Source organism: Salvelinus namaycush, chromosome 6, assembly GCF_016432855.1.
Source record: "Salvelinus namaycush isolate Seneca chromosome 6, SaNama_1.0, whole genome shotgun sequence".
Classification (NCBI taxonomy): domain Eukaryota; kingdom Metazoa; phylum Chordata; class Actinopteri; order Salmoniformes; family Salmonidae; genus Salvelinus; species Salvelinus namaycush.
In genome coordinates this window covers 37,627,248-37,771,426 of record NC_052312.1, presented here as the reverse complement: position 1 = coordinate 37,771,426, position 144,179 = coordinate 37,627,248, and the positions used below count along the sequence as shown (strand labels likewise).

The window sequence follows — 144,179 nt, the reverse complement described above, 5'->3', positions numbered from 1 at the left end:
CTGAAATTTGCTATACTGCAAGCTGGTGAACTAAGCAAATTGGCCTTCTGTGTGTGTGTGTGTTTAACCCACAATGCTTAATAATCAGAGAGGACAGCACATCCTTAACTTACAGAATTCAGACAAGATCAGAGAGTTCAGTATTCTGTCAGCCAAACCTTCCACGGACAAACATAATAATATGGTATTTAATACCTGTCAATGATGATGCTAGTGAGACATGTCAAAGGCACATGTGTCTCACAGTCACACATCCACATATATACTGTAGGTTTGCGACTGTGTGGGGGCTGAGGTGTGAGGGAGAACAGATGATGCACTGGAGGAGTCATGTGGTTGGCACTGTTCTGTTAACGTCAGCCCCATCATTAAGTCCACACACCTCGGTGTCACCTCCCCACGGAGGCGTTCTGCCCTGTGGAGGACGTGCCTGTCAGACAGGCAGAGAGGGAGGAAGAGGTGCTGGTGTGGTGTGAAACTAACACATGAGACCCTGATAGGGCTTGTGTCCAGGCTAGCTGAGCCGAACAGGGACTGGGTCCAGGGTCCCACATGGAATCTGGGGAAACATTGGGAGAGCACCCTGGAACTAGAGGTGCTATCTAGCTGGCATGAAAGGCCCAATACAGACTCAACTTCAACCATCAACCCTGTACTAGCTAACACACCTAACCAATCATTCCTCCTCAACATTTAATGGTAAAAAGTTACAGAGTAAATAAATACGCAAGATGAACCTTTTATGGCCTCTTATAGAGAGATAACCAGATGACATGGGATTTCACTGTTCTCTGTCTATGAATAGAAGTCAAATGTAGTTATGAATTGGGTGGCAGGTATTCTAGTGGTTAGAGCGTTGGCCTTGTAACCGCAAGGTTGTAAGATCGAATCCCCAAGCTGACAAGGTAAAAATCTGTCATTCTGCTCATTTAGCTGCACATGTGAGAAATCTATGAGACACATTGGCATCGACTCAGTGTTTTAAACACTAGTTCACTGGCTGTATCAGATTACCAGAGCCACTACCCCCCCTAAGCCCAAGTACAACTTCAAATAACGTTACCTGACAAACTGGGCTGAAATTTGGTTAAATAATGTGGAGTAAATCGGAGGGATTTAAGAGAGCATTAGTGTGATTCACAAGGCTCAGTTATTGAACAGACCCCTGATGATCACTTTAGAGATTTCTGGTAGTTAGATGTCCTATGAAAATACATCCTGGTCTGATTCCTTTGATAGAAGCCAAGTAAAGTCATTGATCAAGGCAAAGGTAAGATCATTGTTCTGCAAACGGTGCCCCGGGGCCAAATCTGTGCATCTGTGTGCATCTGGAACACAAACAATTTGTCAAATCAATGTCAAAGGATGTTTGCTGAAGCAGACCAACACCAGGCGCCGGGCGGAAACAATACTTTTGCATCCAGGGGCAACTATAATGGACAGGAAATGAATGGAGATAACCAAGACAGGACGATGTACGACCACGCACACACACATTCATTTTGTGAATGTCCCGCAAGCTTAATGAATGGTAAATGTTGCCTATGGCTGTGTGTCTAGTGAAGAGCTGCATCTATTGAGAGTGTGAAAAAGATATATAGAGCGAAAGAGATGGAGATAAGGAGGGAGAGAGACAGAGAGAGAGGGGGGAGAAATAGAGGCAAACAAGGAAGTGATAGCAAGTGGATGAATAGTAAACAGAGAGTCACTCAGTGTACTGTGATCTGTGGCATGAGATGGAGTTGGCTGTTGAGTGTGTTTACTGTTCCGACACCGCGCAGGCAGGGGTCAATCAAGAGCCACCACTTTGCAACAGTGGATGACAGGAGAGAAGGGGATTTTTCTGTCCAATTCTGGGAACAAAGCAAACCACTTTGCTAACCTCTATTGCCAATACCACACACATCACAACAGTAAGCTCTGAGTTTAGTGTGTCCAAATACAGTTTAACAACATTGTTAGCTTGAGGATGACATATGATCAAATCTGAACGTCCCATCAAAGTTTCCTTCCTGTTTGACCAGTCAATGGTGAATTATTCATGAGGATTTTACACCATTTCTTCCACAGGTGATTCCGCATTTCACAAATCATTACCCCCCCACCCCCCCAGAAAAAGTATAAATATGTTGACTCAATGACATTGCCCCGAGACAAGAGCAAACACCAGGTTACAAAGGAAAAACTGACAGTTACAGGGTGTCTGTCACGCCCTGACCTTAGAGATCCTTTTTATGTCTCTATTTTGGTTTGGTCAGGGCGTGAGTTGGGGTGGGCATTCTATGTTTTGTGTTTCTATGATTTTCTATTTCTATGTTTTGGCCGGGTATGGTTCTCAATCAGGGACAGCTGTCTATCGTTGTCTCTGATTGGGAACCATACTTAGGTAGCTTTTTTCCCACCGTTCTTTGTGGGAAGTTGACTTTTGTTTAGGGCACACAGCCTGTAGCTTCACGGTTAGTTTTTGTAGTGTTTATTGTTTTGTTCTGCGTTTTTTCTATTAAATAAAGAAAATGTACGCTCACCACGCTGCACCTTGGTCCTCATCTTTCAACGGCCGTGACAGTGTCTTAATGCCCCCATGAAAAAATACTACTGAATTCCTTAACAAAGCCTATTTGTGCAGTAGTGATTATGTAGAGACTTGTAGGGATTGTGTAGTGAAGATGTATCTTATGCACAACTCAAGATACACAAGAAGAGTGTTGTAGTGTTCAGTAAGAAAACAGTAGTTTCCAGTAATAATCAGGTAGAGACTTGTACTACTCAACACTGAAGCCAGACTACACCGGCTTTTCATGACCACAGAAGAAGACAAAATAGGAAGAAGTTGGTTGTTGTCAGCTAGCTACTGTTTTTGACAATGCAATCATCTTCCATCCTTTGTCATCCTCTTTCATAGCCCTTATGCTGGCACCTTCTATAAGTTTTAACTTTCCTTTATGTTTTATGAATACCTTCTTGTCGTTGTTTAGCTGTTTATATAACTTTTTTACCACATTAAAAAGGTTGCTATCCAAAACGCTCGTGTTTAGCCTAGCTGTTTGCTAGCCACATTGACATTTAATGTTTTATTTCACCTTTATTTAACCAGGAAGGCTAGTTGAGAACAAGTTCTCATTTACATCTGCGACCTGGCCAAGATAAAGCAAAGCAGTGCTACACAAACAACAACACAGAGTTACACATGGAATAAACAAACATACAGTCAATAATAAAATAGAAAGTATATTGTATGCAAATGAGGTATGATAAGGGAGATAAGGCAATAAATAGGCCATAGTGGCGAAATAATTACAATATACCAATTAAACACTGGAGTGATAGATGTGCAGAATATGAGTGTGCAAGTAGAGATACTGGGGTGCAAAGGAACAAGATAAATAAATAAATAACAGTATGGGGATGAGGTAGTTGGATGGGCTATTTACAGATGGGCTATGTACAAGTGCAGTGATCTGTGAGCTGCTCTGACAGCTGATGCTTAAAGTTAGTGAGGGAGAAATGAGTCTCCAGCTTCAGTGATTGTTGTAGATCGTTCCAGTCATTGGCAGCAGAGAACTGGAAGGAAAAGCAGCCAAAGGAGGAATTGGCTTTGGGGGTGACCAGTGAAATATACCTGCTGGAGCGCATGCTACGGGTGGGTGCTTCTATGGTGACCAGTGAGCTGAGATAAGGTGAGGCTTCACCTAGCAAAGACTTATAGATGACCATGAGCCAGTGGGTTTGACGATGAATATGTAGCCAGGGCCAGCCAATGAGAGCATACAGGTCGCAGTGGTGGGTAGTATATGGGGCTTTGGTGACAAAACGGATGGCACTGTGATAGACTGCATCCAATTTGCTGAATAGAGTGTTGGAGGCTATTTTGTAAATGACATCGCCGAAGTCAAGGATCGGTAGGATAGTCAGTTTTACGAGGGTATATTTGGCAGCATGAGTGAAGGATGCTTTGTTGCGAAATAGGATGCCGATTCTAGATTTCATTTTGGGTTGGAGATGAATAATGTGAGTCTGGAAGTAGAGTTTACAGTCTAACCAGACACCTAGGTATTTGTAGTTGTCCACAAATTCTAAGTCAGAACCATCCAGAGTAGTGATGCTGGACGGGCGGGCAGGTGTGGGCAGCGATTGGTTGAAGAGCTTTTCAGTAGTGATCAGTAGTGACAACACTACACACACAAATGGCAGTAGTAATTCAATAGGGATTGAGTAGACATACAGCAGTAATGTGTAGGCATTACGTAGTAATTCCGTAGTGAACATGTGTAGGTTTTAAGTTGTAGATTCCAAAAAGCTCAGTAGTTACACAGTAGTCAAGTGCCTTGCAAAAGTATTCATCCCCCTTGGCGTTTTTTCCTATTTTGTTGCATTACAATCTGTAATTTAAATGGATTTTATTTGGATTTCATGTAATGGACATACAAAAAATAGTCCCAAAAATTCAAAAAAATTGAAAATGTAAAAGTGGTGTGTGCATATGTATTCACCCCCTTTTCTATGAATCCCCTAAAGAACATCTGGTGCAACCAATTACCTTCAGAAGTCACATAATTAGTTAAATAAAGTCCTGTGTGCAATCTAAGTGTCACATAATCTGTCACATGATCTCAGTATATATACACCTGTTCTGAAAGTCTGCAACACCACTAAGCAAGGGGCACCACCAAGCAAGCGGCACCATGAAGAACAAGGAGCTCTCCAAACAGGTCAGGGACAAAGTTGTGGAGAAGTACAGATCAGAGTTGGGTTATAAAAAAATATCAGAAACTTTGAACATCCCACGGAGCACTATTAAATCCATTATTCAAAAATGGAAAGAATATGGCACCATAACAAACCTGCCAAGGGAGAGCCGCCAACCAAAACTCACGGACCAGGCAAGGAGGGCATTAATCAGAGAGACAATAAAGAGACCAAAGATAACCTTGAAAGAGCTGCAAAGCTCCACAGCGGAGATTGGAGTATCTGTCCATAGGACCGCTTTAAGCCGTACACTCCACAGAGCTGGGCTTTACGGAAGACTGGCCAGAAAAAAGCCATTGCTTAAAGAACAAAAGAAGCAAACACATTTGGTGTTCGCCAAAAGGCATGTGGGAGACTCCCCAAACATATGGAAGAAGATACTCTGGTCAGATGAGACTAAAACGGTGCTTTTTGGCCATCAAGGAAAACGTTATGTCTGACACAAACTCAACACCTCTCATCACCCCGAGAACACCATCCCCACAGTGAAGCATGGTGGTGGCAGCATCATGTTGTGGGGATGTTTTTCATCGGCAGGGACTGAGAAACAAATTATACAAACCCCCCCAAAATCTATTTAATTCCAGGTTGTAAGGCAACAAAATAGGAAAAATGCCAAGGGGGTGAATACTTTCTCAAGCCACTGGATCTAGTGATTTGAATTGTAAATATGTAGTGTTCACCTGTAGTGAAACGTACCAATGTATCACTCATTACTACAAAAATGACGACTGGTGTACTAGACATCACACTAGTAATCAAGTAGTAAAACTAGCAGGTTTTGTGTAGCTCTTGTGAAGTAGTGATGAGTAGTAATTCAGTACTACTTTTTCATGAGGGTGTAGAAGCTTGGCAGAGGCATTGGCACAGGTGTAAGGTCTTGGTGCTCCGCGTGAGTTGCAGACGGCTGGTGAAATGGGGTGCTAATTCAGGGTTAGTACGGCTTCATTGTAACTCACAGAAACGGCATTCAGCACCATTCAAATGTAGCATACACACTCCACTCTTCCATCTTTCTCCCGAAATAGCTCCTGCCTCCCACGACATTTGAGCTCAGTTCCAATCTCCTTTATCCATGTTCCAATAATGGCATAATTGAATATTTACATATGAACAGATGCAGATGACATCACGTCACGAGAGTCAGTCTGTCGGTGGCCACTGATTCATCAAAAGGGGCCGTCACATTTCAGGTTGCAGCAGTATCTAGAGGCAGTGAACCTCACTGCAGCCATCTCTCCATCATCTGAAAAGGCAAATTAACCACTCTGCTTGAGTTATCATAAAGAGTGAATGACTCCAGCCTATATGGGTGGGAATACTAATGTGCAAATGAACCTCACGTCTTTAAGAGCCTCTAATCCACTACAGTCATTCACGTACACCTTCTAGCAATGAACCCATGTGTGTTAATGGACTGGATGCCTTTATGAATTCACAAAGCTGGAGTGACTGGTGCAGATCCACTGACCTTTCTTGTTTTATCCGCATGCTGTACAGGTCTGTGAATGCTGCACAAACACAGCCGTGTTTAGTCACCGTCTGGAGGGTCGTGACTGTCTGTGCTTGGTTGTACCCCACGGCCCCCTGGGGGTTCTTATCAGGGTTGGGCGGCCGCACGGGGAGGCTGGGTTGCCGGGTTATTGATTGAAGATTCTTGGAATATGTGAGTGTGGCCCCTGAGGGCCGGAGGGACTAAGCACGGTGGGTGAGAGCTCTGACATTGAGGCCGTCCTTGCCTCCTGCCGGCCACTAAATAGAAACAGTTTTAAAAATCCTCTATGTAGCTAGGACCCGTGGTGTTTAATGGCTACTGCTGGCAGGCGTACAAGTTCCTGCTCTTTCATTTTCAAGAATATCTGGTGTTTTTTATTTGTCTGCTGTTCTTTTGTGAGTACAACGTGAGTAAATACATCTATTCTAGTGCGGTAGCCCTTTACACTCGTACCCATATACAGGTTGAAAATAGCATATTTGGGCACTAATAAGCATCTAAATTGGAACATAATGTCAGAGTTCTGGCTCTGCGATTCAGAGCCCTGAATGGGTTTTGACTGACAGACGTTCTGAAGTTGAACCACCCCTCCCGCTAATCGGGCAACTTTTGCACATTTTTTGTTGTCCGAGTGAGGGAAATGCTGTAAATTAAGAGGACTCAATGTATATATTTTGAAAGATGAGACGTTGAGGATTATAATAAATACTGCATTATAATAAGTACTGCTTTAATGTCACACAAGCAAGCCAAATGTGTCCAAATGTGCACGTCACATATCCAAATCATAAAACTCATGTCAAATAGAGTTTCATCATTTATGGTCACTATGTTTGATGTACAGTTACAAGATGACATGGCGTCATACCCTGAACAGAATGAGCCTATGTTTGTCTACTGTGAAGTACATTTGCGGCACGCACCTGAATGCACACGTGACTCCTTTCTATGGCAGACAAAATGACGCTCTGTTTCTCTGAATTGCCTTGTGAAAACCTAACACTGTAAGATCATATTTTATAACTTAGCTAGTCATGTTGGCAATAGAACAAGCCTTCAAATCATGCCCACCTGACCCAGATTGAGATTTATAATGGACCGGTGTTTGTGTGATGACGGGGATGCGGGGTTGTGTTCCAAACAAAACAACTACAAGTGTGCTTGCTGAAGTTCCTAAATGGCACAACTAGGAGAGCTAAAAAAAAGCACCTTATAGTTCAAGACTCTTCTTTGGGTCATAAAGTGCATTGAAATTGCTTAGTAACCGTGCACACTTTGGAGAGGTTTGTGGCCACTTGGAGACACTCAAACCTTTGTCATTCTTTTGTCTTACATTATGTTGCACCTACAACACATTCTTATCATGTTACTGAATGTATCCAGAGTATTTTCAGATTTCATTATCAACAAATGCTGTGAAAAGTAGAGTAAATGTAAAATGCACATAAAACAGTGTATTGTTTGGATTAACCTTTGGTCACCTTTTGTCTAATAACTTCCCCATTCTCTCCAAACTGTTTCCTTTCAATTGCTACCATGGTTATGCATATGCTTTTCATACTTCTTCAATGTAGCCCTATCCATACAGGCCAATTCCCATGTGTGTAAAGGGGTAACACAAAATGCCTATTCAATAAAACATTGTTTTTATATTGACAGAATGTAAGGAAATCATGAATGACATTGATGCAACAACACTGATGCTGATGAGGAACATGAGAAGACCATTTCGACATATGATTGATTACCAGAGCAGTCTGTTTTCTCTCAAGGCAAGACTCTTTCTATGGATCGATTTATAATCCTTAAATTAAGGTGAACAGACCACAGCATAGCCAACAGTGGGCTAAGCAGAATGGCTTGGAGGTGAACAAGTCCAATCCTTCTCCTTCGGCTCCTTCGGCTTCTGTGCTGCCCTAGGGTGGGGCACACTAACCAATCAGAGTGTGCTGTGCTGCCCTAGGGTGGGGCACACTAACCAATCAGAGTGTGCTGTGCTGTCCTAGGGTGGGGCACACTAACCAATCAGTGTGTTCTGTGCTGCCCTAGGGTGGGGCACACTAACTAATCAGAGTGTTCTGTGCTGTCACAGGTGTCAGATAAGACAAAAAGACAGTAGACATGAGTCAAACGGACTTAGTCAGCAAGAGACTGGAATAAATGCTCTTTCAAATAACATCAAATGCTCGGAATGCTCTTTTTGCATTGAATGCTACATTAATTATGAAAGGGTTCAACTCAAATATCTTGTCATAAGATAGTAAGGTACTGTATGAATCTGATTTCTGCAAAGATAATATTAACAGGTGAATATCAGAGAAATGTGTCACATCTTTTTTTTAATATCTTACAAAGAGCACACAAAGACCATATAAAGGAAATCTGACAGAAGCTGAAAAAATGATCTAAGGTTCACTTGTTGGAGTTAACAAAGCCCTTTGAATAATTCAATGTATTACTGTATTAGCATAGTATAAGCTAGTTTTAGCATGCACCTCTTGAAAGCACTGCTACAGTGGTGTGTGCAAGGTTGATTAGTTTAACCCATTTACACTCCATGGAAGGAAGCTGATAAATCATTTACTGAGCAACATCTGTAACAATGCTGCATGTTCCACATGCATCTGGACTGGGGTGAAACACCTTGATTGTTTCCCACATTAGCATAATTGTCATTAATGCCAGCAGCCTCAAAGTTTGTTGTACAATGCACAATGCATGCATAATCAATGTTTCTTAGTGACTGAGTATGTTTCTGAGATGAAAACATGAGGAAATCTGCCATTATCATATCTCTGCTATCATCCACCATATCTCAGGTGAGATCTATATCATCCTGCACCAATTGGCATATAATATGCAATTAAAATAAAACGCCAGGGAAAAAAGGAATTGACGTGAATAGAATGGTTTGGCACCTAAGGTTCTTGGTTCCCAGTAGCAAATGGGAAGAGTATAGGCTATCAACAGGGGAAGGAAATGGGTGTTACGCATGCTCCACGCCCCAGAAGACGGTTGTTGCCCATCCATATAGTCCATCTTGTAGCAGAAATTTGCTGTTGGTTGTGCTAGGTGTTGCTAGGTGTTGGCCCCATGCTGGGGAGACCTAGCTGATGGACAAGGTCAGACGAGACCCAGCTGAGATCTATCTAAAAGCCTTCCCACCTCCTGTCCTGGACACACACTCCTATCCTCATCTCACTGCCCATTACAATCAATCAAACCGCAAGCCAGGGGGAAATTGCACACCCAATTTACGCCCACAACTGTTTGTTATCTACGGCTGCCTCACTTTTGTAGTGGTGGAACAATGACGACAAACCCCCTGAGTGGGGTCCTCTGTGCGCTGAGCAAACAGCTATTTGTTGAGATTGCTTTGGTGGTGTTGTATGAGGCCGAGCGATGCTAGCAGAGCCTTGCTCGGGGTTTGATATACCTTCAGTTCAGAGGGGACATGGCCACAGGAAGTCTATATACTGTAGGAGGGAGTTATATTTTTGCCCCAGATCTTATCTTCCTTCATTTTCTTTCTCCTCAAGAGTATTCATCTGACTGTAGAGTGAAGTAAAAATCAATGGCGAGAGCAGTGGCGAGAGTTAGAACCTGGGCTGGATATCTATCACCGTACATATGGGAGAGGACAGCCATGTTTCATTAGAAATTCAAGGCCAATCTGTGCAGGGGATGGAAGGCAGGATGTCAAGGTAATGAGTTCATTTAGGAGATAAGGAACGGCAAATGTATGCTCTGAGATTTCCCCACCAGCAACAATATGGACTCTCCAGCCACCGCCCACTGAAGAGAGGAGAAAATGGCCTCTATTAATGCTGCAATATGGGATTTCATCAAAGTCGTTCAATAGCTGCCAAATGTGATAAAAATGGCCAAATATGCAAATGTTCTACATTCTCTACATTTATTCAATAGAAAACGTTAAATATTATGCTTCAAGCTGTGCAATACAAAAGTCCCAAGGTTTAATAGAGAAGAATATTATCTGTTACTACACTCCAGACTTCAGACTAGACACAGAGCTAGTATTACAGTTTAGCAAATTTAACCAGATGCATGGCTATTATCCCCAACGGGGCGAGTTGCCCTCTTGGCGCTGTGGTAATAAGTGTTGTTTTCTGTCTGACTGGGTGGACATGTTTTGGGGAGGCCTCCTCTGTCTGGCTCTGTTCCTCAGAGCCTGGCTCTCTCTCTCTTCTGACGATGCGTCCCACTGGACACAGGCGTCAATTCAACGTCTATTCCACGTTGGTTCCACATAATTTCATTGAAATGACGTGAAAACAACGTTGATTAAACCCGGTGTGTGCCCAGTGGGATGTGCCGTTCCGTAAGCATGCCTACTCATTTGTATTGTCCTTCAGGGGATCCCCAAATCCGTCAGACTGTTCCATTGATGGAGGGAGGGGAGACCAATCAAACAAAATATGAAACTAGGCTAGTTGTCGCTATTTTTCACTTTATTTTTATTTTTCATTCTGAGAGCAGCAGAGGCAGAGCTATGGGCTTATTTTTGCTATGTTATTATTATAGCAATTGACACGCGCTTAGCTCGCGGGCAATTTCATCTTTCAGCCGCAAGAGAGAAAAATTGAAGAGCCATGACTGGGGGTGTAATGTAAAGGCAGCACCCTGAAAGACAGTGGACTGGAAGAGGGAGAGGCTCATTTTACAGATTAGGGAGATAACTAGATGGAGCACGTTGTGGCTTGTAACAGGGAACTGCTTGTGTTCATATACAGCGCTCACAAGGGAGGAAGAGGGAGGGGTGAGGGAGGAAGAGGCGGCAAGACAACCCACGGCAGGCGGGATACTTGGTTGCCATGGTGACAAACAAGGATGTTTGTATCAGAGGCTAATCTCGTCAGGCTGCCATGAAAGCCACACACACCTTCCACCGGCAGTAAGAGAGAATCACCGGAGCTCGACACTGGCTATTCATTCCAAAGAGAGGGGGGGTGAAACAGGTGTGGGAAAGGTATACCTTTTCTTATCACTCGGCATTCCTTCTCAATCAGGGTCGAGTCGAGCCGTGACCAGAAGGGGGGTTCCATTCTAATATGAGACGGGCTGGGGCTGCCATTGGTCTAGCAGCTCTAATGTTTACTACCGCCTTGCTCTTCGGAAGGGAGGGACACTAGCATCCACATACCAGATTTCACTGTTTACTACACATTATGGCCACACTGATTGTATTTGTAGATTCAATAACAGCAGGATATCACATTTCATTCATCCTTAGTAAATGATCAACAAGGATCAACAATGACCTTGGCTGGTAGTAAAACAATAAAGGAATGTTATTGGCTAGTGTGGGATTCATCCAACCAAATCTCCTCCTACCGAGTCACATCAGGGCAGAGGGAGGTCAAGAGCCAGACATTAAATACACTGTTTATAATCAATGTTAGGGGTATAGGATGTATGGGCAAAAAAGACCGTCCATACTCACATGTACTGATGTCATTCGTTTCTACTAGGCTAATCAGGTTAGTATGGCCACAAAAACTCAACAAAGGATGTTTTCTGACATGGATGCAGCAGTAAGACATTGGTTGTAATTGCTTTTATGTCTTGGTGGTGGCACTGTGTCTTGTACATTGCTGTCTGTCCTGTCCTTTATGACTCATGCATCTTCCAAGGGCACCAGAGGCACTTGCTGTTGTTGTTGCTGTGCAATAGCTCAGAGGCCAATCTCTTGGAAGTAGTTTCTCTCATTTCGAAGCTGTCATGCTGGCCCTATTTGAGGGATTTCAACAGAGGGACAGGAGATAAGTAACTGAATGCGCTTTTATAGTAAAATGCAATATAACAACATAAAGCAGCTCTTCAATATCCCGCAACGTGGATCTTCTGTACTCAGGCTGCTTTGTCCAAATAGATACTGTATTAAGAAGCTATTTAGTCTAGCTGTCATGTCTTTTCACCCTAAATGTAATATAACGGCATGAGCCAATTTCCCGATCCTCTTTTTATTGTTAACCTTATAAAGCAGTGAAAGGGGGTTTTCTCTGTGGTCATGGCTCTGATGAATGAGGATTCACATTATGACTCACCACCACAGTGCCCACCGAAACAAATCTCCTCTTTCTGAAGAGACTGTCCAAACCATGTTAGCCAAAAACCATTGTACAACTCAAACAGTCATTACAGATACTAGACATAGTGAAATGAAACAGCATCCTCTGTTGTATTAGCTTTTTTTTAATCAACTCATTGCATGCTGACCACAGATGCATCTTGGGATGCCACGGAGTGGCTGAGTGTGAGCATTTTAAGAAAGTGGGAGAGGGGAGAAGAGGGGAGGTAAATATAATTCCTTTGAATGCTGCTCCTGTTCCTTATTGCATTCATAAAACAGTCAAAATGTCCTCCAACCCACCTCTGTGGCTCGGCTTTGTAATTATTAATATGCTCAGAAGCCTGGCGTTGAGCTTTTCTCCTCCAGGGCTGGTCTCTCTGAGAAGTTTTGCCCATACAGATGGTATTAAACTCTAATAACTTGTCTCCGCACCACCTTCAGGGTAGCAACAGCAAAATGCAGCTGGGTATTAGATGCGTTTCACTTGGCTCTGTAAAAATCTGGATATTAAAAAATTGTAGAAAGCAAAAAGCAATATCCTCTTAAAGGGATTTTGAAATTACAGCTTTGAGGGGGTAGTACAGTAAGTTTGTTGGCTGACAATTAATATATTTTTTTGGGCCCACCATGTTCTACTTCTCCCCTGTTTATACACCTCCCATCCCTTATAAATGACAATACTTATCTTTGATGTGGCCATAAACTAAAGGCTGCTTGAACAGGTGAAGACGTGTCGGAAGTTCAAATGTCCGACTGAATGGCTTGACAAAAAATGAATTTGTACTCTAGCATACACTCTTAGAAAAAAAGGGTTCCAAAAACGTTCTTCGGGCTGTCCTCATAGGAGAACCCTTTTTGGTTCCAGGTAGAAATCCTTTTGGGTTACATGTAGAACCCTTTGTGGAAAGGGTTCTACATGGAACCCAAAAAGGTTCTACCTGGAGCCAAAACGGGTTAATCTATGGATTCTAGATAGCACCTACTATGCTATCGCTCTTCCATACTTACAGTTGAAGTCGGAAGTTTACATACACTTAGGTTGGTGTCATTAAAACTCTTAAAACTCGTTTTTCAACCTCTCCACAAACTTCTTGTTAACAAACTATAGTTTTGGCAAGGCGGTTAGGACATCTACTTTGTGCATAACACTAGTAATTTTTCCAACAATTGTTTACAGACAGATTATTTCACTTATCATTCACTGTATACACAATTCCAGTGGGTCAGAAGTTTACATACACTAAGTTGACTGTGCCTTTAAACAGCTTGGATACATCTAGAAAATTATGTCATGGCTTTAGAAGATTCTAATAGGCTAATTGACATCATTTGAGTCAATTGGTGGTATATACCTGTGGATGCATTTCAAGGCCTACCTTCAAACTCAGTACCTCTTTGCTTGACATCATGGCAAAATCAAAAGAAATCAGCCAAGACCTCAGAAAAAATTTGTAGACCTCCACAAGTCTGGTTCATCCTTGGGAGCAATTTCCAAATGCCTGAAGGTACCACGTTCATCTGTACAAACAATAGTACGCAATGATAAACACCATGGGACCACGCAACCGTCATACCGCTCAGGAAGGAGACGCGTTCTGTCTCCTAGAGACAAATGTACTTTGATGCAAAAAGTGCAAATCAATCCCAGAACAACAGCAAAGGACCTTGTGAAGATGCTGGAGGAAACATGTACAAAAGTATCTATATCCACAGTAAAACGAGTCCTATATTGACATAACCTGAAAGGCCGCTCAGCAAGGAAGAAGTCACTGCTCCAAAACCGCCATAAGAAAAGCCAGACTACGGTTTGCAACTGCACATGGGGACAAAGATCGTACTTTTGGAGAAATGTCCTCTGGTCTGATGAAACAAAAATAGAACTGTTTGGCCATAATGACCATCGTTATGTTTGGAGGAAAAAGGGGGAGGCTTGCAAGCCGAAGAACACCATCACAACCGTGAAGCACGGGGGTGGCAGCATCATGTTGTGGGGGTGCTTTGCTGCAGGAGGGACTGGTGCACTTCACAAAATAGATGGCATTATGAGGAAGAAAAATGATGTGGATATTGAAGCAACATCTCAAGACATCAGTCAGGAAGTTAAAGCTTGCTCGCAAATGGCTCTTCCAAATGGACAATGACCCCAAGCATACTTCCAAAGTTGTGGCAAAATGGCTTAAGGACAACAAAGTCATGGTATTGGTATGGCCATCACAAAGCCCTGACCTCAATCCTATAGAAAATGTGTGGGCAGAACTGAAAAAGCGTGTGCGAGCAAGGTGGCCTACAAACCTGACTCAGTTACACCAGCTCTGTCAGGAGGATTGGGCCAAAATTCACCCAACTTATTGTGGGAAGCTTGTGGAAGGCTACCCAAAATGTTTGACCCAAGTTAAACAATTTAAAGGCAATGCTATCAAATACTAATTGAGTGTATGTAAACTTCTGACCCACTGGGAATGTGATGAAAGAAATAAAAGCTGAAATAAATCATTCTCTCCACTATTATTCTGACATTTCACATTCTTAAAATATAGTGGTGATCCTAACTGGCCTAAGACAGGGAATTTTTACTCTGATTAAATGTCAGGGATTTTGAAAAACTGAGTTTAAATGTATTTGGCGAAGGTGTATGTAAACGTTCGACTTCAACTGTATCTCATTTGCCAGTTAGTTTGATTTCCCCTCAATAAAAAAAGATTGCATGCAGGATGATGAAATGTTGGTGTTCATTAGTTTTGACTACTGTGAATCCATTCAATTGTTTTGAATTGTCACTTCATGCGCTTCTTCATTCCATTGTTGCGGCTCAAATAGGAAACAGACATATCCAATATAGACAGTGCACTTCTACAGGCCTCATTAAACACACTGTTTCCAGCCTGTCTACTGTCATTGGGTCCACAGGACTAACTGCAATGGAACTGTAATTGTTTTCAGCACAGCGCGCTCTGTAAATATGAATAGAAATGTTGGACAACAACATTTGTAGGCTAAACAGATTGAGCCTCGTTAAAAAGAGCTGTTTGTTTTTATGTCTTGCTATTGCACGAATGACAATGGCCTGAAAAACTTCCACATGAAGGGAAGGATCTTAACCCAGAGAGTTCACCCAGTTGAGTTCAGTGTCAGTGAGTCACTTTCAAACTCCTCACAATATCCTTTGTACATACAGTACATTCAGGGTCTGAGACAGAACTGGAGCAATACCACAAAACAAAGATGTCCATGCCTCTTATCCACCCTTTCTCTATGCATCAGCAGTGCCAGCGATTGCATTGTCAGGAAATGTTGAGTGTGGTGTGCACTGGGTCTGTATTATAGTAAAGGCCTCATTGATCATGTAATCTCTGTCTTATCTCCCCAGGTCTAACAGAGATCAAGGAGCCCTGAGTCCCGTAGACCTTGTTAAATACTGAGCCTTGTATCAGGATTTAGCCTTAAACCAGCCTAATTAGACTATCAGAGCCAGGCATTATAACAGAGTAATACCACAGGACCAAGCCCAGCAAAGCCAGAAATAAGCCATCACAAACAAAATAGAGGAGATCGATAGGCTAGAATTCAATGCTAACAAATAGTGTTTCAAAGTGCAACAAACCATTTGAGTTTCATGCTCACCAGCGAGCCAGTTGTTTGAATGTGGATCTTACATCACATTGGTTGACTGTGGGCATACTGTACTGAATGTAGCACCATGGTAACACAGCTAGTCAAATGAGAGCTCCTCCCTCCAACAATCCTTCCTTGCCTGAAACCAACCCTCAACATGCCATTGAGTCATGAAGGCAATATCTCATTGTTCACTATGTACTATGTTCACTCTCTCCCCTGCAACAAACTCTTTTAAACAGCAATGTTCTAGTGGTGGTGGTAGTCAAATACATTACTGATACAAATGTATTGGTATTCAATGCTTAGCTATAAACTATATACACACAAAAGAATGTGAATGTGGATTGGCAGTAGAATGGCCTAACTGAAGAGCACAGTGACTTTCAACGTGGCACCTTCATAGGATGCCACCTTTCCAACAAGTTAGTTTGTCAAATTTCTGCTCTTCTAGAGCTGCCCTGGTCAACTGTAAGTGCTGTTATTGTGAAGTGGAAACGTCTAGGAGGAGGAACGGCTCAGCCAAGAAGTGGTAAACCACACAAGCTCACAGAACGGGAGCGCCGAGTGCTGAAGCGCATAGTGCATAGAAATCGTCTGTCCTCGGTTGCAACAATCACTACCGAGTTCAAAACTGTCTCTGGAATGTCACCACAAGAAGTGTTCGTCGGGAGCTTCATGAAATGGGTTTTCCATGGCCGAGCAGCCGCACACATGCCAAAGATCACCATGCGCAATGCCAAGCGTCGGCTTGACTGGTGTAAAGCTTGTCGCTGTTGGACTCTGAAGCAGTGGAAACGCGTTCTCTGGAGTGATGAATCACGCTTCCCCATCTGGCAGTCTGACAGACTAATCTGGGTTTGGCAGATGCCATGAGAACGCTACCTGCCCCAATGCAGAGTTTCAACAGTAAAGTTTGGTGGAGGAGGAATAATGGTGGGGCTGTGTTTCATGGTTAGTTTCAGTGAAGGGAAATCTTAACTTTTAGACGATTCTGTGCTTCCAACTTTGTGGGAACAGTTTGAGGAAGGCCCTTTCCTGTTTCAGCATGACAATGCCCCCGTGCTCAAATCGAAGTTCATACAGAAATGGTTTGTCGAGATTGGTGTGGAAGAAGTTGACTGGCCTGCACAGAGCCCTGACCTCAACCCCATCGAACACCTTTGGGATGAATTGGAAAGCTGACTGTGAGCCAGGCCTAAACGCCCAACATCTGTGCCCAACCTCACTAATGCTCTTGTGGCTGAATGGAAGCCGCCTTTATTTTGTGGCCGGCGTTGAGGGCGCAGTACGGGTGGCACTGTACTATCCCCCGTTAGAAACGATAGTGGATGCAAGTCCATGCAGAAATGTTCCAACATCTAGCGGAAAGCCTTCCCAGAAGAGTGGAGGCTGTTATAGCAGCAAAGGGGGGACCAACTCTATATTAAGGCCCTTAATTTTGGAATGAGATGTTTGACGAGCAGGTGTCCACATACTTTTGGTCATGTAGTGTATTTCATGAGAGTTGGCCCTATGGCAAGGTTACAGGTGCTAGCAGTGAGATTATATTGATTGGTTGTTGATTGAAGCCTTCTTTAAAGGATCTCAGAGGGGAAAGGTCAGGGAGGGTAGCTGGCCCAGGAGCTAAACAGGAGCAGAGAAAACCACAGACAGGAGCGTTCTCTTTGATCTGTCCAGGGGCTATCACACCACCCTCTCTGAGCCCCGTTGTCTGTTTGAATTAGAGGTGTGAGAAATGCAACTGAATTCATGCCTTGGAAATAAGATGATAAAACATATCAAAGGCATTTTTCCAATAGTACTCACTATCTGGACCAGGTAAAAAACAACATTTGGACAGTATAGAATTCTGTTCCACATATACACACTGTTGCACTAGGTATGTCATCACTATTCTCCCACTCTCCTCCACTGTGAATCTGATCTTGGGACGACTTGCTGCCTGAACACAACATGATTTATCCGGCTACACTACACATCCCTGGGGACCTCTTGCCCTCGTGATGTATCTGGTCCATGCAGAATGGTTAGCCAACTACAACCTGCTCTGTGATCATCTGTCTTTGTCATTGGTTTGGATGTGAAAAGGTGCTCTATGATTCTTCACACTCAAGGAATCTAAAATGCATTGCTTTTTATAGGTGGCTATAAAAGCTTTTTTAGATGAAAATAACAGCCCATTCCACCTCTCAGACAGACACACTCAGACACCGTCATATCTGTACAGGGCCGGCTGTACAGTGGCCCCACCTCTTGACAGCTGAGAGAAAAATATATGTTTTAAAGTGAATTTCTGCAATTCTACAAATTTTGCCATGTGGTGGAGAGAACAGTTTTTAGTTTTAAAGCTACTGTAATTTCATGCAATTCGACACATTTTGCCATGACTTACTGCTCATGTCGCTTATGCCTGGAGCCGGTCCTGTATCTGTACCATCTAGCCAGCAGACGTGAGTGTTTCTGAGGATACTGTGAAGTTGCTTTTGCCTTTGACATGGACAACCGAATCAGCTGCAGAGAGTGAAAGGTGAGAGGGACGTCAGGTCTTGATATTGGAAGCATTCCTCATTGGCCAACGCCGAGACACCGGCCACTTCATGAGCATGTCATTGATAGGTGCACTTCCTTTCAGAGCAACCTGCTGCCAAACGGCCGCACAATGTCGAATCATAATAGACTATTTTTAACCGCCTGTTTTGCTCCGACAACAGCGCCCTCCCCCTCCTCCCTCTCACCTCCTCTTCCCCCTTCTCCTCCTCAATCCCCAGCTCTCATTAACAACAGTTGTTTAAAGTAAAGAGCTTTGAGCAAACACCAAGTCATCCTGCCAGCCGGCCTTTATGACCCAGAAGCCTTGGGTTTTGAAAAGGCAAACCCAAAATAACCATGGCTGAAACAAAAGGTTAGGGCTGGTTGCACATCAGGCTCGGGGCAGCAGCCTCCTAGTCCTCATTATTGGCGATTTAACGAGGATGATAAAACATGATGCTACATCCGGCGACAGAGGGGATGCTTGAATTATTTAAGGTCAACATCTGCCCCTCCCTCTCTGGTTGGGTTGTTGTTGCTCTCACGAACATTTTCTTGTTAGGGTTTCTCGAGGCCTTATTGGATTACTGGCCTAATTGGCCTTATTGTGGCGGCAGGTAGCAAAGCGTTGGGCCTGTAACCGAAAGGTTGCTGGTTCAAATCCCAGAGCAGACTAGGTGAAACAAATCTGTCAATGTGCCCTTGAGCACAGCACTTAACCATAATTGCTCCTGTAAATCGATCTGGATTAGAGTGTCTGCTAAATGACTCAAATATAAATGTAAATGGATGGAAAAACCATGTCACACAGATCTACCACAACAGTGTTTCCTGTATTCCCATATGACCGATGAATGACAGAAGTATTCTCTGCCTGTTGTGTTTCAATAAGTCATCACAATAACACAGTGCACATGGCGTCCACCAGCTAGAGACCAGCCCCATCTTCCCCTATCACATCTGATTCAGTTAGTGGTTATGAAACAAAGCGTCTGCAAAGCTCTGCCAGACAGTATGTAAACAACAAGCTGCTGTCTGGAGAAATGAGCTGGGGAGGTAATTGTGATTTGGGAGAGGTGGAAGGGTGGGTGGAGGGAGGGAGGGAGAGTTGCTTCCCTTCTCGCTGCTATCACCTGGCAACAGTTTGACATGGGCACCTCCCGGCTAATATATTCACAGCGACCGAGGGAGGCTGGGGCTGAGAGGCTCAATTGCATGAGCCCAGGGCTACAGCTGAGCAAACCCGCTCGGTAGTCTCTCTCGGGTGGACTCTCATAGCAACGGGCTTATCCATACCACCTGAGATACGAGGTAATAATGGGCGAGTGGGGAAACAGGCGACCTGTGCCCATGCCTTGTTTGTCAGAGAGAGAGCAACAGTACAATAAATAGGGATATGCTTGACATGTTTCACACTGGGCTTAGTGCATTGGGATATCACAGTACCTGTGTTCACTGTGGCAAAGGCCCCATGTTAGTGGACCTGACGCCACCTGAGAGTGGTGATAAGAAGCTATCCTATTGGGGGTTTCCAACAATCACGACAATGACAGATGTTTGCAGCTCGAGGTCTCGCAACGGCTTTTCAATCTTATCAACAGCGATAGACTGCTGTGCAAAGAAGATACTGAATGTATATGATGTTTATCCCACACACCTGTGCAGAATCAGGAAGCAGCACAACTAAGTGGTTAAAGGATTGAGAGCGACGTCTGGCTCCCTATTCCAAATGTCATTATAGCTCTTTTCCAAATCAATAGTGTGCTCCGTTCCTCCCTAAGCAAGTCATGCCAAAGATAAACCCATCACGTGACGGATGGAGGAGGAAAAGACGGAGCCACAGCCGGGCCATTTTATCTGATGGTGAGAGGGATTAGCTTCCCCAGGATGAAAGCAGCTGCTCGTCTTCCGTCCCCTTCCCTCCTCCTCATCCCTCCATCCATCCACCCAGACATCAACACAGTGGTCTCTGTTTCTCAACCGGAGCCGTGCCTCCAGCTACCCACCTCTCTGCTTATATCACCTCATCTCAACCTGTACACACTGCCATCTCCTAATAACCACGGCAACACCTCGCCCGCTGGGGCGCAGCCACACAGAAATGGGCGCCAAAAATGGTGCCACGGCAAAAGGGTGGGAGTTGTCAGAGAGTTCCCATGCCCCTCTCCCTCCACTCCTCTTCTCAATATCAATCAGATAGCAATCACACTCACCCAAACAAACACAGCCCCTCCCCCACCTCCATGCTACTCATCCCCATAACTTTTGCGGTACCCCAGAGAGGGAATGTCTCATTTTACCTGGCACAGCATGCTGTCAACTCCCGATCTGTCCGTCCGGATGTGGAGAAGATCTCATCTGGAGGGAACGAGGGAGTCTCTGGGAGAGAAAGAGAGAGAGAGAGAGAGGAGGAGTCTCAGACAAGAGGAGAGGAGGAGGAGAGCAGAGAGGAGCCTCCTGCTGCTAATGCTGATACCGTCTGCCACCTTTATTTTGTGGCCAGAGTTGAGGGAGCAGTACGGGTGGCGCTCTATTATCCCCCGTTAGAAACGACAGTGGATGCCCCGAGCGCTGGGCTGAGAGAGCGAGAGAGAGAGAGAGAGAGAGAGAGAGAGAGAGAGAGAGAGAGAGAGAGAGAGAGAGAGAGAGAGAGGGAGGAGGTGGAGAAAGAGAAAGAAGGGAGAGACTGGGCTGTTTAAGCGAGACGTCGTCACGCGGCAGTTCCTTCGGAATCCCTCAAGTGAAAGGGGCGCTACATCACAGAGTCCTTGGCTGTGATTGGTTGAGCCGAGGGGAGATGCTATGGACGGGGGATCTGTCGTGCTCTGCTCTGGCAGCGGTAAAGTAAGATGACCCTTTCAGCACACATAACATCCCCTCCTGTGTCTGAGCCCACCATCGCAGGGCACACCATCAATGACAAGCAAGGACACTCCCAAAAATCCCCCCTTGGGAGCTGTGTGAGTGTGTGCTTGTGAGTGTGTGAAGGGAGAGTGGTTTCAGTATGCATGGAAAACCCTGTCTTGCCTCTGCACACACACTAAGACATACTGTACATTCACACGCACGCACGCACGCACGCACGCACACACAGGTCCCATCAGATCATGCCCATGAAGGAGACATGATTTCCCCAGAGAGGAAGGGAGGGCTCATCCATAGAGGAGCTTGAAAAACACTGCAAAGCAATCTTTCATTAAAATGATGAATGGGTCATGACTCTGACCCAGACACTAGGAGGGGGATGCTTATTCACTCCATGTTATACCAGCCTGCCTTCATTCATTTTGAAACAGCCTGGAAGGAGATCAGCAACACCATCTAATAAGTGCTATCCTCTGGCCTGCTCTGTATCCTTCAGGAAAGTTATTTGAAGAGGATGTGTAACACTGGGCACCATAATAACATTGCTGAACGTATATATTTTTACAGGAAATTGCATACAATACCTCATTATGCAACATACACATTATTCCCTCGTGGATCTTTACGTTTATAAGGAGATGGAATTCACGAAGGAAATATACAGTAGTTCACCGTTCAAGAAAGTGTTCCTCGGTGCCTCAAATCAATCTGAAAAATCTGAAATAACAGGAAGGAATCAATAGGGGATTGAATGAGGAGCAGGGCTGGCTGGGCTGAAAGGTCATGATGGAGGGCTAAGCAGGAATGCGCTCTGACTCCTTTCATGTTCCCACACACACAGTGTCAAACACAGCCTTGGGGCATTCTGGGAGTGAAAAGGGGATAATCTCAATCTGGAGATGTCATATTGAGCGGCAGCCGTCTGGCTTCCACCTCATCTCTCCTGTGTGTGTGTGTGTGTGTGTGTGTGTGTGTGTGTGTGTGTGTGTGTGTGTGTGTGTGTGTGTGTGTGTGTGTGTGTGTGTGTGTGTGTGTGTGTGTGTGTGTGTGTGTGTGTGTGTGTGTGTGTGTTCTTCATCTTCCCCATTTACTGATTCTCATGATGTTTACTACATGATTTAAAGGCATAATCCGTTGAAAAGAAAATAACAATTACTATGAACAGCACGAGTAAAATCATTTCATTTCAATAACTTTTCAATGCATTATCAAAAGGGCTCTAGTTGAAATTCAGAAGACAGAGGGGCAAACCAAGTTGTCATTTCTTCACCTCAGAGTGAGATCCACAAAATCACCTCACCAGTCCTGAGTGGATGGGGTTCAACACGATTCTTTAAACAATTTGTACAACTCAAATGTTCCGGTATAATTAGAAAATTCTCATCTTTCTCACCATGAGTTCTTACATATGTGCATCACCACACCAGAAAAGTGGTGGTGTTTTGAGAGAAATACATTTTGCCTATGGTTATGCTATAATGAGGATTAACAGTTTAAGCATGTTGACAAGAACAACCACTCCACCAGGTGCTCTATCAATTCCTCCATATTGATATAATGACATCATTCCCTCATCACAGAGTAACATAGTTCATTGATCATGCTCGTGATTCCGGCAGGGTGTGCAGACACATAAACAACATGCATCAAGAGGTGTTGGTCATTTCCACCTGGCGGTGTGCTGATCAGAAGTAGCTTCTGTCTGTGTCTTTGTGTGTCCCCTCTGGCGTGGCGTGGGGGAGAGTGAGTCATTCAGGAGGAGAGGGAAACAAAATAACTGAATCACTATGAACAGTACGAGTAAAATCATTTCACTTCTATTACTGTTCCATGTTTTATTCATTCAAAACGGCTCTAGTTGAAATTCAAAATACAAGGGGGCAAACCAAGTAGTATTTTCTGCACAGAACTAGCCTGAGTGGGTGAATGGGCGTCATGTTTAATAACGTAGCTGACCCTTTTAGGATTTACTTTGACATCGGCCCCTGCCAACAAATATGTTACATACAGTATGCATGTAGATACACTGTGCATCTTCAGTTAGAAGCCGTTAGACGCCTGGTGGTGCCTCTGAACAACTGCTTACCTCGTACAGATAGTCATCACAAATACCTACAGTACACTCTCAGCAAACAGTCTCTGTGCACTCGGGGATGGGGGAGTACCAATGGAAGTCCTCTCTAACTAACTTTGGTGTGTAGCACCAACAGCTGCCTGGTCAGTGGCTATAATAACATGATGACAAAAGCTAGTCCTTCAGAATGGTAAAGATCAGTCGCCATTTTAGCCAAGAAGATTATTGGTATAGATGACCTTGGCAATGACAGCTTGAACCCCCCTCCATACAAATGTCAATTTGATTTCCTTTGCCTTTCAGTCTATATCTTTACTCTACATAAGAAGGTCATTTACATGAATACAGGCACGTGACTATATCTACTAGATTTTACAATGCACATCAACATAACTGATGTATGAATTCAACTAGGAATCAAGCTTCCCCTGGTCTAATTCATTCACAAAGGCTATGAACATTTTCATATGCAAGCCCCATTACATCCAGTAATTGCCCAATGTCCAATTTCCTCATAAGACACTCGTTCGAGAATCACGATTTACAACCATGATTCCCAAATTCCAAAGCTTCTCTCTATAGGTGAGTCACCAAGCTCCCTGCTGAGCTATCCCCACCTCCCACACTCCAAGGTCATCCTCCTACCACACACCACAGTTACACAGAGCCATTAGCAGAGAAACATTAGAATATTCATACTTACATGTAATTGCCTTGGAACTTTGCGGCCATTCAAATTCCTCATCTCAAACTGAGTTCACTGAACTGTGTATTGGACAATTCCACAGTAACACAGTGACACAGACTCAGATTGTTCACTTTTTTTGTTGTCAAAGAATAAAGAATGATTGCAAAGTTAAACAAATCATACAGCACCATGCACAAGGACTACTTTTAACAATTTCCACAGAAAATTTTACAAAAACAAATTTACTTGAAGAACGATGATTTGTGCTGTTTGTGCCGTCATTCTCTTACAAAACGTTGCGTCTGCACTGTTCTTCAAGTAAATGTATTTTTGTAAAAAAAAATCTGTAGCAATTGTTCCAAGTAGTCCTAGAGTAGTGCATAGAGTTGTATTTTAAAGTGAAGAATCGAAGTTTCTGTGTTACTCTGTTAACGTGGAATTGCCCTACTATATTATTGGCTTTGGCCATAGATCTCTGTGCTGATTGTAGAGGGGGGGCCGGACCCATCCCATTTGGAGGCCATACGGCAGCTCAGTGGCTCTGGGCTGAATCCCCGTCAGCAGAGTTGGCCTGGCTGTGCGCTCCACAGTGGGGACACCAGCTGTACCCTCCCCGCTGGCCTTCACACATAGCCTGGCCCAGCGGCAGCCTGGCCAAGCCCCAGCCAACACCTCAACCCACTACGCTCCAACAGGCCCTTGCTGGCCCAACAGTAGATTTTCTGGAGGTTAGACTTCAGAGACTAAGAGGGAAGGGGGGGGGGGCAATATGAGGTTAGCACAGGGGATTGACGTACTGTCATTCACCCCTAGTTGTGATTCCACAGTCTGCAGTCACATGGTCTCTATAATTTAATGTCCTGACGAGAAAATCAAAGTGACAATATTAATCATGTGGTGGGGTAAAAAAATGACAGACTAATAAAAAAGTTAATTAATCCCCCCTTCAGCCATCTGCACGGACAGATTACTGTTTGGCCGAGTGGGTAATGAAAGTGTGCATGCCTGTTTCTGCATGCAGTCATCAACAGCCAATCCGTCCGCAGACACCTGAAGTCTTTCTGCCCTAATAGAGAAAATATACAACCCATTAAAACTGTCACAGTCTTCATTTCATCACCTCAGAGTGAAAACCACAAAATCACCTCAACAGTCCTGAGTTGTGTGGGTTCATCACGATTTCTTAATAATTTGGACAACTCAAATGTTCCGGTATAATTTAAAAAAAATGTAATCCTTCTCGCCATGAGTTCTTATGTGCATCACCGCTCCAGACAAGTGGTGATGTTTTGAGAGAAATACATTTTGCCTATGGTTATGCTATAATGAGGATTTAGGTTTGCCGTTGCCAGACAACCTTAGAAGAATCCTTTCAACGTCTCAATTTAAGCATGTTGACAAGAACAACCACTCCACCAGGCGCTCTATCAATTCCTATTGATATAATGACATCATTCCCTCATCACAGAGTAACATAGTTCATTGATCATGCTCGTGATTCCGGCAGGGTGTGCAGACACATAAACAACATGCATCAAGAGGTGTTAGTCATTTCCACCTGGCGGTGTGCTGATCAGAAGTAGCTTCTGTCTGTGTCTTTGTGTGTCCCCTCTGGCGTGGCGTGGGGGAGAGTGAGTCATTCAGGAGGAGAGGCCTGCTTGGCCTGCTGCACGGGACACAGGGACGGCTGCGTCTCTCACTCCATTGTTTACAGATCCGTGGCATTCCCGGTCCGGTCGACAGCCTCTGACAGCCTGATGGATGATGTGACACGGCAGAGCGCCATGTCACCCCCGAATCTACCCAGGGGCGGAGGATGGGGGGATGGGGGTGTAGGGGTGTAGGTGGATCAGGAGGTGTTACGGCACATACAGCATAGACGGCGGGGCCGAGTGGGCGGCTGTCAGCACGCGTGGTTGTCAACGGCTGGATGACAAGGCCAGACCTGCCCCAGATGATGCTGCGAGGGAAGCGAGGGAGACGAGACGTGCGACAGGCGGAGGACGAGAAATTATGAAAACGAGGCCAAATGCATCTGCATGGAAATGAGAGCCGCAGTGTCCAAATTACACATCTGAGGTCTTCTCTTTGAGAGGCACACCTTCCCCATCAGGTGAAGGAAGTAGAGGAAATTGAGACCACAGTCAGAGTAGCAACACGGCCTGTCAAGAGGATTACTGACCATATTTCCGTCGGGCAAATGGCATGCATAACTAATCTAGTTTTCCTCTCCACGTCGATGCTTCCTTACTCAGAATCGCACCAGAGGTGACTCAGCCTATGCATGTTCCTCGGATACGCACACAAACAAAACAACAGCCACGGACTACAATAGATTCATTAATTGCAAACGAATTAAGAGACGGTTCAAGCGATCAACATTGCTATTGAAGTATTCTTTCTTCCAATCAATATGATGTCTCCAGGAACATCTTAATATGTATGAAAAGCGGAATGACATCAAAATGATGAACTGTGATCGATGCTCTTTTAGATGAGACATTGTTGTTGATCTATGAAATTCATAGACCTTTAAATAATCCCATCATCGCCCTGTCTTATTAGTAATGCTCTGCATGCTGTTGGCTCAACCCATCGGCCTTCACATTGATCTGTTTTGTCTAGCAAAGCACTCGCTCACATAATTAAACCCGTTTTACACAGAAAAGACACAACAGAGAGAGGTCACTGGGGTTCAAACCCCAGACATAATGGGTAAGGTGTTCAACGTGACACACATTCTCCACGGACATAATACTGACAAATAATTACAAGAATTTCTAAAGCTGAATTGATTTTTCTATGAAACATTATTTGATTCCCCCAGAAGGACAGGGATGGATGGTTAGGGAAGAATGTTTGGCTGGAAACCATAGAATTTACTAGCCATTAGGAGTGACATTCAGATTAGAATGTTGGGCTTTACAGTCATGTTAATTGGATGTAGGTTTGGGGAATATACCGTTTATACTGTGTACTGGGGTATTTCAAAAATACCTACACTACCGTTCAAAAGTTTGACCTAGAAATGTCTTTTTTTTAAAGAAAAGCACATTTTTTGTCCATTAAAATAACATCAAATTGATCAGAAATACAGTGTAGACATTGTTAATGTTGTAAATTACTATTGTAGCTGGAAACGGAAGATTATTTTATGGAATATCTATATAGGCGTACAGAGGCCCATTATCAGCAACCATCACTCCTGTGTTCCAATGACACGTTGTGTTAGCTAATCCAAGTTTATCCTTTTAAAAGGCTAATTGATCATTAGAAAACCCTTTTGCAATTATGTTAGCACAGCTGAAAACTGTTGTTCTGATTAAAGAAGCAATAAAACTGGCCTTTTTTAGACTAGTTGAGTATCTGGAGCATCAGCATTTGTGGGTTCGATAACAGGCTCAAAATGTCCAGAAACAAAGAACTTTCTTCTGAAACTACTGACAGGCATCAACAGGAGTGTTAGGAAATCATTCAACAGCAAGGTTCCAAACTGACATTCCAACTGAATTTGAATCATTTAAATTTAAATCATAATTAATTTTAAGAGGCCATGAGTTTACCATTTCCTGTAAATTAGGCAAAGTGTGCTTGAAGTCAGCCAGATTGGATTCCACTTCCAGGGCTGTGCATGATACACTCCCAGTAAACCTATACTCTCTCTTCCTTCCAATCAAGGTGACCCCAGGTACGCACTGGGTCAATGAGGGCCCACCGCTCCTCAGGCTGTTTGACTTGCTAATCCTCTCTCTCCCTCCGTATATCTCTCTTTCTCTGGTCTCTCTGTGTGTCTCACTCTCTCTCTATTTTACTGTCTCTCTCTCTCTCTCTTGCACTCCCTGTCTCTCTCTCTCTCCCCATCTCTTTTCATCCCTCATCTAGGGAGGCTGTGTCGCTGTGCTGGGATTTTATTGGCAGATTACTAATACTAATCGTTTCTTTTTGTCATATGGAAATTGAGTTCAGGAAATGAGCCATTAGACGAAACGTGAGGCAATCCTCTGCATGCACAATGTGCATGATTGACTTAATGGGGAGCTGTCATTATTATCTTGTCTGTCAAGTAAACAAGCAGCAAATACTCAAAGAGAAGCTCCCTTGAGATGAAGAGCCAAGGTTACTCAGGTCATTAAATGAAATGATCACAATCATATCGCATTCTTCTTCTCTAATGCCAGATAATGTATATCATTTGGAGTGATACTGGCCATATTGACCGCTAATAATTTGCCATATCTTAAAGGTAGACTCAGCAAGATGTCGTTGCATGCACTACATTACAAACACAAAGTCTGGCATTGTGCTCATCTCAATAACTGCAGTGCTCTTCGTTGCAACATCGTTTCACTGGGTCTACCTTTAAGGTAAATCAGATTTACACCAAATGCTTAGAGACAACTGCAGGTGGTGGGGGACTACAGTAGCTTTAAAGGGTTCAATCCTCTTAAGGGTATACCGAGCGCACAGGTCTTGAACTGAAGGCCCACCTTTGATGGCGGGGAGCCACTTCTTATTATCAGTGGATCCAGACCTCCAGCCACCTGATCTCTGCTCATGCCCTTAGAGATGAGCCTGCAGTCACCATATGCCCAGGAGGCTCCACAGACATGTGCATCATATACAATCGACTTGTCTGTCGTCTCAGCCCTCTTTAGGAGAGGGTCTGCCTGAGAGCAGAAACGTTCTTCAGGAGCCATATGAAGATGCCTCCCACTTTTGCCCTCCAGCCCAAATCCAAGTCCAAAGTGCCTGTAGTGTGCCTTGCTGACAGTATTGATAGGATGTTGTGTTTCAGTTCATACCAAACAAGAGGGGTTTAGATCTACATTGAAAACATAGGAAATCCTTGGGCAACAGCTGATGGGGAAAAAAATCTATATTTTGAGTTCCTTCTCCTTCATAGGACCACAGGTAATGTATGATGGCATATATTGAATTTTTTTTTTTTTATATTGTTGTTTAACAGGAGAAATGTCATCAAAGTAACAATTGAATATAGCCATGGGTAATGCCAAGCCTTTACAAAACAGAGGCTGAGCTGCCCGAATTGGTTACAAGCTTACATAAACACAGAGAGAGCTAACAGGCAGGCCTAAGGTTATCCCCAGCAGAACACTAAAATATTCAGATCCATGTATTTGATCAGGCCCTCTCTGAGAGTGTCTTAATTGCACATTCCCTGCTTCCAAAACTTGCCCCCGGAGGCTCTTTATTGAAAGTGGATGGTTTAATGAGATGTGTAATCACATTATGTGGTCTTGAGATGTTTGATGGCTCATAAAACAAACAATAAGGTACAGATGTAGGATCTTAGAGAGAGTTTGCTACAGCAGGAAAATAATCCTGCAGCAAAAGGAAATGTGAATTATTATGTGGATAATAATTAATGGACATTTTTTTGAAGGGGTTAATACATTTTTCATTAGGGCAAATCAAGTCTGACATTTTAAAGTGGAAATTACAAACTTTAGAAGCGTTGTTAATAAACCTTGAATAAACTACAAGTTAGCATTTTCATCAGCAGAAAAAATGTTGACCAAATTAAGATCCTTTTATGAGCCGTTTCCGGCCTCCTCAGGCTCAGCCTTACCCTGAACGTTCTGGACTCTTTAGTATGCTACCTGATGCTCATGGTCATTTCCATGTAAAAGGACCCATGAGAACCAACATGTGAAGTTTATAGGAGCATACCAACGTTGGTGTCCTATGACAACTAAGAGTCTATATTTTTGGGAAACGAAGGCATAGATATGTTTCCTATTCTAAAAATGCAGAATAAACAAGGGTTTTGATTTCTGGTCACACAGATGGGAAAATGGGTCTTAAAAAACATCTACGATAAAAGTCTTAAAATGTATTAGAAACACATACAAACAGAATAATGTTGAAGAAAAGATCCCTGCCAACTAATATCAACATTTATATTTAGATTTGCAGAAATGATTTGCCTTCCATAAGTTTAAGAAATATTGTCTAGCGTTTTGTCATTCTGTTACCAAAACCCCACATATCTTTAAGATAGTCTAATTTCTCTCCTCCGTGAGGAGGGAGCATTCTGAAAGTTCACAGAAGTAACAAGTAAAGGCAAATATAACAATTATTAAGTGATTAAAAGGAGTCCCTCTGTTACTAAATCGTTAATGGAGTGACTGAAAAATCTGTTGCAGTAGATCACAGTAGAGCACAGTAGAGCACAGTAGATCACAGTAGAGCACATTACAGCACAGTAGAGCACAGTAGATCACAGTAGAGCACAGTACAGCACCGTAGATCACAGTAGAGCACAGTACAGCACAGTACAGCACAGTAGAGCACAGTAGATCACAGTAGAGCACAGTACAGCACAGTAGAGCACAGTAGAGCACAGTAGAGCACAGTAGAGCACAGTAGTGCACAGTAGATCACAGTAGAGCACAGTACAGTAAAGTACAGTATACTACTCTATTGGACTGTAATATACTCTACTTTTCTTTACTCTACTGTCTTTATTTTACATTTATTTAAATAGGCAAGTCAGTTAAGAACAAATTCTTATTTTCAATCACGGACTAGGAACAGTGGGTTAACTGCCTTGTTCAGAGGCAGAAGGACAGATTTTTACCTTGTCAGCTCGGGGATTCGATCTTGCAACTTTTCAGTTACTAGTCCAACTCTCTAACCACTAGTCATTTTCTATCTTTACTTTTACTCAAGTATGACAATTGAGTACTTTTTCCATCATTGCAAATTTGGTCTTGTTTGGGGGAAGATTTCATTACAATAATAGCCAGTGTGTAGAATAATACCCAAGCATGAAAAAGAGGCTTTTACATTTGTCTACCTTTGTGTACTTATTTAAGATACATCACAGTGAAGACAATGACATTCATAATTATGTATTTCTGTATAGTACAGATCAAAGACCCATGATGTCATTCTGTTACCAGATTTTGATCCACTTCACTTACTGTAGTTCAATAACCAACATAAACTCAGCAAAAAAAGAAATGTCCCTTTTTCAGGATCCTGTCTTTCAAAGATAATTCGTAAAAACCCAAATAACTTCACAGATCTTCATTGTAAAGGGTTTGAACACTGTTTCCATGCTTGTTCAATGAACCATACACAATTAATGAACCTGCACCTGTGGAACGGTCGTTAAGACACTAACAGCTTATAGACAGTAGGCAATTAAGGTCACAGTTATGAAAACGTAGGACACTAAAGAGGCCTTTCTACTGACTCTGAAAAACACCAAAAGAAAGATGCCCAGGGTCCCTGCTCATCTGCGTGAACGTGCCTTAGGCATGCTGCAAGGAGGCATGAGGACTGCAGATGTGGCCTGGGCAATGAATTGCAATGTCCGTAATGTGAGAAACCTAAGACAGAGCTACAGGGAGACAGGACGGACAGCGGTGGCAGACCACGTGTAACAACACCTGCACAGAATCGGTACATCTGAACATCACACCTGCGGGACAGGTACAGGATGGCAACAACAACTTCCTGAGTTGCACCAGGAACGCACAATCCCTCCATCAGTGCTCAGACTGTCCGCAATAGGCTGAGAGAGGCTGGACTGAGGGCTTGTAGGCCTGTTGTAAGGCAGGTCCTCACCAGACATCACCGGCAAGAACGTCGCCTATGGGCACAAACCCACCGTCGCTGGACCAGACAGGACTGGCAAAAAGTGCTCTTCACTGACGAGTCGCGGTTTTGTCTCACCGGGGGTGATGGTCGGATTCGCGTTTATCGTCGAAGGAATGAGCGTTACTGTACTCTCGAGCGGGATCGATTTGGAGGTGGAGGGTCCGTCATGGTCTGGGGCTTTGTGTCACAGCATCATCGGACTGAGCTTGTTGTCATTGCAGTCAATCTCAATGCTGTGCGTTACAGGGAAGACCTCCTCCTCCCTCATGTGGTACCCTTCCTGCAGACTCATCCTGACATGACCCTCCAGCATGACAATGCCACCAGCCATACTGCTCATTCTGTGTGTGATTTCCTGCAAGACAGGAATGTCAGTGTTCTGCCACGACTATCGAAGAGCCCGGATCTCAATCCCATTGAGCACGTCTGGTACCTGTTAGATCGGAGGGTGAGGGCTAGGGCCATTCCCCCCAGAAACTTTTGATTTTGACCCCCCCTTTGTTCAGGGACACATTATTCCATTTCTGTTAGTCACATGTCTGTGGAACTTGTTCAGTTTATGTCTCAGTTGTTGAGTCTTGTTATGTTCATACAAATATTTACACATGTTAAATTTGCTGAAAATAAACACAGTTGACAGTGAGAGGACGTTTCTTTTTTTGCTGAGTTTAGATTTTTTTCAAAATCAAGGTGTTATATTAATACTGACACCCCATTCTCTCTGCAGACATCTTTGAGTCTTAATTTGGAGTAGATATTTAACAGTGTTTTGGAAAATGTGGTTGCATAAAAAAACTGGAGATTTTACTGTCATTCTGTTACCAAACTTTGCATCTGCTCTGATCCTCAAGTAAATGTGTTTTAGTAAAATGTTCAGAGGCAATTGTTAAAAGTAGACTTCTGCATATTCTGTATGTGTGTGGTTTGTAAAACTTCACAATCAATGGTTTTTGCTTGGCATATATTTTTTGGTGAAAAAGTCAGTCCCAGCATCACTCTGTGACTGTGGAATTGCCCTCATGCATTAATAATGAGGACTTAGCTGGGGCAGGTGGGAGCAGTGTACAGACGGCATTTCTATTCATTAGATTAACGGTCGAGTGCCTTAGCGAGACTCTCAGGAGTCTTATCAACACTCCAGCAGGGGCTCAATGCCCCATTTGAATTAATGCATAGGGAGGTGGACATGGGGTACAGTAAGGACAGCAAAATGGCTGCCATGGGGAGGTGCATGTCATATACATGTATCTGCATAATGACACTGTCTTTGGTCATGAAAGCAGTATTGTCTGAGACCTGAGAGTGGCGCCTGCGCAATATGAGCATCTATTGGCCCTAGTCCTATAGGCTAAAGTGAAACAACCCATTCAAACTATTTTAGCAGACGCTCTTAGCCAGAGCGACGTACAGAAGCAATTATGGTTAAATGTTTTGCTAAAGGACACTTTGACAGATTTTTCATCCAGTCAGCTCGGAGATTCAAACCAGCAACCTTTCAGTTACCGGCTCAACACTCTTAACCGCTAGGCTACCCGCCTTAATTTCATATTTTCTTCATTTTAATCTTAATCAAACCATTCCTGTGGCAACTAGCAGAGGAGGATTCCCATTGATGGGCGCATAGCATAGTACAGTAATGGGATGAGCCTCATTTACCTGACAGATACTAATTACTGCACAATGCACATTACTATGTCACTGACGGCACTGGAATCAATCTATTGCTCAATATTGAAACTCCTCCTTATGGCAGCCATCGCTAACTGGTGATTTAATCCCCTACTTCCCTCCAGCGAGTCTATTTAGAGTTATGGGCATTATCCCCATTGTATGTTGGGAGTGAGGTTATTTTTAGGCGGGTAGACACGTGATCACACCAGCTAGCTCGAGATTTAATTATGGCTCTCGTAATGAGAATACACGGCATGTGGAGCCACACAGCTCCAACATGCTAGACCCACACAGCCCAGAGCCTGAGACAAATAACTACTATCCTGTAGCTTTCAGTATATTCAGTAATACTCAATAATGCATGGCTATCTACAGACATTTTAGTCATTTCCTACGCCCTGAGGCTCTGTCAACCAACAGGCTAGTAGTTAATGTAATGGCACTGGCACTTCCTCCAGCGAAGTCTGATGGGAACCGTGATGCTTGGGGAGCCCCTGGGCAGTACACCGCCTTTACTGTAAGACAAACACACATTATCCTCACCTTACACGCCCCAGTGAACAGATATTACCCCAGTCAACCACTGTCATGTTAACTCTCTGTAGTTTAGCCTACACCCCTCTGTATGTGGTATTGTACTCACTCACCTCAACACAGGTTTAGCATGGACAAGAGAGGTCATTACTTATCAATACATCACACTTCTACGACAATGTCTAGAAATCGCGACTGTGCTGTAAAAAAAAAAAAAGAATGCACTAACAAACAACAAACTGCTCTTAATGCAGAAGTTTGTGCCAGACTAACACCCTCACACACTCCTGTAGGGATCGAAGCTGATCTGAGGCCAGTACAAATGAAACGGGTGTTTAAGTAGAAATGACAGAGATGACTGACACCATATAATTTACCGATGCGACTCTATCCATAATTTACCTCATTACATGGCACAAAGGGGTCATTACTCAAAAGCGCTCTATTAAATACTTTTGTTTTATAAGAATGGAGGCTTTGTCACACATGGCATGCTTGAGAGACAACTCTGTCATTTAAATTTCAAATCATCGGTGGGGGTTATAGTGGGCGGCAAGCATGGTCAACTGCTTCTGTTAAAAACAGTCACAACTCCCACACCTGAGAGAAAAATGATCTAAACCTGGAGTGGTGATTTCCTGCAGAACAATGGGAGAGATGTGTTCACTGTCAGTCACTGCACTTAAGGGGTGGACCTCTCATTATCTCTCTCGTCTGAAGCTATAATCACCAAGCAGATTGTCTGGTGTTTTGCAAAGTTCAGCAACAGGAGCAGCAGTTTGTGATGAAAATGAAAGTTCAGGTGTTTCATGAATAAGGTAAATCGGTACATTTACTGAGAGCGTGCTGACGCACACATGCCCTCCCTTTTGTTTATCTGTTGAATTAAGAAGTTTGAGCAGGTTTTCTTAATCTCACACAGATGCAGCAAAATACTGATGGGAATTGCGGCGTATTGCCTCACTATGGGGGATATTAAACCACATTAATTTCCAGCTGAATAAATTTCCATATAGCCTTTCCTCTTTCTCACCATTTGTCTCTCACTGTATTGCTGACTGACATTAGCAGATGTATTTCTGCTTTCTCCATTTGCATTACAACTACTCAGACTTTTAGTGCATCGAAAAGAAAAAAAATTATAATGGCAAAACAGATTTGCTCCATGTTCAGACCTTTTACTAACGGAAAGGCTTTCAAAGCTTATTTTTACACAAATTATTCAAATACAAAGAGGAACGTCGTCTTTCATAAAACATGAGTGTCAGTGGAAGTCCCAGACCACTTTATAATGCCATTTTAAAGTGGGCTTCATATACACTAAGTGAGCTTCATATACACTATGCAGCAATGACAGGACAAATAGCAACCCACTGTGTGTCGACATAAAAACATGCTTAGGCGGCATGCAGACACGTCCACGTCGCTCAGGGAGAGAGAGAGAGAGAGAGAAAGAAAGAAAGAAAGAGAGATAGAGAAAATTAACAGACATCTCCTTGGAGGCCCTGAGGCATTGTTCGAGAAACCCTCTCCACCGGCTTCCTGAGACACAATGTCCCAGCCTCATTTCAATTACGTGATGCCAACTCATGCAGATCGATAAGTGGCTATTATGAAATTAGCCAGTGATAAGCCATTCATTTATCTGACAAGACTGTGGCTGGAAAGCAGTGCCGAAGGAGGAGATGGTGGCAGGAGAGAGGACACAAATGCAGGGGGACAACACAAGGCATGAACAGCTGCTTTAACTATCTGGTACAAATGGAACTGAATGAGTATTGTACTCAATATATTTTAAATGTTAGATGTGGGTTACTATAGATTGGCTTGGTATACTCTAAGCCTAACTCGTAGCTTCGAGCAAGTACAACGACTAAGGTAGATGTGATCTTGGGTATTTTGTACCTCAGGCACAAGGTGCCCTTTCTTGATCCGCTGTCAGAGAGTCAGAGAGGCAGGGTTTAAACCTGCTTAGTTATGCTTCTAATCAGATAGATCACATAGTCGCTCTCCTTCTCAGAGTTCAACGTACGACCAGACAAGGTCTAAGGGTGGCACAATGCCTCAATATTCAGGTCTTAAACAGGGATGTTGATAAGATGTATAACATGCATCATCTTTTTGCTTTGAAAGACATATTGCTGTATGCTCAAAGGCATGCTTTCAGTCATTCTTTCTGAAAATGTCTTGGCATCCAAACAATCCGTTTCATGAATGAATTCACATCACACAAATACTCACAAGGGGTAGAATAGCATTTAATGGTACAGTTTTCATGAACCTCGTCAACCACAACAAACATTGAGTCATGATCCCATTTCCCCTTCTAACTCTCACACAGCAGGCAAATCAGAGTGTGAGGGTCGACTGATTGCAGCTTTGCAGCCAGTCAGCTGGAGCCGCTCAACCACCATTGTCTAATCACCAGAATGCTCTCCTACAGGGTTGTGACTAGATGGAGTACAGCTACAATCAGAAGTGACTTTTCATAGCAGGTTAGGAAAGCATTCAATCTAACGCTAACCTTTTTCCTAACCTTAACCTGATTCTCAAACCTACTACGTTAATTCTCCTAACCTGCTATGAAAAAATCACTTCCATTCATCGCTGTATATCACCTAGTCAAAACCCTCCTGTAGGGGTCTGTTCCTTTCTGCTGCAGAGCCACCAAGGGATGTGGGTACTGTATACCCCACAGTCAAGCTCCCCACTGAAACCTATACCTAAAAACCCAGAGACAAATGTGTTTTGAGGGCACACTGGGCCAAGTCACAAGATCAGACGGACACACTCGCTATCCTCGCCTCCCAGCTGTGCACCGCTGCACAATGGCATTGTGGGAGAACACTCCCTGGGCTGAGAACCTACCTGATCCCCTAAGCTGAGCGAACGTCAAGTCCTTAGATCCCATTGCCCCATATCCTGCTACTGCCAAGTCCATCTTCCCCTGGTACATGATTGTCTGTGGAGTGGCAAGTGGATATATCCCTTTCAAGTCCTTTTATGACAGAGCATAATGGCCATTCTATACAGGCTATGAAGTGAACAGCTCGCAGGCCTGAGAGGATATCTCAGCTGCAGTCATCGAAGGAGTGTGTTCAAAGAGGCGGTGATGACCTGCAATTGTTTGGCTGTGGAGTCGCACCCTAGTCAACTGTGCACTTAGTACCTACTATAAGGAGTTAGTGAAAACGTATCATGGTGTCTGTCACGATCGTCTTTACGTGAATGAGTGGACCAAGGCGCAGCGTGAGAGAAATACATCTTCCTTTTATTTGACGAAGACGTAACACGAAACGAAACACTCTTACAAAAACAATAAACGACCGTGAAGCTATAAACGAAAGTGCACACACAATCTACTAACGTTCAACATAGACAATTACCCACAACAGCCTAATGCCCATGGCTGCCTTAAATATGGCTCCCAATCAGAGACAATGAAAGACAGCTGTCTCTGATTGAGAACCACTCAGGCAACCATAGACATACCTAGACACCTACACTGAACACAACCCCATAAACTCTACTAAAACCCCCTAATACAATACAACCACCCAATACGAGACAAATACACACAAACATCCCCCATGTCACACCCTGACCTAACTAAAATAATACAGAAAACAAAGATAACTAAGGCCAGGGCGTGACAGTTTCTTTCATGGACACTGAATCATGACTACCTACAGTACAGTTTGGCCCGAATATTATACGGTCTATAACTCCATCAGTAGTCGTGATGTTTTTCTCAAGAAGTTGCTTTTCTATATTGGAGTCATTATTCTGCAGGGACAATGGCTGTAAAATCAAGCCTTTTGTTTCCTGTTCCCAAGACATGTTAATTAAAGCAAGAATATTGTCTTTTTCACACATCAGTTACTCCAGTTGGGAACGAAGGACCGTGTTGAGTGCAACTATGATATTATCTATTTTCCGCTCTCAATTATTCTGTTTAAATTAGGGAACATTCAGAGTGTTTCTTAGAATGCTCTGACGCACACCAACAGAAAAAAGTATGTTTATTTCACGCAAGCTAAAAACGACCAGCAAAACTACAGTTACTGTCAATTGCTGATTGGTTATCCGTTTCACTTTGGAGTGCAGAGTGGTTTTGTAAATGAGATGTTTGTGTATTTCAGGAAAGCATTCAAAACAGAAAGGAGAGAGTGATAGCTAGATTATAACAGGTGATGCTAGTTCTGAACGGTATGATTTAATATAAAAAGTTTGAATGAGGACGAAAAAATATGTAGCGGTATATCATGTATACCCTGAAAGGAGATGATGTCAACAAGCCACTGAAAGAGTACGTCAAATTAAATCAAATTGTATTTGTCACATGCGCCGAATACAACAGGTGTAGTAGACCTTACAGTGAAATGCTTACTTACAAGTCCTTAACCAACAATGCAGTTTTAAGAAAATCCCCCAAAAAGTAAGAGATAAGAATAACAAATAATTAAAGAACAGCAGTAAATAACAATAGCGGGGCTATATACAGGAGGTATCGGTACAGAGTAAATGTGTCAATGTGTAGGGGGCAATGCAAATTGTCTGGGTAGCCATTTGATTAGCTGTTCAGGAGTCTTATGGCTTGGGGGTAGAAGCTGTTTAGAAGCCTCTTGGACCTATACTTGGCGCTCCGGTACCGCTTGCCGTGCGGTAGCTGGGAGAACAGTCTATGACTAGGGTGTCTGGAGTCTTTGACAATTTTTAGGGCCTTCCTCTGACAACGCCTTGTATAGAGGTCCTGGATGGCAGGAAGCTTGGTCCCGATGATGTACTGGACCGTACGCACTACCCTCTGTAGTGCCTTGTGGTCGGAGGCCGAGCAATTGCTATATCAGGCAGTGATACAACCTGTCAGGATGCTCTCGATGGTTCAGCTGTAAAACCTTTTGAGGATCTGAGGACCCATGCCAAATCTTTTCAGTCTCCTGAGGGGGAATAGGTTTTGTCGTGCCCTCTTCACGACTATCTTGGTGTGCTTGTACCATGTTAGTTTGTTGGTCATGTGGACACCAAGGAACTTGAAGCTCTCAACATGCTCCACTACAACCACGTCGATGAGAATGGGGGCGTGCTAGGTCCTCCTTTTCCTGTAGTCCACAATCATCTCCTTTGTCTTGATCGTGTTGAGGGAGAGGTTGTTGTCCTTGCACCACACGGTCAGGTCTCTGACCTCCTCCCTATAGGCTGTCTCATCGTTGTCGGTGATCAGGCCTACCACTGTTGTGTCATAAGCAAACTTATTGATGGTGTTGGAGTCGTGCCTAGCCTTGCAGTCATGAGTGAACAGGGAGTACAGGAGGGGACTTAGCACGCACCACTGTGGGGCCCCCGTGTTGAGGATCAGCATGGCGGATGTGTTGTTACCTACCCTTACCACCTGGGGGCGACCCACCTGGAAGTCCAGGATCCAGTTGCAAAGGGAGGTGTTTAGTCCCAGGGTCCTTAGCTTAGTGATGAGCTTTGAGAGGACTATGGTGTTGAACGCTGAGCTGTAGTCAATGAATAGCATTCTCACGTAGGTGTTCCTTTTGTCCAGGTGGGAAAGGGCAGTGTGGAGTGCAATATAGACTGCATAATCTGTGGATCTGTTGGTGTGGTATGCAAATTGGAGTGGGTCTAGGGTTTCTGGGATAATGGTGTTGATCTGACCCATGACCAGCCTTTCAAAGCATTTCATGGCTACAGACTTGAGTGCTACGGGTCGGTAGTCATTTAGGCAAGTTACCTTAGTGTTCTTGGGCACAGGGACTATGGTGGTCTGCTTGAAACATGTTGGTATTACAGACAGGGAGAGGTTGAAAATGTCAGTGAAGTCACTTGCCAGTTGGTCAGCGTATGCTCGGAGTACACGTCCTGGTAATCCATCTGGCCCAGCGGCCTTGTGAATGTTGACCTGTTTAAAGGTCACATCAACTGTGGAGAGCGTGATCACACAGTCGTCCGGAACAGCTGATGCTTTCATGCATGTTTCAGTGTTACTTGCCTCGAAGCAAGCATAGAAGTTATTTAGCTCGTCTGGTAGGCTCGTGTCACTGGGCAGCTCTCGGCTGTGCTTCCCTTTGTAGTCTGTAAAAGTTTGCAAGCCGTGCCACATCCGACGAGCGTCCGAGCCAGTGTAGTACGATTCGATCTTTGTCCTGTATTGCCTGTTTGATGTATCATCGGAGGGCATAGCAAGATTTCTTATAAGTTTCCGGGTTAGAGTCCCGCTCCTAGAAAGCGGCAGCTCTACCCTGCTCAGTGCGAATGTTGCCTGTAAACCATGGCTTCTGGTTGGGGTATGTACATACAGTCACTGTGGGGACGACATCCTCGATGCACTTATTGATAAAGCCAGTGACTGATGTGGTGTACTTCTCAATGCCATCGGAAGAATCCCGGAACATATTCCAGTCTGTCTAGCAAAACAGTCCTGTAGTTAGCACCTGCTTCATCTGACCACTTTTTTATAGACCGAGACTCTGGTGCTCCCTGCTTTAATTTTTGCTTGTAAGCAGGAATCAGGATCAGAATTATGGTCAGATTTGCCAAACTGAGGGCGAGGAAGAGCTTTGTGTGTGGAGTAAATGTGGTCTTGAATTTTTTTCCCCCTCTGGTTGCACATTTAACATGCTGATAGAAATTAGGTAATTAGGTAAAACTCATTAAAAATCCTACAATGTGATTTTCTGGATTTTTTTTCTTCTCATTTTTTTCTGTCATAGTTGAAGTGTATCTATGATGAAAATTACAGGCCTCTCTCATCTTTTTAAGTGGGAGAACTTGCACAATTGGTGGCTGACTAAATACTTTTTTGCCCCACTGTATGTGCTTTCAGTTCGTCCCATTTATTTTCCAGCGATTTAACGTCAGCTAGCGGAATGGGAGGAAGGGCAGATTAGCCACCCGTCGCCTGATCCTCACAAGGCATCCTCATCTCTTTCCGTGAAACCTACGTTTCCTTTTCCAGCAAATCACAGGGATCTGGGCCTGGTCGGGTGTCCGTAGTATATCTCTCACATCCGACTCATTGAAGAAGAATTCCTCGTCCAATATGAGGTGAGTAATCCCAGTTCTGATGTCCAGAAGCTCTTTTCGGTCATAAGAGACGGTAGCAGCAACATTATGTATAAAACATTTTTGATCCTGATTGCGTGAGATTACTCACCTAAGTGGTATTTTCAATGTTATTTTTGTATGGAGGGGAGCCTTTGATTTATCAAAGCACTTCAAATACACTCATACACATCTTTGTAAGAGCTGATGCCCATCATCCATTCAAGGTAAAGCTTGCCTATATATTATGTTGCTTGCTTACTAACAACCAATGATCAAAGCAGAAAGATGAAATTGTCAAGGCAGATTACCCTAACACATTGCCTGTAGTAGGACTATTTTGAATAATTCCCACCACAACAAAGGCCCATTGAACTCTAACCCGCTTTCATCTACCTGATGGTACACACACACACACACACACACACACACACACACACACACACACACACACACACACACACACACACTGCCATCTTCTTAGTTCACTCACTAATGGCTTTGGAAAAGTATTAAAACTACCTGTTACTCTCCCTTTCTAGAATCAATGCACCAGAAATGTCGATCTAAATGCCATGATCATCTAGGCCAATTATCTCAGTTGGTCAGGTGTGGTGCCTAGTTGGAACGTCATCCTGCAGTACCTGCATCACTCCAGGAACAGGGTTGTCTACCCCTGATCTAGGTTGCTAAATGTGCCATTTGAGATGCTGTGGGATGTTTCCAAACTACATTTAAATTATATACAGTAATACAATTTAACAAAATTCAAGATGACTGATCTGGTGATGGCTGCTGGAATGACACCAGTCTCTCATATTGGCAGTGATTTTGGAGTGAAATTTGAACTGAATGTGCAGAACATGTCAACAGCCTGTCACATTGCCTAAACATCAGACTGTTGCCATGGTTACTCCAGAAATGTTCAGTCTGACCGAAGTCACCCTAAAAAAGACTCAATGCGATCTACAAGCCAGAATGTTGAATAAAATGATACACTACATGACCAAAAGCATGGGCATTAATATGGAGTTGGTCTCCCCTTTGCTGCTATAACAGTCTCCACTCTTCTGGGAATGTTTTCACTAAATGTTGGAACATTGCTGCGGGAACTTGCTTCCATTCAGCCACAACAGCATTAGTGAGGTCGGGCACTGACATTGGGCGTTTAGGCCAGGCTCGCAGTTGGAGTTCCAATTCATCCCAAAGGTGTTCGATGGGGTTGAGGTCAGGGCTCTGTGCTGGGCTTTCAAGTTCTTCCACAACGATCTCAACAAACCATTTCTCTATGGACCTCGCTTTGTGCATGGGGGCATTGCCATGCTGTAACAGGAAAGAGCATTCCCCAAACTGTTGCCAATAAGTTGGAAGCACAGAATCATCTAGAATGTCATTGTATGCTGTAGCATTAAGAGGCCTAGCCCGAACCATGAAAAACAGCCCCATTATTCCACCTCCAAACTTTACAGTTGGCACTATGCATTTGGGCAGGTAGCATTCTCCTGGCATTAGCCAAACCCAGATGTCTGTCAGACGGTGAAGCGTGATTCATCACTCCAGAGAACGCATTTCTACTGCTCTAGAGTCCAACGGTGGCGAGCTGTACACCACTCCAGCCAACACTTGGCATTGCGCATGGTGATCTTAGGCTTGTGTGCGGTTGCTCGGCCATGGAAACCGATTTTATGAAGCTGGATGAACAATTCTTGTGCTGACATTGCTTCCAGAGGCAGTTTGGAACTCAGTAGGGAGTGTTGCAACTGAGCGAAGACAATTTTTACATACTACGCGCTTCAGCAGTTAAATTCTAAATTCTGTGAGCTTGTGTAGCCTACCACTTCGCAGCTGAGCCATTGTTGCTCCTAGACGTTTCCACTACACAATAACAGCACTTACAGTTGACCAGGGCAGCTTTATTTCTTTATTTATTTTACCCTTATTTTACCAGGTAAGCTGGCTGAGAACACATTCTCATTTACAGCAAAAACCTGGGGAATTGTTACAGGGAAGAAGAGGCGGGATGTTTGAGCCAATTGTAAGTTGGGGATGATTAGGTGACCGTGATGGTATGAGGGCCAGATTGGTAATTTAGCCAGGACACCGGGGTTAACAACCCTACACTTATGATAAGTGCCATGCGATCTTTAGTGACCACAGAGTGTCAGAACACCCATTTAAGATGCCATCCAAAAGATGGAACCCTACACAGAGTAATGTCCCCAATCACTGCCCAGGGGGACTGGGATAAAAACATTTAGACCAGAGGAAAGGGTGCCTCGTACTGACCCTCCAACACCACTTCCAGCAGAATCTGGTGTCCCATCCAGGGATTGACCAGGACCAACCCTGCTTAGTTTCAGAAGCAAGCCGGCAGTGGGATGCAGGATGGTATGCTGCTGGTAGTTTAGCAGGGCAGAAATTTGATGAACCGACTTGATGTAAAGGTGGATTCCTATGACGGCGCCACGTTAAAAGTCACTGAGCTCTTCAATAAGGCCATTCTACTGCCAATTTTTGTCTTTGCATGGCTGTGTGCTCAATTTTATACATCTGTCAGCAACAGGTGTGGCTGAAATAGCCAAATCCACAAATTTGAAGTGATGTCCGCATACTTTTGTATGTGTATTTACAGTTACTTTACCGGTTGTACAGTACATGCTGTTGGTGCTTTTGGAGGTAGGAGGTAGAGATTTGGTATCCACAGGAAAGTGTTCAATTCTGTCACTTGTATTTTCAATCTCTTAAAGCATAGCAGATGATGCACAATATGTAAACACTAGCCAAATGTAACCGAACGTAGTCGACCGAAGCACATTTCCTCACAATCAGCTGAAATTGTTTGCAGTTTGGTCTGTGGTTCAGTTACGTTCAGCCATATTGTGCAAGTGTTTCTCACTTGTGAATTGCATCAGTATTGAAAATAAAAACCGGACGTACAAACCGATATACAGACCAGTGTACTGAAGGTCGGGTTGATAACACTTCCCTGTGGATATGTTGTATCAGATTACCACCGACATAGGGAGAAAAACGGCGGACAACAGGCAAAGTAAGTTGAAAATGAAGTTTGTGCAACATTCTGACTTGTAATGGGACTTTTGGGGAATGCTGAGCCTACAAGTGTGTAAGTATTTCCCTCTCCGATTCTAAAAGAGGCTACCTGTCACGGTGACCCTTGCATACAACAGTGAAATCTTATTCAGTTGTAAACAATATGTTTGTGGCGGTCTGACAATGGCAGTGTTTTCAGAAATGTGAGTAGGTCTACTAGGCTATTCTAATGAATAATTTGCTTCCAGGGAATATGTTTTGTTTCATGACTAGGTCTTATGACCTGTCCTTGTTATGATAAATTGAGAGATGCTGCAGTGGCGTCTATTGTTTTGCAAATGTGATTGGCCAGTGACTCACCTTCCTCCCGTGGGATGAAGCTCACACAAAATTTTCCATCTACACTTCGGTGCTGTCTCAACACTTGTGATTTTGATAATTTCGGTGACATTTTTGAAAGGTTTGTTTTTAATGAACCGTTTCCCAGCTTGTTTATCTTAAGTGTAGGGAAGTAGCCTGCTAGTAGGCCCAAACCTATTTAGTGCAATCAAATATCACCTAGCGTGTGCGTTCGAAGTTCAAACAAGCAGATAGATATGTTGTTTTATGGAAAGGAATGACTACATGTCATGAAGTCATCATTCCTTACATGATCTGGCCAATAGAATATATTTAAGTAATAAGGCCCAAAGAAGTGTGGCATATGGCCAATATACCACGGCTAAGGGCTGTTCTTACGCACGACGCAACGTGAAGTGCCTGAATACAGCCCTTAGCGGTGGTATATTGGCCATATACCACAAACTCCCGAGGTGCCTTATTGCTATTAGAAACTGGCTACCAATGCAATTAGAACAGTAAACAACAAGTCATTTTGCATCATAACCGTGGTATATTTAAGCAATGGCCTGAGGTGCCTAATTGCTATTATAAACTGGTTAACCATATAATTAGAACAGTAAAATGAAACGTTTTGTCATACCCGTGGTATACAGTCTGATATACCACAGCTTTCAGCTAATCAGCATTCAGGGATCAAACCACCAAGTTTATAATTAAGTGATAATGCTTGAGAGGCCAGTGTTTGGAGGATATGTTGGCACGGGTGTTGTTAGGCCCGAGACGAAGTCGAGGCAAACCGTGCCAATATATCCTCCAAACACCGGCTACGAGGGCATCACTTTTATACAAAGGGTTACCAACCTATTCAAATAATGATTGACATATTTTCATTAAAAACTTTATTTTGATTAATTTATTTATACTATTTCATCCTTCCACAAGATATAGTCCCGAAAACAAATCTACTGTAGGGTTGCTACCCAAGCCGGCTGGTCATTCGTTCTATTGGTTCGGTTGCCAGAGACGCAACCCAGTCGTTCAGTCTTTTTGTTCTGTATCTACGGACGCGACCCAGTCGTTCGTTCTACATGTTCCATTGCCATTCTGGCTGCAACATTCTTTTACCTTGCTTGCTAGCTAGCCAACTACGGCTGACTTACATTCACGTCAAACAGTGCAGAGAGAACAGTAGCTGCATTTGCTTAAGCTGGGACATTTATTTGGATGCATTCATAACAATGAGCTAATGAGGCACGATTTCGCCTGGCATAGAAAATGTGCTCTCTCTTTAGTATACAAATCTCCGCTGTTGAAAACTAAATGTTAGTCTAAAAGAAATGTGAGATAATGTCTAGATGCTTTTTATAGTGGAGATCAAGTTTATAACTTCCCTGCCTGGGCTGATGAGACAGTGGATTGTGCAGTCAGATGGAACAGAGTAAATAGGCATTTTAAAGTCGTAGATTTAGCCAGTGATAAGTTGTGGAATAGACACCGGCTGTAATACACTTTTAACCAATCGGCATTCAAGATTAGACCCACCTGTTGTATAATGTATGATATACCACGGCTTTCAGACAATCAGCATCCAGAACCCAAACTACCTGGTTTATAATTTAAAATATATATCTGCAACGTTGCGCCATCTGAATGTCCCTATTTCATTTAGTGAGAAACGTTTAGCCTTGTGAAATAGATACATTCCTCATAAATCATTTCTGTTTTTCTAAGTAGGCTATTCATTACAAAATGAGTGTGGAATTATAATAACTTCAATGCCAGGTCTTGAATGCAAAATATCCTCTGAATTCTGTAGCTACACGGTTTGTTCTTTGGAATGAAAAAGTCTATTCACAGTCACTAAGGATTCCATGATATAGTATACAAACAGAGCTCTCATCCGTTGGGCAAAAAACATTGATTACACAACTAGAGTAGTGTCCTCCATCTCTCCCCAGTAACAAGCCAACATGACCCTGGCTATGGCACCGCTGTCGTTCCGTGAGGTTGGTGACGTGCCGTGGCAGGGTGGACCCGTAGGCAGGACCACGCAGAGAGCGACCTTTCCAGTCATGTGTCACCTGCTTCTTGCGCTCAGGGAACCGCAGCGACTCTGAATGTCACTGTTGTGCTGCTCCACTGGAGCAACAAAGCACTGGAGCCAAGCATCAGCCCAACATACCCTGATGGTGTGAAATCACTTCTATTCATTAAGGACTAGTGCGGTGGTGTCAGATTGTATTTCCAGGGAGGCATTTGTATAATTCATTCCACATCCAATATGGATGTTTTCTTTGTATTGTTGTTGTTCTTGCCTCTGTGTTCCTCCTATGTGGAGGCTTCTCAGAAGACGCTGCTGCCCCTTGCAGGGTCTGTGTCCACCATCCTCCAGAGCGTCATTTAACCTGTGTCAGAGGGGCATCCCCAGTGGGATCAATGGCTCGTTAGATCCTCCTGTGATACTAACCCCCAAGTTGGGTTTTTATTTTCAAAATAAGTTACGTTTTTCTTTTGAAGCGAGAAGGAGGCTTTGTTTTCTGCTACCTTCGTGCCTGTAATTGGTTATGGTGATATCTTGTACGTACGTGTATGCCCCTGTGGCCTTATTACGTAGGCTGGACACTGTGTACTGTTGGGCGATGAGCTTGGTTGCAAACTCCAAAGCCCTCACTCATCACTGTACCGTCTATAAGAGAGTGGGCTGGCCTTCCTTCAGAGACTAAGTCATTGTTACGTTTTTGTTTATAAGGCCATACTGAGACAGCTCCCATTTTACCTGTGCATCTGCATTGTCCAGCAGACAAATGACAACTATCGCCTGAGCTCACATGACGGTGTTTTGTTGACTGTGACTGATGCTGCATTCGTAACCAAGTGGGAAGTTGGAATTGACCACTTACGACTGGGGAAAATCCACTTTAATAGCCCTCTGGCAATTACTATACATTTATCTTATTTGAATATATTTTACAAGATATTTGACCTTAATCATCTCATTAAGGTAAAATATGTTGAAAAATATATTCAAGTAAGATCAATTACTTTAGGTTAGGGCTTTTCAGGTTAAAATAAGCAAACTCATCATTAGATAATTTAGCTTGGTAAGAAAAAGGAAAAGAAAAAAAAGACAAACGTTAAGTGAATTATCACCTAATGTAAGACATTTAGGCTTGCTTAGATTTCACTTTTTGTAGTGGGGAACTCATCTATCATCCTGAGCTCCCACTTTTTCTACATGCTGACTAAGGAACTTTACTCTAAAACAGCATTTTTGGCAGTTAAACGCAACAACAAAACATTATTTTTCTTAAAGCAATCTATTCATACGGTTTTGGAACATAATATAATTTGTTTACAAGCGTGATAGCTGTACTTTTAGTTTATGGTTTACGCCGCTTGTTGGCCATTAGCAAATCGTTCAAAGCACGTGAATGCATCCAACTGGTATTTTTGACTTCATAACTAGTAAATCTCCACCTCCCATTTGGTTACGAACATAGCATAAGGCCTGTACATAGCTAGGGGGAAAAGCATTCCAGTTCTCTGCACTTATGTTTGGAACAACCTTCAAAAGGTCCTGAAATTGCAGGTTTAAATCTAGGGTAAACACTATGATGGGAAATGAAGTGGGGGGCCGTCAACGTTTTGACCCTTGGTTGCAACACACCACACCATCTTGCTGCTCAATGTGTAAATGTATGTTTTTTTAAACTGTGGTGCTTCGTGTTTATGTTGTAAATGTGTCTGAAGCTTTGTGTGCTGCTATTTTGGCCAGGTCTCTCTTTTAAAATATATTTTTTATCTCAATGAGACACCTGCTAAAAATAAAGCTAAAATAAAAAAAATAAAAAGTGAAGGTTAATGGAAACGGACATGCATAGATGAACCGTACACCCACACTGCTGGCAATCATCTGTGAGTTCATAACTGGAAAATAAAGTGTTGATCATGTCAATGGAAATGGATGGATGGGTGGGTAAATTCCATAATTGATTGATTCAATGATAGCTGAATGTTATTCTACCACAGAACCTGAATTGGAAGTTTTTATACATGACTTGTCTGATACAGTCCTATTACAGCTGTCAACAGAGTGTGAGTGTGAAAAACTTCAGGCACTTTGCTTACTGCACAAACATTATCCCCTGGAGGTATTCCGCTGTCTCTGCGTCAGCCCAGCGGATGAGTCGTGTTGTTTGTGTTTGCGTCCCCGGGGAGTACTGAGAATGAGACTGCCTCTCTCCTACAGAGAAAGGCAGCTTGTGTGTGTATGTATGTGTGTGAATCCTTAAATCACATTACATAACAAAACCACAACAAGCTTTCCCAGAAGGGGAGCCAGACAGGCTGTCATGGAAACAGTGTAAAGTGACCTTCAGGGACCATTGATGCTCCCCAGAGATGTTTCACATTCTGTATGTCGTGTGGCTTTATGTGTAACCATCACAACCTGGAGATCCATGCACTTTCACTGGAACGTGACAACTACTGTTATTGTGTCAAGAATTACGTTTGGGATGCGTCACTATCATGAAACAAATGAAAGTGTCCAACGGTCACAAATATTATCAGGTTTTACAGTCCAGAATATTGACAGACTCAAGAGATCCTTTCTTTTCTCTGCCTCCATAGTATTGACAGTAACAGTCTTCTGCCTTTGTGTTTTGTCCATAGCTAGTGGTGGTGCTGTGAGAGGGAGGCTATTGTAGAACACAGGACTCCCACAGGGGCTTTATGAGTTTCCACAGGCTAGCATGCCACGTTAGCATAATAACAACACCGGTTTTCAGAACATGCTGTTCAATTGTGACTGTACAGTGCAAAGGGTATTTCTATGTAAGACAAACAACAGCATTTGACTTAATTTGACCAGCACAAAAACATCCTGTGGCGTACAGCTTTAGCATCAAATAGCCCCCGCGATATGCAACTTTTCAGGGAAGTTACGAACCAATATAGACAGGCAGTTAGGAAAGCAAAGGCTAGCTTTTTCAAACAGAAATTTGCATCCTGCAGCACAAACTCCAAAAGGTTATGGGACACTAAAGTCCATGGAGATTAAGAGCACCTCCTCCCAGCTGCCTACTGCACTGATGCTAGGAAACACTGTCACCACTGATAAATCCACAATATTTGAGAATTTCAATAAGCATTTTTCTACAGCTGGCCATGCTTTCCACCTGGCCACCAATACCCTGGTCAACAGCCCTGTACCCCCCACAGCAACTTGTCCAAGCCTCCCCCATTTCTCCTTCACCCAAATCCAGATAGCTGATGTTCTGAAAGAGCTGCAAAATCTGGACCCCTACAAATCAAGAGGGCTAGACAATCTGGACCCTCTCTTTCTAAAATTATCGGCCGAAACTGTTGCAACCCCTATTACTAGCCTGTTCAACCAATCTTTCATATCGTCTGAGATCCCCAAAGATTGGAAATCTGCCGCGGTCATCCCCCTCTTCAAAAGGGGGAGACATTCTAGACACAAACTGCTACAGACCTATATCTATCCTACCCTGCCTTTCTAAGGTCTTCGAAAGCCAAGTTAACAAACAGATCACCGACCATTTCGAATCCCACCGTACCTTCTCCACTGCAATCTGGTTTCCGAGTTGGTCATGGGTGCAACTAAGCCAAGCTCAAGGTCCTAAATGATATAATAACCGCCATCGATAAGAGACAATACTGTGCAGCTGTATTCATCGACCTGGCCAAGGCTTTCGACTCTGTCAATCACCGAATTCTTATCAGCAGACTCAACAGCCTTGGTTTCTCAAATGACTGCCTCGCCTGGTTCACCAACTACTTCTCAGACAGAGTTCAGTGTGTCAAATCGGAGGGCCTGTTGTCCAGACCTCTGGCAGTCTCTATGGGGGTGCCACAGGGTTAAATTCTCGGGTTAACTCTTATCTGTATACATCAATGATGTCGCTCTTGCAGCTGGTGATTCTCTGATCCACCTCTACGCAGACGACACCATTCTGTATGCTTCTGGCCTTTTTTTGGACACTGTGTTAAGTAACCTCCAGACGAGCTTCAATGCCATACAACTCTCCTTCCGTGGCCTCCAACTGCTCTTAAATGCAAGTAAAACTAAATGCATGCTCTTCAACCGATCGCTGCCCACACCTGCCCACCCATCCAGCATCACTACTCTGGATGGTTCTGACTTAGAATATGAGGACAACTACAAATACCTAGGTGTCTGGTTAGACTGTAAACTCTCCTTCCAGACTCACATTATTCATCTCCAACCCAAAATGAAATCTAGAATCAGCTTCCTATTTCGCAACAAAGCATCCTTCAGTCATGTTGCCAAACATACCCTCGTAAAACTGACTATCCTGCTGATCCTTGACTTCGGCGATGTCATTTACAAAATAGCCTCCAACACTCTACTCAGCAAATTGGATGCAGTCTATCACAGTGCCATCCGTTTTGTCACCAAAGCCCCATATACTACCCACCACTGCAACCTGTATGCTCACATTGGCTGGCCTTTGCTTCATATTCATCGCCAAACCCACTGGCTCCAGGTCATCTATAAGTCTTTGCTAGGTAAAGCCCCGCCTTATCTAAGCTCACTGGTCACCATAGCAGCACCCACCCGTAGCACGCGCTCCAGCAGGTATATTTCACTGATCACCCCCAAAGCCAATTCCTCCTTTGGCCGCCTTTCCTTCCAGTTCTCTGCTGCCAATGACTGGAACGAATTGCAAAAATCACTGAAGCTGGAGACCCATATCTCCCTCACTAGCTTTAAGCACAAGCTGTCAGAGCAGCTCACAGATCACTGCAGCTGTACATTGCCCATCTGTAAATAGCCCATCCAACTACCTCATCCCCATACTGTTATTTATTTATTTTTGGTCCTTTGCACCCCAGTAGCTCTACTTGCACAGTCATCTTCTGCACATCTATCACTCCAGTGTTTAATTGTTAAATTGTAATTATTTCACCACTATGGCTTATTTATTGCCTTATCTTACCTCATTTGCATACACTGTATATAGACTTTTTTTCTCTATTTTGTTATTGGCTGTATGTTTGTTTATTCCATGTGTAACTCTGTGTTGTTGTTTGTGTGGCACTGCTTAGCTTTATCTTGGCCAGGTCGCAGTTGTAAATGAGAACTTGTTCTCAAGTAGCCTACCTGGTTAAATAAAGGTGAAATAAAAAATAATAAAATAAAAATTGCAGCCGTTGAAGTCATTATTTTTTATTTCCTCTCAAACATACATACTGAGATATGGCAGGCAGGACTTTTGTATCCAAACAGAACAAGGGTATAGCATTAACAGGACACCGTGTGTGTAGCAAAGAGAGATATGAATCAGTGTAGTGCATATGTCAAACTCATTCCACGGAGGGCCGAGTGCCTTAAGGGTTTTTCGCTCCACCCTTGCACTTGATTGACAAATTAAGGTCACTATTCAGTAAGGAACTCCCCTCATCTGGTTGTCTAGGTCTTAATTGAAAGGAAAAACCAGACACTCGGCCCTTCGTGGAATGAGTTTGACACCCCAGTGTAGTGGATTGAATAGGTTGCATGGATGTGGTGAGAACACTGCCATCCACTGGTAGAGCAGAGCAACTGAAGCAGGGTAGAAAAACATATCTGGTACTGAACATGATTGCTATCTACCTACACAGTGGAGGTTGTGTAAGTCATTCTTTGAATATAAATTCCTTTGAAAGTTGAAGACATTGGATATGTATGTTATTTCAACTCGTTTCTTCCACATAATTAAAATACGTGGCGCTCAAGATAGTTTTGTCCAGCAATTTTTTTTAAAGTGGCACCAAAATTCCCAGTCTATATGAGGTATTCTGTCATTAGTGTTCTCACCCAACAATGCAAAAGATGTTGGTGGAATTAGCAGCCAGGCAGGTTGTGTGTGTGTGTGTGTGTGTGTGTGTGTGTGTGTGTGTGTGTGTGTGTGTGTCTGTCTTCATGGGTGTGCGCAGACCATAGTTTAGAAAGATTGATCGGGATTCGCATCAAAGCTCATTGCCATGGTGACCAAAATGATCTTTTGGAACAGCCAACTTTATTCCCAGCTGAGAAAAGAGGTACTGAAGCCTGTTGTGCTCTGGTTCTAATCATGTATCGACAACTGTACACAAATACTATTGAATACATTCTGATTTACACAATCCATGTTGAGGCTGATGTAGCTAATTTTGAGGATGCAGCTTCAAGGTGACATTGATGCCTCCAACGTGACAGTGATCAGGACAATGAGGCACCAGTGGACTAAGAAAATAAAATGACGTTACAACTACCATTACTACAGTGCCTGGCTATCCAACTGTCTGGCCTTAAAGTGAACTTGACCTCAAGTTTGACAAAAGGACCACATATAGAAATTCAATTCCAACAATCTCTTGTCCCACTGGCCATCACAGACCAATGTCTATGTGGCTTTGAGGAGAGGCACTCAACTAAGAGGAAGAGAAACTGATTGTCATTTCAGAATGCAGTGGGGCACTCAGCAAAGCCAAGAGGACATGGTGTGCTTCTGTTTTTGTTTTTACTTAGATGTCAACCCCCCCCCCCCCCCAAAAAAAGTTGAATATAAATTCCTCCTAACAACAAAGGGGGTTTATTGTTTTCTCAGGAATTCAACATTCTCTGTGTTGTCTTGCCAACCCCTCATCACACCTCTGAGAAGAAGAGGTTCTGTTGTCTTTACATCCTATAGGTCTGATATCTGATTGAGGTTAACTTTACAGTAATAATATTGGTCAACAACTCCGATTTTGAATAGAAACAACTCGGATGTTATAAATGGGTCTTAAAATTCATTGTTTCTCTCTTTTGTTCTAGACCTGCGCCGGTGAGATACACTTTCTTCCTTCCTTCACCCCAGGGACTCTTGGTGCATGGTCTTTCAGGCTATGACCTCTCTCACTCTCCATGAGCATCCTTAGAATAGTGCCTTGTAATGCTTGTTAATGCTTTGTAACTTAAGTTTGTGCCTTGTATAATGTAGCATTCATCTTACAAATGAATGAAATACACTTGTATTTAGAATTTCATTCCTATTCCTTTATTGATTGCCTATTACTAACTCAACAATAGTCTCTTGCATATTTGATTTATCTTTATGGAATGAGATAAACAGGCTAATTGCATAGTCTTATCATGGGTCAAGTGAGGTATACAGTCGTGGCTAAAAGTTTTGAGAATGACACAAATATTAATTTCCACAAAGTTGGCTACTTCAGTGTCTTTAGATATTTTTGTCAGATGTTACTATGGAATACTGAAGTATATTTACAAGCATTTCATACGTGTCAAAGGCTTTTATTGACAATTACATGAAGTTGATGCAAAGAGTTAATATTTGCAGTGTTGACCCTTCTTTTTCAAGACCTCTGCAATCCGACCTGGCATGCTGTCAATTAACTTCTGGGCCACATCCTGACTGATGGCAGCCCATTCTTGCATAATCAATGCTTGGAATTTGTCAGAATTTATGGGTTTTCCGCATCTTGAGGATTGACCACAAGTTCTCAATGGGATTAAGGTCTGGGGAGTTTCCTGGCCATGGACCCAAAATATCGATATTTTGTTCCCCGAGCCACTTAGTTATCACTTTTGCCTTATGGCAAGGTGCACCATCATGCTGGAAAAGGCATTGTTCGTCACCAAACTGTTCCTGGATGGTTGGGAGAAGTTGCTCTCGGAGGATTTGTTGGTACCATTCTTTATTCATGGCTGTGTTCTTAGGCACAATTGTGAGTGAGCCCACTCCATTGGCTGAGAAGCAACCCCACACATGAATGGTCTCAGGATGCTTTACTGTTGGCATGACACAGGACTGATGGTAGCGCTCACCTTGTCTTCTCCGGACAAGCTTTTTTCCCAGATGCTCCAAACAATAGGAAAGGGGATTCATCAGAGAAAATTACTTTACCCCAGTCCTCAGCAGTCCAATCCCTGTACCTTCTGCAGAATACCAGTCTGTCCCTGATGTTGTTCCTGAAGAGAAGTGATTTCTTTGCTGCCCTTCTTGACACCAGGCCATCCTCCAAAAGTCTTCGCCTCACTGTGCGTGCAGATGCACTCACACCTGTCTGGTGCTATTCCTGAGCAAGCTCTGTACTGGTGATGCCCCGATCCCGCAGATGAATCAACTTTAGGAGACGGTCCTGGCGCTTACTTTAATTTCTTGGGCGCCCTGAAGCCTTCTTCAAAACAATTGAACCGCTCTCCTTGAAGTTCTTGATGATCCGATAAATGGTTGATTTAGGTGCAATCTTACTGGCAGCAATATCCTTGCACAAAAAGAGCTTCACAGGCAAAGCAATGATGATGCCATGTGTTTCCTTGCAGGAAACCATGGTTGACAGAGGAAGAACAATGATTCCAAGCACCACCCTCCTTTTGAAGCTTCCAGTCTGTTATTCGACCTGACAGAGTGATCTCCAGCCTTGTCCTCGTCAACACTCACACCTGTGTTAGTGAGAGAATCACTGACATGTCAGCTGGTCCTTTTTTTGGCATGGCTGAAATGCAGTGGAAATGTTTTTGGGGGGATTCAGTTAATTTGCATGGCAAAGAGGGACTTTGCAATTAATTGCAATTCATCTAATCACTCTTCATAGCATTCTAAAGTATATGCAAATTGCCATCATACAAACTGAGGCAGCAGACTTTGTCAAAATTAATATTTGTATCATTCTCAAAACTTTTGGCCACGACTGTATAACTATCGCACTATACCTATAGGAGAAATGGCAGTCATATGCAGTATATTCTATCACACTGAAATGCTTGCAGAGTTTTACAAATCATGTAAAAGACATACTGTATCAGAAATGTAATACTACAGCAATAACATATAACTTACTATAAGCCTAACCAAAGTACACAAACACCAAGAATGTGTGATTTACACCAAACCATATCTCAGTCATTGCTATGGTAACAGTTGTGGTAAAATTAAAGTATGAGAATCTATCGCACTATGAATCATACAGTCGTAGGAGTTCTGTGATGAATGAAATGCCTTTGGTCTGTCAACGGTTTATGTTACTTATTGGTGTGAAAATGGCGCCTTTCCTCCTTATTGACGTTTACAGGGCATTTCCGAAAGGGCAGCCCAGCTCGTGGTCGTGGCCCTGGTGTGTTGAGAGAAATGTATGTGTCTTGTGTTTTTCCACCTCCCCCTCTCTCTGACATGGTGTTGTTCGCGTTTCAGAGTGTTGGTGGGAGAGCACGAGTCGAACAAATCCCTCACTAGTCCAGTAGCAAGCCACAGAGGTCCATCAGGCTTCCACAAATGCCAACGCTATTAATCTGTGTTACAAAAGACTCACTGCAGAATGTATCCTAATTTTGACACGAGTGCAACGTGTGGGAGATCTCGTAGGCTCCATATCAGTAGAACATGATCTACTGTTTACGAAAGGTTTTTAGAGAAATGTTATCTTATTCTAAACAAAACTCTATATGGGCAATATTATTTTAGGAGGTATTTTTCTGAGCAGATGGTTCCAAGCCAGCCAGCCAATTCAGGGGAGACGAAATAACCCACATATATTCTCTCCCGCTTTCGCTCTCCCCGACCCCTGCCATCCTCAGCTGGGTGAGTGGTCGCTTGCACCAGAGATCCCAGAGATGGAAGAGATTGGCTCTGAGGACCAAGAGCAAGAAACCGCTGATAATGAAATATGGCCTCCTTCAAGAAACAAGATAAGGGTTTATTTAATTTTTTCTCCAATGACTATCAGTTCCACAAGATCAAATGCATTTAGGTGTACACGGATGTGCCCATTCCATCCATATCAACTAGCCTCCAGGCCTCATCTCAGTGAAGATCTTTAAGGTCACTGAAATAAAAAATTCTACCTCCATTACATTTCAGATCTACCAAAAAAAACAAAGTTATTGCTTAAAAGTACAAAGGTAAAATGATATCTGATAACGCTGCAGTCCTGTAATTTCATTAGTGCCGTTAAAGCTTTGATGAGAGCCCAACTGTGTCATGTACCAGTAAGAATAATAATTACATTCATTTAGCATGAACAAAACCTACATACCTCCATTTTCCAAACATGTCCCCGTGAGGCTGTGTGGTGGTGGTGAGGGCCTTTCAGAGGGCTGGTTGAGGAACAGATGAGGGGTTTTAAATGAAGATACAGGTAGTGGGTTAAAACTCAGTTACTGATAGTTTTACTACGCAGAGGAGAAGCAGTCAAGACTGTCAGGTTTGTGAATAACAAGACGGGAAAAAAGACAAAGCAGGCGGTTTAAAAAGGAGATTATTTCACAAACTAGAGGAAGGATGAGGAATGAACAAATAGTTTCAGGCCTCCTATAATGTATTACTAAATCACATGCACCTTACAACTTCCTATAAAAATGCTAATAGGAATGGTGCTGGACCACCCTGGGGCAGTTCTAGGAAGATGAGACAATTACCTTTACATTAGTCCTGATAGGAAGCCCTCCTGTCCCTCTTCTCTCAAGGTGAGGGAGACTAATGACTTGGATGGCATTGCTATATTAGTCCAGCGTCGCAGTGTCTTGGAGACGCGGCTTGCCAGGGATGGGTGGTTCCTCTCCAGTCAGACTGCGAGGTGATTGGCGATGATGAATAACCATGGTCGGGGAGCACACAGTGTGTCTATTGTGACAACTGAACCACCGCTGTCACGTTACATTACCGGCTCAGTGGCATCGTATCATCACATCAAATTAGCCTTAATGAACACTAACGAGTCGACAGAGATAATCAAACTTTTATTAAATGACTTCATCTTTTGTACATGCATAATGTAGAGAGAGAAAGAGGTGTGTCCCTTACAGAAAAAACATGTCACATGATCACGTGAAGTTCATGTGATAACATGTGACATGTAAAACGTGATAACATGATATTATGTGAAATAAATGTGACAACATGAGGCGCAAAATGTCAACGTGACACCATTAAACTACACTTGACACCATTTGAGTAAATGTGGGGATGGGGATGCAAAACTTTAACATGTGATAGCATGAAACTACATGTGACAACATTTGAGCTAGACAAAAACCTTCAGGGGACCATGACACAACATACCAAGAATGCCCTAAAAACGTCTTGGAGAAAATCCTTTCCTTGAAACAAACCGGGAACTAGATAAAACCTCCTGGGGACCACGACACAACATCCCAAGAACGTCCTAACAAGGTCCTTTGGGGACATCCCTGGAACAAAACTGGAACTAGACAAAAACCTCCAGGGGACCACGACACAACATCCCAAGAACGTCCTAACAAGGTCCTTTGGGGACATCCCTGGAACAAAACTGGAACTAGACAAAAACCTCCAGGGGACCACGACACAACATCCCAAGAAAGTCATTGAGGCACATGTTAGGATGTTTGTAAGATGTTCTCAAGACCTTTGCTTTACCATTCATCAGGACGTAACGTCATGATAAGTAAAGTAATTACATGGTATGGGAGTTTTAAAGTAAGTGGTAAACTGTTCCGCTAAAATAGTTCAAACATATTTAATCAATGTCATTATGATTACATTAGACATGATCACTTAGTAGTTAAGTACTGACTTTTCAATATGACCCCACCTGGGATTTGAACTAACAACCTCTGGATTTGGGGTAAACTGATCTTTTTGCTGCGCCACAAACTCTGTAGCGTTCCTCTACACTTACCAAAATAGTGGCGTCTACACTGCTATTTTAGTTAGCAGTTAATCTGACTATTCTCTCATCATTTAATTAATTAACTTATTTCAGCAATTGGAGGATTTTCTGTACAGTTGTCTAATGTTTGTGGGGCATATTGTTTTAACATTACTCCTGAATCACTCCGATAAATATGTACTTTTAACAAAGCTGAGATTTACTTTGAAGTCCAAAGTGTAGGAATATGTCAGAATGCCATGAACAAAGAGGTTGTGAGTTGAAATCCTAGGTGAGGACATGTGGAGTAATAATTACAAAGTGTGTCAAAGTGTGCCAAATATGTAAGTTGAAAACATGATGTTAAAAGCACTGTCTGTGTGTTCTAACAACTCTGTTTTATTTGCAGGGCATCACCTGTGAAATCTCAAGTGAAAAATATCCCCCAAAAGATTCACATTTGAATCAAAATGTGAAAGGTTATGTGAAACTTCACATGTGAAACATCATTACGTTGAAGTGTTCCAAAAACACATTGTTTCACGTGTTTTTTCCTGTAAGGGCTGTGTGTGTGTGTGTGTGTGTGTGTGTGTGTGTGTGTGTGTGTGTGTGTGTGTGTGTGTCTACCGGTAGGAGGGGTTTCTATATCAAGATGTACCCCAGTAAAGTCTAAAAACCTAAAATCTTTACCACCCAGTGGGCTTTACAGAATAGATGATGCAACAGCCACACATTTGTTTCAGCACAGAAATGGGCCCCTGTATGTAATGCAAAGATATAAATACGGCCGGGTTAAAGTAATAGAACTTCTCACAGCCACATCACTGTCTTGAGAAATCAAGAAGAGATGCATTTCAAAAAGTATGTTCCTTCAGTTGATTTGGTTATCATACAACAAAATGCACTGCAGTAGCGTATTCTATAACTCTTGCTCACTATATACCAAGAGCAGCTACATCTATCAATATTGCAAACAATTATAGTTGTAAACGCTTGAGTTACAGATGCAAAATGCATTTCAAAAGATTCCACGTGTTTCTACTGGGGTGTAACCCCAAGACCTCTCCCCATCAACAATATAACATTTCATTTTCAACATTGAAATGGCTATAAAGCATAGAATTAATGAAAACAAGTTTCTTGCTTTTTATGATTTATAATGGGGATATATATATTTGAATGACTTCAGGTTTAAAATATACCACCTGGACTAAAATCAGGGCGTCAATTGGGTTTGGCAGAGTATGGCAGTCATCATATCCTAGCTCAACACCAACAATATAAAATAGGCTACTAAAATCTTTCCAATCCCCATTAAAAGGCAATAGCAGTTTAGCGTATTATGACTGGAGTAAATTTTGCTTGTTTTTGCTGTTCTCTGAATAGCATTTTAGAGTTTTAAATTGTGTAGAAACGCAGTAAATAAAGCGTCAACTTTATCCCCCCACCCATGTCACTGGCATACCCTAGGTTTCGCTGAAACGACCCCACTGATTAAAATGTACCAAGTATAAATCGGAACAAGAGAGTAAAAGCTGCATCGACATGAACAGAAAAAGCACCAGGCTTTTTTTTATCCCCTTGGGGAAATGGAACTAATGGATTTCAAAAAAGACGTCCGTAACATGCAAGGCATTATGCCCACTTTGGCTGATGGTAGCAGGGATTTTGTCTTGAATTTGGTCTAAATGACACAGGCTCCATCACAGAGCCAGTTCTTTCACGTGCAGATGGAGACCAGGTTTTAGTGCTTTGAAGGACAATACGGCCTCTGGGCTGACAATGCATTTACACTGTAATAATGCAGATAAACAGAAGCACAGAGAGCCGGTTGCACATAATCTACGCAAGTACTGTATACCTTGGTCGACAGATCATTAGAGTCAAAATGTCCAAGAACTCTTTTAGTTCCTAAAACAAACAAAGCATCCCTCATGTGCTCGGTGATGCACCACGTACATTCAATTTCCTTTTTAAGATTCATCAAAAAGAACAACAAATCTAAATGGCCTATGTACAAGAGATTTACATTAAATATACCATCACAGAACCTCATTTAGACACCCCATGGGATCTAAATAGGACTAGAGCTTTCAGTGGCTTCAGTTTCCCCTCAGAACTGAATAAAAACATCCTTAGGGAGGACGCTCAAGGTGCGTTTAAGACACAAAGGCTCTAGAAGCTACTTTTAAATGTCCTCTTCCACCCAGCGACAACAACAGAGACACCACCGACACAGAGAACGGACATGCTGCTGCTGGACTTGGAACGAGGGTGGAAAGGGAAGGGTGGGTGAGAGCAGGGGGTGTAAGGCCTTGAGAGGGGCACTCCGTTGGAGGGGTGGGGGGTGGTTTGTTTTCTTTTTGGAAGTGGAGATCCGTGGCTCGTTGGGTTCTACCTCGTCAGCTGGCCCACCACCTTCAGGAGAGTTTTGTTCTCCTGCTTCAGCTGCTCGTTCTCATCCTCAATGTCATCGAGGTCCTGCAAAACAAAAACAAAGGAGACAGCTCCACTTCAGCTTGATAGAAAGAAAGTCATATACCATCATTATGCAAGATCTGCCTTATTTTTACCTCAGAGGAGTTAGCGTGTCAGTTTAGAGAAAGATGAGAGAGTGAGAGGTGGAACGAAGAGTTTCACCTCCCGGGTCTCCCTTCAGCAGAATTGCCTTGATAATAACGAATTAAACTTGAACAGCTCCAATTAGGCACAAATGAGGAGCCCTGTTGCCACGACGCCCTCTCATCAAAGCGCTGATCTAAAAGTGACACTTCTCATTTTCGGCTTCCTCCATCACTGGCGGCAGTGACAGGCGACCGTCAGGATTAGCTAAGCCGCACTTGTCGGAAACTTAAAAAGCGAGGTAGTCTGCAAGTCAAACACTGGAGGTCACAGAGCCACAGACATGGTGTGGCTACAGAACAGCTCACTGTCTGAGCTCTGACAAGGGGAGAAAAGCCGTCTCATTTCGCATCAGACGGCTGCTAGATTCACTCGATAGCCATGACATCGTTTTTCTGGCCTCCGGCATACCACTTGAACCTTTTTAAGTTACAACCGACTAATAACTTTATTCACATTTCATTGAATCTCCCAACATAGATTATATCTACATGTACTTGCAACCTGCTTGAGCCTGTATTCTATGTAGCCAATACCCAGAGTAGGATGTTCTCCGGGGTCATATTGTCTGCCAGCACCTCAGCCTTATCCAAGCCTTCCCTACAAAACAAACTTTGCTAGTGAGTCACAGTTCAATCTTCAAGCGCCGCGAGAAAGAGACGCCACACTGGATCTGTTCCTTATCTCCTGCCTTCCCATCAGGCCTTGCAGTAACCTCTCCGAGGGACATTTCTGATCACTATCGCCCCGGCGAGTGTTCCCACAGGGAGACTTCCTCTTATGAGGTCCTGTTCATGTGATGCTATCAGGGCTCTCTGATCCAACAGTTATATGGCCTCCTCCACATGGCCAGATGGCTCATAGGCTGTAGACTGCAGTGGCTATCTTAACGAACAAATGTGACGATAATAAAGACAGTCATGCATAGAGGACCCTTGCAAGTTCCTGAAATGTGCAAAATCAACACTGACCAGCAACTGTATTTGTTGGCAGGGGAGACACAGTGCTTGTTTGCATTGGAATGCCTCATCGAGGAGGGCTGCAAACTCTCTTTTGGAATATTTCAGAGATGAAAGGCTTTTGGGAAACCCAGCAGGAGGCCTCCAATGCCAAAAACATTGCCAAAACCTGTGACCCAGATAACGGGAGCAGGGGTCATGCGATGGGGAGATTTTGTTGATGGTCTCAGAGCGCTGGGAACACTGGAATACTGGCCCAAGACTGTAGACTCAGGAAACAGAAACTCTGACCTCTGATGAAACCAACAGCAAAGAGACCCGCTGTTGATGTTGCTTCTCAATATTCAATGCCAGGAGCTAGACAATGATCTATGAAACCTTCAAAGTGAGTGAATGCCATCTACTTTAGAAAAATACAAAATAACAACATCGGGGGAAATGCTGAGGAATTTGTGTTTCTGAGGACCCCAGAATTTGCCTCTCTGCATAGTGTGGGTCTACAGTAGGTATGGAGACAGGTGGTGGGGTATTTGCCTCTCTGTATACAGTGTGGGTCTACAGTAGGTATGAAGACAGGGGGTGGGGTATTTGCCTGTAGGCTGTCACAGATCTGGCTGTTCTCCTGGTCTCGGGAGAAAGAGGCACATGAGACACAGCTGTCTCTTTAAATTCAGAGTCTTCGGATTTAGCCTAATGCATGGACTACTAAATGGTTACTTAACCTCTTGAGCCTATGGGGGGTGCTATTTCGATCTTGGAAAAATTCGTTCCCAAATTAAACTGCCTCGTACTCAATTCTTGCTCGTACAATATGCATATTATTATTACTATTGGATAGAAAACACTCTCTAGTTTCTAAAACCGTTTGAATTATTTCTCTGAGTGAAACAGAACTCATTCTGCAGCACTTTTCCTGTCATGGAGTGAGATTTCAGAAATCGAGGTCCCTGTTCTGAGGCCAGTTTATAAGTCCCCATGTAAGCCATCGGGCTACATGCACTGCATACGTCTTCCTCTAGATGTCAGTAAGCGGGGAGAATTTGAATGGAGTGGATTGCGCAATCTGGGACCTTATATAAGACCGTTGAGCGGAAGTACCGTCCTTTTCAACGGTGCGCTTGACGCATGAAGACATCACAATGGCGTCCTGCAAACGCTTTCGTTTTAGTAGTTCTATATCTCCGGTCATGTTTTTATTCGTTATAGGTGTTAAAGACATCATAAGGTAGTTAATTTAAACCGACTTATAGCAGTTTATAGCAGTTTATTGCGATTTTCTGGGATTTCTTTGTCATGCGCATTCACGAGTTGGACACTTCTCCAGTTGGTGGCTAACATTAGCGGCTATTTCGACCGGACAAGAGGACATCTTTCAACCCAAAGACGATTGTTCTGGAGAAAGGACACCTTGCCCAAGATTCTGATGGAAGCTCAGCTAATAGTAAGCAGTCTTTATGCTGTTAATTCGTACTTATGTTGACAAATGTCAGATAATAATTCCGCCATGAATTATGGTGCGGTCTCGCTTTAGCGCACGCTGTATGCTTGAAGTAACGTTCATTTTAAAAATGTAACCCAGCGATTGCATTAAGAACTAATTTGTCTTTCAATTGCTGTCCAACCTGTATTTTTTAGTCAAGTTTTGGAATAGTTACTGATTAGAATAGGTGCCTCTTCAAAGATTTCTCCTGCCATTTTCTGGGCAGCTTTGCTACTTTTCTCATTGTATAACCACGATTTGTGCCGCTAAATATGCACATTTTCGAACAAACTCTATATGCATTGTGTAATATGATGTTATAGGACTGTCATCTGAAGAATTCTGAGAAGGTTAGTGAAAAAATTTATATCTTTTGGTGGTTTTATACGTAATCGCTATGTTTGGCTTGAATCAATGCGGTTGTGATGTTTGCTATTGTGGTATGCTAATATAACGCTATATTGTGTTTTCGCTGTAAAACACTTAGAACATCTGAAATATTGTCTGGATTCACAAGATCTGTGTCTTTCATTTGCTGTACGCTGTGTATTTTTAAGAAATGTTTTATGATGAGTATTTAGTTATTCCACGTTGGTCTCTATAATTGCTCTGGCTGCTTCGGTGCTATTTTTGACGGTAGCTGTGATGGTAGCTGCAATGTAAAACTGATTTATACCTCAAATATGCACATTTTTCGAACAAAACATAGATTTATTGTGTAACATGTTATATGACTGTCATCTGATGAAGTTGTTTCTTGGTTAGTTTGGTTGGTTCTTGGTTAGTTAGGTTGGCTTTGTGCATGCTACCTGTGCTGTGAAAAATGTCTGTCCTTCTTTGTATTTGGTGGTGAGCTAACAAATATACGTGCTGTTTTCGCTGTAAAACATTTAAAAAATCGGACATGTTGACTGGATTCACAAGATGTGTATCTTTCATTTGCTGTATTGGACTTGTTAATGTGTGAAAGTTAAATATTTCAAAAAAATATTTTTTGAATTTCGCGCTCTGCCTTTTCAGTGGAATGTGGGAGGAGTTCCGCTAGCGGAACGCCTGGGCGAGACAGGATAACATTCAGGAGCGAATAGGAGTGGAGATTTAGTAACTCTTGACTAATGACGAACTAATTACAGGCTGATAACCCTAGTGGTTATAAGTCACGTTACATCTCAAGGGATGATTGAAATCAGACTTGTACTCCACACTAGAAGGGTTTCTCTTAACCACAGTGTGTAGGATGTTGATTGGCATAAGGACTCTTGACTTATAGCAGGGGCCTAGTGTTTTCTTAAGACTAGATCCAATAGACTGTCAGGGAAGGGAAAATGTCATGTTTTGAAAAGAGCAGCTGTTTTAAGTTAGGCGGCACACAGCGAAACTCAAACGTTGTTTCTCCAAACTGCCAAGGGGTGCAGGGGAGTGGAACTGAAAAGCTCTGCACCTTGAACAGGTCTGCATATCGTTTACTTCAGGCTCTGCAGACCAAAACCGGATGGGGTTACGAACCGTGCGGTTGACAATGAGTTTAAAATGTTGATAAAATACCAAATCAGATCCAGTTCAGAGGTTGGGGTACGGAAGATAAATAGAGCGAGAGAGAACATGAGAAAATCACTTTTTTGGGGGGTGCCTGTGCGAGTGTTAATCCTTGCAAGCGCTGGATAATTGTAATCTTCTGCTTATCCGAGAAGCAGCTTTACAATATCAAGCTGATTGCCTGCAGATAGCGACGTGGTAATTTGGCAATCGGTTCTATTTAGTCCTTGGCTTCACTCAACACAGCTGTGTGAGACTGAATATCTCCAAGTTTCCTCTGCAGTGCACAGTTACTAAAAATGACAAGCTTTCAACTGACAAATAAGAGAAACTATAATAAGATTCACATAGAAATGGGTGTTATAGATCAGTCACTCATTGAAAGCAAGTCTAAGAAGTGGTAGATCTGTTCAATGTGTGCTATTTATATGCTTCCCTTACATTACATTTTTAACTTTTAGTTTTGTACACCAGCTTTAAACAACTGAAAATACAATATTTTGGGTTATGGAAAATATATTTCCCAACAGCTTAAATGGTACAATGATTCTCTACACTATACTTGCCAGTTGTCACAAACTGAAATTAAGCGAACTATTCTAATTTTTGCAACCAGGAAATGGCGGAGCGATTTCTGCTTTGTGCATCTTTAACTGTGGCAGTTAGACGTGGCAAGACAGAGTTGTCCATCAAAGGATTACTGGTAAAAAAAACACATAGATATACATTACTATACCTGTGTTCAAGACTAGAAGGGCACCATACATATCACACATTATAATTTAAGGAGCATACTATTAATTACTAATAATTGTGAAAGTATATGTATTCAAAATACCTGTAAATGACTTAACTCTCAGTGCCTTAGTGGCTGCCCACCCTAGCCCACCTCTACCCCCTCAACCCTGGGCGACCGTCTCCAAAACTCCCCAGCCTAGCCAACCTCTACCCTCCCAACCCTGGTTGACCCCCCCCAACACTCTAGCCCACCTCTACCCTCTCAACCCTGAATGACTGTCTCCGACACCCCCCAGCCTTGCCCAACTCTACCTTCTCAACCCTGGGCGAACCCTCTCCAACACTCACTCTATTCAGCAAGTCAATCTCCTCCTTCAGCTTTCCAATTAGGTCGTCTTTATCCTGGTGGGCTTTCAGCAGCTGCCCGTTCTCCTGCCTCTGTCTGGCCAGCTCCTGAGGAAGAAGGGACAAAGAGCTCTTTAACGTTAGAACACATACTGCAGCACGTTGGTACGGTCCACACACACACACACACACAGAGAGACAGAGAGACAGAGAGAGAGAACAAATATAGACGCCTCAGCCATGTGGACATATGGTCACGCTTCACGTTGATCTTTACGCTGCTAAATGAAGGCTCGCCAGGAATCTGCCTCTCCAACTTATCTGTAGTAAAAACAAAGTTAAGTGTGAACTGGTTTCCATGGAAACCCATATAGCAACGAGAAAACATCAAACATAATGAATATAGCATGACGTCCATACCGTGGCAACAAATAAGACAAATGTTATTTTATGGAGGGTTACCCGAGTTACATGGGTAACTGAAGGTTCAAAGTAATATTTTCATTATCATGATGAATGACACTACAATGCGATACTCAAAGCAATCAAGGACACTGCACATTTGTCAATGTTGTATAAAGCTATGAAATCTACTGCATTTAAACAACAAGCCTGAGACCAGCGACAGAACTTGCTGAAATCAATACAAAACTAAAGTGCACCGACTGCTCTCTCGAACGTCGTGGCAAGTGAAAGCAGTAGATTTTCTTTTAGAAATGGACTGGACCGGGGTGACATTTGAGAATCTAAAAAGTGATTGAGAGGGAGTACAGAGTGTTTCATAAGAACAGGGTGTTGGGGAAGAGAGAACTCCCACTCTTCCTAACTCCAGTAAAATACATTCTCTGACTGAACACAGAGGAGTTATTGCCGCCAGGATTATAGGAAGGGCTACATCTGACTGAAGACGAACAGCGAGGCCAGACTGGGCAGCCGCTCAAACGATTCCGAGAGGAATTCATCTTTTACAAATAAATCCTCAAGATTTATCAGGATGCTGATAGCCGCTTTAAAAACAATTATAGGTCACCTCTCCCCAGGCCCTGCTGCTATCAAAGTATCTCTTCCCCTGTGATGGAGACAGACAATACAGGGCTTTCAGGAAATGTGAGATGGATATAGAAAGAGAAATCGCAGTAGACCGGAAGGATATCAAATACCAACAATAAAATGTCAAATGTGCCAAGAAGCATAACAGTCATTCTGAAGTAACCAACTAAAATATGTCGTATTTTAATATTTCAAACATCAGTCACATTATAAACATTAAGCATCTCCAATCCAAAATTAAATCTAGAATCGGCATCCTATTTTGCAACAAATCATCCTTCACTCATGCTGCCAAACATACCCTCGTAAAACTGTCCTAGCGATCCTTTACTTAGCCGATGTCATTTACAAAATAGCCTCCAACACTCTACTCAGCAAATTGGATGCAGTCTATCACAGTGCCATCCGTTTTGTCACCAAAGCCCCATATACTGCCCACCATTGCGACCTGTACGCTCTCGTTGACTGGCCCTCCCTTCATACTCGTCGCCAAACCCACTGGCTCATGGTCATCTACAAGTCTCTGCTAGGTGAAGCCCCGCCTTATCTCAGCTCACTGGTCACCATAGCAGCACCCACCCGTAGCATGCGCTCCAGCAGGTATATCTCACTAGTCACACCCAAAGCCAATTCCTCCTTTGGCCGCCTTTCCTTCCAGTTCTCTGTTGCCAATGACTGGAACGAATTGCAAAAATCACTGAAGCTGGAGACTCACATCTCCCTCACTAGCTTTAAGCACCAGCTGTCAGAGCAGCTCACAGATCACTGCACCTGTACATAGCCCATTTGTAAATAGCCCATCCAACTACCTCGTCCACATACTATATTTATTTAGTTATCTTGCTCCTTTGCACCCCAGTATCTCTACTTGCACATTCATCTTCTGCACATCAATCACTCCAGTGTTTAATTGGTATATTGTAATTACTTCGCCACCATGGCCTATTCATTGCCTTACCTCCCTTATCTTACCTCATTTGCACACACTGTATATAGACTTTTTCTATTGTATTATTGACTGTATGTTTGATTATTCCATGTGTAACTCTGTGTTGTTGTATGTGTCGAACTGCTTTGCTTTATTCTTGGCCAGGTCGCAGTTGTAAATGAGAACTTGTTCTCAACTAGCCTACCTGGTTAAATAAAGGTGAAATAAAATTAAAATAAATAAAACATTGGATAGTGATGCTGGATAGACCTGCGTTGAAATTCAGTTGTCAACTAGATAGGCAGAACTAACGCAGAACCTTCCCCCAGCTATGCTTGCTTGCACTAATCCAATGCGTTCAATGCATGAGGGGGAGTGACCGAGTGCACATTTCTGGCGGAATGGTAGAGCAAGCCTAATTTTGAGTACCTTTTCCAGTTCCTCCATCCTCCTCTCCAGTCCTCCGGGTGCGGCGGCGTTGCCGTGGCGGTTGCGGCGGTGTCGGCAGTTCCCCCCCGCCGCCTCCTCAGAACCAGGACCTCCAGAGCTGCTGCTGCCACAACACACACATCAATACTTCTGACCAACACCAATGTCCATGCTTTCAACACTGACTCATGTCCATAATAAAACTGGGTACGGTACACGTGCACAATGCGCACGCGCACGCACACACGTAGTTTGTGAAGTAAATCCAATAAACAACGTGTAAACCTTTTGAAAGTTCCCTGACATTGAAAAGCATCACATAAAAACTGAAAAGCTGTTGCAGCGTATGACTCAGAGCCTGCTGAACACACAATACAGCTCTAATGGTCAGACTTAAGTGTGAGGAGAACAAGTATTTATACCTTTCTGAAGCTTTTTTACCTTTTATTCCATTAGAACATAAAAGCTGTCAGAGTTCTATCTCGAAGGGCAAAGAATGGATCCTGAATATGAGGCAATTTCAGTATGACCATCTTGAACGCTGAGATGTGTAAAGAGCGCCTTGCATAAATCCACTTCATGTCATTAGCAAACAAAGCGTCCCTATTCATTGGCTAGTGAAGAGAGGTGCTACGGGGTCCTTGGTCTGCAGCTAGTGAGGAACATAAACCTCTCTCTCCCCCCCACACACATCTCCCCCCCCCCCTCTCTCTCTCTCTCTCTCTGAGAGAAGACTCCCGAGGGCAGCGATGGGAATATTGGAATTTATTTCCTAGTGGCTTATTTTTTTAAATTACCGACGTGGAAGTCTAGGAATGACTTGCGCTCCTCCTATTTTTACCCATGCGGATTGTGCCCGGTCCAATAACTCTCTCCGGGAATCAAATTATTGGGCAGCCTCTGGGCTTCGCCTCATTGCTTGAGAGTGTTGTCTGCATATTTCTCAATGAGGACCACCAAAAAAAAAAGTGAAGCTTCTGGAATTGCTACAGAACAGCATAATATTCCATTGTATACCACCTGTAGACGTGTGTTCAGACTGCTACCCACTGAGAATTCAATAGACCAGTTTAGTTTAGAGTGATCCCAGTCTCGTGGAGGAGTACAGTATGTCTGCATTACAGGAAAGTAAACTTCAATACTTTTTAAACGAGGTTGAATACCTACTTATGCTGAGCAGTAAAAAATATACCATTTCTGAGACTAAACAATCACAAGCTCCCTAGAGGCAGAAATCAGACCTCTCTCTCCCCCTCCATCTCTTTTTTTTAGCCAGGAGGCACCACCACTCATAATAAAAACACTCAGATAATAATGCCGTTTTTTGGGGCTATTTGACATTTACTTCCCCACAGAGATTATTTTCACTCTTTTCAGAACTAAAGAGTGTTGTGCCCATTGCTTTTGATATAAAGTCCTTGAAATGCTCTCCATGGCACTTGCCTACGCCAAGATAAAAAAATAAAAATGCTGAGGGTCTTCGAGGCCACTCTTCCCTTGTAGATGCACGCACGCACGCGCACACACACACACACACACACACACGCTCTCTCTCTCTCTCTACATCCCTCTGTCTCTAGGGCTTGCAGCATCTGCCAGGCACCCAGTCTAAACAGCCATGTCCTCAGTGCTAATCACCCCATCTGGTCCATTAGCACCCCGCAGAGAGCACACGGGAGACAGGCAGAGGCAATGATCCACTCCTGGAGGTCTCAGTAGGTGGGGGTTGGAGAGGAGAGGCAGAGCCAATAACAGAGTAGTAACCCAATGGCCACACACAACAAGCACTGAGATGCCTGGTGTGGTCTGCTAGCAGAGCCCAGGGGAACAGAGAAGGCCCATCCATCTTAAAGTCATAAACCATCTCCAAAGACTGACAACCAGCGACAGGCTGATCACTATAATAGCCCATTTCGACCATAACGATAGTGTATGAGAGAGGATGGTGTGAATGCATTAGCAACCTGTTGTATTGTTTCGTTGGCGTTCACAGAGACAGGGTTGTCCAATCTCTCAGCCATCTTGTGGCGCACACCTGGCAGCCACTCCGCTCCACAACACAGGATCATCCGACAGTGGAGGCCAGCCAATCCCAGGAGGACATCTTTACGGGCCAGATTGGGAGTGTCAGCCGGTGTGAACTTGGCCGGGATCACACAGAACTTAACAATTTGATGGTGATTGTCCTTATGTAAATAGTGGAAAAGAATGTCCAAATGGTGGTTAGGAATTTAGCAGTGTGGTGTCCAGAAAAACTGAGGTGTCAATGGCCACACCATAAGCAAGAAATATACAGATTTGGTGTGGATTAATTGGCTCTTGTATGCTCCAATATGTCAATCCTAGTAAGTGTGTGGTATAAAGAGGATGTAAGCTGTAATCAGCAACAACTCTTTCCGACCTTGATTGAACTTCAACCCCTTATCGAGACATCGGATCGGCTTGATATGCCCTCATGTCACGTCAACTTTGCATTGCCTGCAAACGATAGTCTGAACAAAATGTACACGCCTGTTGTTGGCGTACAGTCAACTACTAGAGCAGGGTCCGAAGTTGAGAAATCCTGTACTGGAGGACACCCGGCGAGTTAAGCTGTGTTGTCATTTCTGATGCATTGAAATAAAAAACTGGAACTAGATGTTCTGACAGGCACCGTAAACACAGAGGACATTTTCAATTGTGAAACTTTTAAATCTATTTAAGTACATGCAAGGTCATCTGCTATGGTAATTAATGACCTAAACTGCTGCCTTCTCTTCCTGGTCTTCCAGGTTCTCCGTTTCTTCACTTATCACCACATTCACTCCCACCATACCAGAAACAATAATACGCACCCTCATTCTCAACAGAAGTAATAGAGAAGGTTTCTCACCTCTGGTGGTGGCCACTCCCGGATCTTGGAGTATCCTAGGAAAACAAAGGAGAACCATGTTAGAGGAAGGGGATACTCAGACAACAAAAGGGCCAGGGTTCTTTTGTACAGTATATTACATACTGGTGGGCTATGTCAGGGGGAGGGCCATTTCTAATGGCTAAGAAATGAAGTCTATCATACACAGAGGTGGATATGTTTGTTAGAATGAATACTCTATGTGCCTGAGGAAATTGATGATCTGTAGCTTGAGTTATGAAACTGTTTAGTCAGCATTTTCGTATTCAACACTTGTGTCCAGATTATGAAATGCACCGAGGAGACTCTCTTAAAATAATCAGCTTGAAAAGCTCATCACTGCCTGACACAAAGCCCACCTTTCCTCATTAATCTGCCTTGGGTGAAGACAAACACACACGCACAGACATACGTACGCGTACAGACGCACACCTAGGCTCACACACATACAGTGCAGGGGCATGTGGTTGTGTGCAACAGAAACACGACAACAAAATAGCATTGCGTCAACATCAGCAGAGAGTCATCAGGAGTAGCTACTACAGAGAGCCTGTAGGTTGTGTATAAACCTTCTTGAACCTCTACTGCTGAACTGATATAGATCGCTCCTCTGAATCTAATAGCTCACCTATCACCACACAGCCTCCAGTTAAAGGAGTTAAAGGTCCATACATTGGCGATGTCCACACTGATCCCCTATGGTACAAAAATCACATAAAAAAAACCCCCAAAAAGTCAGGACCAGAGATGCATACACACTACGGATGGATATCTATTCATCCCCTCAGGCCCTGAACAGTGAAACTCCTCTGGTGTGCTTGAGGGTCTCTGCCTCTCCTCCACTCGATCAGAGAGCGTGGTTTAGTTGGTGCCGGTGGTGGACCTTAGTCCCTACTGTAGCTGTCTCCCTGACAGTAGAACCATAAAGGCCCCTAAATAAACTCTGGAAGAACTTCAAAGGAATCACACTTACTTAGAAGCTTTAGGGCTTCAAATACATAAGACGTAGGTTTCTCGCTATAGAGAAATCAGAATAATTTTGTATGGTACAGAACTTCCACAAAGCACTTCAAATGGTTGTCTAAATGCAAATCTGTAAGTGTAAAGTACTATGTTTTATGAATTGACTACAGTTGTTCCTAGAGGCTCTGGCTTTCTATATCTATCTACTCATGTCCTTGGGCTTCGGGATGATTATGCTTATATCCTGCTCTATGGTGGAAACACTGCTGACAGTTTAATGAAAGAGGCACTGACACAGGGCTTTACTGTCAACTGTTGTTTTTCTACTTGTGTTAGTATGAGAAATACTAAATAATGCATTGTGTGTACACCAGCCACATACAGGTAACTGCCAAAATAAAGGAAACGTCAACATAAATTGTCTTAATAGGGTGTTGGGTCACTGCGAGAACAGCATCAATTCGCCTTGGCAAAGATTCTACAAGTGTCTGGAACTCTATTGGAGGGATGCAACACCATTCTTCCACGGGAAATTCCATCATTTGGTGTTGTTGATGGAAAACATTGTCTCAGGCGCTGCTCCAGAATCTCCCATAAGTGTTCAATTGGGTTGAGATCTGGTGACACACACACACCCTGTAAATTCTCTATGCTCCTTTGAGACCCCTCTTTCAAAGTCACTGAGATCTCTTCTAGCCATAGTAGCCAAAATAATGAGCAACTGGGCATTTTTAGACATAACCCTAAGCATGATGGGATGTTAATTGCTTAATTAACTCACGAACCACACCTGTGTGGAAGCACAACACTTTTTATCCCTCATTTACTTGAGTGTTTTGTTTACTTTGGCAGTTGTCTGTATATTTCCATAGTGATAAGATCAAATCAGATCCAAAAGGTTAGTGAACATAGCAAATGTTTTCCTATAAACCCTGGGATTTATAAAACACACGATCAAGAGAGTAGTAGATTACAGCAGCTCTCGCATGTTGTGGTGCACAATGCATTGATCAAATAGATATTTGACTAGATAAAACAAGATGTACTTTATTGTCCATTAGCTTGCAGAGAACGGAATTAATGTCTTCCTGCTCACAACCCAACATGCATGCATACCTGAAAGTGTCTTAATCTGGTGTGTATAAAACACACACATGGTTACACAACCATACTGGCTTAAATGTGAGTGTCTGTCAGCCCTTTTACGGAGCTGTGTGCTGCTCTGCACGACTCCATGAATACCAAGGGAGTCAAGGACTCTGAGGCCTGCCTGGCTGTTCTGTCGAGAGTTGTGTGAGAGAGAAACATGACGCTGCTGCTGTGTGTCACGTTGAAAAAAATAACTTGTTCTCAGATATTCTCCCAGTTTGCATTCATCACCGTGCGGCAGTTGCTTCCCTTTGTGCTATCTTGCATCCCGGGCTGGGAGTTGCTGAGACAAGGTTAATGAAATTTAAGTGAGGAAACTTCACAGCATTGCATTATGGGGCTGTGGGCTCTATTTATCTTGCTTAACAGCCTCTGCTGCGGCCCTAAGAGACACTAATACAGAGAACAGACAGGCCTCAGAAAAGCAGAGAGCGTCGGAAACAACACTATGAATGAGCTGTATTCATGTTACACTCCCAGCTCTTATGTTTAAAGTTTTTTTTTGGTTTCAAGTTCTATTGATAACACTCATATAGAAGTCAATACAAACAGAAATCCATGAGCATACAACATATTAATGGATAACAGCAACAATATAAACAAGTAACAAAAAAAGATCAATGTCTTGTGGTCTTAAAGTGACTCATTAATCATGAGCAGACATATGGGATTGGTTTTGTCATGTACCTTTCTGTTCTAGACTTTGGTATAGTCCATTTGTTTTGGCTGCGGGTGTTCCTGCTTCCGGTCAGGGGGTAGCCAGTCTCTGAATTTAGACTTTAGGAGGCTGACAGCTAAGTCAGTGCAGAGTTGTGTCTTTCATGAAGCCACGGTAGGTACAGTTGGCGTTCTTTTGATTTCATAGGTATACATATGACGGAAGAAAGAGATGTACAACGGGATCTTAACAATAGAAAACAATCAAACTGAAACCATTTATATATACTGTGCACATGCCGGCACCGGTGATAGTGGGAGTAGGGGTATGCAGATGTCGGTGGGCGTCTATTTCAATAAATCCATTGAATATACACCATCACAAAGAAATCTATGATGATTTGGTTTAGGCAGGTGCTAAGAACCATAAGACTAATAAAATGCATTTTCAAAGGAATGAAATAACATATTTACTGTAACATAATAAAATATCAATAATATTTTCCCACAACTTGAGTGTCACGGTAGCGCATGGAAACGCTGCCATGTAACAAAAAAGTTTTATTTTGAAACGGAGCCCATGCCCTCATTTTTCAGAGTTTGTAAGTGATTGTATGTTAGAAACCTTAGAATCTGCTCTTTCCAATAATGTAAAGATGGATGAACCTCCGTAGGATGATTTGAAAAAGTCACTGTTTTATCCACGTTTCATATTTTTTCCTACCCTCACTCTGCTTTGTTAGATATCATGCACATTGATATCTTGTTCACAAACGTCCTCGCCAACTGCCTTTTTAATAGTAGGCAGCAGATAGTTATCCACAGTAAATAGGACTAATTGTAGGGTAGGGCAGCTCAGCCCCCGAAGTCACTTAACAACCGTATGCAAGAATCTCCTCTGTGTTGTCTTAGGAATTCAGCATTCTCAGTTTTATTTCTCCAACCCCCATTGTCTCACCTCTGAGAAGCAGAGGTCACATCATATAGATCTGATATCTGATTGGAGGTTAACTTTACAGTAATACTATTGGCCAACAACTCAGATTTTGAATCCAAACAACTCAGATGCTTAAAAAAAGAGTCATTGTTCTTTCTCTTTTTTCTTCCTGACCTGCTGTAGTGAGATACTCCCTCTTTCTTTCCTTCTTTCTCTACCCCATAGATTTCTGGGGCATAATCTTTCAGGCTATGATTTCTCTCCTTCTCTCTCTGATCATGCATAGAATAGTGATTTGTTCATGTCAGTATTGCCTTGTAACTTCAGCGTTATGCCTTGTATGTGAATCCATTCATTTTCCAAAGATGTTCCATTCTCAGACATTTCTGATTGCCTATTACTGTAACTCAACTATAGTGTTCTTTCATATTGCTAATTATCTTTATGGAGTCAGATAAACATTTTAATAGGCTAAATACTTAGTCTTATTACGAGTATTTATAATATCATCTACACTGTAGAAATATCTACACTGTCAAATATTACTTCCCACTACAGTAGCAAAACATGTCAACAAGATATTGTAGCCTATAGCTTTGTGTGACTCCAGGAAAAGAGGAATAGTGCCGTGGCAATGCTCTCCCTCTCATAAATCACATGCACATTGTTTAAAAAGGAATTTATGGGTGTTTGCGATGTGAAAGCCTTTGGCGCTTCACAGCCCATTAAAATTTCAGAAATCCCAGAAGGCATGCTTAATAAAAGTTCACATTAAAAGCCGACTTGTAGTTTAAGTTTGACACGTATGTATATTTACCCATAAGTTCTTAGGTAAATATAAGGACCTTTAAAAATGTACCTGTTAAATGTCAATACAAAAATATGAAATGGCACATTCCTGTGTGCGTTCCCTCAGGCTAAATGCTAAAGCATTTCTGTGACAATAGACAAGTCCAGCTCAAGGACAGAACTACAATAATGTAAATGGAGAGAATAAATGCATTAAAAAGGAATTCAGTGAAGCTTTGTAATTGACAGGTTTGATGTCGGACAAAAATATAATGTTCATGATTTATTGTGTGCCAAAGCCGGTAAGATAAAGGGCAATGTTTTATACTGAGGTGTTGGCGGGACTATTAAACATATTACTGCATTAAAGACTACCTCGCCAAAGGAAATCAATGTGCAGGCTTTGTTAAAGACAATACCTTTCATGGTAAAGGTGGCAGCATTTCGAGTCAGTCAGTCTGTGTCGGTCTTCCCATCTATGCATGGCCAAATATATCATTCATGACAATGTTCTCCCACTCATAAATCACATGCACATTTTTTTTTTTAAAGAAGGAATTTATGGGTTCGCAATCTGACAGCCTTTGTGCGCTAGACAGCCCATTAGAATGTCTGAAATCCCAGAAGGCATGCCTAATAAAAGTTCCACAATAGGCCTACTTTTGCGTTCCAGCATCCTCTATCTATGTCTCCTTGCAAGGCTGCTAAATATCCCTATCTGTTACTCTGGAGGCTCTCGGTCATATTAGGAGTCCACGATTGACATTTCAAAAGGTGAAGCCGAAGAATTCAACTGGAAAAATGAGAAGACTACAGCCAATGACCTATTTTAGCTGGCAGCAGTCTTGTAAAGGATAAATATTAATATGGTTAACCTGATTTACAGACTTGTAATCTTGATCAACAAAGGTGATACCCTCTGAAAATATTGTCTCAGGCGAAACAACCAAACTTCTGAACAGCTTAAAGAACATTACATCTAAGCAGGGAAGCTTCAGTTAATGCATTTGAAAACTGTTTAGGCAGGGAGGAGAAAGTGCCTGCCTTAAAGAAAAGATTCTCAAGCTTTGCTGGACTGACAGGTGCAAATAAAAAACGGAAATGAGGGTTGTTAAGGTGTTGGATACCACAATGGGGTGTGTGTAGGGGGGGTGTATGTGTCTTATTCATGTAGTTATGCTCTAGAAGGGTTTGCTTTAAAATAATTTGCACATACAGTACCACAATCAAAACATAATTGTTTTGCAAAACCATATACTGTAGCTACATGTGTATATATTTAAATGTAGTATACAACACCTGCTCTTTCCATGACAGACTGACCAGTTGAATCCAGGTGATAGGTATGATCCCTTATTAATGTCACTTGTTAAATCCACTTCAATCAGTGTATATGAAGGGGAGGAGACAGGTTAAAGAAGGATTTTTTTTTACCCATTTTTCTCTCCAATTTCGTGATATCCAATTGGAAGTTACAGTCGAGGCGAAGGTCGAGAGCCATGTGTCCTCCGAAACACAACCCAACCAAGCCGCACTGCTTCTTGACACAATGCCCACTTAACCCGGTAGCCTGGCGACTGTGTCCGGCCCGCCACAGGAGTCACTAGAGCGCGATGGGACAAGGACATCCCGGCCGGCCAAACCCTCCCTTAACCCAGACGACGCTGGGCCAATTGTGTGTCGCTTTATGAGTCTCCCGGTCGCGACCGGCTGCAACAGAGCCCGGGATTGAACCCGGATCTGCACAACTGTGCCACTCGGGAGGCCCCCCCCAAAAAAATTTAAGCCTTGAGACAATTGAGACATGGATTGTGTATGTGTGCCATTCAGAGGGTGAATGGGCAAGACAAAATATTTAAGTGCCTTTGAACGGGGTATGGTACTGTAGTAGGTGCCAGGTGCACCGGTTTGTGTCAAGAACTACAACGCTGCAGGGTTTTTCACAATCAACAGTATCCCATGTGTATCAAGAATGATCCACCCCAACAAGGACATCCAGCCAACTTGACAACTGTGGGAAGCATTGGAGTCAACTTGGGCCAGCATCCCTGTGGAATGCTTTCGACACCTTGTAGAGTATATTCTCAGTCCAAGATGGCGGTGCAGTAGGACGTGTATATCTGTCTTTGTCTTATCCCGGTGTCTTATCCCTTGTAAATAACCAGTCTTTTTTCGTATATATCTTAATCTCACTTCTATCTACGAACTAAATATACTTTCCTGAAACCTGCCTCACCCAATGTGGTACGGATCTGCTATTTTTATTCCTTATAACTGGAACTTCCATCAGGAGCTAGCCAGCTAACTAGCTAGTAGTCTGTTAGCCACAGCTAGCGATCCTCAACTTCCCCCCCCCGGCATCAGCCAGCCCTAGCTCAGACAACACCTGCCAGTCTTGCACAGCGCAATCCCAGAGCATATCGGACTGCTTCTCTCTACCATATCACCGGATAGGCCCATATACCAACTAATTCTAGGGCTACAATTACCTCCTTTGCCAATTGGCCTGGACCCTTTATTGTCGACACAGAGCCCCGCCGATCCATCACGACTGGACTGCCGACGTGATCGCCCGATGTGGACTCAACAGGCTATTCTGTTACGATATCGCCGCATCTACAGAACCATCTACTAGCCCCGGCCAGTTAGCTTTTTCTGAATGCTGTGTCCCCTGCTCGCCCAGCGTTGTAGTGAATACCGTACAGCACCCTGACTCACCTATTGCTACTCTTTTGACCCAATGATCACTCAGCTACACAGCTGATGCCCCCTGGACTGTTTCAATAACACGGTACCTCATTTTGTTAACCTGTCGGCCCCAGCCTTGAACTCAGGCACTGTATGTGTCTAACTGACCCGCTCTGCACTTTCTTCGCAATTTACCCGTTGTTGTCTTAGCTCTCCTGATCAACACCTGTGATTGCTTTATGCCTCTCTCAAATATCAAAATGCCTTGTCTACTGCTGTCTTGGCTAGTTTTTATTGCTTTATTTCACTGTAGAGCCCTCAGTCCTGCTCAAAATGCCTTAGATAGCTTTTTCGTCCCACCCCACACACATGCGGAGACCTCACTTATGTTAATTGATGCCTCCAGAGACGAAACCTCGCTCATCATCACGCAACACATAGGTTTAGCTCCACTGTACTCACATCCTACCATACAATTGTCTGTACATTATGCCTTGAATCTATTCTACCACACCCAGAAATCTGCTTATTTTATTCTTTGTCCCCAAAGCACTAGACAACCAGTTCTTATAGCCTTTAGCCGTACCCTTATCCTACTCCTCCTCTGTTCCTCTGGTGATGTAGAGATTAACCCAGGCCCTGTAGCCCCCAGTTCCACTCCAACTCCCCAGGCACTATCATTTGTTGACTTTTGTAACCGTAAAAGCCTTGGTTTCATGCATGTTAACATCAGAAGCCTCCTCTCCCTAAGTGTGTTTTTTCCACTGCTTTAGAACACTCCGCCAACCCTGATGTCCTAGCCGTGTCTGAATCCTGGCTTAGGAAGACCACCAAAAATTCAGAAATTTCCATCCCCAACTATAACATTTTCCGCCAAGATAGAACTGCCAAAGGGGGTGGAGTTGCAATCTACTGCAGAGACAGAGTTCTGTCATGCTATCTAGGTCTGTTCCCAAACAGTAGAGCTTCTACTTTTAAAAATCCACCTTTCCAGAAATAAGTCTCTCACTGTCACCGCTTGTTACAGACCCCCCTCAGTGCTCAGCTGTGCCCTGGACACCATATGTGAATTAATTGCCCCCCATTTATCTTCAGAGTTTGTACTGTTAGGGGACCTAAACTGGGATACGCTTAACACCCCGGCCGTCCAACAATCTAAGCTAGATGCCCTCAATATCACAAAATTATCATGGAACCTACCATGTACAACCCCAAATCCATAAACTCGGGCACCCTCATAGATATCATCCTGACCAACTTGCCCTCCAAATACACCTCTGCGGTCTTCAACCAGGATCTCAGCGATCACTGCCTCATTGCCTGTGTCCGTAATGGGTCCGCAGTCAAACGACCACCCCTCATCACAGTCAAACGCTCCCCAAAACACTTCAGCGAGCAGGCCTTTCTATTCGACCTGGCCCGGGTATCCTGGAAAGATATTGACCTCATTCAGTCAGTAGAGGATGCCTGGTAATTCTTTAAAAGTGCTTTCCTCACCATCTTAAATAAGCATGCCTCATTCAAAATATTTTGAACCAGGAACAGATAAAGCCCTTGGTTCACTCAAGACCTGACTGCCCTTGACCAGCACAAAAACATCCTGTGGCATACTGCATTAGCATCGAATAGCCCCCGCAATATTCAACTTTTCAATTAAGTTAGGAACCAATATACACAGGCAGTAAGGAAAGCAAAGGCTAGCTTTTTCAAACAGAAATGTGCATCCTGTAGCAAACTCCAAGACGTTCTGGGACACTGTAAAGTCCATGGAGAATAAGAGCACCTCCTCCCAGCTGCCCACTGCACTGAGGCTAGGAAACACTGTCACCACCGATAAATCTACGGTAATCGAGAATTTCAAGAAGCATTTTTCTACGGCTGGCCATGCTTTCCACGTGGCTACCCCTACCCCGGTCAACAGCTCTGCACCACCCACAGCAACTTGCCCAAGCCTCCCCCAATTCTCCTTCACCCAAATCCGGGTATAGCTGAGGTTTTGAAAGAGTTGCAAAATCTGGACCCCCTACAAATCAGCTGGGCTAGACAATCTGGACCTTCTCTTTCTAAAATTATCGGCCGAAATTGTTGCAACCCATATTACTAGCCTGTTCAACAATTGTTGCAACCCCTCTTCAAAGGGGGAGAAACTCTAGACCCTGACTGTTACAGACCTATATCTATCCTACCCTGCCTTTCTAAGGTCTTCGAAAGCCAAGTTAACAAACAGCTCACCATTTCGAATCCCACCGTACCTTCTCCGCTATGCAATCTGGTTTCTGAACTGGTCATGGGTGCACCTCAGCCACACTCAAGGTCCTAAACAATATCATAACCGCCATCAACAAAAGACAATACTGTGCAGCCGTATTCATTGACCTGGCTAAGGCTTTCGACTCTGTCAATCACCGCATTCGTATCGGCAGACTCAATAGCCTTGGTTTCTCAAATGACTGCCTCGGTTTACCAACTACTTCTCAGACAGAGGTCAGTGTGTCAAATCGGAGGGCCTGTTGTCCGGAACTCTGGCAGTCTATGGGGGTGCCACAGGGTTCAATTCTCGGGCTGACTCTTTTCTCTGTATACATCAATGATGTCGCTCTTGCTGCTGGTGATTATCTGATCCACCTCTACTCAGACGACACCATTCTGTATACTTCTGGCCCTTCTTTGGACACTGTGTTAACTTCTTATGGCTGGAGGCAGTAGCTTGGATGAATAAGGTGCCCAGAGTAAACTGCCTGCTACTCAGGCCTAGAAGCTAAGATATGCATCTTATTAGTAGATTTGGATAGAACACTCTGAAGTTTCTAAAACTGTTTGAATGATGTCTGTGAGTATAACAGAACTCATATGGCAGGCAAAAACCTGAGAAGAAATCCAACCAGGAAGTGGGAAATCTGAGGTTTGTAGGTTTTCAAGTCTTTGCCTATCCAATATACAGTGTCTATGGGGTCATATTGCACTTCCTAAGGCTTCCACTAGATGTCAACAGTCTTTAGAACCTTGTTTCAGGCTTCTACTGTGAAGGAGGAGAGAATAAGAGCTGATTGAGTAAGATGTCTGGCAGAATGCCATGAGCTCAGTCAGGCGTGCGCCCGTGAGAGGTAGCTGCGTTCCTTTTCCTTTCTAAAGACAAAGGAAATCTCCGGTTGAAACATTATTGAAGATTTATGTTAAAAACATCCTAAAAATTGATTCTATACATCGTTAGACATGTTTCTTCGAACTGTAATGGAACTTTTTGACTTTTCGTCTGGCCTGCGCCTCGTAAATTTGGATTTGTGAACTAAACGCGCAAACAAATAGGAGGTATTTGGACATAAATGATGGACATTATCGAACAAAAACATTTATTGTGGAACTGGGATTCCTGGGAGTGCATTCTGATGAAGATCCTCAAAGGTAAGTGAATATTTATAATGTTATTTCTGACTTCTGTTGACTCCACAACATGGCGGGTATCTGTATGGCTTGTTTTTGTGTCTGAGCGCCGTACTCAGATTATTGCATGGTGTGCTTTTTCCGTAAAGCTTTTTTGAAATCTGACACAGTGGTTGCATTAAGGAGAAGTTTATCTAAAGTTCCATGCATAACACTTGTATCTTTATCAATGTTTATTATGAGTATTTCTGTAAATTGATGTGGCTCTCTGCAAAACCACCGGATGTTTTGGAAGCAAAACATTACTGAACATAACGCGCCAATGTAAACAGATTTTTGGATATAAATATGAACTTTATCGAACAAAACATACATGTATTGTGTAACATGAAGTCCTGTGAGTGTCATCTGATGAAGATCATCAAAGGTTAGTGATTCATTTTATCTCTATTTCTGCTTTTTGTGACTCCTCTCTTTGGCTGGAAAAATGGCTGTGTTTTTCTGTGACTAGGTGTTGACCTAACATAATCGCATGGTATGCTTTCGTCGTAAAGCCTTTTTGAAATCGGACACTGTGGTGGGATTAACAACAAGTTTATCTTTAAAATTGTGTATAATACTTGTATGTGAGGAATTTTAATTGTGAGATTTCTGTTGTTTGAATTTGGCGCCCTGCACTTTCACTGGCTGTTGTCATATCAATCCCGTTAACGGGATTTCAGCCATAAGAAGTTAACTAACCTCCAGACGAGCTTCAATTCCATACAACTCTCCTTCCATGGCCTCCAACTGCGCTTAAATGCAAGTAAAACTAAATGCATGCTCTTCAACCGATCGCTGCCCGCACCTGCCCGCCCGCCTAGCATCACTACTCGGGACGGTTCTGACTTAGAATATGTGGAAGACTACAAATACCTAGGTGTCTGGTTAGACTGTAAACTCTCCTTCCAGACTCACATTGAGCATCTCCAATACAAAATGTAATCTAGAATTGGCTTCCAATTTTGCAATAAAGCATCCTTCACTCATGCTGCCAAACATACCACCGTAAAACTGACTATCCTACCGATCCTCGACTTCGGTGATGTCATTTACAAAATAGCATCCAACACTCTACTCAGCAAATTGGATGCAGTCCATCACAGTATCATCCTTTTCGTCACCAAAGCCCCATATACTACCCACCACTGTGACCTGTATGCTCTCGTCGGCTGGCCCTCGCTTCATATTCGTCGCCAAACCCACTGGCTCCAGGTCATCTATAAGTCTAGCTAGATAAAGCCCCGCCTTATCTCAGCTCACTGGTCACCATAGCAGCACCCACCCGTAGCATGCGCTCCAACAGGTATATTTCACTGGTCACCCCAAAAGCCAACTCCTACTTTGGCCGCCTTTCCTTCCAGTTCTCTGCTGCCAATGACTGGAACTAATTGCAAAAATCAGTGAAGCTGGAGACGCATATCTCCCTCACTAACATTTTAAGCATCATCTATCAGAGCAGCTTACAGATCATTGCACCTGTACATAGCCCATCTGTAAATAGCCCATCCAACTACCTCATCCCCATATTATTATTATTTATTTTTTGCTCCTTTGCACCCCAGTATCTCTACTTGCACATTCATCTTCTGCACATTATCACTCCAGTGTTTATTTGCTCAATTGTAATTATTACTTGTTCTCAACTGGCCTACCAGTTTAAATAAAGGTGAATTATTTTATATTTTTAAATATGCCCTGACGAAATGAGGCTGTGTTGAGGGGAAGGGAGGTTGTTAGTGTTCCTAATGTTTCATATACTCAGTGTTTACAGCGCACACCGTTTCAGAACCCAAACCACTCCCCCCTTTGGACCAGGCGCCACATTAGAAGCAGATGAGTCGGTGGAATGTTACCTATGGTTTTGTTTATCTGACAAGGCTCCAGGTTTAGGGAAAGTGTTTTCCTTGTACGGCTCACATACCACAGAGGGGTAAGGCCTGATAACCAGGACCACATGGGGTCCCCAGAGAGAGGGCCTCTGTGACACGAACATCACTGAAACTACACTTGATTACACTACCTCACAGAGGAACGCAACCACAGGCAAGGAGAGAAAGACACCAATGTGTGTGTGTGAGTATTTGTATGTGCGTGCGTGCGTACAGGTGTGTGTGTGATTCCATGTGTATCACAAGGTGATAGTGTGTGGGGAGGACGGGTTGGCAGCAGGAGATGGGGATATGAAATAGATGAGTAGGAACAGAGAGAGGATGACAGTGGAGGAGATAGTGCTGCAGCCATTGCAGGACTCCCTCTCTTCTCCCTCTCACTGAGACGGGCTGGTCAGTAGTGCCGGGAGGATACCAGTATCACGATACTCATTAGTATCGTGGCAAGGAAACAAAACACAAAGTGGATTTAACGTCTTTAGGAAAACAGCCCTGATGTTGGAAACAAAAATCATTATGCTGTCATCCAGAGTCACGTTTATTTATTTTCCAAACTGTAGCACACAATATTGTACATACAGCAGGTTTTTAAAGGACCAAAGAGTTTGGTCTGCTTCGTGTTTTCATTTTTTCCATGGAAAACATATTGCAATACTGGTATTGTCACAGCCCTACTGGTCAGTGCTAAAATGCTATTACCTAGTCTCATCTCCATGAACGGGTTGTTATAGGGCAGGAACACACAGTGCTCCACAGAGGAAGAAGAAGGGGAGGACAGTGTTTTACTTGGTTCAGATAGACAGACCCAAGAAAGGATGAAAAGAGAGAAATACGAATCAACTATCAAATGAAAGTCAGAAAGCTCATTAATCAAGTTCACTTCTTATTGATGCAACACCGTGTGGACTCAAAACGGTAGGGGATTATTTTGTTCTGCAGAAACGTCAACGTTTCTTAGTATTTGAAGTTGACAGTCCTGCCTCAGTCCAGACATCTTGATACCAGTGCAGAAGCTAAAAAGCCTGACAGTTTGATCTCGAGGTAGCTGTATATCACACAGACAACATGGAAACGCTTGTCTGTGTGATAAATGGGGTCAGAATGAAGTGGCACATTTTTGGAATGCTCTGTCTTTACAGATGTCGGCTTGACAGCTCCCTGTAAATCCACTCTCCAAATTGTCTACTGCTCTCGCTCTCCCCCCAAACCCCCACCCCCCACACTCTCTCTCTTTGTCTGTCTCTCCTTCCCTCCTGTCTCTATTCCTCTGTTACCTCGTCACTAAGGTCACAACAGCATGACACACAACCAAATATGACCGTCAAAAATCCCTAGACCAAAGGCAGGGAGTGGCAGAGCAATGGGTGAGATGCAGTACGGGAGATCCCCAGTGGTTAGTCGTGGCAGTGCCCACATCTGCTCTGATTTAAGGGGAATATGTTGTAGTGGTAAGGTGGGCTCAGCAGGCACCTCCATGCCTCATTTCCAAGGGCTGGAGTGTAATCTGCTGATGTTTCAGCGGGAAGGACGTGTTACGGCATGTCAACGGAGTAGAAGTCTCGTCACTTTCAACACACATCGGTTAAACGAGTGGGTGACTCTTATTTCTAGTGAATTAAGTGTTTGTGGACCTACTGACTTGATACATTAAATGATTAACTACATTTGGAAAGCTTTATATGAATATATCATCTGATACTGTATAGTACCGACAGAAACCATATCTGTTAATATAACACAGGGAGGAAATCCAAAATCGTATTATATTCCAGCTCATAGACGAGTGCTTCCGCGGTTGCCTTCGTTACCAACATATTCTCGAGTCCTTTCATGTCTCTGCATAGAGCGTTTGACAGCACTTCAATTGCACACTTGTTGACTGCACAGTAATGATCTCCTCCAGACGAAAGTAACAGAAAATTATATTTCCAACGTCACTGCTTATAGAAACAATCACATCAATCATAACCAACCTGATAGTAGGGACTCTGTCTTATTCACGTATGTTATGCTCTGGAATGGTTTACTTTCAAATCAATTGCACAATCAAAACATAATTGTTTGCAAATATACTTATACATATACTGTAGCTACATGTGTATATATAAAATCCGTTTGGCCTTCCTATGATATCTATTAACGCAGGGGCCTCAATAGGCAGGGACTCCTCTGTTCCCAAACTGCATGCTCCATATCAATAGCATGTCATACATGCAGAGTAATTCCTGATACGGCTCTGAAGTGTGTTTTTAGAGAGACTTGCTGCAACACAGGCTCCAAATGAACCTGTTAGCACTTAGCCCTGTGGACCTTGGAGCTGAGCTGAACTGTGTTGTGACCGTCTCAAAAACACAGCTATTTATTAAGCAATAAGTTTTTAGTACTGCTAATGTCATCACACCCAGAGAATGGTTATGGAATGAGAATGCATTTGTATTTTGTAGCGTATTGTAGTGCATCATTTTGCCATACGAGCTGGTTTATATAGAGCAATGCATTGGTTGCGGCGCCCTTCTTCTCAAGCAGCCTATGTATGGAGTGCTTTCTCTCTGACCAACAGTGCCTCTGTTTGGTGGCACTGTAGTATCTATCTATCTATCTCATCATCACATTCTGCTCAGGGGAGGGGAGTGTGTAAGTTGGGGCTGGACTCAGCTGTAGATCACCATGGAAATCAAGAGATCTATCTTGTTTTGTACTGTACACTCTTAGTAAAAAGGGTACTTTGGGGTTCTATATAGAACCTTTAGGTTCTTCGGATTATATTAAAGAACCCTATACTAAATATATATATTTAGTGAAGACAAAGAACATTGAGGGTTCTATCCCTCCCCAGAGTGTAATGGGGATTTTAGAAATTAAACAGCAAACAAAAGCTAACCCAGTCACATCAAACTCTGAAATGACAGCTAACATTCCCTCTTAATTTGTTTTAGCTGTTTTCCATTGACATTTATATCCATATTAATGATGCTGCTCTATGACTTCACCTGTTCACAAAAATGGCGAGCTGAAGTCTGACACGTTAAATCTTTCCCTTGCCATAGAGAGCTAAGTCATATTTTGCAACATTGTTGCCAAGGTCTGAGTGGCAAACAGCCAGGCACAAACTTGTGCCGTTGCAAACTATTTCCTCTTGCTTCTAGCTAGAAGCAAGAGGAAATAATGTGTTTTATCAAAGCACACAATCATATATTTAAAAAAAAGAGGTTCTAGAATCTTTTGGTTAACTCAAAATGTAAGGACTATTCCTATTCAAAAACCAACTGCCAATCCATTCCAGCATGACAAAGCAAGAGGACGGGGGATGAACCAACTTGCAACTAGCACGTTATTTTTCAATGTATTAAGGTAAGCAAAGTTGATTATTTAATAAAAATATATGAAGCCAAAGTCTTATTATAAGCTATATACTAGATAAATAAAGTTGAAACGTTATTAGAATGAGAATGTTTGTAAGCTAGCTAGCTAAACAGAAAAAGCTAGGCTACTTTAATTTGCCACTTCACAAGCTAGCTTTCTCTTTCTAATAAACTATTTTTTACTATGAGATATGCCAAATAGAGCTACAGACCCAGTCTAACATTGGTAATTAGCTAATTCTCTCTTTCATTTCAGAGTCAATTGAGGGGACTATGTTCATTAAAACCATTAGAAGACTGTTTCTGAATGAGAAGAGGCATGTATAAATGATTTATAATAAATTATGAATAATAAGTATTGGTGATTCAATAGCCTAGTTAATCATTGCATGACTTTTAACACACAATCTATGTTTTGCTCTGTCTTGCAGTAACCCAGAACTATCACAGAGGCTCTCTCTTTCGGCTGCTGCGGACAACGACATGTAAGTTGTTCTTCTACATCATAATAATTGTATGTCTGCATAGCCTTTTAGCAGGTTTACTCATGCTTATTTCTGGAGATTAACTCATGTTCATTTTTTCTTCTCATCTGGAACCAGTCAAGCAGGTAGTCCAGTGGCTAAGGAGTTGGGCCTGTGGCCGAAAGGTGGCTGGTTCTAATCCCGGGCCGGGCGTTAAGAGAAAATAAGAATGGCAGAATTGATCTGACAACTGGAGGGCTGCTGGGTTCATATCCTCAAAACATTCCCTTATGTTAGGCCCTTGAGCAAGGCCCTTAACCCCACAACATGCTTTCCATCAAGGGGCGATACATGCAGCTTGAACCTGTGGTCGTCTCAACTGTATGTGTGATGTCTGCTGTTTGGTGGTGGTTGAGAATAGAGCAGAAGACACCTTTTTGTTGATCACTAACTAAGTAAAAAAAGTATTGTACAAAGTATTGTACTTCATATTTCCAAACTATGTTCGCATTGAATGGCAAATAATTCTAAAAACTATGCAGGTATTCTTTTGCCCATTATTTAATTGTTTAATAAAGTATATTCTTAGCTCAAAATATGATTATTTAAGAGTAGTAGCCATAATTCATAAATGGCACCATTCAGTGTTCTCCAGTATATGGAACCATTTTGTTTCAGTGATCAAAGAACCATATAAGTGTGTACAATAACTTGGGGAGCCAAAAGCCTTATTGGTTGATATGACTTCAGCCCAGAGTGTTTCCTGGTCTGGTTACATGGTCAGGCTAAACTCCAGGCCCTAGGTATTACACTAAGTGGTAAAGGTCAGTGAGGTTGGGTGACATGTGACCTTGTCCTCACCTGTAGTAAGTGGGTGGCAGCCCCAGGGTCAGAGGTCATGGCTTCGTTCTGTTCCGTGTTGAGCTGTGTCAGCTGCTGCTCCTCCTCCTTTGCCTTATCCCTTCCGTCGTCATCATCCAGCTCATCCAGGCTCTGCAATACAGAGAGAGAAAGAGTTGAACACACCTTTATTGAATAATTAAGGTGTGAATAGAGGGGTCAACTTATTGAATGGTTTTTAGGTGCAAATTGTAAAAAATTATGCTATAAACTAAGTAACATATCAAAAAGATGTACATATATTGTAAGAGAGAGAGAGAGATACAGCGATAGAGAGAGAGAGATACAGCGATAGAGAGAGAGATACAGCGATAGAGAGAGATACAACGATAGAGCGAGAGATAATGCGATAGAGAGAGATACAGAGAAATAGAGAAATAAAGTGAGAGAGGCACGGGGAGTGAGACACCACCGTCGACGTGCGGTGACAGCCGGGGTCATTCTCACTGTAACCGTGGTAACCTCCAGAGAGATCTGGCCCAGGTCCCCTTAATCCTCTTAAGACATGATTTCTTTCACAGCACCTGGACAGCTCTAACGCAGCCTAGTCCACATTCACTGGGACACGCAGGCAACAGGAAGACAGCCGGCAAGGGGTCCTTACACTGCTGTGGACGTGTAGTCAGAGAGGCCTTTTTGACAAGTGGAATGTCCCCGAAAACACTGGGAGTCAACAACACAATGTGATGTAGGGGTCAGTCAGGGCACAGCGAGAAATTGTGCACATCTTTCTGAGAAGGCTTCCAACTTTACTGAGGCATCTCTGCTCTCAGCTTCATCTTAAATAGTTTATAATATATCATCTTGACTTCCTATTTAGGCAACTTATTCATGAAATATGCAATTGAGTTAAGTAGTGCATCAAAATAAATGAAGATACATTGAGAAAATGCAGTTTGACTTTGAACTTGACGGTTGTATCATCTGTATTGACAGAAACAGGAGCCAACCTGCCACTCGTACAGAACAAAAAACAGTCTTTCCTGTTTCCACGCTGTGCAACGAAGAAAAAAAGTGCTTACCGAACGAACAGGCCCTTGAATGGTAAAAATAGCCTTAAAAAAGGCTAAAAGGAATGTAGTCATTTGCAAAGACCTTCCTGCCAAAACATTTATCAGCACGCCTGGGGAAATGCCAACTCCTTTCTCCTCTAACTCAGCCAGAGGTGGACGCTAGCTGTTCTCGTCTGGCCTATGACATATTGAAACACACACACACACACACACACACACACACACACACACACACACACACACACACGAGACAGACTTTCAGGAGCATGCTGCCTGTGTCCGTGCAAACTTCCTCAGTAAACACACACTGCCTGCCTTTAGCCATCTGACCCCTGCAAAGGGCACAGGGATGCTCTGTGCTGTTTGATTCGCCAAAACATTTCCCTGCTCCCTCTCAACTGCCTACAGCAATACACAGCTGTAGACTCCAGGGGTCAGAAACATAGAACTAATAACAGCCATATGGAATAACGAGGGACATTACACAGTCTAACATAAGTCTGTCTACATCGACACAGTGATTTAGGACTAAAAACGTTGCTATGCAACAGTTGCCCAAACAGAGGGACTTCATATCTGAAACTGGGTTAGGAACGTTTATTTTGGTTCACAGTGCTGGCTGTTTTACCCACTATTACTTCAAATAATTTCCATGCATTTGTCTTATTCCAGATAAAACAATGGGAGATCCAGGCTCATCCTTTTAAAGGGATGTTTTTGTTTCTGATTTCAGTATATGTGAATGTATATGACTAATGTACAGTAACTAACTATTAAGAATGGGTATATAGTATCATGGTGTAACTTCACAAATTATCCAACAGACAGCTGTATTTAAAATACAGATAAACACACTTAGAACACATACACACACCTCAAATAGGGACAAGTATCGCCTACTGAAAGCAGGAAGTGGGCACTAGTGGTTTCCCTGGGAAACACTGAGTACATCTCCTCCCGTGGAGGGGCTCAGATAAAGTGGTGATGATGACACACACCAGAGGGGAAGTGGAGGAGTGAGTGCTGAAAAGAAGCAGCCGAGACCCAACATTCCTTCCTCTTCCTGTTTATAATGTGTGGGATCTCGGCAGGCGTAAAGCGCGAGGCCTCTGAAGAGCGTTTACTCAACATGTTATTGAGGTCTCCAAACGCCATAACACCGGTGTTCATGGGAAGACAAGTCCAGTTAAGAAGCTACATCTGGGCCCGACTGTGGCGGTCTATTAGGAATGTGTGTGCTGGGTGGAAAAGTGGTCTTTTTGGGGTAAAGTGATCTGCAATCTATCATTCTAATGCTCTAGCCATGGCAGGAGGAATTTGCAAAATGTCTGACTTTTGGTGTCTATACCTCCCTGAATGGACATTTCTGTGTCTCAAATAACACTGCTTATGTAATAGAGGTGAAGAATCTGAACAGTTTACAGCATCCTCACCTTGTTATAAGATTTTCTTTTAAATCCTCAAGAACAATTTCCAACAGCTGCTCCTTGACAGAACTACAGCTGCAGACAGCTCATACAGGCAGAGCACTCATAACATCCTCTCGCTCTCTCCTCAGGGTGGTCATACTTAATATTCCCTTCCTAAACACTAACAATATCCTCTCTCTCTCCTCAGTGTGGTCGTACTTAATATTCCCTTCCTAAACACTAACAATATCCTCTCTCTCTCCTCAGTGTGGTCATACTTAATATTCCCTTCCTAAACACTAACACTCATAATATCCTCTCTCTCTCTCTCCTCAGTGTGGTCATACCTAATATCCCCTTCCTAAACACTAACACTCATAATATCCTCTCTCTCTCTCCTCAGTGTGGTCATACCTAATATCCCCTTCCTAAACACTAACACTCATAATATCCTCGCTCTCTCCTCAGTGTGGTCATACCTAATATCCCCTTCCTAAACACTAACACTCATAATATCCTCCCTCCCTCCCCAGAGGACCCATTTGAAAAATCGAAGCTGACCGCCAGCACCGACTTGTTAACGTGCCAGCGCTCTGTCCGTTTACTCCTCAAATGTATTAATCAACAATCAAAGGGCACCTCCGTCCACTGGTCTTGTCTTCCCACTGGAGGCTGCTGCTACAGTGGTATTGTGCGACCGTGCTTAATGACTTGTGTGCATTAATTACCTGCCGCATGCCCTGGCACTGACTGAGTTCATTTGGATGATGTGTTAGAGATGGAGCGGAGAGGAGCAGTGAGGAAAGGAGAGGAACAACAGCACTGAGGTGATTCACACACTGCCCACTGTCCGTTAATCATCAGCGTTGTTCGTTCAGCCTCAGGTATGACCTGGCTCACAAATACAACACAGAGCTCTCGGGAGGGACTGGAGGAACTCAGGTCTGTCAGAGATCTTAGGGAGAAAAAACATCCACAGTGAGAGTCGGGGGGATAAATGTGACACTTGAGGACGTTGTTACCTATGTGGGTTAAAGTAGAGGTTTGCCAGCTATGAGGCCTGAACCATATCATCTGACAAGGTCATAAGAGCTTGTGTAAAATATGACTGTCTGGTTATCGTAACAACTTGTTATGGTCCTACGTGGAATAATAATATCATGGAGGCAGATTAGGTGAATGCTGAATTAAACTATGATTGATTCACTGAGTAAAGAGAACAATGTGAGGATACAAGTGCATTACCCACAATGCCTTTTGGCGGCATAAAGAGTCCAAGGGAGTGGTTTTCAGTGCCAGGATTCAGGCAAGCTGTCATGGCGCACACGCGCACACACACAATGAGAGCGATGAAGAGGCTGCAAACTGCTCAGTGGGCTGTCAGACAGATGGAGATGCTGGTCAGCTATGGGGCCAACCTTAGAGGCTCAGGGATGGTTTAAGTCAGTGCCAACTCTCTCTCCCCAAACCCAGAAAGTGGGATTTATCGCCCCTGTTAATCCCAGACTGGTTTTGTTCCCAAAATATGTTGTTTTTCATTTAACTTCTGGGTTGAAATTCCAAATAAACTTGTTTTTCCTTGCAGGGGTTGGTTTGTGCCTTGAAGTCAAACTGTGTACAAGACATTCTCATAAAATGCAGCTTGTCTTGGCTGTGAGTACAACTTCTTTATGTATATATATATATATATATATATTTGGTAATCAATGTTTATCAAGCACAAGCCTGGACTGGGAAAGGACCATTAAACTTGGTCTAAAGCAGAAGTCCACATTTCCCCTTTTTATCAACACTTTTCAGCAATACCGTTTTAACAAGCACGTTTAGTACTCCACCAGACCTCACAGGGACGGAATCTCCACGTGGGGTGACAGTATGCCATTACAAAACATAGGCTACAACTACTAGGAAACGCACTATATTTCATGAGACAGTACCAGCATCAGCTTCCCTCTCTGTTGTAGTTAGACCTGGGCAGCCAGGAGGCCAAGCAGAGGTCTACTGTCTGACCTCTGGCCCCGAGCTTGAATCCATCTGTGGGAATAGACCATGCAACAACAACGCACTGTCTCTCACTGTGCTCTTGTTTAGCCAGCCTCATTCTATGCTCTATAACCTCTGTGGTTTGGACGAAGAGCCAGGAATTGAACTGCTGGGCATGTTATGAGGCTTTGGGGGAAGAGTTTGAGAGAGGGCAGAGAAGGTATTAAAACAGACTCCGGGCCTAAAATCCTAAAATGGTAGCTTACACTGCAATACCACCCAGCTCTCTGTACTAACCCCATTCCTCATGTTGTATCACAGAATGGGGTCATCTTGTTTTCTGAGAGCATTACGATTTTTGGATCGACTGTGAAAGAGAATCAATGAAATGGAGCAATAACTACCATGTGTAGCTAATGGATAACAATGTACTATACTGTTTGGTTGTCCATCAGTCTATGTAGCCCCCAGGAGAGGCCTGAGGCAGACCTTATTAAACCTTGAATATATATGCCATTTGGCAGACGCTTTTATCCAAAGCGACTTACAGTCATGCGTGCATAACATTTTACATATGGGAATCGAACCCATGACCCTGGCGTTACAAGTGCCATGCTCTACCAACTGAGCTACAAAGGACCACCAGTCAGTCTCCTGACAGAGGCACTGCTTTAGGCAGGATGAGCCCTGACCTCAGAGGATGTGTGGTCGTGACCTCTCCCCGGTTTCATCCGCAAGCTGACAGACCGGTCATAAGAACAATGAATGATAGTTTAGTGAGTTGCTCAACCGCCATGAAAATATCAAAGGCTTTTTAATGGATACAAATAGGTGACAACATACTTAATTACATGTATTGAATTACGCATTCCCGGTGCAAAATTATCATTGATTTTCATAGGCATCCTGCTACTAGGAGAGTTCTCTGCCTCATGTTTTATTCCCAGCCTTAAATGTGGCGTGCAGTCAGACAGACATTCAGTCAGAGACAGTGACAGAAAAGATGATGGGTTCAGGTGAGCATTATTTAAAATGACTCAAACGGAGAAAACAACCTTGGAAGGAAGATGATGCCACACAACAAGCTCTGAAAAATCGTGTAAAATATTATGAATGCATGTCATTCGCTGATCTTATGTTACGATGTAGCAATTTTCCAGTCATATGGAGAATTGCTTAATTACATGGTTGCCTCTTCATTCCTAATGAATAATTAGCAGCTGGATGTTTGGTTGAATTTATGCAACAGAGGATATTGGCTACTGTACACATGAGACTGTCTGTACACAGACTCACCTTGTAACTGTGATGGCCAACAGATCCACTCTCCCCCCGTTGTCATCCCTCCAGAACAAAGTGATTTTACACTGTGTAAAAAGGCAGCTTGACGTGAAGGCACATGTATAGCCCGATCCAGCTGTTATGATTTTGGACCATAACGTACATCTTTCATACCAGGACATGGCATCCATTCATGAAATAAAACATGAATATTCAAGACAATAGATTTCAGCACAATAGTTCTATGTTGGAGTCCATATAGCACATTTGGGCTCATCAGCATCCAATGAGAGCAGTGTTTAATACATCGGTCTAGTCTTCGTAACCTATCAGATCCTCTTATAGAAGCATCCCAGCAGGACTGTATACTGTGCAAACCAAACTAACCTGTTGGCCAGGGGGTCTTTATCTCTGTGTGTTGACTCTAGCGCCCTGCATAAACTCTGCTTGCCTGGGTCTGATAGAAGGGTATGCAGCTTGTAGTTAAGGCCCCATTAGCAAGTCTACTGTTTGTTTTCTCTAGTGTTTGACCAGGGAGGAGTGCCACACGCACATTCAACTGCAAACACATTCGAATGCAAACACACTCGGTCTGGTCCACTGCTCTGGCTACCCTAGAGCAGCTGGTTTGTGCAGGTAGACTCATTGTGCTATCATGATGACAGGAAACCTCTGCATGACTCGAGGTTCAGACATGCCTGTCCACAGGTATAGGGAAAGAGAAGGGAAGGGAAAGGGGGTAACTAGTCATTTGCCAGATGTTAAATGCATCTTCAGTTTCCTGCAGACAGTTTCAAGGCCCTCACACCAACTGAATGCATTCAACCGAAAGGTGTCTTCTGCATTTAACCCTCTGAATCAGAGAGGTACGGGGGGCTGCCTTAAATCGATGTTCCAATCATTGGCGCCTGCGGAGCAGTTGTTGGGGGTTAACTGCCTTGCTCAAGAGCAGAAGGGCAGATTTTTCCAACTTGCCGGCTCTGGGATTTGAACCAAGCCCTCTGGTTACTGGCCCAACGTTCTTAACCGCTAGGCTACCCGCTGCCCCTATTGAAAGGCAGTGTGGTTTACAAATGATACCAACAGTTACGTCCAACTCTTCTAGTATGACACGGTTGATACTCTTCCTGTTGGCATGACAACAACAACAATACCATCACGTCTCCAGAGTTGGCGTGAGGGCCTTGAAACTGTCTGAAGGCAAGTGTAGATGGGATACATTTAACATCTGGCTCTTCTATCCACAAGCTAAGATGCCTGTACTGTACCGTAACGCAGACCAGTGTGAAACAGTGAGACCAGGCTGATGGTGGCTGGGACCTGCTAGAGTACTTAGACCCACAGCTCTGGAACCAGGACCATCATAATGAATCCCTGTAAACCAGCAGTAATAACAGGGTGTATAGTGGTGGTATATGGAGTCAGCAGGGAAGCTGGTACAGTGTTTTGTCTAACGCCTCGATCAGACTGATCATCATTGGTTTGGATACACCAGAAGTAGATTCATATCCAATGGATAAATCCAACGTATTAATCAAATTGTATTCGTAGACTTGACAGAAATAGCAGCAAAAGGTGAATGTTGAACTGTTGTTGCATACACATCCAGAACAAATGTTGGATAACTTTTGACTGCAGAATTTACTACGCCGCATTGATGCAATGACGCTGGCTGTCTGATCGAGGCGTAACCTCCTAATGTTGTTTTCGGCCTCAGCACTGGCACAAATACTTACACCCCCCCCCCCGTTCTAACCCCTTGACCCACCCCTTACACACCCCCCACGAGGGTCACAGTGTTCCAACACATCAAATCAAATCACATTTGTCACATGCGCCGAATACACATGGTGTAGACTTTACCGTGAAATGCTTACTAACAAGCCCTTAACCAACAGTACAGTTCAAGAAATAGAGTTACGAAAATATTTACTAAATAAACTAAAGTAGAAAACAATCAAATCAAAATAATGGAGGCTATATACAGGGGTTACCGGTACCGAGTCAATGTGCGGGGGTACAGGTTAGTCGAGGTAATTTGTACATGTAGGTAGGGGTAAAGTGACAATGCATAGATAATAAACAGTGAGTAGCAGCAGTGTAAAAACAAAGGGGGGGCGGGTGTCAATGTAAATAGTCCGGGTGGCCATTTGATGAATTGTTCAGATGTCTTACGGCTTGGGGGTAGAAGCTGTCAAGGAGCCTTTTGGACCTAGACTTGCACTCCGGTACACGTAGAACAACCCCATGGTGTGAGGCTGTTTCTCACCCAGCGCCAGGCCGCCAAGCTCCCTCCATTGTTCTGTCATTCACCGCACCATCCACACAGTCCTACAGAAGCATGCAGGGGGAAGCAGTGCAGGTAGCCAGGAGACAAAAGGGAAAGCAGGGCAGCCTCAAATGAGTCCCCTCCCTTCCTTCCTTCCTTCCTTCCTTCCATCCATCCTCAAATGGACAACCATGCGTGGCCGTTCCGCTGGCTGCCGACTCACGCTTAGGGGGATGTATGGGCATCAGGGGAGGTGGGCGGTGCTGTTCGGGAGTTACCATGGTGGTGGGAGGGAACGATGGGACAGATATACAGTGTATTCGGAAAGTATTCAGACCCCTTGACTTTTTGTTTGTTTTTTCTTCATCAATCTACACACAATACCCCATAACAACAAAGCAAAAACAGGGGGAAAAAAATATATATATATATATATTCTCCACATTTAGAAAAAACATAAAACTTCAATGTCAAGAATTAAGACCCTTTACTCAGTACTTTGTTGAAGCACCTTTGGCAGCGTTTACAGCCTTGAGTCTTCTTGGGTATGACACTACAAGCTTGGCACACCTGTATTTGGGAGTTTCTCCCATTCTTCTCTGCAGATCCTCTCAAGCTCTATCAGTCGCTGCACAGCTATTTTCAGGTCTCTCCAGAGATGTTCTACTGGGTTCAAATCCGGGCTCTGGCTGGGCCACTCAAGGACCTTCAGAGACTTGTTCTGAAGCCACTCCTGCGTTGCCTTGGCTGTGTGCTTAGGGTCGTTGTCCTGTTGGAAGGTGAACCGTCGCCTCAGTTTGTCCTGAGAGCTCCGGAGCTCGTTTTCATCAAGGATCTCTCTATACTTTGCTCCGTTCATCTTACCCTCGATCCTGACTAGTCTCACAGTCCCTGCTGCTGAAAAACAACCCCACAAGATGATTCTGCCACCAGCATGCTTCACCTTGGGGATGGTACCAGGTTTCCTCCAGACGTGAAGCTTGACATTGAAACTAAGATTGAACTCTTTGGCCTCATCAGACCAGATAATCTTGTTTCTCATTGACTAAGAGTCCTTTAGGTGCCTTTTGGCAAACTCCAAGCAGGCTGTCATGTGTCTTTTACTGAGGAGTGGATTCTGTCTGGCTACTCTTCCATTAAGCCCACATTGGTGGAGTGCTGCAGAGTTGGTTGTCCTTCTGGAAGGTTCTCCCATCTTCACAGAGGAACTCTAGAGCTCTGTCAGTGACCATCGGGATCTTGGTCACCTCCCTGACCAAGGCCCTTCTCCCCCGATTGCTCAGTTTGACCGGATGGCCAGCTCTAGGAATAGTCTTGGTGGTTCCAAACTTCTTCCATTTAAAAATGATGAAGGCCACTGTGTACTTGGGGACATTCAATGCTGCATAATTTTTGTTGGTGCCCTTCCCCAGATCAGTGCCACAATCCTATCTCAGAGCTCTATGGACAATTCTTTCGAACTCATGGCTTTGATAGCAAAAACTATCAACTGTGGGACCTTATATGGACAGGTGTGTGCCCATCCAAATCATGTCCAATCAATTGAATATACAACAGGTGGACTCCAATCAAGTTGTAGAACTATCTCAAGGATGATCAATGGAAACAGTATGCACCTGAGCTCAATTTTCAAGTCTCATAGCAAAGGCTCTGAATACTTATGTAAATAAGGTATTTCTGTTTTGTATTTGTAATAAAAATGGGCAAACATTTCTAAAAACCTGTTTTCACTTTGTCATTATGGGGTATTGTGTGTAGATTGATGAGGATTTTTTTTTTGAATAAGGGGTCTGGAAAAAGTCAAGGGGTCTGATTACTTTCCGAATGCACTGTATGAGGCTAACCCAAGGTTTAATGGTCTGCTTATCTCCTGAGCCAGTCCTACTGTGTCTGCAGCCCATTACAACCTGACCTCTAGCCTCATACACCCTGTTGGAGGCAGACAGACCCACATTCTCCACACACCCTTCATCTTTGGAATGCCTAGTATCTGTACACATGAACCACCCATCAACCTCTGTCTGACCTGTTTTTAAGAATACCAGTACAAAAATGGGGCATTACACAGTAGCTGACACCCCATAATATTCTGTGTCAGCCTTTTGAATGCTTGGATCTAAGGCTACCTAGCAACCTGGCACAGAGAGGAGGGCTCATCCAAGCAGCAGGGGAATCAGCAACAGCAGCACTTAACACTGGGTTATTGTGTCAGTAGTGGTTTGCCCCAACAAAAGGAGGTAATAGAGAGATGAAGAGATGTCTTGGCCGTGCCAGTACGAGCCAATAAGACCCCTCGGGACGCTTAAAGAAAAGAAAACCATCGGTTCTTCGTTACTTTGATTGGGTTTATCTAAAAAAAATAAAAAAAATTGCCAGCGACAGTCAGAGCCAAGCGCCATTCAGTCCCTCGCTCCTTTTGTGTGAGCCCTCGCGTTTTTTGGGATCGGTTTCTTGGCAGCAGCTTCTTCACTCTCAAACAGTCTCAACTCTGGGACTATTGGGGTTTCATAGAGCTATCAAAAGAGCCAAAGAGACGCTGGGCTGCAGCAAAGCCGGTCCAGAGCAGCCAGCTAGAGCAGTAGCAGCAACAAATGTCTATCACGTCAGACTGGAAGATATCATCACTTCTCATGGCCAGGATGAATTCAAACAACCTAAAGGACCATGGTACAATACCAGCTTCCTTTGTCCTTTCATGGGGTAGAATAATATATTGTCTAGAACATGAGAAAGGATGTGTAAAACCAAATACAATAACAACTATGACCCTGTAAAACACAGAGCCAGGACAAACACAATGCATGAGAATGGAACAAGTCCTCTCTGACCGCAAGGTTGTGGAGTCAATTTCCAAGAGAGGTCTCAATAACTGTCACAACCTTTGCTTGGAATCCAGGTTCTTTAGATTCAGGTTAAACAAATACAAGAGGGAGATATGAATAAGATGGCTGTGCAGCTCTTCCGTAACGCATCAGGGTGCCTGCTCATCAAGTGACAGAAGGAGATGAGGAGATAAAAAGAAAAGTAGCGGTGAGTCAGACCAGTGTGTTGTGTCTCTATGGTTACTGATGGGCCAATAGAAGAGAGCAGAGCAGTAGTAGCCTGAAGGCACCTGATGGCAGTACTGAACCATCCTCCCCTGCCAGGCAGCCACCTTCCTCTACTATACACCTTTACAGGTCTACCACAGATACACCGATACAGCCACAGCACAACACACACCAACAACACAACACACACCTCCAACGGGTCTCCTAGAAACACACTGACCTCAAGTACATGTAGGGAGCATGGAGCTGGACAGAGTGCAGAAGTATATGTATCAATCAGAACGATCTGATGTTAAATGCATAGTTTCTACCTCTCTCGTACTCTGTCAGGCCCGTCCGTTTCTTTTACTGCTTTAGCTAACATTTTTGGTCTTGTAATGATGTGGCGTTGTTGGTCTGGCACCCACGGCAATTTCAAAGTAGTGTGATAGCACAAACCACACTGTTATTGAGGGGGAACTGAGGACATTGAGTAGTGGGAGAACATGTTGTCCCTTTCTACTACCCATCCTTCACTTCACATTGGAGGTTGAGTTTGAAGGGGTATTCATCATTCAATCAAATACCACACACATACTGCCTTCAATGTGGTTTCACTCTCAGGAACGCTAGAGTGGTGGGGTATTGCTGTGTAGCCTAGTTCCAACAGCTCCAAGGCTGGACTCTTTTAGTGTGGGCCACTAGAAAAGTATGGCACTGAAGACTTGATTTCCTCCACAGGATATCTTTCCTCCATCTCATTAAGCAATTTCAACATTACAACAAGCTAATGTCTTATAACAAAACAAATTCAATTATTTCAGATGGAGCTCCTTGTTCTCACAATGAGAGAAAAACAGAACACACCAAGACTGACTCCAAGAATCAAATGTAGTAATGGGATTACCGAGCCTTGGGAAACAAACTGTCCTCCTATTTCCTTATTAGCTTTGTCATTCATGCTCATTTTCTTCTTAGCTTTTGTATCATCCCCCTTTAATTTGAAGGAATCAAAAGAAGGAGCGAAATTTTAATTAGGCTAGGTTCTAAAATGAAATGCCACACAGAGTATACCGCGTCGTCTCCCATTTGTACACCGGATCATCTGTTAGTCAAAACACATGAGGCGGCAGCGTTTTAAGCCGCGCAGTACATGCAGGGAAAAATGCCAGCCACCCTCAGATCCATGAGTGGTTGCTACTCTGGCAAAATATCAATCCATCTGCACCAATCCATGTTCCATCAACCACCATTTATTTACAGAAATCCTCATTTGTGCAGATGCACGGTACACAGTTTACATAAAGACGATCCCTCACAAAATATGGCATTTCCTTGGGGGGACGTTTGGAGGGGTTTAACGCTGCATGTTTCTATGGCAATTTATAAACCGAGGAGCATGGTGCAAAGTTGAGGTTTGGCATCAAATTGATGGACATCCTCCTCTTGGGCTTTGACTAACACTTTTGCGGTTGACACAATTTACATTATAGTGTTTATTAGTCATTTATATTTAGAGAACTATGCTAATGCACTTCTCCCAAACAAAGCATTTGAAAAGTAATGTGTATAAAAGCCCAATGGCCCAAAGAAAAAATGTGCATGACCCTGGTCCTTGCATGGGTAGCCCCACATGAAGAAATCCCGATTGAGGTTAAGTTCTGTGTTAAGCTCACAAGAACAGCCTCTCTAAACGCACACAGGGCTGACTGAACACCTACATTAACCTAACTACCTACCACACGGCTGTGGGAACTCCAGGGGACTATTATATCTGATTGACAGTCCTCTGGAAGAAAAAGAAAAAACAGGAGAACACTGAAGATGTCCCTCCCACCTCTTATTCCCCCCAGCCAAGTCCCTTCAAAGCTCATTCCTACATTCATTTCCTCCAAGGGTTCTTGAAAGGGGGACCGAAAGGGAAGCTGGGAACAGGAGGCTCGGAAAAACTCAGCTGAAGAGTTCATTATTCAGCAAGACAGAGAAGCTCCCTGAATTCCTGGGCATTAACTAATGAGGAACTAACGAGCCGAGCGGAGCTCCCATGTAAAGGCTGGATAAATCACACAGCGCAACACAGGCTCCCGGATTCCTCTAAGGCCTTGCGGCAGCACAACCCAACAACGTCAACACATTCCGCACCCATTTGTTACCATTTAACAACGCAAAACCGAGAGCATGCACTGTGTACACTTGCACATATGTTTATTGTGGATCAAATAACCCACACATAGCTCAAAGTCCAAGAAACACAGTGTCCAAGCCAGGTCATATTCACCAGGCAGGGCAGTGGGTGAAGAGTGACGAGTGGACAAGTGCTGAGGACAGCCATCACACTCCCATTCTGATTGGTTCAGGCTGGGGTTGGTCCAATGAGGGCAGAAGGCCCAGAGACAAGTCTCTCGGGGCCCATGTACAAGTCTAAAATACTCTCTCTGCATTAAAACTAAGGTATAACAATAGTTAATGGGATAATCATAAAGTATTATGGCTTTAGGGTATATCACATATGTATAATTCTTAATCTCATAAAGACTCCTTTGTGACTTATATAGTGTAATAACAGCGTTAACTTTTCAAGCCCAGTGTATAAAACACACAGAAGGTAAAATATGGACTTTAATGAATCCCAAACCGGGGCCCAGTGTGTGTGTGTCTGCAGATGACTTGTGTTCTGGGGAAAATGTAAAATGTAATGAGTCTCTGAGTCCCCAGAGTGAGTTCTAATATCAGAGGAATGTAAATGAACTGAGTGCGGATCATCTGAGCAGTGGTGGCCAGTGGGAAGCTCATCAGGTTTCTGAGGGTTTTGCTTTGAGCTCTCTGCACTCCCAGCCATAGTGAGGGATGAGTAGCAGACTTTTAAGCAAATAAACCAGATTTCTAACAGCTCCCAAACAAGAAAATAGTCTGGTTGAGTGATTCAATTTTTGGGGCCACCGCCCAAATATTTTCGGCGTCGCTGCCGTGCAAGAACGCTGGGCTATGATTGACGCTGTGGTGACAACAGGATGACAGGAGCTAAAGAAGCATTGGGGTTCTAGGCCTGTTCGTTATTGGTTAGATCCTCAGGACAGGAGACCCAAACCAACTATGTAATAAAATGGTGTTGACTTCTCATTTTGAAGACTAGAAAGTATGGGATTGATGAGAATGACAGACAAAACCTGACTTGAACAGAACAGTGTCCTATAAGCAAGGAAATTGCCCAGAGTGCTTTATAGAGAGAGACCCCACACAAAACACCCACAGACATCCCACTTGTTTCAGGGCCAGGTTTATTCTTATCCCCTATGTTTGCAAGGCAAAACAAAAGAAATTAGTGAGTGAGCTTTGAGGCATTCTGGACTTCCTCTCCTCTCACTCAGTCTGCGCCTCCAGGCCGGGGACAAACATTCAATGTCTTTTTTTTGCCAAGAGTGGCATTCAAGCACAAGAACTTCAGATATGAAGGGAAAACAAAAACATTTTCTTGATATCGCTCTCTCTCTCTTTGTGTATTTCATGCTTCCTGAATCAGGACAAGCTGGGGTAATGCAAATCTCCTGAGGCTGGATCACAGCTGATGAGAGGCTTCTGTCTGTGAACTCTTTCTCTAATAAACATACTATTTGTTTCTAGGTTGAGTACTTCGGACTGAACAGTGTGCTATAGCAGCACTAGAGGCTCTCTTCCACGTAGCCTGCTGTGGGTGGAATCACATGTAGGTGGATTGGAGCTGGAGGGAGAAGCCTCTGCCTGTGGTTTGGCTGTGTGATTCTCTTATGTAATCTCAATTGGGTCTAACAGAATGCTGTAATAATCACAGCAAGTAGGCTCACCATCGTGTTCCATACCAGTTTGTGCTCCATACTGATTACGTTTTGATTATGCTCTGCATTAGTGTCTAATGGTCCTTATCTTTTGTAGAGGAACTATTTCCCCTGCAGGACGATGACCCAGCCCATTCCTGCCAGACCCCTAAAGGGTATAGTACACTGGAGAGAAAGAGCCATCTGATTTCCTCAGTCCTACTGTACATCTCTAGAGCTACTAAACCTCATCTTCAGTTCAGCCCATAAAAACAGTGTTTAAATACAATCCCCAAACCATAGATACACTTTGATTGGAGTAATATCAAAATAACCCAGTTGTCCAATGAAGCTTTGCACAAGTCCCAGCATGCACTGCAAATCCACAAGCACTATGGGAAGAGAAGAGAGTCATGCAAAAGGGTAGAGATTCCTTGGCATCTGTTCATAGACACGATGACGTCCACTGCACATGGAGACAAACAGACGGGGATTTGGTACACTGGGCATTAAAAAAACATGGCCGCCGTGCCAAATCCCCAACCAATGCCAGAGGCTGATAAAGCACTTCACAGCACTACCGAGCTATAAAGTATGAACCAGCACTCTAATGCCAGTTTACCCTCCTTTCCGGGACGAGCTGGCTGGCCTAACACCACCACCCCCGCAACCAGCTCTGGCAGCCCACCGTGTTAAAATAAGTCTGGCTAAGGGACACACTGCCACCTCTAAGGCTTTGAGTGAGAACAGAGCCGTGGCCACACCGAGTGAGGTAATGAGAGTGAGAATCATCAGCGTGAATTACGGACTACAGGTTCAAATCAACTCATCAACTCCAGGCCCTGAGAGGGCAAGACCACCCACTCTGAGAAGATTATCTGATAATCACAATATCAAACAAAGGCTATTCTACCATGTAGCAACTTCGGCCGCCACTGCTTAGCTTAAATTAACCTGGAATTAAAATGTTTGCTTTGATGTTGAGCAAAAAAATTGTTCAGGGCCGATAAGCAACTTGAAATTGAAACCAAAGTCTAAGAACCTCAAATCCTCCGTGAAGCGTAGAAGATAGAGCATAATTAAATTCCATCACCTCTCTGATATCAGAAGTTATTTGATCCATTTAAACTATTTGCCCTTTGATGAAGATTCCCATAAGCACTAGGTTTTAACAGCACACGGCTTCAATAACACTTCTCTTCCACACATTCACACTTGTTCTCTCTCTGTCTCTCTTTCGCATGTCCCCCAGAGCAGTCTCTCCCAGTCCTACCCATCCAATACACAATCCAGTCAGAACATGTTAAGCCAACGCCCTTTCACACCTGCTGCTTCACAAGGCAATGCACTAAACTACTCAACACAAAGGAGACTAGCATTAGCTAACATGTATAAGGCCAACATGGTGGGACTATGATACTACATACACCTTAGCCAAATACATTTAAACTCAGTTTCACAATTCCTGACATTTAATCCTAGTAAAAATTCCCTGTCTTAGGTCAGTTAGGATCACCACTTTGTTTTAAGAATGTGAAATGTCAGAATAATAGTAGAGAGAACGATTTCTTTCAGCTTTTATTTCTTTCATCATATTCCCAGTGGGTCAGAAGTTTACATACACTCAATTAGTATTTGGTAGCATTGCCTTTACATTGTTTAACTTGGGTCAAACATTTTGGGTAGCCTTCCACAAGCGTCCCACAATAAGTTGAGTGAATTTTGGCCCATTCCTCCTGACAGAGCTGGTGTAACTGAGTCAGGTTTGTAGGTCTACTTGCTCGCACACGCTTTATCAGTTCTGCCCACACATTTTCTATGGGATTGAGGACAGGGTTTTGTGATGGCCACTCCCATACCTTGACTTTGTTGTCCTTAAGCCATTTTGTCACAACTTTGGAAGTATGCTTGGGGTCATTGTCCATTTGGAAGACACATTTTCAACCAAGCTTTAACTTCCTGACTGATGTCTTGAGATATTGCTTCAATATATCCACATAATTTTTCTTCCTCGTGATGCCATCTATTTTGTGCAGTGCACCAGTCCCTCCTGCAGCAAAGCACCCCCACAACATGATGTTGCCACCCCCGTGCTTCACGGTTGGGATGGTGTTATTCGGCTTGCAAGCATCCCCCTTTTTCCTCCAAACATAACGATGGTCATTTTTGCCAAACAGTTCTATTTTTGATTCATCAGACCAGAGGACATTTCTCCAAAAAGTACGATCTTTTGTCCCCATGTGCATTTGCAAACCGTAGTCTGGCTTCTTTATGGCGGTTTTGGAGCAGTGGCTTCTTCCTTGCTGAGTGGCCTTTCAGGTTATGTCAATATAGGACTCATTTTACTGTGGATATAGATACTTTTGTACCCATTTCCTCCAGCATCTTCACAAGGTCCTTTGCTGTGGTTCTGGGATTGATTTGCACTTTTCGTCCTAAAGTACATTAATCTCTAGGAGACAGAACGCGTCTCCTTCCTGAGCGGTATGATGGCTGTGTGGTCCCATGGTGTTTATACTTGCATACTATTGTTTGTACAAATGAACGTGGTACCTTCAGGCGTTTGGAAATTGCTCCCAAGGATGAACCAGACTTGGAGGTCTACACATTTTTTTCTGAGGTCTTTGCTAATTTCTTTTGATTTTCCCATGATGTCAAACAAAGAGGCACTAGAGTTTGAAGGGTGGCGTTGAAATACATCCACAGGTACACCACCAATTGACTCAAATGATGTCAATTAGCCTATCAGAAGCTTCCAAAGCCATGACATAATTTTCTGGAAGTTTCAAAGCTGTTTAAAAGCACAGTCAACTTAGTGTATGTTAAACTTCTGACCCACTGGAATTGTGATACAGTGAGTTATAAGTGAAATAAAAATTACTTGTGTCATGCACAAAGTAGATGTCCTAACCGACTTGCCAAAACTATAGTTTGTTAACAAGAAATTTGTGGAGTGGTTGAAAAACAAGTTTTAATGACTCCAACCTAAGTGTATGTAAACTTCCGACTTCAACTGTAGCAATGTAAAGTACCTACGGAGCCAGATGGAAGGAGCTCAGGACGGTGACTGGGCACAATGTTTGACACATTGTGCTTTGATCAGTGTGTGAGTGGAGCAAGTCAAGGAAATCCCAAGACACTCTGTTTGACTGGCATACCCCGACTTGGGACATCTACTTATCATACAGGCAGAACACACTGACAATGTTTCAATGCCTAGAGGGGGAGAAAGGGGTTGTAGAAACATGAGAGGGTGAACTGAGGAGATGAAGACAGAGAGAGGGGAAGAGAGAGAACTGAGGAGATGATGACAGAGAGAGAGTGTAAGAGTGAGTGAGAGAGGGGGGTGGAGTTTGAGAGAGAGAGAGAGACTAAGTGGGAGAGGGAGAATGTGGGGAGAAACTGGATCAATGGTTGATTTTTACAACAGTGTTACATAAGACTATTTAAAGTTTGGCAAGGCTCTTATCCAGGATGTGTTGATGGCTTCCAGGGTATTGTTCTTCTGGAGACACTTCAGAGAGATCTGGATTTCTGATGAAGTGAGAGGGTGTCACGCCAAGGCAGTGGAAATCGCCAGCTCATGTGAACTACACCTGTTGTTGCAGAGTTCCTGAGTTTATGACTCAAGTGAAGATCCATAAAATGCTAATCTGTTCATTATTAACACATTACAATAAATGAAAGATGGTAAACAAGGGTTTCTTCAGTGTAAGTTAAAAGACCTTCAATGATCGTGTTAGCATTGTTGGTTTGGTCAGTGTGGCGATACCCACTACAGGTCAGGAAGAGAAGAGTATTTTTCATAAAGCAAATGCTACAGATACACAGAAATGTTTAAACATGATCTTTATTTGAAAAAGAAGAAACCACAACCTTCCTCATGTTTCTCCAGGGGCTTCAAGGAGAATGTATTGCAATAGTTTGAACATACATTTTTAAGCCCATCATTTTCCCCAACGTAATTCTCCGTTGTCTCCAAACTAGAGGTCGACCGATTATGATTTTTCAACGCCGATACCGATACCGATTATTGGAGGACCAAAAAAGCCGATACCGATTAATCGGACGATTTTTTAAATTTATCTGTAATAATGACAATTACAACAATACTGAATGAACACTTATTTTAACTTAATATAATACATCAATAAAATCAATTTAGACTCAAATAAATAATGAAACATGTTCAATTTGTTTTAAATAATGCAAAAACAAAGTGTTGGAGAAGAATGTAAAAGTGCAATATGTGCCATGTAAGAAAGCTAACGTTTAAGTTCCTTGCTCAGAACATGAGAACATATGAAAGCTGGTGGTTCCTTTTAACATGAGTCTTCAATATTCCCAGGTAAGATGTTTTAGGTTGTAGTTATATTAGGACTATTTCTCTCTATACGATTTGTATTTCATATACCTTTGACTATTGGATGTTCTTATAGGCACTTTAGTATTGCCAGTGTAACAGTATAGCTTCCATCCCTCTCCTCACCACTACCTGGGCTCGAACCAGGAACACATCGACAACAGCCACCCTCGAAGCAGCGTTACCCATGCAGAGCAAGGGGAACAACTACTCCAAGTCTCAGAGAGATTGACGTTTGAAACGATATTAGCGCTCACCCCGCTAACTAGCTAGCCATTTCACATCGGTTACACCAGCCTAATCTCGGGAGTTGATAGGCTTGAAGTCATAAACAGCGCAATGCTTGAAGCATTGCAAAACGCACTAAAGTGCTGTTTGAATTAATGCTTACGAGCCTGCTGGTGCCTACCACCGCTCAGTCAGACTGCTCTATCAAAATCATAGACTTAATTATAACATAATAACACACAGAAATACCAGCCTTAGGTCATTAATATGGTCGAATCCGGAAACTATCATTTCGGAAAAAAACAAAACGTTTATTCTTTCAGTGAAATACGGAACCGTTCCGTATTTTACCTAACGGATGGCATCCCTAAGTCTAAATATTGCTGTTACATTGCACAACCTTCAATGTTATGTCATAATTACGTAACATTCTGGCAAATTAGTTCGCAATGAGCCAGGCGGCACAAACTGTTGCATATACCCTGACTCTGCGTGCAATGAATGCAAGAGTGAATGCAATGAACACAATTTCACCTGGATAATATTGCCTGCTAACCTGGATTTCTTTTAGCTAAATATGCAGGTTTAAAAATATATACTTCTGTGTATTGATTTTAAGAAAGGCATTGATGTTTATGGTTAGGTACACGTTGGAGCAACGACCGTCCTTTTTCGCGAATGCGCACCGCATCGATTATATGCAACGCAGGACACGCTAGATAAACTAGTAATATCATCAACCATGTGTAATTATAACTAGTGATTATGATTGGTTAAGTTTAATGCTAGCTAGCAACTTACCGTGGCTTCTTACTGCATTCGCGTAACAGGCGGGCTCCTCGTGAGGCAGGTGGTTAGAGCGTTGGACTAGTTAACCGTAAGGTTGCAAGATTGAATCCCTGAGCTGACAAGGTAAAAATCTGTTGTTCTGCCCCTGAACAAGGCAGTTAACCCACCGTTCCAAGGCCGTCATTGAAAATAAGAATGTGTTCTTAACTGACTTGCCTAGTTAAATAAAGGTGTAAAAATAATAATAATAAATTCATTAAAGAAAATAAAATTAAAAATCGGCGTCCAAAAATACCGATTTCCGATTGTTATGAAAACTTGAAATCGGCCCTAATTAATCGTCCATTCCGATTAATCGGTCGACCTCTACTCCAAACCCCTTTTCATCTGTTTCAGAGATGTGCCTGTGTTGCTCAGCTTCGATGGAAGACACAGAACACCAACATAGATCTAACTTAGCCATATTTAGCGTTTAGCGAACATTATCTAAAATGGAGTACAACAAATAACTCCATAAACCGGAAATACTTGTCGAATGACTAAGTCTGCTGTCCCCACATGCGTCAAGATGGCCACCATTGTTCCTGTTCCCAAGAAAGCAAAGGTTGATTACCAACAACGACGAAATAGCCTACAGGGAGGAGGTGGGGGCCCTCGGAGTGTGGTGTTCGGAAAATAACTTCTCATTCAACGTCGACAAAACAGATGATCGTGGACTCCCCCGCTTAGGAGCCAGAAACAGGGTGGCCATGTCTATAGGCGCCATCTTGATTATCATTGTCATTGTATTAGAAATGTTTTCCATTTTAAAATCAATAACAATATTCCAAGGGAGAGTAGAGAAAACACAAGAAACTTATTGTTCAAACGAAAATTCCTGAATTCTGAGGCTAAAACATCAAAACAGCTGTTTGCGCAAGATCGGATGGGGAGAAAATGTTGAACTTTAAACTCTCAGCTTGAAATATGCTTGGCATAGAGAGGCAGTAAAACACCTCTTTGGCACTGTAATAATGAGGCTGTGTTGGGCATGTCTTGTCTGGTATAAAATAGAGTTCTGCTGCACGTGTGGCTCAGTTGGTAGAGTATGGAGCTTGCAACGTCAGGTTGTGGATTCAATTCCCACGGGGGACCAGTACAAAAAATGTGGAAGACTGTATCCACTCACTACTGTAAGTCGCTCTGGATAAGAGAGTCTACTAAATGACTAAAATGGAAACAGCTCTACTTCTGAGGCTGAAAACAACCCACTACCATATGGAATGTGCGGCTCCCTTTGATGAAATATTGTTGGGAAGCACATAACTCAGTTTACAGTCACATAAAACAGATTAAGTGAAGCTTCATGAGGGAAACAGTTGTTTATTTGAGGCTAAAGAAAGCTGAACTTTCACTTTGGCACACACAAGCCAGCTTCAAGCTACTCCATTGCCATATCAAGCGAGAATGTCACAATGCCATGAAGTTGGCATTCCTTCCTTTGTCTGTGTGCATTTGAAAGACACACCTGGAAATGTTGGTCAAACACCGCAAGACAGGTGTGGTGCTGTCATGGCTGCTGTAAAAAGTGGAGAGAAACTCCCGTCCTGGTGAGACACCATTCATTGTGAATGAGGTCCATTGTTTCAGTGGTACAGAGCGGGGGGATACCATTCACCCCAGTGTTTCCGCGGCAGTTAATTCACTGTGGCGCTGCGCCATGGCAAAATGATTGCCGCCACGGCAACAAAATATGGGACAGGAAAAAATATTTCTGCAGAGGCGCACTTTGAAGATGCTAGAACAGTCCACATTTATTTTCCTCTGCAACAAAATGAGTAATGAGGAGAAAATACATACAACCCTAAGGTAGAATAGTTCTATGCAAGAGAAAAATCCCTCTCAAGTTGCATGTATAGGGACAGAAACATGCATTCTGACAAGCAGTGTCAACGCACAACAATTCATAATGCAATCGTGGGGAAAACATCAGTTTTAATAGCCTTTCTTATAAAGAGGATCCCGGCTTTCCATTCCTACTTTATTTATTTCTCAACTACTAAATATTTTGCGAATTTTAAACCCAGAGTTTTTAGCAGCGGCATGGTGAAGCACCTTACCACTCTGCAATCCACCATGAGTACATAGGGGAGAGTGGGGCTGAATGGAACACGGGTCAATTGTAGGGCAGCTTGGGGTAAAATGAGACCCTACCTCAAAATCTTTTTTTGGACTGACAAATTGTGATGGGTGGGGTGGTTTCAGTGAGATGTACAGGTAGGGGCGTATTACCCCAGGTGCCGTTTTACCCTAACAGGTAGGCCTACATTATATTCACTGTATTTATGCAAGTTTTTTGGGATATAAAATGAATCAATTTGATGATAACTTGTTAAAAGATCACATTTGGGATTTAGCTAATGATTAGCTCAACAGGGTAAATGCAGATAGGCAACCCCATGCTTCAGCCTATTTATTTCTAGCCACTATGCTGCATCAGTTGGGATACAGGTGATAATGCTTATTGCTAATAGCATACCTGATCATATTGACCATGAATAGGCTATATGCATGGTCCAATATGTTAAAATCATTCTACCAATATGTTATTGGGCTCATTTCTGGAGGTGGAAATTATATTTTTGACAGTGTTAGAATAATTTGATTTAAATTCATTTTGGAATAGAATGTCCTTTTAAAAAGTCACTAGAACTGAGATCACCAGTCCTTCTACATAAAAGTTATCCGGGGGACGACAGACCCCAAAACCACAGGGTTGCCCATCTGCATTTACCCTATAATAACTACCCCCCCGGCAAACGTTTCCCCCCACTGCAACTCTTTTCAGAGGAAACACTGATTCAGCCTAGATTACTGAATGTGTCACAACATTCCCCTCATTGCAAAACAAGAAAAGGGGAGGAGATGCTCTTCTTGGCAGAACAAGACACACAAAAAACAACGCACTTTCCCGACAACAGTGAGACTTCCTCTGCAGCAGCATTGTTTGGGTCAGAGAGAGAGAATGTAGCCAGATGGCCCAGGTCTGATCTGAGGACTTTTGTTTTGAAGTGCTGACAAAGGAAAGCAATCTGGCAGACTGGGCTAGGCAGGGCAGGGCAGCAGAGTTGCGTGAATAGTGCATTCCTGCACTGCCGCTCCATTTGCAAAACAGTTAGGACAGACAGAGACAGCGGGTGGGCTTAGAGCAACAATGATAGGCCTGACACACTCTCTGTTAGAATGGATCACAGGTGGTAATTTACTCATGAACCCACCGGGCCCTTTCATCACTCCGAGACATGAGACAGTAGATTAAAAATGGCCACTGTGTTACCTGAGAACCGTTACTGAAATCCTCCTATCGTTCCCCTTAACCTGGCGGCGCAGGATGAGGGAACACAAAGAGATTAGAAACAACAAAGTTGGAGGTCGCCCCAGAGATAGTGACGAGAGGAATCACCTCATGCCAGGAACATACACACAAATCAAAGTTTATTTGTCACATGCGCCGAATACAACAGGTGTAGACCTTACAGTGAAATGCTTACTTACAGGCCCTAACCAACAGTGCAATTTTTAGGTGAACAATAGATAAGTAAGGAAATAAAAAACAACATTAAAAAGAGTGAATAATAACAGAAGCGAGGCTATATACCGTAGCGAGGCTATACACAGGCACCGGTTAGTCGGGCTAATTGAGGTAGTATGTACATGTAGGTATGGTTAAAGTGACTATGCATATACAGTTGAAGTCGGAAGTTTACATACACCTTAGCCAAATACATTTAAACTCATTTTCACAATTCCTGACATTTAAGCCTAGTAAAAATTCCCTGTATTAAGTCAGTTAGGATCCCCAATTTATTTTAAGAATGTGAAATGTCAGAATAATAGTGGAGAGAATGATTTATTTCAGCTTTTATTTCTTTCGTCACATTCCCAGTGGGTCAGAAGTTCACATACACTCAATTAGTATTTGGTAGCATTGCCTTTAAATTGTTTAACTTGGGTCAAACGTATCGGGTAGCCTTCCACAAGCTTCCCACAATAAGTTGGGTGAATTTTGGCCCAATCCTCCTGACAGAGCTGGTGTAACTGAGTCAGGTTTGTAGGCCTCCTTGCACACGCTTTATCAATTCTGCCCACAAATTTTCTAAAGGATTGAGGTCAGGGCTTTGTGATGGCCACTCCAATACCTTGACTTTCTTGTCCTTTAAGCCATTTTGCCACAACTTTGGAAGTATGCTTGGTGTCCTTGTCCATTTGAAAGACACATTTGCAACCAAGCTTTAACTTCCTGACTGATGTCTTGAGATGTTGCTTCAGTATATCCACATCATTTTTTCCCCTCATGATGCCATCTATTTTGTGAAGTGCACCAGTCCCTCCTGCAGCAAAGCACCCCCACAACATGATGTTGCCATTATCGTGCTTCACGGTTGGGATGGTGTTCTTCGGCTTGAAAGCCTCCCCCTTTTCCTCCAAACATAACGATGGTCATTATGGCCAAACAGTTCTATTTTTGTTTAATCAGACCAGAGGACATTTCTCCAAAAAGTACGATCTTTGTCCCCATGTGCAGTTGCAAACCGTAGTCTGGCTTTTTTATGGCGGTTTTGGAGCAGTGGCTTCTTACTTGCTGAGCGGCCTTTCAGGTTATGTCGATATAGGACTCATTTTACTGTGGATATAGATACTTTTTTACCTGTTTCTTCCAGCATCTTCACAAGGTCCTTTGCTGTTTTTCTGGGATTGATTTGCACTTTTCGCACCAAAGTATCTCTAGGAGACAGAACGCGTCTCCTTTCTGAGCGGTATGACGGCTGCATTGTCCCAATGTGTTATTTACTTGCGTACTATTGTTTGTACAGATGAACTTGGTACCTTCAGGCATTTGGAAATTTGTGGAGGTCTTCAAAAAGCAAAGAGGCACTGAGTTTGAAGGTAGGCCTTGAAATACATCCACAGGTACACCTCCAATTGACTCAAATGATGTCAATTAGCCTATCAGAAGCATCTAAAAGCCATGACAATTTTCTGTAATTTTCTAAGCTGTTTAAAAGGCACAGTCAACTTAGTGTATGTTAAACTTCTGAGCCACTGGAATTGTGATATAGTGAAATAATCGGTCTGCAAACAATTGTTGGAAAAATTACTTGTGTCATGCACAAAGTAGATGTCCTAACCGACTTACCAAAACTATAGTTTGTTAACAAGAGATTTGTGGAGTGGTTAAAAAACGAGTTTTAATGACTCCAACCTAAGTGTATGTAAACTTCCGACTTCAACTGTATGATAATCAGAAAGTGTTCGCAGTATATCCTGTGCATCCTGCTTGTTGAAGAAAAAATCTTTGTCTAATCCGAGGTGAGTGATCGCTGTCCTGATATCCAGAAGCAATTTTTTGCCATAAGATACGGTGGCAGAAACATTATGTACAAAATAAGTTACAAATAACACGAAAAAAAACACATAATAGCACAATTGGTTAGATGCCCGTAAAACTGCTGCCAGTTTCCATAATTAGTGGGCCGTGTGGGCGGTTGACAGTTGACACACCAGGTGTGGTTCCGGGACAGGTGGCTGCGGGATAAGAGGCGTCTAGAGGTCTTCACATTCCATTGGTTCCCATCAGCAGAGGACAGCCGCATGGCAACTTCCTCCCTCGTTTATCTAAACAACACCTAGAGGGTAAAGCACCATCTCTGTTGTGTATTAGTCTGTCTACCGTCGCATTCATAGTATACATCTCCTCCCTTTGCTCAAGTCTCGCCTGCAGAGAGGATCACTACAGAAATGTGCAATGGACCCGGTGTGGCTTTCAAGGGAGCCGGAGGGTCCAACGTGGAAACAGAGAGACAGTAAATGTAAACGGCCAAGAGCGCAGCCCAGCATGCCATTTGTTATTCATGATAAAAAAAATGGCTCCCTGCTCCCCCCACGAGGATCTGGGAATGTTACTGTCTAGACAAAGTAACCTCCTCTCTCCCTTGCTCTCTGGATCTGAAACCAGACCAAGACGGCCACCGCCATTACAGTGTTTACGACCTCTCACCCCATCACTTCTTATCTGGCACAGAGGGAAGGGCGGCAGAGGGGAGTTCAGCGTGTGAGGTGGGGGTGGAGACAGAGAAAGTGAGAGAGAGAATGAGTGAGAGTTCAGGGTGCAGATGATGGATTTCCCTGGAAGTAGACCAACAGGTCAAGCATTCACTGGGTAACAGTCTCTAAGAATTCATCAGGGAAAATTGCGGAGAAGGACAGAGGCAGGGGAAGTGAGATAGAGTGAGCGAGAGAAAGAGTGAGAGGGATAGAGTGAGGATTTCAGAGCCTTGCAGATATGCAAGCAGCCAAGTTCAACCAATGAGGAGTTGACAAAACAATCATAAGGCAGAAAGTGTATGCATGCCTGCATAAACCGGACAATGAGGAAAAATCTCAAGTTGAACTAAATCTCAAACACCACTTGGAGGCATACATCTAAGGCATGCACGATTTTGACTACATCTGAAAATAGGCAAAACACGAAAGGGAAGGCCTCCAGAGCGAGATTACGGGGAGATATCAAGTCACGGCATCACATCATTTATCACAGCTAGCTGATAGCAGTTCCTTGAATATTTTAGAACCAAAGCGATCCGTTTGCCTGCTTCAAAGCGCCACTCGGGGGTGAGAGGGAGGGAAAAGGACCGGAGAGGGAGGAGGCAGTGTTTCACATGTTATCAGGGAAGCCAACTGGAAACATGTTCATCTGATTAATGGGACTCTGGCAACCGTGTCTCCACAATATAGATTTAATTACCTGATAAGGACAGCAGAAGCCAACAGGTTTAAAGCGGGTGCTGTTGTGTTAGTGATGGTCATGCAAGCACCGATTTAGGCCACTACCCCTGCTTTTCCTATTGTATCCACCCCGATGATGATGATGATGGTGACGGTGTGAATTCACCCTGATATAAAACAATGTTAATGATCGGCGTAGCAGCACAACGTATTTGGATGACGGGCCTCCCTATAGTTATATTATTGTAATGGCTATACCATATCTGATATCTACACTGTGATAGGGTTATATAATACACTGTTCACAATATCATTACATAACAAGCCTCCATGACCAATTGATCCACTACTAATAATCATTTTAACATAAAGCACTGATGTTTTACTGGAACCTTCTAAGCTTTTGTTTAAGTAGGCTGGCGGCAGACAGGGGGAGTTCTATCCTCACGCTCCATTGCAGAACCTCTCCCTCCATCTCTCTGCATGTGACAGCATGCTGGATCTCACAACAATAATTAATCAGAAGGAGAGAGGAAGCAAAGCGAGAGATAAAGATTCAGAACACTGAGGTCTGTACTTTGAGTAATTATTCCAGAGATATTAACCCTCCTCAGAGAGGGAGAAAGTCAGAGGGAGAGAAGAGGGAGTGACGGGAAACCAACTGCCTCCACACTACAGGCATGTTACAACAAAGAAGCATCATCACCTCCAGGCATTTTAAGTGTCCTTATTACGCAACAGTCATCTGCTGCAAAACTACTGCCTCAACTTCTCCAAAGTGTGGGGGGGGGGGGGGGGGGGGGAAGAGAGAGAGGAGAGAATCAAATCCATGTACACAAACAACAAATGTGAGGTTAAAATTGGCAAAAGACACATTTCTTTCCACAGGGCCGTGGGGTGAGAGAGATGCAGCTTAAGCCAGGACCACAAATATAAATTCCATCTAGACACCGTAGCCCTAGAGCACACAAAAAACTTCCACAAAGCTGTGAACAAGCTGAGAGACAAGGCAAGAAGGGCCATCTATGCCATCAAAAGGAACATAAAATTCAACATACCAATTAGGATATGGCTAAAAATACTTGAATCAGTTATCGAACCCATTGCCCTTTACGGTTGTGAGGTCTGGGTTCCGCTCACCAACCAAGAATTCACAAAAAATGGGACAAACACCAAATTGAGACTCTGCATGCAGAATTCTGCAAAAATATCCTCTATGTACAATGTAAAACACCAAATAATGCAGAGCAGAATTAGGAGGATACTCGCTAATGATCCAAATTCAGACAAGAGACGTTAATTTCTACAACCACCTAAAAGGAAGCGATTCCCAAACCTTCCATAACAAAGCCATCCCCTATAGAGAAATTAACCTGGAGAAGAGCCCCTTAAGCAAGCTGGTCCTGGGGCTCTGTTCACAAACACAAACAGACCCCACAAAACCCCAGGACAGCAACACAATTCGACCCAACCAAATAATGAGAAAACAAAAAGATAATTACTTGACACATTGGAAAGAATTAACAAAAAAACATAGCAAACTAGAAAGTTATTTGAATTGAAAGAGCGAGAGAGAGAGAGTGTTAACATATGCCAATAAAAGCCCTTAAATTGAGAGAAGCAAAGAAGAAAGGAAAGCGAGGGACTGTTGGGAACATGAGGAAAAACCTGACAGTCTGCATGTGACTGATGCAAGGCTTTGTGCCTGCCATCTCCTCCACAATCTGTCTGAAGTGTCTAACGTGACATATACTTTACGTTCCTCCCCCGTGACTTTTAGCAGCAAAGAGAAACATCAGAAAACCCTCACTCACCTTCTGCCAACACTGCCTGTTCCAGGAAACTAAAACTTTCCCAACGATAATACTAATAATTAGGTATTATGTTAGAGAACACCTACTGTGGATTGATGGTGGTGACAACCTCATTTTGTGGATTTGGGGAAAAGTGCTAAGTTAATCTGATAGAAGACACCTCAAAGTCCATATGTTCTAATGATTAAGAAACCACTCCTACGGTGGTTTTACCATTGTGCTTGGGACAATGTGGTTTTGGGAGTAACATTCAGGGAAAATAAAGTGCACCTTGCATGGCATGCCTAACGAGTAACACAATCTCCCAATATTCTGTGTCGGGAAACAGTTACGGCATGTTTTGCATTCCTATGAGAAAGGGGGCTTTGTGTACAGTGGCCATTGTGTTAGGGCATTGGCAGACTAGAGTAGACCATGAGTCATAGAGAGCACGGTCTGGGTTCCAAGCAGGAGCCATTGGGATCACTGGGAATTGTGGGAAAGGTTAAGTCCATGTTTGATCAGGGGGAAAAACAGCATTTCCCTATTCCCCTTTTCACCTGAGAACTATAGATGTGCAGACATGACACAGAACACAAAACATCAGTACAAGAGCTGAATTGTAAAGAGAGTGATTTTAAAATGACAGTTGTTCACAGAGCAAATAGCTTTTCTTAGCGTGGGGGGCTAACAGCGAAGCTCGGGAAACAGGAAATTCAATTTCATGTGCCGTGCTAACCACATCGAAAAGCTGCTGCTGCAGTCAAACTCAATTGCTGGAAATGTCCTTGTAAAATGTTGGGATCAGCTCTTTCGGGAGAGCTCCCCTTGTGAAGATCATCGTTCTCCTCGTGGTATCTGAGTTATGCTCACAGGGAATACTGGGAGAATGTTCACAGAATGAAGGCTAAGTGAGTTATTCTGTGAGAGAATATCCTCCTGACCACTATAACCCTATGTTAAGTTGTTAACACATTTTAAGAGAGAATCAGAAACAGGAAGCCATGATTTACTACTACGTTATACTGCCTTGGCACGATGCCCTGGCGTTACATTAAAATGACAAGCATATAACTAAGTTAGGTAGATAAATAACGAAAAGACAAGTGTTCAATATAAATATCATTATTATAACCAACAGGGGAGTGTTGTCATGAAACATCTGTCTGATATTAATACACTAAATTGGCTAATGCCTTAGCGCATTGCTCTGTATTAATTTGGTTGAGTTTCTTCCTGTGCATTCCTTTGAAAGTAAATTCCATATACCCAGAAGCATGCGGTTTTCATTTGCATCATTCACGTTGACTGGAGGCACTCTATCCTCTATGTCCCTTTCTCCCTCTCTAGATAATGCTGGTCCATGGACTATTTGGACTTGATTGTGTGACCTTTGAGGCGGAGGAAAATAAATCCAGAGCTATGGACAGACGGAGCAGACGGCACCAGCCCCTTCATCCTGCTGGGGAAGGATCCAGCTATCTAGCTTTCACCGCTGGCCCACATGGGAAAGGGAAAGAAGGGGGAGAGAGACTGAGCTAGACACAGACAGAGCGAAAGAAAGAGAGCCAGAGAGAGAGAGAACCACACCTCATGAGCCCGGGCCACACACACCTCATGAGCCCGGGCCACACAAAAGGAGGAGCAGTGCATCTCCGACTCTCTGGACAGTGGACACAAACAAACACGGTCTGGGCAGACTAGACTAGAGGACTGCCATGCAAATGAGCAGTTTCACAAGAAAAGCCAGAGAGGAGTGACCTCTCTAGTCCCCAGTCCAGAGAAAGAAAGGAATGCAAAAATGTGGAACCGGCCTAACATAAATAAATCATTTGTATCCACAGGCTAAATACAATGCAAGGACTCGAGCAGCTAGCCAAGCATAAAAGAGAGGAAGAACAAGAAATGGAAAAAGGGAGCAGAAAAGGGGACGGGCGGAATCCCAGACCAGGCATCCACAATCAATGAGGGCGTTTTGGGGATGAGAATCCCATCAGTCACACCAGAGTGAAGCGTTTCATTGGCCGTGCATCTTTTAAGAGGCCGCTGGGCTCCACAGACAAAAAGGTTCATACCCACAGAGGAGCGGAGGCAACATGGCGCAGGGCAAGCTTGCTGGAGTTTATCATTTGGTTTCTTCTCTATGAAAATGCAGTCATCACCCAGGAGATTAAAGGGAGGCATTCTCCATCTCTCAGAGACTCTTGCTCTTCAACTTAAACTTTTGTGCAGGGTGATGAGAGATGAGAGGTGATGAGGGGGGTGACGCAAACTGGCAAAACCAATTAATCCTGCATTAATTATGCAACAGAGTACTTTTGAAAGAGAGGAGGGGGGAAAAAACTGTTCCAAACTGATACTTATCAGTATGCAGAAGGAGAACGTCTAACAAGAGATAAGTGCTGGTGGGGACAGAGCAGTAACAGACTTCATTGCACTGATCTGACCACTGGACAGTTTTACAATGTAAGCGAGCAGATGATCTACATTGGAGGTGTGAGCAGACTCCTAGAGACAAACAGAGAGGAAATGACATGTACATGCTCTGTCTGTTTGGAATTACATTGCCGTTCTGAGTGTCGCTGTTTAATATAACCCTTTGTCACTGTGGAATTTCTTGCTACTGGGCAATTCAACAGTAACAGAACTGCCCTTTGACTCCGTTATCATACTTTAAAATGTAGGCCAAAAACAATTGATTTAAAAGTTTAACAAACATTAAAACTATACACAAGGACTACTTTTAACAATTTCCTCTGAAAATTGTACAAAAAAACGAATTTAGTGGAAGAACTGTGCAGATGCATATTTTTGTAATTGAATTAGGGTAAAAACTCCTTCAGGTTTTTATGCAAACACGTTTTCCAAAAATGAAAATATCTGCTTTGAATTCAGATTCAAAGATGTCTGCAGAAACAATGCGGTGTCAGCTATGACATCGCACCTTGAGTTTGAAAACAATTCTTTAGGTTATTGACCTACAGTAAGTGAAGTAGATTTACACCCGGTAAAGGCATTCCGGTAACGGAATTATATAATTGGTCCCTGATCTGTACTCAGCTTGGGTGGTATACCGTATACTGGGGTATTTAGAAAAAGCCACAGGATGTTTTCTCTATACCGTCAAGACCATTTATTTTACGTTTTTCAATAAATGTGAATATTTGTAGCTACTTTAAGTTAATACTTGCAGTCAACTGCAATACATTAGGAGATAAAGCAGATTGCTTTCTTCATTTCACCCGTCACAATCGTTTACATTATGAAGCTTACCGTCGTTCCCCAGAACAGTTGAGCCAGTCACGTGTATGTTTGTAAATAGCACAACGGGAGAAGGCGATGATCTGGTGAGTCCATAGCGTTTTATATCCAAATCGGCAAGTCTCTGTTATGAGGTGAAGAAGTTACACTTGTATGCAATTCACTACAAAATATTTGCCATCAGATATCTTAGAATGGCTTTCTGCCAGAAGTCAAAGCTCGGGAATAGTTTTTTTGTGCTTCCCACTAGTGGTTTTTCCTGCTCCGTTCTTTCCCCTCTGCTCCATGTACACATACTGCTCTTCCTTCAGAAAAACATCAATCACAACATTGTACATTTGTATACTTTAATCTTGTTCACAATTGCTTGTAAATGTCTACACTCACCAAAAATGACATTCGGTAACTACTAGCTACGCTTGTATAACTTTATAAGCTGGATTTGCCAGTCTTTAGTTTTCACTTGTTAGCATTACCAATTTTCTAACGGAATTACAAGTTTTAAATCACTATAACTAATTGGTAGGTCTACCATTACTTGTTACTTCTGTGAACTTACATTATCCTCCCTTTCTCATGAGGGAGAGAAATGAGAAAAAATCTTAGATGTTTTTGGTAATGGAATTACAAGGCAATATTTCTTAAAACGTACAGAAGCTTAACAATAAAAAATATTAAATATAAAGTGTTGATATTATTTGGCAGGAGTCTTTACGTCAACATTGTGTTCTGATGTATTTCTGATACCATTTAAGACTTTTCTGGTTTCTAACACCCCTTTTCCATCTGTTTACCCAGAAATCAAAGCCTTTACTTATGTCTAATTTTTAAGATGGAAAACGGTTGAAAAAAAACTCTGTCCAAAAATATAGACAGATTTCCTTTGGCACCCAATGTGATATGCTACTATGAACTTAACATGTTGGAGCTCATGGGTCCATTGATGGAAGTCCCCTAAGGTGAAAATACATTTCAAATACATTTGAGGAGGACAAAGAAGTGCTACTCTGTTTAGTTTCAAACTGCGATGGTGGGCAGGTGACTGCGGTCTTGGACAACGGCTTCTCTCTGAGCTTTCACTTAGAGGAAAGATACCATACATGCCAACACCTCTTCATAATGGCTATGATTATCAGTGATAAATGGAGGTTCACCACTCATGCACTTGACAGCTTGTTAAATGCCAAGACGCATGCAATTGGGTGTAATAAACCAGCCTTGAGTAAACAGAATGACCCTAGATACTGTAGGCTACGTGGTTGCTCTGTTTTGATAGGACGTGTGATGAGGAAAGTGTGCCTATTGACAGGGCGTGTCCATATTGTCAAGATTCCTCAGCTCCGGGTTGGGGACACTGACACAGGGTTTGTTGATGCATCTGCCCATGTGATTCTAGAGCACCGTGTTTACTTTTCATGCCAGGCCACGTGTCACCTAAGGCCACCGGGTACAATACCGGTATTGTAGCCTAGTGGTTAGAGCTTTGGACTAGTAACCGAATGGTTGCAAGATCGAATCCCCGAGCTGACAAGGCAAGAATCTGTCGTTCTGCCCCTGAACAAGGCAGTTAACCCACTGTTCCTAGGCTGTCATTGAAAATAAGAATTTGTTCTTAACTGACTTGCCTAGTTAAATAAAGGAAAAATAAAAAAATAAATAAAGCAATCTTCTGATAGCAGAAGAATGGAACCTTCGGCTGGGTTAATTGTCGCCGTGGGCGCACAACCGTTCTCTAAGACGGGATGTCACTGAGGGGTGTAAGCAATGAGGGGTGTAAGCGGGCCAGACCAGGAGCAAGTGGTCTGGAACAATGGGGCGACTACTAATCCGGGTGTTCTGCTCCATGTCTCTGTTGTCTTTGGGCCTTGTACGCCTCCTAGCAGTCTCAGGGAGGAAACCAAGCCTTCCTCCAGACCATAGCACATGGCTGGCATGATCCACATAACGGAGTCTTTGGGGCTTCCAGCACAAAAATAAAAACATGGATTTGGACAGCATCCCAGTGCCCCAGAGGCTTGCTGGAAAGATGTGAGAGGTTGGCGTCTTGGTTGGAAGGCCACCTGGGAACACATACGTGGGTCACATGGGATGCGCGGAAGGTAGGTATGCTGCCAGTAGCAGCCAATCGCTGGTCTGTTGTGGACATTGTGACGTGAGTGCCAGTAATGCATCATAGTTCAACACAGCTAAGTTGGCCCTCCGTCTACCCACAACAGCATCAGTAGGGGAAGGACACACTCACACACAAACACACAGAATGAGGTTCCAGCTTTATAGCCAGGGGTAGGATGGCATGTAGTTACTTTAATCCTCTAAAACACATGAATTTGTCTTTGTTTGGTTCAACAACTTAAAGATCAAGGCTTTACATCCACAGGCACTTTGAACCCACATTTTCATTCGATTTAGAGTGTTTATAGGCTACATTCTCAAGCTGTTTTCCTGAACTTTCATTTGGTTCTCTTTTGATGTGAGCCTGCCTGGGTGTATTTTCCATAAATCAACAAGATGAGCCACACTAACAACATGCACGTCAAGTCAGAATATTCCATTTCCTCAAAGCATTATGAATTCCTCCCATTTCTCCGGCTTCCAACAAATCAACTTAAGCCTCCTCAGGTATGCATGTAAAGTGAATGTGTTTTTAAAGATGGAGAGCTAGGCTTAAGACCCCCCCACCCCACCCAACCGTCCTCCCAGCAGCATACAGTGGAATGCCAAACACTCCTGACAGCCTCCACCTGTAGATCACCAATCGTATTCCCACACTCAGCTAGGTGTTTCTATGACACCCAGAAGACACTCTCCCCCCCTTATCCACATGGTGAAGCAGAATGAAAAGAGCAAAGACTTATGACGTATGATTTGCATGTTTATTATTCATCACCTTGGTTAGCTAGATTGTTATGCTGCCGTGTCTGATACCGTAGCCTACTTCTGCTGACGCTTATCAGGGGACAAAGTCTGACAGGGAACCATAGTGCCATAATGGGAGGAGAGAGAACCCATTGGCCTGTGGTGGTGCTGGATCTCTCTAGCTGTGTGTGCAGTACCAACATAACACTCTGGAACTCTTTTAGAGCCACTGTATGTTGACATATCATCTATAAGAGCTCATCCATAAAAATGAAGAGAAAGGTTTTACCAAGAAGAACATCCCAAAACAACTCGTTCCGTGCCCATAGAAAGAGGAGAGAAAGAAAGAGAGACAGACAGAAGTAGCAGCCGCATACTATTCTGTTCTGTAATGAATCGAAACAGACAGTTCTCCTGAATGCCTAATCATGCAGTGGCCTGATTACAGCTGACTCACAAATCCCCCACTGCTGCCAAGCACACAGGAATGTCCAACAAATAAGTTACATTTATGCAGGAACACACACACACACCACAGCTACTGTCAATCAGCAAGCTGATCAGCAGACAAACCCCAATCCACTGAATCTCTCTATGGGATCTCTGCATGCAGCAGTTGAATGTGGCAGCCCAAGCTTCCACAAGAACACAGTGGGGGGGGCTAAGCGGCAGTTTCCAAAGGGGAGGCATGAAAACCACTACCCCATGCGTCCGTGTGAAACCATAAGCTATTAGTAGATATCAGGGGCAGGACATTTCAGTTACAATAACACGCAACAGTTCATGTTAATACTGTTAGCGTGATGGCTGGTACTGGAGGGGACAGATATGGAAAAAGGAAAACTTAAGCCTAAACGTATGACAGATTAAAGGAAATCACTGTCTCCACATCTGCTACTGGATTATGAAGGTGTTAACCTCAACGAGGGGAGACAACGACTTAGAAATCCCCATTTAGTTCAAAGGAGAAGGCTTCCATGTTCCGTGACACAGTTCCAAAGCATTGGCATTTTACTCTAGGTCTTACTGTAAATCATGAAGTGCCTCGCGGGGAATTGGTACCAAATTGTTTGTGTCCAACGAAAAGTTTAAAGTATGGGTCAACAACACACCAAGAGTGAAGATCAGTCACGCTATGATTTACTATTAGAACAGCTGACTCATTATTCATAGTCACATTCCACAACACAGTAGGACATTAACCTCAACAACACCATATTAAGTAACCAAGAACACTCCCATATTGCTGCACGTCCTGGTTTTGATTGCGAGTTAATGATTGGCCAGTCAGACAGCCACTGCGTCATCCAAGCAGTGACAGAGGAGCATGTAATTTCTCACGCAAACAAAATGTGCAAACAGGCGTCTCTGTAAAAGGTAGATTCCGGCATACTACTGTCCATTGGGACCAAGACTGTGTGGTTCTGTTGTGATAAAGGGAGGGAACGGGTTGTTACTCATTCAGCAGACACGTGCTCCAAACGTCAATGCCTATTGACCCTGGGCAATCAGCTTTGCATTCTCGGAGGTAGGCAGCACAAGGGAGCATTCTTTTTTGGACAATAATAATCTACCACATGGAGCTCCTATAGCCTCATAACTAAAGAGCACTGACTCAATTACAGCAGAGAAATCTATGGCCTGGGTTAGAACAGAACACTCTTCAAACCTACACATTCGGAACAGGACTCCAAATTAGGCAGGCTATTTTCTTGTCAGGCCTGCTGAAATGCATACATTATTAAAAAAAACACTCCTGTGCTGTGATCGTGTTTTGTTACAAAACGTTTAAAACTGGATTCCTTGCCAGAAAGTGAGCTTATTAACCTGTGACAAGCAAAGAGGATGTGGGGAGTAAGCAGAGACCAGGTCAGCCAGAGGGCCATTAGAGGAGCAGCCGGGACTACTGTATTCTGAGTGAAGGCTCCAGTTTTCACATACCCTTGGTCTGATTAAGTGATATGATTCACCCTGACAGGGTAATGGACAGCTATTCACTGGGCCTCACCTAGTCAGAGGGCACATTAATGAGAGCTGTCGTTTACGCAAGATTCCAAAAACATGCACAAAACCATGTGCCACATCCCATTAGCGGGAGCGGGGTGTTTTATGAGGTGCTGAGAGAACTTCGGGTGCCCCCTGTATTAGGGGCCTACCTGGTAACCATGTCATGGAACAAGGCGAACAGTAGTTCCACAATCTTTCTCCTCTACAACTTCCTGTGGAATTCCCCTAACTTTCACCACACAGCTCTATTGGGACTTCTTTCTATTAGTCCCACCCCCCTTAACTTATTTTGCGAAAGATATCCTCATAAACAATCAACAACTCCTGCTAATTAGTCAACCTGTCAAATGTTCTTGTAAACTCACATAACTGGCAAAGGAGCCTGGAAATAAAAAATAATAATAATTTAAACGCTCTTTGGATTAGAGTAACATAACTTCACAAATTCATTTTGTTCCACCAACAGCCCAAAACCATGCACAAATAATTCCTTGCTTATCCAAGTCCATGATCCAATCCCTATGGTATTTCCAGTGATGTGACCTTGTTTGGGAAAGGTTTTATGAGCAAGTAAAACAGGCTCCACCCAATGGCACACTTACATTCATTTAAAACAAATGTATAGAAAGCTTTACATTTTACCTAATTACCTTACAATTAAATAACACCCTATTGCACTGCTACTCAAAACATTCCCTGGCCATTCCTTTCATGCCTATTAGAAGTGAATGACATCCATAACTGCAGTCTGTGGGAGGCCTTGAGAACAGAATAATTTATGATCGTACTACAGCAGGAGGAGAGGTATCTTCAGAGGGGGGAAACTGAACACAGATGGATGAGAGAAAGTACCACAGCATAAAGGTAAGGAAGCAGAGGAGCAAAAACGTATACAGCTCACAGAGGACGGGCAGAAAGTGTAGCAGCATGAGAGGTCTGCCGTGCTAGGATGTGTGATTTGATTTATTAGGATCCCCATTAGCCGACGCCAACGATTTACATGCATTTAAAAACAACATGTATTGTGTGTGTGCACGCATCTATCAGTTACACATAGAGTACCAGTCAAAATTTTGGACACACCTACTCATTCAAGGGTTTTCTGTATTTTTACTATTATCGACATGGTAGAATAATAGTGAAGACATCAAAACTATGAAATAACACATATAGAATCATGTAGTAACCAACAAAGTGTTAAATAAATCAAAATATATTTTATATTTGAGATTCTTCAAAGTAGCATTGATGAGAGCTTTGCACACTCTTGGCATTCCCTCAACCAGCATCATTAGGTAGTCACCTAGAATGCATTTCAAATATATATATTTTCACCTTTATTTAACCAGGGAGGCCAGTTGAGAACAAGTTCTCATTTACAACTGCGACCTGGACAAGATACAGCAAAGCAGTGCGACAAAACCAACAGATTTACACAAGGTACAAACAAACGTACAGTCAATAACACAAGAGAAAATCTGTATACAGTGTGTGCAAATGAAGTAAGGAGGTAAGGCAATAAATAGGCCATAGTGACAAAGTAATTACAATTCAGCAATTAACACGAGTGATAGATGTGCAGATGAGGATGTGCAAGTAGAAACACTGATGTGCAAAAAAAGCAGGAAAAAAATATGGAGATGAGGTTGGTTGGATTGGGCTATTTTACGAGGGTGTGTTTGGCAGCATGAGTGAAGGAGGCTTTGTTGCGAAATAGGAAACTGATTCTAGATTTAATTTTGGATTGGAGATGCTTAATGTGAGTCTGGAAGGAGAGTTTACAGTCTAACCAGACACCTAGGTATTTGTAGTTGTCCACATATTCTAAGTCAGAACCGTCCAGAGTAGTGATGCTAGGCGGGCGGCCTTGTTAACAGGTGTACCTTTTTAAAGTATCCTTCTTAATGCATTTGAGCCAATCAGTTGTATTGTGACAAGGTAGGTTTGGTATACAGAAGATTATTTGGTAAAAAACCAAGTCCCATATTATGGCAAGAACAGCTCAAATAAGCAAAGAGAAACTACAATCCATCATTACTTTAAGATATGAAGGTCAGTTAATCTGGAAATTTTCACGAACTTTGAAAGTTTCTTCAAGTGCAGTCACAAAAACCATCAAGCGCTATGATGAAACTGTCTCTCATGTGGATCGCCACAGGAAAGGAAGACCCAGAGTTACCTCTGCTGCAGAGGATAAGTTCATTAGTTACCAGCCTCAGACATTGCAGCCCAAATAAATGCTTCACAGAGTTCAAGTAACAGACTCATCTCAACATCAACTGTTCAGAGGAGACTGCGTGAATCAGCCCTTCCTGGTCGAATCGCTGCAAAGAAACCACTACTAAAGGACAATAATAAGAAGAAACTTGCTTGGGCCAAGAAACACGAACAATGGACATTAAACCGGTGGAAATCTGCCCTTTGGTCTGAGGAGTCCAAATTTGAGATTTTTGGTTCCAACCGTGTCTTTGTGAGACGCACAGTAGGTGAACGGATGATCTCCGCATGTATGGGTCCCACCGTGAAGCATGGAGGAGAATGTGTGATGGTGTGGAGGTGCTTTGCTGGTGACACTGTTGGTGATATATTTAGAATTCAAAGCACACTTAACCAGCATGGCTACCACAGCATTCTGCAGTGATACGCCATCCCATCTGGTTAGTGCTTAGTGGGATTATCATTTGTTTTTCAACAGGACAATGACCCAAAACACACCTCCAGGTTGTGTAAGGGCTATTTGACCAAAAAGGAGAGTGATGGAGTGCTGCATCAGATGACCTGGCCTCCACAATCACCCGACCTCCACCCAATTGAGATGGTTTGGGATGAGTTGGAGCGCAGAGTGAAGGAAAAGCAGCCAACAAGTGCTCAGTGTAACAGTATAACTTTAGTACCGTCCCCTCGCCCCGACCTCGGGCGCGAACCAGGGACCCTCTGCACACATCAACAACTGACACCCACGAAGCGTCGTTACCCATCGCTCCACAAAAGCCACGGCTCTTGCAGAGCAAGGGGCAACACTACTTCTAGGTTTCAGAGCAAGTGACGTAACTGATTGAAACGCTAGTAGCGCGTACCCGCTAACTAGCTAGCCATTTCACATCCGTTACATCAGCATATGTAGGAACTCCTTCAAGACTGTTGGAAAAGCATTCCAGATGACTACCTCATGAAACTGGTTGAGAGAATGCCAAGCTGTCATCAAAGAAAAGGGTGGCTACTTGGAAGAATCAAAAATATAAAACATATTTTGATTTGTTTAACACTTTTTTGGTTACTACATGATCCATATGCGTTATTTCATAGTTTTGATGTCTTCACTATTATTCTACAATGTAGAAAATAGTAAAAATAAAGAAAAACCCTTGAATGAGTAGGTGTGTCCAAACTTTTGACTGGTACTGTACATGTCAGTACATACACACAACAAGTAGGTCACATGGTGGAGAGGCGTTGTGCTGTGAGGTGTGTACATTCCCACACCTTCTGGTTGTGAGAGTCAGACTGGCTTGACCAGGATTTTTTTGGAAAGCAAGAGGGGTGATAAAAATATAAACTAGAGCCAGGCCACTTTATCACATCAATGTTACATTCCCCAGGGCTTCAGTACAGGTCGAGGGGGGAGTTCATGTAGTTATAGGGCAAAACTCTGTCTCACCACATACCATATTTTCTGCTTTACCCCTCCTTGACAGCACTGCTACTTTAAGCACAACAATAGCAAGTGATGCTGAAGAAAAACTGGGTTTCAACATGACGGTGTGTCACTCAAGAGGGTTTACAGATGTTTAGATGGTGTCATTGTAGCATGACGGCTTTGAAATACATTTGTGGTCTGTCTGCAGATAAAACTCAACTCACTCACCTGGAGAGAGCCTGTTGTGCATATATCCAGAGCTAGATATGATCCGATGGATCTTTAGAAACTGTGGGTTCAAACTAAACATTTTGAGGCAAAGCCAACTGTCAAGCAATGGGCCTTCCATTTATTAGCACTTTGTTGATGCAGATTCTCATTGGAAAACAAATGTTATAATCACATTGCTTTGTCCGTGGAGTGAAAGATATCAGCATGATTATGTACAGGGAAGACACACTTCTCTTAGCTCATGACAGATATGCATAAACTACACAAAAGTGATTCAACAGCAACCAGGAAGAAGCTCTGAGAAATCCCCTCGGCTATACCCTCGGCCCTTTCCTCCTTTTTACAGTTGACATTTTAGTAATTTAGCAGAATTAGGGTTGAGTGCCTTGTTCAACGGCCCAATTACAGATTTTTTTAACAAGTCGGCTCTGGGATTTTAACCAGTGACATTTTGGTTCCTGGACCAGCGCTCTTAAAATCGCTAAGCTACCTATTAGCACAGTAACGGAATTACGCTGAGACTCACTTTAAAATGTATGCTAAACAAAAAAACATTGATTTCAAAGTTTAACAAACCATACAACTCTATGCACACTTGGAACAATTTACACAGAAAATAAATAAATAAATATTTCCTGGAAACAGTGCTGATGCAAATTTTGTGTTTTTGCAAAATTTCCTGTGGAAAACGTTAAAAGTAGCCCTTGTGCGTAGAGTTGTATGATTTGTTAAACTTTGAAATCAATGCTTTTTGTTTGGTATACATTTTAAAGTGAAGAAATGTGAGTCTCAGCGTATGCCGTTACCATGGAATTGCCCAGTGCTAATTGGCACCAATGTGTAGCCTGCCCTATCATACCGCCTGTTCGCGGTTGCTACTGACGAATGGCCCTGGGTGTTCCAGACACAACAGCAGCAGCCTTGATCAGAGAGATCCAGCCCGCCACATGAAACAAAGTTCACGCTCCAGAGTGAAAGCAACTCAGTCTCCAAGCAGAGCCTTATAACACACTGCTGGTCATAAAACATGGATGGCCCCAGACAATGAGGCTCATCAACTAGGCCTAAGCCAAGGTGAGGCCAACAGGAAACGGACCACTGACACAACACACACACCCTAAAGAGAGAGAGAAAAGGAGAGAGAGCGAGATTGAAGATAACGCTGTCTGAGTGAGTACTCACCTCGAATGAGACAAACGCACACATCACTTAAGCAGTATTTCATCGTTCAGTAAGCATTTGCTAAGCAGGTCAGAGGTCCCCAACAGCCAGTAGACACATACCATTCTCCGTCAGAGAGGGTGAAACTGACAGGGAGGCTGAAACGAGACACCTTCCTGGAATGGAGGAGGTGGTCCTGATTGACACTCCACAGAAGAGCCAGTGTTTGCTTCGGTTAACCGTGAAGCCATTATCAGCCCATCATAGGGAGAGTGGCGCGATTGGGTTTCCTATTGCTCTGAAACCCCCTCAACAGCTATTGTGCCCCACAGAACATGCAGGCTGATTATGCCCCGGCATACCTTTTCAATAAAATTCATAACACAAGGGGCCTTGTGTGAAGAGGGTTCAAATCATACAGCGATCGCGATGTCAGGGTTTAGATTTACCATGGGAAAGATGCAACGCAATAAACACAGGCAATGTTGTCGCATGGGGCATGATCGCACATAGTTTGGCATGATCTGTGGGGTTGAAACCTAGCACCAACGGCTTGGCTTCTGACAAGCTTCTCACACTCCTTGATTGGCATTGCCGACCGCCTAATAACAGGCTGTCACCAGCCAACTGAGACACTGGTCAACCTCCAGGTGAAACTCCACAGTCGGCAGCATGCTCTGGGTCTGGGCAGCTGTCAGAAGAGCCAGACCCCTAATATGTAGACTACACTCTGTGGCTTCAAGGCACTGAGCCAGTGTCAACATCATAAAACATGCCCATTATACAGTGCCTTCAGAAAGTATTCATACCCCTTGACCTATTCCACATTTTGTTGTGTTACAGCCTACATTAAAAATGGATTAAATCGAAAAGATTCTCACCCATCTACACACAATAACCCATAACGACAAAGTGAAAACATGTTTAAAATTTGTGCAAATTTATTGACAATGAAATAGAGAAATATCTCATTTATGTAAGTATTCACACCCCTGAATCAATCTGTTAGAATCACCTTTGCCATCAATTACAGCTGGGAGTCTTTCTGGGTAAGTCTCTAAGAGATTTGCACACCTGGATTGTACAATATTTGCACATTATTTATTTTTTTATTCTTCAAGCTCTGTCAAGTTGGTTGTTGATCGTTGCTAGACAGCCATTTTCAAGTCTCGTTATAGATTTTCAAGTCAATTTAAGTCAAAACTAAGTAGGCCACTCAGGAACTTTCAATGTTGTCTCCCAGTGTCTGTTGGAAAGCAGACAGAACCAGGTTTTCCTCTAGGATTTGCCTGTGCTTAGCTCTATTCTGTTTCTTTTTATTCTATAAAACACTGGATTCCTTGCCAACGACAAGCATACCCATAATATGATGCTTTTTATTGAGGAATTAAAGTTAATTTCTTCGCCACATTTTTTGCAGTTGTACTTTAGTGCCTTACTGCAAACAGGATTCATGTTTTGTAAAATTTGTATTCTGTACAGGCATCCTTCTTTTCACTCTGTCATTTAAGTTAGTATTGTGGAGTAACTACAACGTTGTTGATCCATCCTCAGTTTCCCTTATCATGGCTTCATGGTAAGGGAAACTGTTGTTGTTTCCTTCCTCTCCAGCAACTGAGTTAAGAAGGATGCCTGTATCTTTGTAGTGACTAGGTGTACTGATACACTATCCAAACTGTAATTAATAACTTCACCATGCTCGAAGGGATATTCAATGGCAGATTTTTTATTTATCTACCAATAAGTGCCCTTCATTGCGAGGCATTGGCTTGAATCTGTGTATGATATTGACAGCTCAAGTGAGGGACCTTACAGATAATTGCATGTGTGGGGTACAGAGATGAGGTAGTCATTCGAAAATCATGTTAACCACTATTAATCGCACACAGATTGAGCCCATGCAACTTAATATATGACTTGTTAAGCAGATTTTTAGCCTTATTTAGGCTTTCCATAACAAAGGGGTTGAATACTTGACTCAAGACAATTCAGCTTTTCATTTTTTATGAATTTGTAAACATTTCTAAAAACATAATTCCACTTTGACATTATGGGGTATTGTGTGTAGGCCAGTGACACAAAATCTCAATTTAATCCGTTTTAAAATCTGACTGTAACACAACAAAATGTGCAAAAGTCAAAGGGTGTGAATACTTTCTAAAGGCTCTGTATACATATAATTTCCCTGATGGTGGACGTTCTTAGAATAACAGGACAGACATATTATTGAGTGGCGGACTGGTGGTTGACAAGCTTTCATCAGCGTCCCTGCTGCCAGGCTGTGACATGATTTAAGTGCAATAACAACGATACTGCTCACTCTGCACATTTTCAGCATTCTCATGTAGACTTTTTCATGTCTGTGCTAGACAGAAGTTCTTCATGAACACTCGACTGGAACAGACATGTTTATGTAGGCCTTTTGAAGGTCAGAAGAACGTTTTATAACCCCATTTGAATACTTCTCATTAGTCATTAAAGCTACTCAGTCTCAAACCATTATTTTCCCACAAACATCCAACCCATTTGGTACATTAAATGTTTGTTTCATAACGATAATAACACAACCTAATGGATAGATAAGTCCATCTTTAATGCCGTCTTTTCCACAGTGGTTTCATCAACTTTTATTTCTCGCATAGGCCTACAGGTTGCCAGCACAGAGTGTAAACAGTCTCATCCTACACCATGCATCATGCTTAATAACTAGGTGATGATTTGTAAACAAATGAAAGTTACAGACAGCTTGGACTCACCTCGGTGGATGGCATGCTGACAACACCTGTTGATCTGCGCTTCTCCCTCAGCTTTCTCTTCTCTATCTGTCCTTTCCCCTTCCTGGCGCTTGGACCACTGTTTTTCTTCTCTTTGCCTTTACTGGGTGAGGGGCTCTCCTTGTCACTGCCATGGTCATTGCATGCAGTGGGGCTGGACTCTTGTGGGGTGCAGGGCACTTTCTCCGGCTGCGGTGTCTTCTTCAGGTTACTCCCTGGTGTATCCGCTCCTCTGACGGCTGGTGTCGGGTGTGGGTCATCGTCAGGTCTCTTCAAGGCTGAGGAGGATGATGAGCGAGCCATGGGGTATGATGTCCCGCGGTCCGGGTTGCCGTTGTTGTTAAGTTCGGTGCTCGAGGTAGCATTGCGCATCTCACTTTTGTTGCTGTGGCTCCCCAGGGTCGCAGGGACAATACCACCAGTGCACACCGCGATGTCCCCAAGCATTTTTGCCCTCATTTTCTCCCGTTTAGCCTTCCATTCCTCCAGAAAGTCTGTCTGTGCATTTGGTTTAAATCCACCCGTTGCCATGTTCCTTTTTGAATGTGTGGGTTTTTTACCAGTGGCTTTACTAAGTTTGTAAACTACGCTCCTTCAGCAGTGAATTTGTAATTTCCGTTTTTAATCAGGTTACCGTGCAATCGTCCTTCGCTTCTAATGGCACCACATTTCTCAAAACGACTCGGTCTACAGGTAATGGAGAATCACAGTTAGTGTAAATGTGGTCCAAACTTCAATGAAACGACCTCATTTCGAAATTACTATCCGTATGTAAAGTGTATCAAATTGTTTTTACAAACTAGCCTTCCCATATACAAACAGGGTTTGAACTATATATAACTCATAGCAAAGTTGGTGCTCCAGTATATAATCACAACAAGTCGATCATTTTTAGAAGTTGTATTTTCTCCCCCAAAATGTTAAAGTAACTTATTGGAAATAACATGAATCACTTAGTGAACCATTATAACAGTGACATGCGTTTCTAATAAGACTCACCTGTTATTTTGCAGTGCTTTCGCTCTCTCAGGTGAACATTCCGTAGGAATGAATTGTAGCCTACTTCACTGCAAACTCGATTAGTCACATGCAACCTAGGGAACAGTGCGGCTCGGACTCAACTCCCTCTCCTGGGCTTCTCCGAACCCATACGAAGACTCACGAATACATACGAAATTAAATGGATGTAGCCTATTCCGTTATTAAAAATGTTTGCGTTGTACTTGCTGTGTCTAAACACCTTTCTTTAATATTTTCCAACTAAATGTTTCTTTTTTTACAGCATCTAGGCTACAAGGTAGAAATAAACAAGAAGAAAAATGTCTCAGCCTAATCATAGACTATATAGTGTATATTCTTCTTAACCTATAGGCTGTATAGGTGGAGGTTGGTGGGAGGAGCTATAACAGTCTGACTACACCACTAGCGTCGCGTGCGCGAGCATTGCAAAATACATTTAAAAATCTATATTATTCAGTTATTGCACCCACACTGCTCGCGAGCGTCTGCGTTGGCAAGGGCTAAAATAGAAGTCAGTTCTATTTGTGACGCAGATCGCACTGCAAGTCCCACCTCTCCCATCTCCTCATTGGTTTATAGAAGCAGGTACCCACGTGCCATCTCCTCATTGGATATACCCACGTGGGTGACTGAAAGACGAACAAGGTCGGTGGCGGTAATGCACCTAATTTATGAAAGTTGCCAATCGCAATATAAAGTCCAGAGAAGAAAAGCCTGGAAGAGGAGAGATGACTAGAAACGATTTGGCTGACCGTTTTATGTGTGGATTAATTGTCGGAGTAGAGGACCTTGTGCATTTCAGGTAAAATAACAACTCAATGTTTATATCCCAGGACAAATTAGCTAGCAACAGAAAGCTATCTAAATAGGACAAATTAGTTAGCAAGTGCAAGCTAGCTAAATTGCCATAAATGTTTAATGCTTTTTGGCCTGTCCCCAAATTAATGTAATTGGTTCAGAGTTTGTTTTGATGTTTTAACCTGCGTGTCATGATCGCGTTTGGTGTGGGGGAACAAAATACACTTATGCACGATGGCGCACGTGAGCAGCCAGTTTGGGTTCCGTGTTGGCCCTTGGCAACGCAGACGCTCGTTGGCGCGCGTGAGCAGTGTGGGTGCAATAATTGAATAATATAGATTTCTAAATGTATTTTGCATGAGACACGTGCAGTGTAGTCAGCATGTAAAATAGAAGTCAGTTCTATTTGTGACGCAGATCGCGCTGCAAGTCCTGCCTCTCCCATCTCCTCATTGGTTTATAGAAGCAGGTACCCACGTGCCATCTCCTCATTGGTTATAGCCACGTGGGTGACATAAAGACGAACGAGGTCAGTGGTGGTAAGGCGTTGGATGAGTCACCCAGCCCCAGAGCACTTCAGAGGTGAACATTATTAATCAATCGATAACAAAACAGGCATACCAACCCACTACGTGGCTATGTGTGAGGGTCATGATGTAAGTGCATAGTTATTTCCACACTTCCCATAAGAGCTGGTTGAAAATAACCCTAGGATGAGTGAGGGTGCCAGACTGATTCACAGTGATTTTTTAATATATTTTTATTTATTTTACTAGGCAAGAACTAAATTACATTTTATTCGGTTAAGAACAAATTCTTATTTTGTAAATAATCTTATTTTGTCATTGTACTGGCCCAACACTCTAACCACTAGGCTACCTGCCACCCTTATATAGTGATGGTAATACAGCCGTATGGATGAATGGGAGAAGACTCACTCAGATATCCAAGCTGGGTTCAAACAAGACAGTGACCTTGACTGAGCAGCCAGTATGCAGCCAATAGCACCTTTACCATTCACCACACCAGATTAATTACGTAAATGCAGGGGGTGCTTACAGTGTAGGTTCTCTTTGGGTTGATTAGGTTCTGTTCGGTTTAAGATATTTTACAATCATACCAAACAGAACCTAGGAACCCACTATATTCACATAACAAGCTGTGATGATGTGAATATGGTCGGTGCTTATTTTCAGCTCTCTTGCAACATGCTTTGGAAGCTGCTATATCTCCTTTAGTTATTTACATTTTATTTGGTCCTTATTTTTATGGATCTCTGTTTAAGGAAATATACTGCTGCATCTGTTGCGGTGTAGCGATGAATGCAGAGCTCCAGTGCAATAACTCTGGTTGACATTCCTAGCTATTCAATCTGTGTTCTCATTACCATTCCACTTCTCTGTGCAGCTCTTGCCTCCCTCTGAGGGCCCATTACTCCATCGCTACTCGCCCCGGACAAGCCCTAAACTTATAGGCTCTTGCTGTTTGAAACCTAATTTCATGCCGTGATAATGGCTCCATAGCTTAGCTGTGCTGCTGCACTGGGTTGGTTACTGCTGAAGGAGTGTGCTCAGGGTAGATATGCAGGAAGCTATAGCCTGTTTCCTAAGGTTGCACTGGTGTTTAGGCAACATTGTCAATGTCCAGATATGTGTTCAATAAAGACATGGCACACAGTCAGAGGACAGGTTGTTTTTCTGACCATGTGACCTGACCAGGAAAAGCTCCAGGCCCTAGAATTTTTTTTTTTTTTTTTTTACCTTTAGTAAGGAGTCCCATTGAGACCAAGGCCTCTTTTCCAAGGGAGCACTGCATGAACACAATTGATAAAATGTGCAACATTGAAACATACAACGTAATTAGAACATACAATACTACTAGCAATTTAAGAAGTAAAACACATTCCTCAACAATGAGGTCATCCATTAGCAATTGAACTACATTCTATAATGTCTATATAATAATCTGTTTGTAATCTACATATATTAGACAGTATTGTACATGTTCTGAAATTATTGATTGGAGATAAAGGAGAAAAGTACCTAGGTGAAAGGAATTAGACACCTTTGTCTTAAAATAGTGGCTCATCTAAGGGTAGAGGTCACACTGCTGTATATTTAGCATTTTTCTGTCTGCTTTTTGGGAAGCTGAAATACGAGAGGGCAGTTGTTGTCGCTCACAGCAGCTCGCTCCATGCCAACACAAACTGTGCTCCTCTTTCAACTAAACCCCACTTAGCAGTCCAATAATGCATTTCCACTGGGAGAGATAAGTGTGTGAACTCCCTTTCTGAATGTCTCACAGTGTTAAGACTTATCTCTGGTGGGTTAAAGACATTCTGTAAAAGCAGTCTGGTACTTTCAATAAATGCCCAGATAACTTTTTCCTCCATGTTACACATAGCCCAGACTGCACATTTCCGGTGGAGTTGTAGAAAAATACAGAGTGCAGCCAAACAGTAAAATCTTCCTAGCCAGTAATCTCAAAACATAACATAATATCCAACATTTTTGGTTCACAGTTTTTTATCCATCCCACAGTTATGCATTAAGTTAAAAGCCATGAGGTGGTCTATAAAAGGAAAATTATTTCCCTTTGTTCAGTTTCAACTGGAGCTTTTTGTGGATATAAACTTAGACTGAGTGGACAAAACATGACATAAACTGACCCAGTTAAACCCGGTGAAAGCTATGATCCCTTATTGGGTTGTGCAACTCAGTATTAGGAAGGTGTTCTTAATTATTTGTACACTTTGTGTATATTGTACTAACTCTATGAAAACATTCACATTCCGAAGGGATACTCTCACCAAACGGCATCATCCCTCACCACTACATAACATTCCCTTATTTACCCATTTTGGGTCATAATACTTAATTTTATGGTCTGAGTCATTATCTCCTTTCTGTTAGTGACTGGACAATCAGACGCACAACACAGACTGCACCATATGCCTTACAAGTCTTGTGAGTGTTTGACATACCAGAAGAGCTGAGGAGAAGGCATATGCCTCTCAGTAGAATGTACAGCATTGCTGACTGGCCCTCTGAAAGAAGCTTGGCCAGAGGCAGGAAGGAAGTGAGGCAGAGACGGACAACAGAGCCCTGGGTGAGACTTCCTCACACACTGAAGGAGTGAGGGAAGAGAGAGAGACTACCCCAAATGACATGTAAAGAAGTTGACTAGCCACGTCAGAACCAGATCATTCTCTACTGAACCAAAGGCCCCAGTCAGGTTTAGGGTTGCCTGTACTCCTCTGGTGATGTGAACTCTGACTCCATGGATCCATTCTCTCTCTCAGTCTCTCTCTCTCTCTGTCCAGTATGTGTAGGTCCGTTACCCCTCCTGTGCCCTCCAACGGCCGCTCATGCCATCTGCGCGGTGCCATCTGGTGAGTGTGATGTGGTGGGTGACTATGTGAGACAGTTAACCAACCTGTTCCATGTTCTGTACCACAGAGTCAGTACATCCCTCTGCTGATTGGCTTCTACTGTGGTTTAGCCAACAGGATGTCAGCTACAGATGTTGCATCAGTAGATGTATCATACCATCGTAGGCAGAGTGTGCATGAATCGATAGCCCTATTTCTGTCTTCCGTTAGCATGTATCCTTCGTCCTCCTGATCTTGACCTGATTTAGTCTATTTACACTTGTAAGATCTGATCACAGTCAGATCACAATGCGTCTTTTAATCATCTACACTAAAAATGTGGGCAAGATCAGGACAAAGGCTGCATGTTAGAACCATGTATAAACATGGCTAGAATAGGCTAATATGGTTAGCTGCATAAAAGTGGTGTTGTCTTGTCTGAACTTGCTTTGGTCTAATCCATTCCTATACCCTGAGTGTCTGAATAATATGTGGTTTGTCTGCTGCAGTAAGGCTATGTTTATGACTCCCTGTTTGACACCTCAGTGAGAGGGAGCGGAGAGTATGAGGGTGGGAATGGCAACTCTCAATGTTTTGTAACCCCGTTCCCAACCGCCCTACTGTACTGTACTGTATGTGGGGAATGACAGCGGACACAGAAACAGACAGACAGACACACAGGCAATTTGAACACTTCCAAAGCACAATGTTCTTCTAATTGCTCCAATTAACACTGCGTTTTCATTAATCATGCATCCAACTCATTTGAATAGTCCAATCTACCAGATCTGGGCATCCGTAATGCGAGTATGGCACATGTTGTAACAGCCCGGTCAGCTATTGTACCATTGTCTGTCTGTGGAGCAGAGGGGCTTTGTTCAACCAGCGTGTCTGATACGGGCGGCAGAGAGCTTTGTGCTCGTCAGCTGTTCTGTTCTGCCTCTGTTAGTTAGCTCACACCACACTCTGCTACTTCAGCAAAGTGCAGGACAGAGGAAAGGGAGATGAATAAGGCACAGACAGCAGTGGAAAAAATGAGGAGAGAAGGGAAGGGATCAGAACACGGTGTACGACAGGAGCTGCTGTGGAGATCTAATTCCCCTCTTTGGGTGATTTCAAACCCAGAAAAGCACATCATCTTATGGCACAACAGTTGTCAGGAATCAAAGAATCAGGGCTCGCTACCAATCATGAGCTGCTTTCGGGGCTAAGCCCCCAGTGATTTGCTTTGAGCCTCAGTGAGGAAAAATTCTACCCTATCAAATACAACAGATGAAGTCTGCCTCTGATGAAATGTTTATGCTTCATTCTATTTACCTACTGAAGTCTCAGGGAAACAGATAGGTTGTCATCTAAGTGTTTTCTGTCTGGTCCACAGGTTCACAGTGGAGATCAGGCAAAACAGAACACATTCATCCTTTGCAGTGAGAAGAGCGATTCCAGCCCCTGTGTGTGTGTGTGTGTGTGTGTGTGTGTGTGTGTGTGTGTGTGTGTGTGTGTGTGTGTGTGTGTGTGTGTGTGTGTGTGTGTCATTAAACACACAGAAACCACTACAAATGTCCTCTAGATGTGTTTGGTTTGATCATAATGGTATCATCAGATACTAATAAGAAGTCCACATACGCAGTGTCCTGACTATGTTTCTCAAACACTTGGTCTGTAATGCAAACATATGACATTGTGACAATTTCTGGTCTACAGTACCATTGTACTCTCTCTCTCTTGGGGATGCTGGGAAAGCAATGAATAGACTACACTAATTAAATCCATTTGTTTCTATAATTATCTCTGGTCATTTTCTAAACCTGGGAAGCTACCCAACTGATATTTTTCCCATTAGCTTTGCGCAAGGTCCTGAAGAAGACAATGTGTTTGAGGTAGCTATGGAGGAATGTCCATATGGACACCAGACACAGACCAGGCTCAGTCCCACTATCATTATGCTTGTGCAAAAAAGAAAATGGAAAAATACAAGTATTTTGCATGCTGACTCTTATCCCCAAAGTATTATCTAAGCTTGGAGTTGGTTCTTTGAAGAGCACCATTGGAGCAGGGCATTCTCTCTGCCAAGAGCAGTCAATGTAAATGATTAAATATTATTTATTAATAAGCAACTCCATCGGTTTTATTAAAAATATGTACTGACCACAGCAGTGAACTGTTGAAACTCTGGCTTGAGGTCTGATCCTCTTAGGTGGATCCTTTGTTCCCTGGATCAACTTAACCCTGATTAAATAACTGTCACCAGTATCCATGACATTGGTTGCCACTGATATTGACCTTGTAGTGTATATTCTTGTGTGTATTTATGTTATATAACTTAGTATCACTGCATTGTTGAGAAGGAGCTTGCAAGCAGCAAGCATTTCACTATACTGTTTACACTGGCTGTATCCTGTGCCTGTGACAAATCAACTCTGATTTGGGAGAGAGAAAAAGAAGAGGAGCAGACAAGAAAGTTTAAAATAATGGAAGTCACATTTGATGGGATATTCCCAGCGGTGGTAAAAGTACCCTATCATCATACTTGAGTAAAAGTAAAGATAACTTAATAGAAAATGACTCAGGTAAAAGTGAACGTCACCAAGTAAAATACTACTTGAGTAAAAGTCTAAAAGGATTTGGTTTAAAACTTAAGTATTACAAGTAAAAGTATAAATCATTTCAAATTTCTTGTATTAAGCGTACCAGAAGGCACCATTTAATTTTTTATGACAGATAGTCAGGGGCACTCTCCAACACTCAGACATAGAGTTGAAGTCGGAAGTTTACATACACTTAAGTTGGAGTCATTAAAACTCGTTTTTCAACCACTTCACAAATGTCTTGTTAACAAACTATAGTTTTGGCCAGTCGGTTAGGACATCTACTTTGTGCATGACACAAGTAATTTTTCCAACAATTGTGTACAGACAGATTATTTCACTTATCATTCACTGTATACACAATTCCAGTGGGTCAGAAGTTTACATACACTAAGTTGACTATACCTTTAAACAGCTTGGAAAATTCAAGAAAAGGATGTCATGGCTTTAGAAGCTTCTGATAGGCTAATTGACATCATTTGAGTCAATTGGAGGTGTACCTGTGGATCTATTTCAAGGCCTACCTTCAAACGCAATGCCTCCTTGCTTGACATCATGGAAAACCAAAAGAAATCAGCCAAGACCTCAGAAAAAAATTGTAGACCTCCTCAAGTCTGGTTCATCCTTGGGAGCAATTTCCAAACGCCTGAATGTACCACGTTCATCTGTACAAACAATAGTACGCAAGTATAAACACCATGGGACCACGCAGCCGTCATACCGCTCAGGAAGGAGACGAGTTCTGTCTCCTAGAGATGAGCGTACTTTGGTGCGAGAATTGCAAATCAATCCCAGAACAACAGCAAAGGACCTTTTGAAGATGCTGGAGGAAAAAAGTAAAAAAGTATTTATATCCACAGTAAAACGAGTCCTATATCGACATAACCTGAAAGGCCGCTCAGCAAGGAAGAAGCCACTGCTCCAAAACTGTCATAAAAAAGCCAGACTACGGTTTGCAACTGCACATGGGGACAGAGATCGTACTTTTTGGAGAAATATCCTCTGGTCTGATGAAACAAAAATAGAACTGTTTGGCCATAATGACCATCGTTATGTTTGGAGGAAAAAGGGGGAGGCTTGCAAGCCAAAGAACACCATCCCAACCGTGAAGCATGGGGGTGGCAGCATCATGTTGTGTGGGTGCTTTGCTGCAGCAGGGTCTGGTGCACTTCACAAAATAGATGGCATCATGAGGAAGGAACATTATATGGATATATTGAAGCAACATCTCAAGACATCAGTCAGAAGTTAAAGCTTGGTCGCAAATGGCTCTTCCAAATGGACAATGACCCCAAGTATACTTCCAAAGTTGTGGCAAAATGGCTTAAGGACAACAAAGTCAAGGTATTGAAGTGGCCATCACAAAGCCCTGACCTCAATCCTTTAGAAAATTTGTGGGCAGAACTGAAAAAGTGTGTGCGAGCAAGGAGGTCTACAAACCTGACTCAGTTACACCAGCTCTGTCAGGAGGAATGGGCCAAAATTCACCCAACTTATTGTGGGAAGCTTGTGGAAGGATACCTGAAACGTTTGACCCAAGTTAAACAATTTAAAGGCAATGCTACCAAATACTAATTGAGTGTATGTAAACTTCTGACCCACTGGGAATGGGATGAAAGAAATAAAAGCTGAAATAAATCATTCTCTCTAATATTATTCTGACATTTCACATTTTTTAAATAAAGTGGTGATCCTAACTGACCTAATACAGGGAATTTTTACTTGGATTAAATGTCAGTAATTGTCAAAAACTGAGTTTAAATGTATTTGGCTATGGTGTATGTAAACTGCCAACTTCAGCTGTAACTCAGACATAATTTACAAATGAATATTGTGTGTTTAGTGAGTCTGCCAGATCAGAGTTAGTAGGGATGACCAGGGATGTTCTCTTGATAAGTGTGTGAATTAGACAATTTTACTGTCCTGCTAAGCATTCAAAATGTAACGTGTACATTAGGGTATCAGGGAAAATGTAGGGAGTAAAAAGTACATTATTTTATTTAGGAATGTAGTGAAGTAAAAGTAATTAAAAATAGAAATAGTAAAGTACAGATACCCCAAAAAACGACTTATGTAGTCCTTTACACTATTTCTACTTAAGTACTTTACACCACTGGAGATTCCATAGAGTCCATAGTCTAGCATGGTATGAGTTGCAGTGGCCTCTATACCGTACCATGCATATGAGTACAAAGCATTGTATTATCGACGTGACCTTACCTCCTTTAAGCTTTGGTCCTGTGTACTCGTCCTCAACCACGGCATAGTGGAAAAACAATATTTGTCACAAAGTGTTTAACAGCAACCCAACCTTGAGGAAGAGCATCTTATTTTAAGAAGGGACTCAGGGCTATGATCAGCCCCTCTGCTGGCTTACTTCCCTAGGACTGGTCCATCTCTCACTCGCCCCAGTTTCCATCAACTATACAATTAAGCACATGATGGCACACATAAAAACACAGATGTTACTGTAATATTTGAACATTCAATTGTGTCAACCAGACCACCCAAAAACCACCGATAGCCCTCTATGTTCATAGATATCAGAATTGTAGAGGGGTAGGTATAGCCAATGACTTGCTTTCTGCAAGTGGCCATAACACACTGCAACCCCTGGAGGGCGGCACCAGCCTAGTTAACTTGATGTTAGACCGTTGCTCACCCTGAAGTAGTTTGACATTTATTGTCGTGTGTCTTGTCCTGGAGGCAGAACTGAGCAATTTCCCCTTAGACAGGCCAGTTTCAAAGTCAAAATTGGCTATATTGAAAACAAAAATTACCTTTTTGGTCTTCATCTAAGGTTAGCCATTAGGGTTAGCAGTGTGGTTAAGGTTAAAATCTGATTTTATGACTTTGTGGCTGTGCCAGCTAGTGACCACTTTGCAGAGCTGCCTCCAGAATAAGATTCATGACGAAAAACACGAACCTGCAAGTAATCTATGGGGCCAGTGGAAACTAATCCATGGTTGACATGGGTCTAAATCACATCCCTATTATTGCAGTTGAAACAAACTGACCTGAGGTGGTGCTGGATGTAGGCCTAGAGGAGCATGGTTGCTGAGCTGGGTGTTTCCATTCAATGTGTGTTAAAATAAACCTGAACTTTTACTTGGTACACATGAATAGGAATAGGTAGACGTTATTTCTTAAAGCATGTACACTCTTGTTTGTTATAAACAAAATACAGGTAGCAGTTTTGACAGAGACACTAACATGGCTAACATAGCCCTCTAAGTTTGTCGATATCATAACTGTAGACAGTAGGTATGGCCAATGACTTACTTTCTGCAAAGCAGCCATAACACACTGCATCCACCAGGGGATGCCATCAGCCTAATTTTGTAATAATATATTTTTTTTAAATCTAATTTTGTAATAATGTTCTTATTGGAATTTCAGTTATCTTCCACATTGACAACAAAAAGATAAAACAACAACTAAAATAAAGAAAATAATTAAGAAAAAACAAACAAACAGAAGAAGAAAATTAAATGCTAAAGTGCAGTTTAAATAGAGCAATTAAGCCCAATACATGGAACGTACT

General features: G+C 43.0%; 1 protein-coding gene across 3 annotated transcripts; it reads right to left on the bottom strand.

The window, feature by feature from the left end:
• Positions 1–57,113: 57,113 nt before the first annotated feature.
• On the bottom strand, positions 57,114–133,987 carry LOC120049963 (PRKC apoptosis WT1 regulator protein-like). Of its 3 annotated transcripts, none has more exons than XM_038996499.1 (7): positions 133,862–133,987; positions 132,845–133,549; positions 88,184–88,315; positions 70,984–71,018; positions 68,112–68,235; positions 65,672–65,812; positions 57,114–60,505 (listed from the first exon to the last, which is right to left on the bottom strand). In XM_038996499.1, exons 2-7 carry the CDS (start codon positions 133,391–133,393, stop codon positions 60,419–60,421), a joined length of 1,068 nt encoding a protein of 355 aa, XP_038852427.1. In that variant the 5' UTR covers positions 133,394–133,549; positions 133,862–133,987; the 3' UTR covers positions 57,114–60,418. The 3 variants fall into 3 exon arrangements, with proteins under 3 accessions (XP_038852427.1, XP_038852428.1, XP_038852429.1); XM_038996500.1 differs by having other exon boundaries at positions 68,112–68,232; XM_038996501.1 differs by having other exon boundaries at positions 65,708–65,812; positions 133,862–133,986.
• Between the last annotated feature and the right edge of the window lie 10,192 nt (positions 133,988–144,179).

Bases quoted from the DNA above. Each gene is read 5' to 3' on its own strand.
- LOC120049963 (XM_038996499.1), bottom strand. From the start codon at position 133,393: ATGGCAACGGGTGGATTTAAACCAAATGCACAGACAGACTTTCTGGAG. The intron at 68,236-70,983 runs GTGAGAAACCTT...GTGTTGTGGCAG, and splicing joins GGGAGTGGCCACCACCAGAG to CAGCAGCTCTGGAGGTCCTG. The intron at 60,506-65,671 runs GTAGAGTTGGGC...TTTGTTTTGCAG, and splicing joins GTTCGCCCAGGGTTGAGAAG to GACCTCGATGACATTGAGGA.